At 43.5% G+C, this 144,179-nt stretch overlaps 2 protein-coding genes across 3 annotated transcripts; both read left to right on the forward strand.

The window, feature by feature from the left end:
• The first annotated feature begins 23,713 nt into the window (after nucleotides 1–23,713).
• CPVL (carboxypeptidase vitellogenic like) lies at nucleotides 23,714–100,981 on the forward strand. Of its 2 annotated transcripts, none has more exons than XM_053264929.1 (13): nucleotides 23,714–23,828; nucleotides 36,805–37,011; nucleotides 39,735–39,853; nucleotides 46,801–46,915; nucleotides 49,483–49,541; nucleotides 51,063–51,139; nucleotides 52,706–52,772; nucleotides 64,232–64,354; nucleotides 64,726–64,857; nucleotides 65,985–66,083; nucleotides 67,732–67,905; nucleotides 86,819–87,001; nucleotides 100,766–100,981. In XM_053264929.1, exons 2-13 carry the CDS (start codon nucleotides 36,822–36,824, stop codon nucleotides 100,874–100,876), a joined length of 1,449 nt encoding a protein of 482 aa, XP_053120904.1. In that variant the 5' UTR covers nucleotides 23,714–23,828; nucleotides 36,805–36,821; the 3' UTR covers nucleotides 100,877–100,981. The 2 variants fall into 2 exon arrangements, with proteins under 2 accessions (XP_053120904.1, XP_053120905.1); XM_053264930.1 differs by lacking the exon at nucleotides 23,714–23,828 and adding an exon at nucleotides 29,289–29,406.
• A 29,528-nt stretch (nucleotides 100,982–130,509) lies between these two features.
• On the forward strand, nucleotides 130,510–134,884 carry TRIL (TLR4 interactor with leucine rich repeats). Its single transcript, XM_053265654.1, is given in 2 exon segments — nucleotides 130,510–130,859; nucleotides 130,862–134,884. Coding segments are annotated over 2 exon segments (2,817 nt in total). The 5' UTR covers nucleotides 130,510–130,563; the 3' UTR covers nucleotides 133,383–134,884.
• The last annotated feature ends 9,295 nt before the right edge of the window (nucleotides 134,885–144,179 follow it).

The following is a 144,179-nucleotide window of genomic DNA, read 5'->3' on the forward strand; positions in this document are numbered from 1 at the left end:
CTAAAAAAACAAACAAACCACAAGACAGAAACCACTGGAGGGATGCCGTGCTGAGGGCCGAACAGGTTCAGTTGTTCTCTCCTTGCTAAAGATGAAGAGAATAACCACTTTAAAAGGTTCTCTTTGTCCAGTTAGCCGGGGCAAATGAGAGCTCAATCGCTTCGTGCTGTCAATCTTTTGAGTCCATGCCCTGCAAGTACCTGTTTCAACTATTCCCAGTGGTCCCAGTCCTTATGGCTGAATATTGAAATTGTCATTGAGTTTTGGTCATAATTGCTTTACATTCTGTACAAGTCACAGCATCCATCTGTTTTCAAACGATGGGCCATGATGATGGCATAAGCTCTCCAGCAACTCCTTATGCACATGAGCAACAAGCATCAGAGGTAGTGTGATTAAGCTCGCCACTTCTTTCTGCAGGACACCTACTCATGTACCAGTTGCATATATGGCAGAAATTCAACCAACCAATGATGATCGAATTCAAACCTTAAAGAGCTTAACTGCTGCCTTTCAGGTACATATTACAAGGTACAGAAACTATTCCAGAAAGTTCCGAAGTGTGTGTGTTGTGGCGGAGGGACCATTTCTGTGGTGCATCCATACTATAAAGCTGCCATGTTATGAACACAGTTGCTCAATTAAAAATCCGGCTTTATGAAAGGGCTTACGTATGCCTCTCAACAAAAGGTTGGTCCACTAAGTTGGTTATTGACTGTAGTTCTTATTTTCTGACATGACAACTGCCTGTGGGCCGATTCACAGATGCACACGCATAAGTTGCTGTTACGTCCGTCCAGCTTGATGATTTCTTAACTTGAAATTGAACATGTGTACTGACTCAGCTGAAAAGTATTGTGTTGAGGTGATGTGGATATGGGAAAGCTCTGCTTAACCTGTATTGGCTGTTTCACACCAATACACACTGTATTGGCTGTTTCACATGCAAGTCATTGTTTGATGCTTTTGTTACTGGGTAATAAGCATGCGTGTTACATAACTCAATAGCAATATTTAGGGTGTGTAGCAGGGTGCCCCCCAGACGCTTCCCTGGCTACCGGATGACTGAAGGATTGACTCCCACTAAAGGGATTGGTCCTCCAGGCTGGTAATGCTTGCTGCCACCACCTACACTCCTTTAGGATAAGGTCCTTACTCCCCATCCCCTTGGGTATCCTGGACTGGGTAGATTTGGGACCCAGACTCTACTCTACCCAGACTCTAACCACCATCCAACTAGAATCAATAAAGAACTCTCACAGGAGAGGTGCAATTGGTGAGCCCTAGGCTCCAAGATTCGTTGACATGGTGCTAGGGAACTTCCTCTCCCTTTCCCAAAGAGCATTCCAAACCACTATTATAAAGAAGAAAGAGTTTTTTAATTCTCTGAAGCACTTGATTGCTAAGAACAAAATGAGGATTGGTAATAGGAAAAATAAATCGGTTTTTAGGATTCACAGGCACACTAAAACTAACAAACAAAAAACCTAATGCAAGGTCTATATAAGAACTTTTCCTACTAGGGATGTGCTATCCGGCTTGACCTCAAGCCGGTTCGATAGCGAACTGGGACAGCTTGAGGGTTTGCCCCCAGCTCAACCTCGAGCTGGATCTGGCCTGGTTTGCAGGGGCGTATCTAGGGTAGGGCAGGCAGGGCACATGCCCTGGGTGCCACTTGAAGAGGGCGCCATTTTTTTAAAATGAAAAAAATGGCCACCAATAACAAAATGGCCACCGTGCATGCTCAAATGGCCTCTGTGAGGCCCTAGGCCATGCCAGGCCTTGCAGAGGCCAATTGAGCATGAGCAGTGGCCATTTTGTTTTCGGTGGCCATTTTTTTAAAAAAAACTATTTTAAAAAATGGCCACCGCACATGATCAAATTGTCCCTGCAAGGCCCTCAGCCCGGGACAGGCTGCAGCGGTGAATTAAGAGGCCGGCGGGTGGAGGGGGAATCTTTGCAGACCCCCCATGGACTTTAGGAAGCCCCCCGAAGGGGATACAGGTAAAAAAAAGATTTTTTTAAAATTTAATATAATATAAGTCACTGTACACATATTCAGTTTGGCACTATGTACAAAGAATCAGGGCTTGTGAATACTGAGCTGAAGCTTATGAGCTAGGATTGTATTCATTTGCTCTTACTTTGTTTCTTGTCATAAGTGAGTTAAATGTGATGTCTTAATAATATGGCTATTAATGGAGAGTTTGTCTTTGAATCAGTGTGAAATCCTTAGTATTAAGGCCCGCTGGGAGTTTCTTGCTCTCTTTCTCTCATTTTAACTGTCTTTCTGAAATACTAGAATATATTCCAAGCAGTGATACAGTTTACTCTGCATATCCTTTAATTATTTTCAGAGTATCTGGGAAAAGTCCAATTCTCCATTTATTTTTAAAACTTATGTAATAGGGATACTACAATGCATAGTAGGGAATTAGACAGGCACTTCTGTTTAGTTTTCCAAGTACACCTCCACAAAATATTTGGGTATTTCATGAGCTCCAGCATACTGAAATTTGTAGTTTTCCAGCATTTTTTGGTCTGCTAAATCTACTGCTAAATAGTTTTTTAAATATTAAAATATTAACTAGTTTGACTTGTATTTTTCAGCTGATATTATGGTAAAGTTATCTGAAAGATGGGTGTCAGATGTCTGGACAGGGGGCGCAATTTCAGTGCTTGCCCTAGGTGCTATTTTCCCTAGATACGCCTCTGCTGGTTTGGCTTGAATTCAAGCCAAGCAAGGGGGGCCTGTTTGGGGGGCGGGCGGCAAAACCAAATATTCTTGGTTCTGTTTGAGTCAGGTTTGGGCTTGAACCAAACTGGACATACTGGTTTTGCACACAACCCTCTTTCCTACCACTGTTTTTCTTAGATAGCAGTCCTTCTTGAAGTGTTTCTTGTACTGCAGCTTTTCCTTCAGCTTTCTCAGTCTAGGTCTCCCACTGAGGTCTTTGGGGAGAGAGTTTGACCCCAACCTTTCCTGGTGCTCTCTCTTCAGCTTCCAACAGACTGAACCACCAAAAGAGAAAGTAGCTCCAAAGCAAACTCAGCTATTGATCCCGCCTCCCAAAAAGCGAGGGGAAAAACCCTTTTGAATTTGATTGGTCTCTGGCTGTCAACCACAGGGCTTCTGTGGATTTCCAGGTCCTGTTAACCCCTAGCTACCCACTACAGGCTGGAACTAGATGTTGAGGTCGTTCTCATGACCACTTACCCTGGTATTGGGGAGGGAGGTTGGGTGGGTAGGCAGGCTCCTACCTGCCTCCATGAAGACGAGCAGGATGTTCTACAGAACGTCACTGCTCATGTGCCCACACACACAGGGCAGTGAGCAGCATAGCCCTGGCAGGGTGGGGTGGGGCAGAAGCCACACTGGGTCCTCCAGGAGCCCAGCACACGAGCAGCAGAGCAGCTGCTCTTATTACTGCAGCTGCTACACTCTGCTCAGTTGCTCCCCCACCTCGGCTCGCTGCCTAAAATAGCAGCAGGCTGGTCAGGAGCCCTGCTACCTGGGGTGATCGATCACATGATCACCAAGTAAAGTTGAATGGACAGCAGGTTCATTCTACCGCAATAAGACCCGGGTAGAGTTGCTGGGCTCCCCAGGTCTGAAGCAGCTGGTTTCCCCAGGCAGCTTGTGCTGTGTGGATAATTTCAATTTGAGAGAAACATGGAACTCCCAATCCAATGTTTCTCCTACAACTGTAATATGCTTAATACCCTTGCTTAATGATTCTCCCCTGAAAACACAGCCCTACGTCATTTCCCCTCAGCCATGCTCCAAAGCAGAAGTGTGTCAAGCCAAAGGAAAAACAGTCTTGGGGGGAATCTGCAGGGAAGAATAAACAAGCACAGCAAGAATTAAATCGCTCTCCAGACAGAAGTGCCACTAGTTAATTTTGTAACCTGGATCTAATTAGCTTATAGGGGCCTCCCTGCACAATTAGCATCCTTTCTGTATATATACATTTCACTACAAACCCACAGGTTTGGGACAGAGTACATTTGGTGGGGAAAGGACTACACAATCCCCAAAGGAACCATACATCTTTTTGATCATTCACCACAAACCCACAGATTTGGGCCAGAGTGCATTTGCACCTGCCCCCCCACCAGCCCCAGACCAAAAGTCTACGCAAGCTTCACATAGCTCTTATTCACACAGCTTCATGCAGACCTTTTTGATCACAAACCAATTTGAGCACAGTGCATTTGTAAAAAAGAATAAAGTTGATTGTCTATTGAGATGTGACAGTTCCACTTTCACTAGATGTGAAGTACTCTATAGACAGAGATAACTCTTTCTGACAGCTTTAATGCAGTAGGGAAAATTCATTAAAAAACACAGGATTGACCAATTTCCTTAAAATAACAAGTTAACATAGGAACTTAGGAGGCTGCCATATACTGAGTCAGACCATTGGTCTATCTAGCTCAGTATTGTCTTCACAGACTGGCAGCAGTTTCTCCAAGGTCGCAGGCAGGAATCTCTCTCAGCCCTATATTGGCGAAGCCAAGGGAGGGATCTTGAAACCTTTTGCTCTTTCCAGAGCAACTCCATCCCCTGAGGGGAATATCTTACAGTGCTCACAATTCTAGTCTCCCATTCATATGCAACCAGTGTGGACTAGGCGGACCCTGCTTAGTTAAGGGGACAAGTCATACTTGCTACCACAAGACCAGCTCTCCTCTCCATAAGTTGTTCCAGTAAGAACTAACCTGCCTACTTTCCTTTCCCTATCCCTACAAGTATATTAAATTTGGTCCAAATCAGTTAGGCAGTTAACAAGTTAGTCCACATGTGCCTCAAACGTTCCTGCATTCACCATCTTGAATTCAGGTGGATGAAATCATCACAAACGATGTGTTTGAGGTGTCCCTATATGTCCCTACAACTATACCAAATTTGGTCCACATCGGTTCCTCCTTGCACCTCAAAAGTTAATGTGTCTGCCATCTTGAATCAAGGTGGATGATATCATTACAAACTACATCCTTGAGCCGACCCTATGTGTCCCGGCACCTGTAGCAAATTTGGTTCAAATTAGTTAGGAGGTTCACAAGTTATCCTACTTGCACTTAAAACACTCAAGCGTCCACCATCTTGGATCAGGGTGGATGACAGCATCACAAACGACACTGTTGAGGTGTCCCTGTGTGTCACTCACTACAACCTACCAGATTTGGTTCAAATCCATTAGATAGTCCACAAGTTAGCCCCACTTGCACCTCAAATGATCACATGTCCTCCATCTTGAATCAGGTTGGATGACATCATCATATACTATGCTCTTGAGCCATCATTTTGTATCCCTACAGCTGTAGCAAATTTGATTCAAATCGGTTAATTGGTTCACAAGTTAGCCCACTTGCACTTCAAATGTTTACGCATCCGCCAACTTGAATTGGGGTGGATGACACCATCACAAACTATGCTGCTGAGGTGTCCCTATAACTATACCCAATTTGGTTCATATTGGTCCAGGCATTGTGAAGTTGATAGGAGGAAGACACAACACACATGGACAAACACACGGAATGCCGGGTGATCTCATAAGCCTACTGGAAAGTAGGCTAAAAATACATAGAGTCCTGCCATTTTGGGCTACATGTGTGCCCAATTTCAGAACTCTAAGTGCCTAATCATTCAAAGGGTTGGTCAAAGGTGGGGCATGTTGCACTTTTTTTATGAAGGCAGATTCCTTCACATGGGGATGGAATGATAGTCCAAAGGGGTGATTCTAAGGGGGGGGGGTTGATTCTGTGGAATGATTCCATGGGGTTGGAATGATGGAACTTCATTTATAGAAGTTTTTGTAATTTCCTGCCATGCAACAAGCCACTTATAGGGCTTTTTTGGGAAGTCTTTTCAAATTCAAAAATTTATTAAAAATCAGTGGATTGACTGGCCTGCTTCAAAATCAGTACACAGAGTCCTAATAATCTGTCCTGCATCTGTGCCAAATTTCAGAACTGTAGGCCAAGCAATTCTGGAAATATAAAAGGGACCCTCACTTCCTGTACTGTAGAAGGGCTCTACAAGAAGAATGCAAACATCTTGCTGTCTCTGGGGCATAGCAGGTGGCCCAGGGACAAGGTAGGAGGGTGGTCCTCCCCCCTGTACACACTTGCCTACCCGCTGCTGCTGCTATCAGGCCTGCCCCCCCCGCTGCGTCCTCAGGAGTCAGCACCAAAACAAAGAGTCAAGCCAATCAGAATCAAGGAAACCTTGAAATTGAGGGAAAGCCTGTTGTCTAGGCAAGAAGTCTTTATATCCTTCCTCTCTTGGAAGGAGCCAATCACTACTCCCACCCAGCCCCACCCACGCCTGGCTGGGTGGGGTCAGTCCAAGGTCTGAGAAGTCCATGGCTGACAAGGCTGCTGTAGTTCAGCTAGCTGCCACATGGGGCAGAAGAATGCAGGTTTTCAGTTTCCCAGTCTTAAAAATACAGGTAGTTCTTGGCACAGTCTGTTTTCTTTCTCTCTCCTGCTGTCCATGTTCCTTCTCTCCAAATTTCTTCTACTTTTTATCTGCCTCATTTACTCCTTCACTTTAAAAACATTGTAGCAGGTTTTCTTAACCTTGGGCCCCCAGGTGTTGTTGAACGACAACTCCCATCACCCTCAGCCACAAAGGCCATGTCTAGGGATGATGGGAGTTGTAGTCCAACAACATCTGGGGGGCCAAGGTTAAGAAATCCTGCATAGTAGAGCAAAAACGGAAAATGTAGTTGGTGCCACTGGAACAACACATTTGAGAGTAGGGTATGACTTTGTTGTGAATCATGCTGAATACCAATACCCTACAGTAATAGTACATAGACCAAAATTACATGCTCACCTTGTAAAGACTTCCTACCACTAAATCCACAAATGCTGTCTATCTGATCCCATGCAGAGTTCGGCTTAGTTAAAGCTATTCACTTAAATGGGCAGAACCTAACTGTAAGGCTGCAATCCAAGGAGGTTGTTCACATGACCATCATACAGTCAGGGACGAATGGGGGGAAGGCAGGATCATAACTACCTTCCCCCCTCACAATTGCCAGTTGCCTACGGAAACTGCCAGATCATGACTGGGGTTTCAGTGAGCAGAGCACAGATTTTCAGGCCGGGGGAAGGATGCCTGGCCTCCTGATATCCCATAGTGCATTGCACGATCAACACAATGCATTAGGGGAAGCTAGAGGTGGGATTGCTCCTTCCCCTGGCCTCTATTGTTGACATGGCTGCCGTCAGCCTGGCTAGCCACATGACTAGGCAGTGAGGGAGGAGGGCGTGTGTGCACTCTCCAGCCTCACTTTAGCCCTGGAAAAAAACCAGGCTACCTGGCCGAGGAGTGCCGGGACTGTTCCCAATCCCAGCAGTTCTCACGAGCAGCTCTATCTCTAGCCCAGGTAGAGCTGGTCATGAGAACAATCTCTAGGCATATTTACTTGAAAGTCACTACCATTGACGAATGAGGGTCTGAGGAAACATGCATACGATTTATTTGCATGTTTCACTGAAATCCATGAGACTTAAGTTAGTCATAATAGACTAAATCCCATTTCTGTTGCTTTCCATAAGACTCAGTTATGACTAAATTTTCCTGGATCTTGCTCAATGAGAGAAAGCTATTATAATTAAAATAAAATGAAAGTATCAGTCAATAACAGATGTGTATTCCTGTTCTGTTATGAATAAATCATCCATCTTACACAGCATGTTGCAGCAACAGGTGGTGCTGAAGTCTGAGATTAATATGGTTAGTAGTTTCTGTGTATGCTGCTGTGATGTGAGATTGGTGCACTTTCTTTGTTGTCCTTTCATCTTTAATTAAGGGCCTGGTGAGAGAGATGTATTAACACTGCCAGTGCCTGCTGGCAATCTCTTGATTGCTCTCCAATTCAGCTACAATACCACTGCCTGACTGTTTTGCATTCCTAAATTAGTCACTATAAACATATCCTATCATACCACCTACTGCCTTTTGACCAAAAGGCTTACTTCAAAATCATGTCTCTACTAGGATCAGGATGTTAGGGTATGACATCCATCCAAGCACCCATCCAAGAAGACCTGGAGGGGTAATTTAACTAGATAGGGTGTGTTTCTCATGATAAATGATGGAAGAAATTACATCTGGTGGATTTCCCCCCTTTACCCAATTCTTATGGAGAACCATGTCATGTGACGATACATGTCAGTGACGATACATTTGGATTTGTCCCTGAGTGCATTTTTGACAGAGTGGGATCAATTCTAGCTCCCTGACAAGCAAACCAACATCATCATGTAGATGCTTGCAAAGAAGAAGAGTTCTGCTTAGTTAGATGTTGTAACAGTTAGTAGGAGAGAATAATAATTGGGAGAGGGGGGAGGGGATATCTGTAAAAGAGAGGAATATTTTTCATGGAAAACTATGAAGTTAATAGGTTAAGTTAGATTCAGTGTCAGTAAGAAGTAGGATGCTTGTGTTTATCTTATCTTTAATTTTATGTAAGTGTTGGCACCAACTGTTTGATATTTTCATTCATGTATATAAAAAAGAAGGGTGTACTTTAATTTTAACAAAAGTGAACATATCATATGCTAAATCTATATCATAAACACTGGTTATTTTATTCTAAACCTGTGTAGAGATGCAGTTTGTAAAACCCTTGTGTCCAGAGGTGCACCTAGGTAATTTTAGAGCCTGGACCTAAAGGCCTTTGGAGGCCCCCTCGCTGCAGGTTAAGCATCACCTCCCCATACAGACACACTGTGTCACACACAGTAATTTTAACACACGGGTTCTTGAGGGCACAAACAGCAACTGAACTCACAAGAATGTAAGAAGATAAAACAGATGCAAATATGCATTAGCAGAAACATTAACACACAAGTTAACATATTCCCGTCCCACACATTTCTTTCCCCACTTCCTCCTTTGTCTCTAAAGCAGAGGTCATGCTCAGCCGCTCAGTGCAGTGCAGCCTGGCTGTGTGGCGCAGTGACCACACCACCTGGGACAGACTAAAGAGGATTTGGGAACCCCCAGGTGGTGTGGAGGCCCTGGACTTCTGCCCAGAAGTCCAGGGCCTCGATACTGCCTATGGGTTCCCAAATTACCTTCTGCCCAGAAGTCCAGGGGTAAGAGTATCTCTGCTTGTGTCTAATGCTATATCAAAGATTTCTTCAACGGATCTACTGTACTAGCCAGATTTTTATTCTGGCAACAATTTGGTTGTAGCAGTGAGTGAGGTCATTCACACAATCGAAAACTGTGTTCTACCCAGGTTTGGGAACTGTGTGTACTCCCAATTTTTGATTGTGTGGAAGCAAGGTTAGAGGAAAACCTGGGTAGAAGTGATTGTGTGGAAGTAAGGTTAGAGGAAAACCTGGGTAGCTTTTTCTCCTACCTTGCTTCCACACAATCACTTCTACCCAGGTTTTCCTCTAACCTTGCTTCCACACAATCAAAAATTGGGAGTACACACAGTTCCCAAACCTGGGTAGAACACAGTTTTTGATTGTGTGAATGACCTCAGTATGTTTTAGGCAAGATCTTAATAGTCAGAAAAATATAAAATACTTTATAAAGTAAAGCATAAGAAAAATTATAAAATACTTTATTTATAAAGTAAATAAAAATATGGGTCATTGACATTCTACACTGTAGGTGTACTTATAAAATACATCATGTACATCTAAAGACGACATGATCCTGTCAAAAATATGGTCCAAACAGTCCTAAATTCAGAAGTTGCACTGTACATTTTTAAAGATATACTGAGCTCAGACATTACAATTGTCATTTGTGTTTTACATGTTCATTTCAGCAAGGCAAACACCCTGTTTTGTATCCTCATTTGTCCATGGGGTAAAGTCTAGTTTTCTGATGGTTTCTTCTGCTCTGGGAAATAACAATGTTAACTATGGTATATATGTATTTAAAAAGCACTAACTGTGCACAAACCAAATAGTGACAACAGTACTATTGATGCTTTATTGCATAAAACATAACCTCAGAATCAGGCCTGACTGACTTCAGATGTATTTTGACCATATCACAATTCTGTTTAAAAAGCCATGGACATATGTCTTCCTTGTTACATTTTTATAAGAGAAAGTTATCTCTCAGCTAGCTGTAAAACAGCTGACTCAATAATATTGACTATTAACTTTCATTATTATAAAAATGATAGATTCCTGTAGCCAAAGATTTGGTTATTTGGTTATTTCAAATTAATGTGTGAACTTCAGTTTTTCTGGTTTTGTGACTACATCTCGCCTTTGTTCACTCTCTTTCCCAGTTTTTCCATATTCTCAGGTTCCTGCCTTCTTCATTTTCTTGGATCACTCTGTCTTCTACCTGTGCTTTAGGTCATCAGTTCAAGCCCTTCTCTTCCATTAGCTTTAGGCCCCTCATAATCTAGCCCTAATCCTCATCACCACCTTGCCTTATCAAAATTTTGATTATTGAGAGTTTAGGATAATAATTAAACTGTTTGACTGAAAGCAGGGTCTCTCTTACCTTCCTCTAGTCTAGACCTCTTGCCATTTGTGCTAAAACACAAGGAGTTTCTCACTACCATGCTGACATGTTGAATCATGACAAATTCTAGTAAATATTATCAGAGGTTAGTGCTCCTGATGTTGTGCTCCTGAAATTGCATATTAAATTATGCACTAAAAGGAATGAAAGATACACCAAAAGGCTGTAAATAAACAGCTACATGTAAATAAAATTTATGGACTCAGATGAAATTAATGGGTCTAGAAACATCATGGTGATCACATGGTATAGTCTTATAAAAATTCTAGGTTACAATAAATGTGTTTTCCTCCCCAAGAACTATTTGTCCCTCCTGAACATATTTCAGGTTCCTCATCAGTTTGGAGCGTATATATTTCTGTCAAACCTCCAAATGGAAAGGAAGAATAACTTTTAAATCTGGCAGAGTCATGGAGTGCTACTTGTCCAATGAAATCTGTTGCAGGTGCACTACTTCTTCTTGGAAACCTGAGTCTGCCATTTTCTGCCCTGAGCTTCTTGGCTGAATGAAAGGAAAGAGCCCATCCCTGGGCAGCAGTTAGTGCTGTGAAAATTGCATGAGGTCCCTGCTTGGCATGTGGCCACAGAGTATGATCACATTGGGAAAGAGCATGTGGACTGTAAGACAGCATTATAAATTTTGGTGGAAGCTTTCAAAATCTCGGACTTTGTTGCTGTCTGGAAAAGCTACACATTTCTGCTCGGTTTATCTGTTTCATAATCTGAGCTAATGGGCACGGCCTGCACTTTATTATCTGCTTTGTCTTTGTTGAATGCTTGTACATTCAGAATTGTACACCAGTACAGTATTGTACAGCCACTTAATGGTGCAGAGAGGAAATGACTTGATTAGCAAGCCAGAGGTTGTCGGTTCGAATCCCCGTTGGGCCGCTAGTATGTTTCCCAGACTATGGGAAACACCTATATCAGGCAGCAGCAATATAGCAAAGATGCCAAAAGGCATCATCCCATACTGTGTGGTAAAGCCCTCCTGTATTCTCCCAAAGACAACCACAGGGCTTTGTGGTTGCCAGGAGTTGACACCGACTTGACGGCACAACTTTACCTTTACAGTATTGTATAGTCAGAACTGTACATCACACCTCTTAGGCTGCTCAGCAGGGCCCCTTACACATTGTACACCATGCTCCCAGTTGCTTGGCCACACTTTCTACAAATTCACGGCATGTCCCTATTTTTGTCAGTGAAATGTTGAAGGTAGGTATCCTCAAGAGTCCCACAGTGAAATAGCCCCCATCCCCCGCTCTGCTATGTACCTGACCACCTGTCCTAGGTAATCCAAAGGGGGCAGGGACTTTTCTTCACCCAGACAGATAGTATCAATTGCTCCTGGCTCCCCCCAATAGCAAAAAGGCCATCTGGCTCCACCTCAAACAGGGATAGCCACAGGACAGCTTATCAGTTCTCACAATAACCCTGAAGGTAAGTCTGTCATATTTCCATTTTATATAGCATGCTTGGCCCACTGGGTCCAGGGCGCAGCAAGAATTTAAACCCGGATTTTCCAAGTTACTCAAGCCACCAGCTGAAATTTTTTTTACAAGGCTGCAACAGCAACTCTGTATTAAGGTGCAAGCTTTCTCCAACATCCTGTCATTATACAGTCTGAAAATACACATAAATTTGAATAGCAGTGATGCTACTTTAATATTATATCTGTTGTAAACCGCCCAGAGACATAAGTTTTGGGCGGTATAAAAATATGTAAACAAACAAACAAATATTATGCACTTTCTATCCTTTGCATACACTTATTGTAAATCAATCGTTAAGTTTAATATTTTTATGATGTCCATAAAGATGATTGCTTGCATGATGGATATGATGGGTTTCATTCTTGAGGCATCCTTTTAATACTTAGGTCCTTCTCACACATTATAAAGATGCTTACATTAAAGGCACTTGCCTATAGGAATTTGTATATTTCTATATTTGTATATTCATATTGACATGTCACATTACTTATGTTGAATTATTTGCTGCATAGATATGTGATGTTAATGTGCTGGAAAGCTGCAACTAATCACAGCTTTCTAGTGCATATATGCATGCAATGAAAATCCTCCATGTATTATCATTATATATACAAATCTGTTTGTGACTTTGCTTCAGATTCCAGGGAGATGTCTTCCCAATCAGAATTTTAGAAATGGTCCATAGAATGGTCTTCTGGCTTCACCTTGGAAGTAGGGAATTTCATCAACTTGAGGTGGCGGTCTTAACAACAACAACAACAAATATTTATATACCGCTTTCCAACAAAAGTTTCCAAAGCGGTTTACATAGAGAAATAAATAGGATGGCTCCCTGTCCCCAAAGGGCTCAGAGTCTAAAAAAGAAACTCACAATCTAAAAAGAAAGCCTTATTAACATGTTATGACATGTATAGCCCTATTCAGATGTGGCAAGAAAAAGGCTGTATGTGAATACAAGCCATTGAAAGCACCCTGAAAGTCCTGCTTGGTGTGTTACTCACTCAGTCCCCTGGGACATCACTCACAATTACAGTGTTCATCTAAAGAAGTGGAACTCTGCTGATCACAGAAGTGCCTGCCATCGTGCTTATAGCATTGGCCTCTTCAGATGAAAGCTGTAATGAAGAATGACCAACTGGGGGACTGAGTGGGTTACATGCTGGGCAAGACTTCCAGCATGCTTTCGGAGGCTTGTGCTTGCATACAGCCTCTTTCTTATCACGTCTGAATAAGGTGTATGTTGTATGGGTGCACAGATGCAGGAGCGTAGCAAGGCAGCGCGGGCTGATCTCTCTCCTAAACGGGTTCTTGCAGTCCCATTTGGGAGGGAGATCGATCAGCCCTGCTGCATTGGCAGTGAGACCAGGAGTGGCTCTCCCGGCCTTTAAGGCAGGGAGAGTTGCTCCGGCCACACTGCCAATGCAGCGTGGGCTGATTTTGGCTCCAAAGGGGGCCCCGTGGCCCCGTTTGGGACCAAAATAACAGCCCTGCATCTGATGTCAGGTGTGGGGGGCATGTCTGGGGCTGCGCTCACAGCCCCTGATTGGTTGTGGCCCAGGTTCTTTGAACCCATTTGCCCAATGGTGGCTCTGCCCCGCACAGATTAGGGATGGGCCCGGACCAGTCCGGAGGCCACTGAAAAGGCCTCCGGACCGGTCCGGACCTGGGTGGTTCGGATTGGGGGTGGAGGGTCGCTTTAAGAGTGGTGGGAGGGTTTACTTACCCCTCCCGCCGCTTTCCGCTGTGGCGCCGTAATTTGTAGAGTAATTGGGGCGGCAGGATACCTCCATGCCGCCCCTTCCCCGCTGCGGTTCTGCAAAGCTCCCAGTAATGCTTTGCGCGCGCGCACGTCAGTGACGTGAAAGCATTACTGGGAGCTTTGCAGAGCCGCAGCAGGGAAGGGGCGGCAGGGAGGTATCCTGCCTCCCCAATTACTCTACAAATTATGGCGCCACGGCAGAAAGCAGCGGGAGGGGTAAGTAAACCCTCCCGCCGCTCTTAAAGCGACCCCCCACCCCAGTGCCTGACCGCAGTGTGGCGGTTCTGTGCACACCCCTAGCACAGATTCCTGCCCACTCATACAAGCTTTTGTTTGAATGACTCTACCTGCATTCATTTTAAAAGTGAGCCTGGGTATAGGAAAATTTCCACACCCGGCTTTTAGTTCACATCTCCTCCAGAATGGAGGGGGTGTGTTCACATGTCGGCCAAATTTACCCCAAAGTTCTTGCGAGCTATCGGGGAGCACTTCACACATAACTCATTTTATTATTGTGTGTTCGAATGTAGCTAATTTATATCTAGGGTAAACATATTCACTTTTTGCACTGGGTTTTTTGCGCGCATGTGTGTGTGTGGGGACTTTGAACTCACAGTATACCTTCACAGAAAACCCTATATAAAGCCTGCTGTCTGGGAAAGCTCCAGGTCCCTCAAATACATGGTAGAAATAGGAAGTACCTGTGTTCAATATAACGTGCAAATAAATGTAGAGATCTGAACCTGTGTACACTTGCACTCATTTTACGAACAATGAACATAATGTGTGCACATGGCTTTTGTTTGCAGTGTAAGCAGGTACACTTATTCACATGTTATTTACTTCTCAATCATATTTATATACTCCTGATATGTGTATCTCTAGACAATGACAATGATGAATGTACTGTACACAGAATACTACTACAACAAATATTTATATACTTCTCCTCAACTGAAGTTCTCAAAATGGTTTACAAAGAAAAATAATACATAAATAAGATACTACCCAGTTGCAGGGAGTAACAGCAGGAGAGAGGGCATGGCCTCAACTCCTGCCTCTAGGCTTCCTACGGCATCTGGTGGGCTACTGTGTGGAACAGGATGCTAGACTAGATGGGCCTTGGGCCTGATCCAGCAGGGCTGTTTTTATGTTCATGTTCTTAAGATGATCCCCTGTCCCAAAAGGGCTCACAATCAAAAAAGAAACACAAGGCAGACACCAGCAACAGCTACTGGAGGGATGTTGTGCTGAGGCTGGATAGGGTCAGTTGCTCTCCCCCTGCTAAATATAAGAGAATCACCACTTTAAAAGGTGCCTCTTTGCCCAGTTAGCAGGGGTTTATAGAACAGATATATAGAATACCTATCTATACTATGCATTTGAGAGACCTGAGCCCTCATGCAATTTTAAAATGAATGCAGGTGCAGTCATCCACCCCAAAGGTGCAGAAATCTGAATGCATGTTCAACATAATGTCTGGGACTTAATAGGGCTCATTTTACCTTCTAATAGTGACCAATGCTAGGTTAGAGGTCTTAGTGATCTCCTAATAGTGGCCAAGGCTCTTTCCGTTATAGTTACTGTCTATGTTAATTATCATCTGTGTGAAGTTACATTCATATCAGAACATTATTTTGTCACATGCTCTCTATATCAAGGCTGTCTGAACAGATCTGTCCAGTGATGCTTGTAAGTAAAAGGCAAATGAACTTTTACCAGTACAACACTTCTGACATTACTGAATATCAATTCATTGTGTGAAGTACTTTGTGATCAGGAACACAGAGTGCCTGGGGCTACTAGGATAGATTTTATATTATTAGAATGAGTTGCCATGCAAGAAAAGATTTTATTTATAGCAAGTTGATTGTGTTTTTCTTTGACATCATATCAGGAGTAGGAGCCTTTTGGATTATTCACTGGGCTTTCTAACATATTTAGAATATGGAATAGTGGGCATTAATATTAATCTCATTTGTAAATAAGATCCCCCTTAGGGATGATGACATCCCACTAATTGAGCAATTTCCTCGTTAGCTGAAACCCCTGTGGCTTATTTAGCAGTGATAGGATGCTGAAGCCTTGCAATGTAACTGTGAACCGTGGCGGGTGCAGTCTTGTCTATTCATGCAGGAGAACCTCCGAGACTGTGTTCTTTATGTACCTATCATCCAAATGGCACATCAGGCTGTGGAATACAGATGTATGGCAGCTGCTGTAATGTTTAGAAAGCGATGCAAAAGCTGTGCATCTGCTGGGGTCCAAATGATGATTGGAGAATAATGTGCGGAAACCCTACTGGATAAAGCAATTTTGCTGTTAAGTGCTGTGGAATTATACTTCTTCAGCAAAAAGAAGAAGAAAATAAGATGACATCTAGGCTTCTGTGAATAATTTGAATCTAAATAATATCTGGATGCATTTCCTGTGGAAAAATAGAAAAGACAAACCTTGCACCATATAGATGTTTTCTGAGAGGTGAGAGTGTTTGGATCAAAGGCTTACGCGTATGTTCCTAAGGCGAAATGGACTAAACTCAATTGTAAATGAGAATTGGGAGTTTTTGTTGCATATGCACCAAGGGGATACAGAATCCTTGATCCAGAAAGTGGAAAGGTCAAAATTTGCAATGCAGTATATTTTGATGAAAGACAAAGGCCAAGTAAAGATGAAGTGTCAGAAATTTTTATCAGAAATTCAGGTGAATGAGGAACCACATGATTGGACTCAAATGAATATGGAATCAGACAGTGATCCCGAGGAATCAGTGCCAGATTCAGAAAGGCCTGCACAACCTGAACCAGAACTGAAGCACTCACAGAGGCCCAACAAAGGAGTTCCACCCAAAAGATATGGGGCGGAGCCACCATTGGGTGAATGGGTTCAAAGAACCCGGGCCACCACTAATCAGGGGCCGTGAGAGCGGCCCTAGACACACACCCCGCATCTGACAGCAGATGTGGGGGCTGTTATTTCAGTCCCAAATGGAGCCGTGCAGCCCCATTTGGAGCCGAAATCGGCCTGCGCTGCGTTAGCAGCCCACCTATGCTGCTACAAAAGACTATGGCAAGACATAGAAAGGTTGCCAACTGATAAAGCTGAGAAGTGGAGAAAAGCACCTATGGAAGAAATTGATTCCTTACATAAAAATTAGACTTGGAGACTTGTGGAACTACCTGCTGGAAGAAAGACTGTGGGATGCAAGTGGGTCTTCAAAGTCAAGCAGGATGCAGAAGAGGATGTACAGTGCTACAAAGCCAGACTAGTAGCCAAAGGATACTCCCAAATCTATGGTCAGGACTATGTTGAGACTTTTGCACCATTTGTGAAACACACTTCAAACAGAACATTGGTCAGTGTGGAAGCAGCCAAAAGGATGCAAGTTGAACACTTTGATGTAAAGGCTGCCTTCCTACATGGGGAAATCAAGGAAGACATCTACATGCAACAGCCCTCAGGCTTTGAGGAACCTGGAAAGAAGGATAGTGTGCAAACTGCAAAAGAGCATCTATGGCTTAAAGCAAGCAGGTAGAGCATGGAATGAGAAACTGAATCACCTGCTACTAAGGAGGACACGCAAGGAAAAGCTGACCCTGCCTATATTCTAGATTCAGAGACAATAGATGGACTTACATCCTGACTTACGTTGATAACTTGATTTTTGCACATGAGGAAAAGCAAAATAGTCATGAAATTGTACAGCACCTGAACAAGGAAATAGAGGTGAAGGAACTCAGAAGAATCTCCTATTACCTTGGCATCCAAATAGAAAGAGAAGAGAATGGGACATTCCTTCTCAACCAAAAGCAGAAGATGAAGGATCTTCTAGAATGCCCGGGACTGACAGATGCCCATGAAATCAGTACACCAATGAATGCTAATTTCTGGAAGTAAGATGGAGACAGCAATCCTTTACCAACCAACAATCAATACAGAAAGGCAATGAGAAAGCTTCTGTACATAGCCACAGTGACAAGGCCAGATATTGCCTCAGCAGTGGGAATCCTGAACAGAAAAGAGAGTGCACCAACCAACAAGGATTGGATAGCAGTCAAAAGACTGGGAAGATACCTGAAAGGTACTGCACACTATGTATTGTGGATTCCAGCAAGCAGCAGTCCCAAACTAGTGGATACATGGATGCAGACTGGGGTGAAGACAGAACAGACTGCAAATCCACAAGTGGACATCTGTTCTTGTATGGAGGTGGAGCCATAAATTGGAGTGCCCACAAGCAGTCACTTGTTGCACAATCATCTACAGAAGCAGAGTACATTTCAGCAAGTGCAAAGAAGTGCGAAGAAGTAGTATGGATACACCAACTACTATTGGATTTTGGAAATGAGGAACCAAAGCCCACAGTGATGTTTGAGGATAACCAAAGTTGGATCCAGGTCTCCCAAACGAAGAAGATGAAGTCTCGAACGAAGCATATTCCCATAAAGTACCACTATGTTCGAGACTTGCAAGAGAAAAAGGTGGCCCAGTTGAAGGACTGCCCTACAGAAGAGATGCTGGCAGATGGATTAACCAAGCCATTGTCCTTCTGCTTGTTAGTCAAGCACTAGTATTTAGTTCTACAAGAATCTCCATGTGTTTTCTCTAAATAGCTGCAACAACTAAACCACCCTCTGCTACCTATTCTGTAACTGGAGTGTGTGCTCATTCCTTAGTGCTCTGCTGTTTTACCTACTGGGGGTAAAAAAAAAAATTAACAACCCCCAACAGTAATATAGGATAGAACATTAATTTTAGGAGGTGCAATTTTTGCTTGGGGTGAGAAAAACTGCATTTGCTGAAATTCCATCTCAGGCACAGCTTTAGGAACCTTGTTCTCTTTTGCACTTGGCCACCTTAAGTGGCGCAGTGGAGAAATGCTTGACTAACAAGCATAAAATTGCCATTTTGAATCCCCACTGGTACTATATAGGGCAGCAGTGATATAGGGAGCATCATCTCATACTGCATGGGAGGAGGCAATGGTAAACCCCTCCTGTATTCTACCAAAGAAAACCATAGGGCTCTGTGGGCACCAGGTGTCAAAATCAACTTGACAGTATACTTTACACTTCACCTTTCAGTAGGTCATTTATTTTGTCTCACAACAAGAGGTTGCTGTTTACCACGATAGGAGTGAATTTTAAAGAAACCAGGGCATAAAGAATGAGGGAGGTGCAGCAGCTACGTCTGTTCCTGCTATGAAGTTTTAAATGGTCACCAGAACTACTAAATTGACAGCTCTAGATTAATCACTTCCACCCCACCATCACACCACCCCAGTTGGTTTTGGAAAACCATTCCCAAGTTGACTGTGCTCATTTGGTTTCCTTTACATTATGTATTTCTACCGTTAAATTGTTTCCCACTCACAGCATATGAAGTAGACATATACCTCAGTGGACCAAAGTAATTACCACAAGTTTTTGAAGTGCTCACACAGCTCCTTCAGGATTCCTCAGAGTGCTTTAGAACTACTACAGGATTTCATACTACGAGAGAACCTACCTCCCCTGGGAGAACCTGAACAATCAGAAAATCAGACCAGAGCCTATGGCAGTTATAATATGAAACATTATAAGCTGAATTTATCCATATATGGAAATTTGAACAATCCGTAGTAAGAAGAAAAGTCATCTTTGATCTTGATGTTAATAAATATATTATGTGAAAGGACGTCCTAGTGATTTCAGCAAGGTTCAGTTCTTATAAATTTGCTGTAAGATTAAAGTATAAGTATTGCGCAGAGAGATTAAGCCATAAGAAGTTTAGTCAAGGACAAAATTGTTTTCAAAGCTATCCTTTTGTCTTCTAGCAAGGATAGCAAGGAAAGATAAGGAAAGCAACTAAAGTGAAGATAGCAATAGGAAGAAGGGGATTGATTAACCTGGGGCTATAGTGGATTCTCAGGTGAATAAGAAAAGTGCTGACTTACAAACTATACAAACAGGCCAGGAGGATTCCTATTACTATTGATCTGAGAGAGAGAGAGAGAGAGAGAGAGAGAGAGAGAGAGAGAGAGAGAGAGAGAGAGAGAGAGGATGTGTGATCTATTGAATAATTGCAAATCAATGGTATGAACACTTGACTTCCAGGGCAACTCAGCTTGCTGTAACTCAGCTAACAGGAACACAGGAAGCTGCCTTATACTGCAGCTATTCACACACAGGTGCAAAACCAGGCTAAGGGAGCCCAGCCTGGGTTTGCACACACATGTGTACCATCGGGATCGAGCCTGATTCTGGTGGCACCATGGCAGCAAACCCACCTATGAAGCCCCCCTTTGAAACGAGTGCTCCCTTAACCTCGTTTTTTGGATTGTCTGTCAGGTGCGGGTGTAAGCAGCCACAGCTAGCAGACTTGGTGAGGGGAGGGGGGATCCCCCAGGGGCGGAGCCACCATTGGGCCAATGGGTTCAAAGAACCCGGGCTGCGCCCAATCAGGGGCCATGCCTCGTGGCCCCGACACCCCCCCACGTCTGATGTCAATGCAGCGCCAGCCTAAGTCGCTCCTAAAGGGGCTGTGCAGCCCCTTCAGGAGTTAAATGGCCGGCACTGCGTTCGTGGCGCGGCCAGGAGCGGCTCTGCCCTGCCTCAAGGCTCTGTTTGGGAGCCAGACCACGCCCCCGCATCTGATGTCATACGTGGGGGGCAGGGTCAGTGGGGTCATTGCTGCGGCTGCATACGAGCTGCTGGCAGTCAGGCTCTGTGCCTGGGATCCCCATAATGCAACACTCACCATCATGCCTCAAGAAGGTGATGGTAAGACCATTATTAAAAAAGCCCTCCTTTGATCCCTCCAACCTGGATAACTATAGACCTGTCTTTAACCTTCCCTTTTTGGGCAAAGTGATAGTGTGTGATGGCTTCCCAGCTACAGACAGTCTTAGATGATACAGATCATCTAGACCCTTTTCAATCTGGCTTCTGCCCTGGATATGGGACTGAAACTGCCGTGGTCGCTCTAGTGGATGATCTACACCAGGAGCTAGACAGGGGGAGTGTGTCACTGTTGGTTCTGCTGGACCGCTCAGCAACATTAGATACCATCGACCATGGTATCCTTCTGGATCGCCCCTCAAGTATAGGAACAGGAGGTTCGGCTTTGGAATGGCTTCAGTCTTTTCCTGGGAGGAAGATCCAGAAGGTGGTGCTGGGAGACTACTGCTCGGCTACATGGCCATTGGCCTGTGGTGTCTCGCAGGATTCAGTTTTGTCCCCTATGCTGCTTAACATCTACATGAAACCGCTGGGTAAAGTCATCCAGGGACTTGGACTGAATTGTCGGCAATATAGTGATGACACTCATCTCTATCTCAGCTTGTCTCCTGATCCTAGGGAGGAAGTGGATGTCCTGAATCGGGGGCTGGAAGCAGTGATGGGTTGGATGTGGGCCAATAAACCGAAATTGAATCCGGACAAGATGGAGGTAATGTTGGCCAGTAGGAGAGCCAATTGGGTTGAGGAGATTCTACCAGTTCTGGATGGGGTTGCACTCCCTTTGAAAGAGCAAGTGCTCAGCTTGTGGATATTGCTGGACCCAGTTCTGCTTTTGGAAGCTCAGGTAGAGGTGGTGGCCAGGCGTGCTTTTGCATGGCTTTGGTTAGTGCGCCAGCTGCATCCCTTTCTTGAGAAGGCAGATCTGGCCACAGTTACCCATGCTTTAGTCACATCACAGCTGGATTATTGTAAATGTTCTACATGGGGCTGCCCTTGAAGAATATTTGGATATTGCAGCTAGTGCAAAATGAGGCAGCTAGGATTTTATCTGGAGCTGCCCGCTGGGATCACATCACACCCATTTGAAAGAGTTGCACTGGCTGCCAATTTGTTTCCGTGTCCAATTAAAGGTGCTGGTTTTTACTTTTGAAGTCCTTAATGGTTTTGGCCTTGGATACCTGAGGGACTGCCTGCTCTGAAAGGTTGCTGCCCTCTTGATGAGGTCATCCGAGGGGGCTCTGCTCCAGATGCTGACAATGAGAGAGGCTCAGCTTTTGTGCACATGGGACAGGGCCTTCTCAGTTGTTGCCCCCAGACTCTGGAACGCTCTCCCGGTGGCCATCCACTCCTCAATTCCATCACAGTTTTTAAAAAGCATATGAAAACTTGGCTCTTTACCCAGACTTTTATATGATTGTTTCTATTGCTGATGCTTTGTATCTTTTATGGTTATATTGTGCTTTTTTTTTAAAAAAACAACTTTTAATTAGATCTGTATTTTAAAATTCTAGCTAATATTGTAATTGTGTAATTTTTGTAGTCTTGTTTTAAGTTTTGTGTGAACCGCCTTGAGAATGTTTTAATGAAAGGCGGTATAGAAATTTAATAAATAAATAGATGGATAGATAGATAGATTGCCCCCACTCCCAAGCTCTATCTATTTATCTCTGTCCCCACCCCCAAGGTCTGAGTGACACAAGGTGACACGTCCCAGCACACCGACCCTCAGAGCTGCCGGCAGCAGCCGGTGTTCACCTGGGTGGGTGATCTGCCCACTCAGGGAAGGTGGAATGATAGTCTGTGGGGAGGCAAGCTCTTTAGGGCTTTCTTCTCTCCGCAAACCCTGTAGCCCTTACTCACTGGTTTTGAGAAAGGGCTCACTAAGTCAGACCATTGTCTATCTAGTTCAGTATTATCTACACAGACTAGCAGCAGCTTCTTCAAGGTTGCAGGCAGGAATTTCTCTCAGCCCTATCTTGGAGAATGCCAGGGAGAGAACCTGGAACCTTCTTCCCAGAGTGGAACCATCTATCTTACAGTGCTCACATGTCTCCCATCCAAATGCAAACCAGGGCAGACCCTGCTTAGCAAAGGGGACAATTCATGCTTGCTACCACAAGTCCAGCTCTCCTACAATGCACATTTGGCGTCTTTACATATTTTATGGTGATAGTGGGTTTTTTCTTACTTATCAGTCTTGTTACTACTGATGTACTCAATAGCTAAGCAGCACATCACACTTACACTTATTTTACAGGAAGAATACAATATTCTTCTTTTGGTATAGAATGTAACAGTAAAACAATGCTAATGTCTTTTAATTATGGATATTTTCATATTCAGAAACCAGATCTATATGCCACACACACAGGACAGATTTTATGGTTTCCTTTTATAAACACTGTGTTTTCGAAAGAAAATGTATCCTCGTTTCAAAAACGTAACCACGGGGATGTGTAATCCACCATCCTTTATGGCGTTGACTTTAATCTTGAAAATTCTAGGCGGTTTATATAAAAACAGTCACATTCCACTTACCCTTATTTTGCTTTGAAAAGACATGATCTAAACGAATATAAATATGTGTGATTTTTCTCCATAAAAATCTGTCTCACGGAGTTTATTTAGCGCTTTTATGTACTGCTTCTTTAAGAAGGAAAGCGGGGAGGTCTGTCAGCTGACGAACCAGTGACTTCAAACGCTAAGCAATGGCTCGTTCTAATTCAGAACAAAATTGCTTCCATTTCTCTTTGTGCAGTGCGATCCTGACCTAAGTATGCTTACTCCCACCAAAGTAAATCCCGCAGCTGCCATATGTGACTCCCTCCTAGCAAAAGCGAGCTCTGAATACAAAGGTGTTTGTATTCAGGACAGGTTGCAATATTAGCCAGGACAGGTTGCAATATTAGGATTCACCCAGGCGAATCCGAACTAACTCCGTACAGCAAACTGATCCTATGCACGCGTGCTCAAAATGTCCAATCGCGTAGAGTGGGGGTAATAACAAGTAAGCGTACATAGGACATAGCCCAAAGGCAAAGCAGAAAGATGCGTGTTTTGCACGTGTCCGCTTTTGCTTTTATAGGGATTCATCAACGCGCTTCCTACATACACAAGAGCAAGATCTGGAAAAAAATAACTACCAGTAGCATATGTGACCATTTGAAGCCGTCTTAGACCCTCCTGGTTCATTTAAGAATGGGCAGGCGCTATGAGCAAAGGAGGTGGGTAGCTTCTTTGGTACCGCCTTTCCTTACAATACGAGACTTTGATTGGTGGAGGCTGGCAACCGCTGCCGTGTCATACATGGTCTTCGCAGATGATCTAGGCTGGTGAGTGCGAGCGAGCAGGAAAGCAGCAGCGGATTTGCAACCAGTAAACTGGAGAGTGTTACGGGGCACTGCTGCTGTCCCAGTTCGTGTGGGTGGCGTCTGGAACGGGATAGTACGAGGGTTCCGTCCTGTTGACAGACTGGATCTCGAGTTCGAGGATGGTGGTGCTGCCTACTAGGGCCTAATACGAACCACCATCTCGGCAGTCTTATAATTTACAGGAATTACTCTCAAAGCCCAATATCGCGTCCGCCGCGCGGTTATTAGCAATCCGGTGCTGAATCATTTAGATCGGGATTAGTTCATTTTGAAAGAGAAAAGTGCCGGGTCTGATTAGAACCCGTGTCCTTTGATCAGGAAGCCCTTTTCCATATCTAAAACCTTGTACGAAGCTGCCTGTGTCTGAGATTAGTAATGGGATTGGTGGTGGTGGTGGTGGGGGGGACATTTCATAGGCGCACTTTTGACTTTATGACTTTATGCACATGCCAGTCAATGTTGGGTCTCCCACGCTGAAACAGGGCGTGGGGCGAAGGCCTAGTTTAAATTAAAACCGGTAGAATGGGTTGAGATTCAGTAATGAGAAGTGAAATCAGAAACCCAACCTTTTCCAAATCTGCAGCTGATGACTTCATAGCACGTGTGAGAGGAAGTGGCTCTTTGCAAAATTATATAAGGTTTTAAGAGCCTTTTCCCACAACTGGTTTATTGCATAATAAATGGTCCATTTGTTGTTCTTTAATTCATGGCCAGTCCTTTGGTTTAAACTTTAAAAAAAATATATTGTGGAACTTTATTTTCAGAACACTCAAAGCTCAATGCTTTGTGTCCAGACATTTTTCTTAAAGAATGGCTGTTTTTGTTACTTTAGATCAGGGGTTCCCAACCTGTTTAAACAAGTGTATTCATTTTGTGGCAAACCTTCAGCTCAGGTATCCCATAAAAATCATGTGCCTTGTGTGTACACACAAATTCAGATGTTTGTTATGAGACAGGCTACTCCAGTCACTGGCTTATATTCAGATGAAATTGCTTATGAGTAAAGTAAATGTTGTGCCGTCAAGTCTATTTCGATTCCTGGTGCCCACAGAGCCTTGTGGTTTTCTTTGATAGAATACAGGAGGGGTTTACTATTGCCTCCTCCTGCACAGTATGAGATTATGCCTTTCAGCATCTTCCTATATCACTGCTGCCTGATAAAGGTGTTTCCCATAGCCTGGGAAACATACCAGCAGGGATTCGAACCAGCAACCTCTAGGCATTTCCCTGCTGTGCCATTAGGTAGCTTACTCCCTCTGAAATTAACAGGACATGTTTACTTATCTTATTAATTTCAATGGGAGTAAGTGCTAACTTTCTGAAGCCTGTTAGGCTGAGGAGGGGGTACTCTGTGCTTGAGCATGTAGCCAGTCAGACTCAATCAGGAGGAGAGGAGGATGGTCTTACCCTCACCTCTCCCCTTCTGCAGCAGACAGAGCTGAGGTGGTGTCAGCTTCAAGCCAGCAATCCTCAGACGGAGAACCAATAGTGCAGCTGCTGCAGCATGGGAAGGCGGGAGGGCTGAATGCCTCCTGGGAGCTTTTCAAGTACCCCTAGGGATACTAGTAGTACCCTCTGTTGTGAAACTCTTCTCTAGATCACCAGATTATCCCAGGCTGCACACAAACAATAACTTTTCAGAGATTGTTGCCTGAGCTGCCCTTTTTCTGGCCAATCAACTAGTCTCTGGTGAAACTGGTTATGGTGGGTTTTAACTGCAACTAACAGATTTCCCACATGAGCTTTTTTATTAGAGACATGCTAGTTGCTCAGAAAGCTTCACAGTACTACCAGAGGATCAACTTCAACTTGATCCCATCCACTAAAAAGATAATTCCCCTCCCCACAAATTCTCTGATGGACAAGTAATGCCATTGTATATACAAATACTGCATGTACTTTCCATGACTAAGCAAAAATAAGTACTAGATTCCACTAAGGTCAAACCACACCTGATGCTAAACGCATTGTTAGGTCTACCATTTTCTTTCTTTCTTTCTTTTTAAAATGGAAATAGCCATGAGTAGGCCAATCAGGCCTGGGAATACAGTTGTTGTTGTTAACATAGTAACATTAAGGGGTAAGTCAGTCTCATTGTTCTACAGAAATTGTGGTCTGTCAGTGTATCATTGGAAACCTTGATCTTGGAAGCCCCATGGGTAGATTGCCCTTCTGAGAACAGCAAGTGCAGTTTTTAGGGAAAGTGATGTGGAGTTAAAAATGGACCAGAGGTGCACCTAGGTAATTTAGGCGCCTGGACCTTAAAGGCCTTTGGAGGCCCCTCCAATGCAAGTTAAGCATCATTTTTTAACACATAGGTTCTTGAGGGCACACACCACACCATCCAGGACAGACTAAAAAAGATTTGGGGGCCCCCAGGGGATGTGTAGGCCCTGGACTTCAGCCCCGAAGTCCAGGGGTAAGAGTGCCTCTGAAACTTACAATTGATAGATCGAACTTTGCTGCCTAGTTCTGTATGATTTTGAGGAAATTCCTTGTTTTGCTCCTTAAATCTTTGCTGAAAGGCCAGAATGGGGAGAGATTTTGTATATCTTATCACTGGTGGCTTAGGAATGTCGCAGTAGGTAGCTATGAGCTCATAGATTTTTTAAAAAGGAGTACTCAAGTTCTCAGCAAAAACAAAATTGAATATCTGGATTAAAAGAACCCAGCTTGGACTCCTGGCAGATTCCTTGTATACAGAGGCTTAGCATGTATTGTTGAGAATACAGTATAGTGTGCCACAAGCAGAGAAGGAGAGCAGGAAAGAGGTGCCATGTCAAATTGGCCTACATGGAAAGTAATAATCTGTCTTGGCTTGGCCAGGAGTTCTGTTAGTAAAATAAAAGTATTGTGGGACAATATGGAGAGAGAAGAGCCGAAAAGTGCTAGAACTGGGGATCATGAAAGATAAATATTAAGAGCCCCTGTAAAGGGGACTAGAGAGTTCTACAGATTATAGGAATGAGATAAAAAGGCAGAGGTGAATAGGGGCATTATCACATTTGCTAGAAAGGCGACAGGATGATACTTTTTTTATGCTGGTACCTGCAGCACAAAGCTAATTTACCTTATATCAGTGACATGTGGTAGTCTGCTACAATTGGGTAGGATTTCATCTTTTGGAAAACTTTAATGGCAGGGAAGCTTGTCCTTCGTGTGTGTGTGTGTGTGTGTGTGTGTGTGTGTGTGTGTGTGTGAGGGGTGGAGAGAGCGAGTGAGCGAGCCTGATTCAGACATACTGTACGAGTGCACAGATTTCTGTACACTCGTACATGTGTTTGTGAGAATGACTGTACCTGTGTTTATTTTTAAAGTGAATCTGGATAGAGGCCTTTCAAATTCATGGTACAGATAAGAAGTGTACTTCTGTACCTGCATTCAGCATAACATGTGAATGCCTGTACCTGTGTACAAATCTGTAGCTGTATACTCTGTGCACTTGTGGGATAAGTGTTGAACCTAACACGTGAATGGGCCTAGAGAGAGAGCGAGAAAAAAGTCCAATTTAGACATTATGCTGTATGAGTGTATAGAGCAGAAGTGCTCTTACCCCTGGACTTCTGAGCTGAAGTCCAGGGCCTCCACACCCCCTCAGGTACCCCAAATCCTCTTTATTCTATCCCAGGTGATGTGGTCAGTACCGGCCAGTCAAGCATGACTATAACTTGTGCCGGGTGTGGAGTGTGATCTCTGCTTTTGGGACAGAGGGGGGAGTGGGGAAAGAAATATGTGGGATGGGAATTTATTAATTTTTGTGTTGAAATGTTTCTGCTAGTGAATATTTGCACAAATATACCTGTTTTATATTCTTACATTCTTTTGAGTTTAGTTTCTGTTTGTATCCTCAAGAACCCATATGTTAAAAATACTGCGTGTGTCATGGGTCTGTGTGTTGTGTGTAATAATGCTTAAATTGCAGCAAGGTGGGAGAGTGGGCCTCCAAAAGCCTTTTGGTTCAGGCTCCAAAATTACCTAGGTGTAGCTCTGATACAGAGAGCTGGTCTTGTGGTAGCCAGCATGAATTGTCCCCTTTTCGAAGCAGGGTCCATCTTGGTTGCATTTGAATGGGGGACCACATAAATGAGCACTGTAAAATATTCCCCTTAGGGGATGGGGCCGCTCTGGGAAGAGCAGCTGTGTGCTTGCATGCAGAAGGTGCCATGTTCCCTCCCTGGCAGCATGTCCAAGAGGAGTCTGAAGAGATTCCTGCCTGAAACCTTGGAGAAGCCAAGTCTGTGTGGACAATACTGAGCTAGATGAACCAGTGTCTGACTTGGTATATGACAGCTTCCTATGTTCCTAAATATCTGTACACTCGTACATGTGTTTGTGTGAATGACTGTACCTGTGTTTGTTTTAAAAGTGAACCTGGGTACAGGCCCCTCAAATTCATGGTATAAACAGGAAGTGTACTACTGTATCTGTGTTCAATATAGCCTGTGAATGACTGTAGCTGGGTAGAGATTTGTACCTGTGTAACTGTACATATGTCGTATGAGTACAACCTAACATGTGAATGAGCATCATTTGAATGGGGCTAGAGTGTCAGAGGCTTGGCTCACCTCATTCTCTTCAGTTATCTTCTGGGCCTCTTGCTGCATATGAGTGGTAATCTGAGCTGGGACAGAGTGTTTTCCATGGACTCTGTCCCTAGGTGGACTTGCTATCACTATATTCCCTGGGCTCCTGCAAATCTACCTGGTTGCCCCCAGATGGAAGATTGGTTTGCATTGAGAGTACCATGGAGGAAGACGGTGGCAGAAGTACAGGATGGTTGGGCAAATGGAGAGAAAATAGACTTGTTCTTACTGGAGTTACCTGAAGTTCTTGGAAGTGGAGCTAAAATGTTGTTGGGGAGCTATTGGAAACCATTCTAGAAGAATTAAGTGACCAGGAAATGCTGATAGAATGCAATGGAACAGTTGCTACTGATTAGAGAAAAGCTGCTGTGCCATCTTTCATGGGCAAGATGTTAAATTAGTCTTCTCTCTTTCTGGGTCCTCTAATCCATGTCCTTTGGCTCCAAAGGTCTGTATTTGTGCAGAATTTTTTACAGAAATTAGGTACAAAAACACAATACTTTGAAATTAGAAGAATGCTTGTCCATTAGATGGAATATTTGAATGAGGGAATGACAGGGGAGAGAAGGGAGCACAGGAGATGGCTGAGAAGTTCCATGACTGTGGGGCTCAGTTGCTTGGTAGGTTCTATTGCCAAGCAGACACAAATGCCTGGCCCTGTTTTTGGAGCAACCACGCAGCCATTTAATTATATTAAATGTTTGTTCTCCTTTCCATTTTTGACAATGAAAACAAGACTCTAAGGGTGAGTATAATGCAGTGAGCCACAAGGGGGAGTTCCACTGACAGAGGAACTGCTATCAACTGGCATTTACTTTAACGTTCCTGCTGTCTGATCAGCATCCTTTAAAAGGCGGTAATTAGCCAATAGATTCATTCATTTCTTTTGAGTAGCACTACTAAAATTCTGTGTGATAGGGTTGGAAAAGAAGGAAGTGGGCATTCTAAGTTAACTGGTAAGAATATTCTTTCTCTAAATCTTCATTGTTTTTGTAGCTGAACTGCACATGTTTTTTTTTTTTAACTCAAGACTAGTTGGTAATTGTTGCTATAAAATGCATGATTGAAAAAATATGTTTACTTGTTCATCTAACTAAGGTGCCTTGAGTTCATGCAGTTTTAGCTATAACAAATCTCTTGGATTCCCTCTGTTTCTCTAGCTTTTTCCTGAATGGGAAAGGTTTCCATATAGACTTGAAGAACTAGCAAGTTGCTGCCAAGTAAAATGTAATTCTAAGCAATTTTGAAATACTGTGCTGAAAACAGATTCCTTCCTTAGCTTCCTAATGATTCAAATCCTCCTGCTGTGCTTTACAGAGATACACTTGAGTGACTGGGAACCTGTTTGGAAAGCTTCTTGGCTTTGTCAGCAACGTTCTGCAACAGATAATTTTTTTTGGCCTTGTTCATGAAATGTGTTTAATTTATAACCAAATTCCAGGTTTGTATCCTAGTCTTCAGAAGCCAGCAATTTAAAATAGACAAAAGCACACTGAACTGGGAATAAGGATTAGGTCTGAGAACTTGTGTAGTGGCTAAGGGTGTGACCCATGCAAATTGCACTCTGGAAATGAACTACTGTAGGTGAAGCAAGCTGCTAGTCCTCCAGCTATCCCCTTCTTGATAGTATCGACCTGGCTTCATGAGGCAGTTGCAGAGGTAATGCATATGAAGTATTTTCAACAGTCAATGATTCCTTGCTGCCTTACAGTGACAGTGAAGAATTCTGCTGCTTAGGCAAGCATTTGCTTAGGGTGCCTATTGGAATGACTTTGAAATTTGGCCTGTATTTCCTTTTGGGACTTGGTTACTACCTTCTGCTGTTTGAACTGTTTTAAGCAGGGCTAAGCAGAGTTCAGGTTTATAGGATCTACTCTGATGTTCACTAGAATCCTCCAGTTAACCAGCTGGAGCCAGGTGCAAAATAATAGCTTGGGGAGGGTGGGGGCAGATATGCACTTAGTATTAAGGAGCAGATGTGCACCTCCAAGCAATGCTCAATCCAGTTCTTTGTTTTCAGAACCAGTACAATCCTTTTAAGCAAATGTCCCCTTCTAATTTTCCTTCACACTTTCTTCATTTCAGCTGTCTAATTTTTTGACCGTGTGGGGGGCAGGGGAACCTCTTTGTTACTGCTGTTATATTAAACCACTAGGAATTGCAGACTTGGATCTACTTCAAATTACCCAGAGGTCTGTCTGCAGATCCTGATCTACCTTTTGCCCACCTCTGGTTTACATTATAGACTGTTCCAATTGTTTGGTTTTTATCATGATTTGTAGCTGGCTACTAGCTGCTTTGAACGTCCTTTTATGAGATGGAAAGGCAGGTTATAAATCTTTTAATAACTTGAAAAGCAATGCCTTTGCTCTTAAGAGGCTGTCTCAGAATTTCCAAAATCTTCCACAGATGAATATAACCAAATTCTCAGTTGTCCATAACTGGAACTCTCCATAATAAGCCATACATAGACTGTTTTACTTGCTGAAATGATAATAATTTTGTTATGATAATAGCATCACCTAGATACCAGGCTCAGGCCTGTGTTGAGGGAATAGCATTTCAGCTGCCTACTTTTACTTCAAGATAATGATGATGCTTTTTTGAAGCTGATTATAAGCAAATCAATACAGTTAATCTTCTACTACTACAATGAATATTTATATACCACTTTCCCACAAAAATTCCCAAAGAGGTTTACATAGAGAAATAAAAATGTGAACATTGTCAAATAAAGACTTCGCAATAAATTGATTACTCCAGTATTGAGGGCGGGAGGGGAGGATCTCGCCTGAAAAAAATGTAGTTTAGTTTCCGAGTGCACAGCTTTCAGTGCAGGCCCTGCTTGAAAAGGGGAGGCACCTTTTCTGATGGAGCACTACAGAATTGACAGTGGGGATATTCAGCCGTGTCAAGGTCTTTGCTGGCATACAGTTCTATTCCTTAACAATGTGTTTGAGCACAGAGCTAATCAGGGCTGGTATATGTGGATGGCAGAGACTGGATAGCCAATCTGAGCCATGGACCCCTTGTAAACCAGTTCGTGTGTTAACAAAACAAACAAACGGGAAGAGAGACTTCCTCTCTCCAGGGCATTTTTCACACAGGGCTTTTAGCTCATATCTCCTCCAGAATGGGGGCTGTGCATTCACATATCAGCCAGATTTACCCCGAAGTCCCTGTGAGCTATCAGGAAGCACTTCACACATGATTTGAGGTTTTCATTGCGCATTAGAATGTAGCCCAATTTATATCCAGGGTAAAAAAAAATCCACTTTTTGCTTCCGTTTGGGGGGGGGCAACTTCAAACTCCCAGTAAAGCCTGCTGCCTGAAGACCCTCCTGGAGACAACCAATAGGAACAGTTTATGAGTTTTCTTCCAAAACTCTGCAGCTGACAACCTTTACCTCAGAGCTGCTTGTTAGAGGTAGCAACATTTTTAACCCTTACAGAGCGTGGAGTGGACAAAGAACCAGGCAAACACAAATTACAATCCATAAAAGAAAGTGGGAAGGGGTCATTCCTTCACCTGCTATGTTAATTCAGTCTGGAAATCTATTCATACAAGGGAAATGTAATTTTTTTTTCTTCGTGATATAAGAAAATTTAAAATTTTCTAGGCTTTATCAACACTGGCATTAAACATGAGTGCTTTGGTTCTCAAGTCATAAGATAGGTGATTTTGTCCTGTGAGAAATCTTAGAGCATCAGCTATTTGACTCTATTCTCTTGTTCTTCTTGGTTTTCTGTAGGATGTCTATGTGTGTGCAGCTATGTACAAGTAAACCAACAAGCAGAATACTGCAAAACAGATGTGTACAGCCATAGTTGTATTTGGACAGGCAAGCTTCTGGAAGAACCAAGCAAAGAAAGCCTAACTTTACTTTTTAAGATTTCTGGAAAGTCAACATAGTTGGCTAATGACTGGTTTCACAAGTAGCCCTGTGGCTCTGTGGGAATATTCTGCAGTACCATACAGAACTGTCCTGGATACCATTTCCCAGTTGAGATATAGTGGGGGTATAGTAAACCACAAAATCACCTCCTAACACACAACTCACTGGCTGACATTCTGTGCGGTGCCAGAACTGTGAAAGAGGAGTTGTGTCAGTGGAAGACTCTGCATCACAGCCCCACCCAGAGTGTTGCAGAGCAAAGAAGCACACATGGAGGGGAAACTATTTTCACTGCTCTCCCTCCAAAATAACCTTTTGATTTCAGGAATATGTCCTTGATGGCTGTACACAGGCATCAAGGACATATTCCTGATTATAAGACTGGTTATAAGCACTGCCTTGGGGGGGACCCCCAGAGGCAAGTCACATGACTGACTCCCCCAGTTTGTGCACCCACCTGGGCTTCCTTCAGTTGTATTCATCCTCCGAAAATGATGTGAGTGTTAAGACCTGGAGCTACCAGAAGAGCAAGTCTTTCTCTAGTACCATTAAATGACTTGCATCATCCACAATTTACAAAACCTTTTAAAAAATAATTTAGGATGATGTTCTATTGTGGCACATAGGAGATATATAGATATAGATGTAGATTAAATTTTACTATGATATAGGATGATTTTCTATAGAATAATTTAGGATGATGTTCTATTGTGGCACATAGGAGATATATAGATATAGATATAAATTTTACTATGCTTTTTGTTACCACTATTCAGCCTCTTTTAAGATTTCTTTACTTCATGAGCTGAGCTTTGGGGCAGGGGCATTTTAAAATCTTGTCTCTGGGCCCAGGCATCTGAGTCTAGTCTATCCTCCTAATGTGAAGATAAAATACCAGATCTTTCAGTGGGTCTCACTAGTATTGGCATATTTATAGCTTCACAAGGTTCTAGTTCTTATTATTCTTTGGTCATGGGTCCCACCCCACCCCCATATACTCTGGCTTTATAGGTGGGAGAAGTTAAGAACTGACTGCTGCTTGAAACTTAACTAGTTATTTATGGGTAAGTGGCTTATTCTTAAAACTCACTGACCAGTGTAATACTATATAAACCCCACTGTGTTCAAAATATTCTCAGGAAAGTATGCATAGGATTGTAGCTCCAAACAGACATTTTCAAAATGTGCCTGCAACAACCATCTTCCTCTGAACAGCATATGACACTGCTAAGCTAAATAATAATGCGACATGTGCTGCAAGAGGTTTTCACTGCCATAAACATCTGAAAGATCCATTGAGTCCAAAGAATAGTGGATTTGGCCCATGAGGAAGGAAATGGTATCCTGGATGCCCTTTCAGGCTGGCCGCTGCCTAGTCCCCATTCAGTGAGGCTGGGGTGGCCTGATAACATTGTCTGCCGAGTCACATTCATTGAGGAAAGTCTGACATAATGTTCATAAGTGTGACTGAGCAGCTGGCTGGTTTTATAAGGGCGGACCTAATGTGTCCTTGTGCCTTTACAGCAATGGATATTGCTCTTGTTCCATCTGTTTCATTGGTCTTTGAAATCCAAATTCTAAATCTGTGATTAGCCATGCTGCTAGAGAATGCTGGCACTGGAATGTTGTAACAATTACTGCCAAGTGAAAGGAAAGGCTGTGCAATCCTCAACCTTTTTGATACTTGCACAACCTGCTTAGTCGGCTTTTGAATTCTGAGGGGCTTTCCAGATGAAGGTCCTTTCAGTTGGGAGTAACACTGCTTTCTCTTTCTAGATTTGGCAAATACTAATAGAGATCCCTTCCCCAACATTAAGCAGGGGGCGGTGGAAGAGCTAGCTTTGTTGCCTGGCACAGCGATGGAGAGTGGATGTGTGGTAGAGAGTCTGTTTAAATGGCGTCAAACTGGATACTAGAGAGGCTTCCAAAAAGATAAAAGGGGAAAAGGCCACAGGGGAGGGGAGGACAATACATCATCTGCAAACTGCAGGGCATTCATAATGTCTTCTAATGTTCCTGCAAACCTGTAATACACACACAATTGCCATCTTCCCAAAAATACCTATGACATTTTGTTTGCTGGGCAAAAAATGCATGGGGGACTTATGTAGGATTTGGGTGAGCAGGCTGGAAAACAGAGATTCCCTCACAGCATTTGCTCGGGATAGGTGTCGCCTGGGTGGTTTGCCAACATCTGCTGCACAGTCCCCATGGTGAAGCCATAATATTTGGAAAGGTCTTAAGAGTCTTGAATGTACTTAGCTTTGTTTCCCAAACAAACTTCATAACCACAAAATCAGCCCCCCAAAAGCCATTGAATAATGATCAGACAGAATGGCTATGACTTTGGAACCATATGAAAAACAAACAACAACAACAACAATAATAATAATAATAATTCAATTTCTATACCGCCCTTCCAAAAATGGCTCAGGGCGGTTTACACAGAGAAATAACAAATAAATAAGATGGATCCCTGTCCCCAAAGGGCTCACAATCTAAAAAGAAACATGAGATACACACCAGCAACAGTTACTGGAGGTACTGTGCTGGGGGTGGATAGGGCCACTTACTCTCCCCCTGTTAAATAAAGAGAATCATCATGTTAAAAGGTGCCTCTTTGCCAAGTTAGCAGGGGTCTGAACTGAAGACCAGTTACTCAGATGCATCCAAGACTCCTGTGTGGCAGCTTAGCACTTGGGTGTCAACTGTACCTTCCTGCATACTATCAGTAAGGATAGTTCAGGTGGATTCATTATTTATTATTATAATTTTATTATTATGACTTTGCACTCTCTGATTCTGGCGAATGGCCTAGAAGCTAAAAGTCTAGCTGAGCCAATAAAATTCTGGTTTGATAGCCACCCTAAAGATATAGTCCCCTTGCAATACTTGTGTTGAGTGTAATACTTGTGTCAAGTGTAATGTTGACACAATACTTGTGTCAACTGTTTGGGGCAGTTCTTAATATTGCTTTCTCACAATTAGTATTATCGACTTAAAATGTGTTAGCATAAAGAAAGATTCACATTTCCCTTTATGCTCCTAAATCCTGTTTTGTTAACAAAAATTCAGTGTGTGCGTGACTTCTTTCTTCTTTCACAAAGAGCTTTATGGCACCTTACAGATGAACAAATGCATTTGTTAGGCTTTGAGGTGCCATAAGAAGTTGTTTTTTTCTGCAACATACAAATATAACTGCCCATCTTGAAGCTGACTCTTTCTTCAATGAATTTTCTCAGAAACCAACACTGTACGATGGTGAGAGAAAAACATTCAGAGGCTATCCTGTTCTAACTTCTTTTTTTGCATTTTAAATTTTTATTGGAGTTTACAATAGCTTTTACATTCAAATTACATTCATTTATCTAATTCCACACATAAGTAAATATTGACTTCCCGCTTGCCTATCTGCGCAGTTCACAATAACTATACATATTAACCATTGCTATAATAATTCAAAACATACATGCGCCACAATACTACTCGATTTTACCCAACCCAGCCTGCTGTTATTGCTATATTTCAAACCCTACTGAAAAGTCCATATTAGAAAAATAATTCTTTGAATAAAGCAAAAATGGTTCCCAATCTTCTTTAAAACATTCCATTTTTTTGTCTCTTATAAGTGCTGTAAGCTTTGCCATCTCAGCATATTCCAAAATTTTAATCAACCAGTCTTCTTTTGAGGGCATTTTAGTGTCTTTCCATTTCTACGCATATACTATCCTGGCTGCCGTGGTTGCATACATAAAAACGGTTATATTTCTTCTAGAGAACTCTCTTTCAGTTATTCCCAGCAGGAAGGATTCTCATCCTGTTCTAACTTCTAAACTGTGGTGTGTGACTGACAGTAGGGTAGTTTTGTATGGATCTCCAATACTGGGAAATCAATGCAGAAGAAAGGCAAGGAAAAAATTAAGTCTGCTTTCGTGTTGGAAAGCAGTGACTTTGCTACAAGAACTCTGTGTACACTTAGAATTGCCATTGATTTACCTTTGGTCTCTCAGGCTGCATCCGTGCTTACTGGACAACTTTGAATAAGTAATTCTATTGCTGCTGACTGAAAGCCCTTTCATTTCCAGTATGGATGTAGTTCTTGATGGATTTTTTCTGTCAAAGTACTTTTTGGAAGTACTTTGGGCAACCTTGGAATTGCTGGGCTTGACGAGGAAAAAGTGAAACCCTGAAATTTTCCATCCCATCTGCTAGTATTCGTTCCTAGCTGAGTTAGGCCTGGTTTGCACATGTAGGACAATGATTTAAAGACCCATATGCTCTGGGTGGGGGCAGGAGTGGAGGAGCCCAGGCCAGGGAAGTTTATCAAGTAATTTGTTTTACAATAGTAGATGCTATATAACATATTTGAATTACTACTTGGGGCGGGGTGGGGTGATTTTTACGAGGCAGCAACCAATTTTAATTTGGTCTGAAACTGTTTTGTCTCCTTTCTTCCAGGATAGTTAAATGAAAAGATGGGCAAGATAACCTTTTTGCTGGCTTTGCTGAGTCTGAGCTTGACCTTGAAACTAGGCAGTACCTATCAGCGATTCAGTGTGTTTCGAAGGATGTTTGAAAGGATAAAGTACTCTGTGCCATCGGAAGGAGACCCTGGGCAACCACTGTTTCTGACACCTTATATTGAGAGTGGCAAAACTGAGGAAGGTAAAAGTAGCTCTGGAAACTTAGTGAGTCTGCACACTTAAAATATGCAGGGAAAAATAGTTTTTTTCAATGTTCCCTTAGTATAGTAGTAGATCGTAGTAGCTGTCTCTTCTTCAGAGCAGTGGATTAGAAGGTGCATTTTTAACATTCTTATATTACTTCCTATTGGAAGTTTGCTTGAATGTAGTCAGTATTGAGCAAATGAATTTAATTTATCATCTTTCTACTATTGTCTGGATGTACTACAGACACATGTTCCGACCTGTACTAAAAATGTAGTTGATGAACCCATTTTTCTTGCATTTCTTTGCCATATGACTCTGTGTTGCTTCTGAAGTGAAGTTCCTTTGGTCAAGAAAAAATTGAACCAATATCTATAGTTAGATATACTTGTTACCCAGCATTTGCTGTACTCCTTTTATTCACTGATCATCCTAGGAAGTAACTCATTTCCTCATGTCCTCCTTTCTTCCTGTCAGCACAAAGATTGATAAAAAGCATTATGTGCACTCACTGACCCATATAGCAAGTGTGGCACTCCTGATTGGATTAAATTGAGAAGTCTTTATACCTGAAATTTAAAGCATGATATGATGTGGACAAATTTTCACAGTAGTTTCAAGCAAGTATGATTGTTTATGGGAGAGAGGAGGTAAACTGTGCTCATTTCAGTCTAAGCCACTACATGAGAATATATGGTTTGCTTATTATAAGCTGACAATCTGCAGTGGAAGTTGGACTTGCACAAATTTTATCCCCCCGCCCCCAAACATAGTCAAAATACCAGACATAATGACTTTGAAAATGTTCACTACACTGAGTGAGGTAAATAACTAACAATCTTATAATACTTTGTTAAGCTGTTCAGTATTTCTTGAGGAAATTGTAATTAGTTACAATGGATCTATATTTTTACATTATCCTAAGAGAGTCATTTATTATACTTAGAGAGGAGAAGACAGGCCCCCATCCCAAAGGCTCACAGTCTTAAAACTTATACAGTGGATTAGTTCAAGTAGCACATCGGCCAGCCACTTGGACTCACATTGAGGAGCATATGAGCACATGTCTATCCAGCCCCCCAGCCCCACTGCTACACTGTTGTTAGCAATAGCACTTAGCAATAGCACTTACATTTATATACCGCTTTATAGCCGAAGCTTTCTAAGCGGTTTACAATGATTTAGCATATTGCCCCCAACATTCTGGGTACTCATTTTACCGACCTCGGAAGGATGGAAGGCTGAGTCAACCTTGAGCCCCTGGTCAGGATCGAACTTGTAACCTTCTGGTTACAGGGCGGCAGTTTTACCACTGCGCCACCAGGGGCTCTGGTGTTCTGTTGCATAATTGTGTATGGAGTAGTTTGTTAGGGCATGCCATCACCTCTTGCCTGTGGGCTTCTCAGAGGCATCTGGTGGACCACTGTGTGAAACAGGATGCTGGACTGGATGGGCCTTGGCCTGAACCAGCAGGACTGTTCTTATGTAGTGAGAGGTAGTTTGGGTGAACTGCCTCCCACAGATTATACAGCAGAGTAATATGCATGTAGATGCAATTCCCCCATGTGATTCTGAGGGCTGGCAGATGTATCATCCAAACCCTATATGTCATTTGTAGATTGTAAGCCTTCAGGACAGGGGCCCTTTCCTCCATAGCCTTATTCAGACATTAAAAAGGGGGGGTGCTCTACTCACATGCAGTGTCCTGAGAGTGCATCTTGAAGCCCCATCTCAGTGATGATGCCTTTGGAGCCTCCCCTCTGAAGAGTCAGACCCTGTGACTGGACAGATTCTTTCCATGATTAGAAGGCTGGGGGACCCCAGACTTCTGATCACAGAAATAATCTGTCCTCAATTAAGTGGTTATCTCTTCAGAAAAACACTGTATTTGTGGACAGCATAGGGGTAATATTTCTGTGTCAGCACTCTGGAAGGATTTGCAGGTACACTTTTGAGACTCTGTATGCAAATACAGCCCCCCCGCTTAATGTCTGAAGACGCTTATATAAAGCTGCATGCAGTAGAAATAAAAGTGTAATGACTTATTTGTGAGGATCTGCATGTGACAGACAAGAATATTCTAAGACATTCCAAGAGATGATAGCTGGTCTTGTGGTAGCAAGCATGACTTGTCCTCTTAGTTAAGCAGGGTCTACCCTGGTTGCAAATGAATGGGAGACTTGATGTGTAAGCACTGCAAGATATTCCCCTTAGGGGATGGAGCTGCTCTGGAAACAGCATCTGGGTTCCAAGTTCTCTCCCTGGCATCTCCAAAATAGTGCTGAGAGAGATTCTTGCCTGCAACCTTGGAAAAGCCACTGCCACTCTGTGTAGACAGTGCTGAGCTAGATGGACCTACGGTCTGACTCAGTATATGGCAGCTTCCTATGTTCCTATGACAATTATATTTAGTCAGGGGTAAAAAACTACTGTAGTCAGAATAGGATGAATATATCAAGAGAGACCTTTCAGTTATCAATATTGTCAAGATTTCCTGTTTATTATTCACAAATTGTAGGGCTAATTGTTTAGTAAGGTAATGTCTGTTTTTCAATAATTATTTCCAAATTGTTAAATCTCTTCTGTGTGTCTTATGCAGAATTACTGACTGAACCCTTTCTGCTGTGTCTTGACACATGCCTCTGAACTTTAAAACTCTTTTTAAATTTCACATTCTCCTTCTCATCCTTCAGTTTGATTTGTTGCTTTGTCATTCTGTAGGAAGGCAATTAAGTCTTGTGGGCCCTCTTCCAGGAGCCAATGTGAAGAGCTATTCAGGGTATCTCACAGTCAACAAAACACACAACAGCAACCTTTTCTTCTGGTTCTTTCCGGCTCAGGTTGGTCTATTTGAAATACTCCTGGATTAAGCTTTTAAAGGTAGTTTTAAAAACCTTCACTTGTATTTGTTGAAATTGGAACCCAGTGTTCTGTGCCAACATTGCTTCAGTCCAGAGGTGAACTCCATGATCAGCAATTGTACCTAAGTGGATGTAGTTGACTCTTTACCATATAGTGTCTGCTATAAATTTACTGTATAAATTTATAGCATAAAATATAATATATATAATAAAAAATATAGCATAAAATATAAATTTACTGTAAGGCAGTTACATCATTTGGGGAGCTATTAATCTCTACTGTTTGGCTAAACAGTTTAAGTTTGACCACAACCAGTCAGAAATACGGAGTGAACCGAGTCTTGTTAAGTCATGTTGTCTTGTGGTTGAACACTGCAGATAGTACATGTGGTTTAACAATAGCAACCACAAGGCAAATAATCAACTGTATTGTATCTGTGTGTGAAGGGGGACATCAGAGGATTGTATTCACATGTGCTATGTCATTTACTAAATAAGATGCTAAGAGTAGCAAAGGGTGACCAAGAGTCAGCAACCTATAGTGCACATGCTAAAAGTGGCACCAAAAATGTTTGAGTGACACTCACACTGCTAGTCTGATTAATGACACTTAGCTAGCTCCAGGGGTGGTTTTAAATTTTGATAATTAAAATCGAGGGCACAGGGAAGAAGGGCAACCTCTCTTGTGGGCCGTGTGTGTTTAGGGTTAGAATCTAAACATTATGTATTACCACATAAAACTTTGAATCAGAGTGAATAATGAAGACTTGGCACACTCCTTCTGGAAGGTTGCCAACCTCTGTCTTAGTCCAACAGAGATGGGATCCCTGTGTGTGCATTGAAAGGGAATTGTGGTGAAGACAGATTAAGTTGACCATTAGTCTGGGACAGAAGTGAGATGAAGCACAGGTCGACCACCCATCAAGCACCCTATTAATATTTACTTTCAAATGTTAACTTGAGAAATTGCCTGTATTCTAACACAGTAATCAGCAAACCCACCCTTTGTTCTTTTAAAATACATTGTTGATCACTTTGACACACTGGTTGACATCCAGTGGAAAGTTGTGTGTGCTGTATAAAGTTTTTTCATGTGTGGTGGGGAAGGGGTGATTTTTAGCAACCCTCCCTTCCTTCTGCAGCACTCTGTCTCTTGAAAAGATGTTCCTAAGGTTCCTGCAGCCCTCAGGGACATGTTTTCAGGAGGGGCAGGGAGCTGCAGAGAGAAGGGACTGGTGGGAAATTGACCCTCCTCTGTTGCATGCATACAGTGTTGTTTGGCATGCACACATCCTTAGTCTATATGTTTCCTAGTGATTATCTTACTTTAATACTGCTTTTAAATCCTGCAGTGTCTCTTCCCAACACTGATGCTCTAGTTCTTTATTATTTATTAGAAATATATAGGGAAGGTAATTTTACTTAACATGTGAAGCTGCCCTAAGCTGCATCACACCACCGGTTATGACACAGTCACAAAAAAAGTATTTGCAAGGTAAGAGTTCTTAAGTGTCATGTAATATGACTCCAGCGCATAGATAATGGTGATCTTAAGGATTATGTTAAATTTCCTTTTGGGATCTATTCACAAAGAGACAAATTAGTGGATCTGGTTATTGGCCTTCACTATAGATAATTTAGCATGCTAATCACTTAGGCAACAAAGCATTGTGTGACCTTTACTGTATGTACTTAGTCTCAAGGCTATGGCCACCCCAGAACGCTGTGAATGTTTCTGATTTGATCCAGCTTTCCTGTTTTCCTTATGATGATAAGGTCACTATGGAATAATCTGAGTGTTTTCAAATAGCTCATCTGCTTTGGCCTTTGATAAATGCATATGTAGAAAGAGCCTCGAGAACTGAAGGTCTACATATGCCAGTTTCAATGTGTAATTATTTTTTCTTTGCCTCAGGAGCCCCCTTATCTTGAAGCTAGTACAAGAGAGGGTTGCTATGCAGAGCATGTTGCAAGGAAAAAGGGGAAGAGGACTACAGAAGAACTAAGGAAGGAACATTCCTAGCACAGTTACAGCATCAAAAAATGCGATGAGCTTTAATTTATCATACATTTCAAGGTAGCTCACAAAATAGAGCAATGACATACAGTATATCAAAATAGAAACACAGCAATAATTAAAACAAAGAAGAGACAGTTAAGAGTACTAAGCAAAAGACTTATTTAATAATAGTAAAAGCAGAAAGTAAATAAAACCACCTTAGTTTTGCACTACTTCTGAACCCACACTCTTCATCAACTTCTAGCACAACACCTGGACAAATACAGTTGTTTTCTCTTCTTGCCAGAAGCTTAGAGTTATTTTACCACCTACCTCAATAGAGAAGGGACTCCCCAAGTGATCTGAAGGAATTTGCCTGCAAGCTGGCAGTTATGATGCCAACACACTTTTGGATTTGGAAACTTTTATTTTAAAGATCATAATAATTTTTCATCTACAAGTGCAGAGTTTTCTTTTTTGTGCTGCTAAATGGGCCATTTACGGGGATGGGCTTGAGGGATGTGCCCCAGATGACTGGATTGGCTACTAAGCTCCTCTGAAGCCCAGACTTTAGCACTTTGCAGCTATTGCTGAAGTAACTTGAGCAAACATGACCAAGGCAGTATCATGCCTAATGACTTGCCAGAATAGCCCTCCATCTTCTCTCACAGTATGTAACCCTTTTGAACATTGTTTTTCTTTGGACGAGTTCACATATAATGGGGAACCTGTGGTCCAAGCAGCCCAAGTTATAGTTGGAACCTGAAATTGGTGTAGCAGACAGCCTCATCTCTCAGTGTGTTGGAAGCAGCTGAGTTAAGCCAGAGGTTAACTCCTTTCTGCCCTTCCCAGCGAGGCCCTGGATGCTATCCAGCCTGCCTTTGTGTACTGCCCTTTGACTGTCAAGCCTTCCTTACATCATCTGTTATGCAGCCACTGTACCCGATTGCAAATGGGGCTGACTTGCCTAGAACAAACTAGAGGTTGATGAAGAGTGTGGGTTCAGAAGTAGTGCAAAACTAAGGCGGGGGCACTATTAGGGGTGACAAGCCAACTTCAATTATTGGTTATACATCTAGGTTTCCTGAGAGAACATGCAGTTCCTGCTGTAGGGCTTGTTCACACAATCAGACAACTGGGTAACTGAGTAGGGATGTGCATGGAACCAGCAGGGGCCAGTTCGAAGGTGGGGGTGGGGCAACTTTAAGGGTGGGGGCGGGTGTACTTAGCCCTCCCTCCACTTCCCCCCCCCACTGGTGCTCCATTTGTAAAGACCCTGCCGGGGTAGCAGCATACCTCCCTGCCGCCCCGTCCCCTCAGCCAGGCACCCCTGCGCACTTCCAGTTCGTGCACATCCCTATAGCTGAGATCACAAGTAGGTTCCATGCTATGTGGGAACCTGCCCTTTGTTCCCTTCCCTTTCTCTTTCTCTAGTGCCTTAGGGAGCACTGCATCTCCTGTGGGGAGAGCTGCTTCTGACCCTTGTCCTGTTGCACTGCCCAGTGTTATAACAAATGCTTTGCTTCTTTCCCATTTAAAGGTAAAGTGTGCCGTCAAGTTTATTTCAACTCCTGGTGCCCACAGAGCCCTGTGGTTGTCTTTGGTAGAATACAGGAGGGGTTTACCATTGCCTCCTCCCACATAGTATGAGATTATGCCTTTCAGCGTCTTCCTGTATCGCTGCTGCCCGATATAGGTGTTTCCCATAGTTTGGGAAACATATAGGTGTTTCCCATAGTTTGGTGTTTCCCGATATAGGTGTTTCCCATAGTTTGGGAAACATACCAGCGGGGATTCGAACCAGCAACCTTCTGCTTGTTAGTCAAGCATTTCCCCACTGCGCCACTTAAAGTAGCTTCTCTCCCATTTATAAATCTGCACCAAGACAACATATAGGCATATACAGGTTGATACCAATATCTGTATTTGAAATGTGTGGGGTTTTTTGGTAGCAGAGCTCGGAAAGCTCATTCAGAGGACCTCTTGAGAATGTGAATTCAGGACCCTTCGCTCATTAAGATTTTCATTCGTAGACCACCTGGGCCATTAGTTTAAGCTGGCATAATGTGGTTCCTTACTGAACAGAAAGAAATGAGTTTTGTGAAACTTACTTTTATTGCAGCTGGTTGCCTGAGTGACAAATGAACAAATGTTTTCTGTTTAGTGAACCAATATTGATCGACTTACACCAGTTGGCCCAGATGTCTCTAAACTGAAGGGGATTTAAACAAGCTTTGGAATGAATAATTGATGTGTCTTCAAAATATTTTACAGGCACAGACCAAGAATAGCATCCTACTGGGTCTCTGCAGGAACTCTTTCCAGAAAAATACTAAAAATGTGAAATCTCAAAACAATATGCTTGAATTAAGTAGATTAATTCTTAAGCCAATAAGCCTAATTTGCTTTACCTTTCAAAGTGTTTATTAACATGACGTAAATTCGGAAGTATCGTGGGAAAGAGAAAACATTGCTTTGCATAAAAGCACCTGCTCCATTTCCAAGTAAAGGATGTACTGTTTTGTTAAGAGTACTCATTAATCCCAGATGCTCTGGTAGCAACTGAGCTGTTCCTATGTTTAATATTTCTGTCACCGTCCTAGACTTATTACTTGAAAAATGCCATCCATTTCATACAACAGATGCCAGAGAGGAAAAACCAGTGGCAGCAATAGATCTACTTTGTTTAGATGAGTCCCTGAACAGGTTTTCACAACTCATTCAGCCAGCCAGCCTCATTCAGTGCAAGAACCAAAAACAGAAGGAAACTGGGTATGGTAAGAAGAGAGAAATGAGGAAGGAGCGATTCAGATTGATTAAGATTTCATTATACTGTTGGATAAAGAGTGAATAAATGTGTAAGTCCAGAAGGGGTGGTCAGAGATTAAGTGCATGTTTTAGCTAGCTTTCATTCTGCCATGCTATTCTTCTATGAGCAGGGAGAGTTTTTCATGGGAGTATTCAGATATGGGATTCTCCCATCTATAGTCTGGTACAATCAACAACTGCATCACCCAGTTCTGTATGTGTAGGTTGCCTCTACTTACTTTCCCTTTACCACTCTATTTAAAGTGTGAAGCTTTCTTTTCATTGCCCATACAAGATGTTGAGACTGTGCAGGCATGCAGTGAATGCTTGGCAGAAGGGAGTGGGGTCATGTCCACTGGCCCTTTCTGCCTGCCTTCCTTCCTACGTGCATTCAGCAACTCACCTGAAAGAATCTACATGAGTGCAAACAGGCTTTCAGATGTTTTGCTGAAGGCACATATGGAGGAGGTCGCACTAGAGTTCACTCAGCATAATGAGGCTGTTCTCATGCATACCCTAACCCAGGGTAGGGAAGCCCAGCCTGGATTGGGCCCGATCCCGACAGGGCAGCACTACTAGCCCAGCTTTTAAATGTGGCTCTTAGCCAGGGTTAAGGGCTTGAGCAGGCCCTTAACCTGGGCTCCGGGATCAGGTGTTTCTTGGGGCTATATTCAGCCCCAGTGGACTCAGAGATGGGCACCTAGAGCACTTGTCTCCTGGGGGAATCTCCCAATGAATTGCACATGCTGTGCAGTGCATTGTGGGATATCCAGAGGCTGAGATGTGTCGTCCTAGTCTCCGGAGCTCCGTGCTGCACCACGTAGCATGGATCATCTGGGAGCGCAATGCACTCCTAGCAACAATAAAATGCTTGTCTGGGGGAGAAGGGGAGTTCAACCAGCCTTCCCCACCTGCCTGCCACCCTGCTTGCCCAGTCACATGAACAACCTCACTGAAGCTCGTCTCATGATCAGTGAGAAGAGCTTCTGGTTGGTCTGTGTGGAGAGCGGGTTAACTTACTCCTCCTGCAGACAATCGCCAAGCTGTCCCCGGGCAGCCAATCGGCCGCCCACATGATTACCAGCTCCATCATGGAGCTGGTCGGGGCAGCGGGGATTGGGGGCTGCCTGGCATCTTGGGGAGACCCCCTGGACCGGGAGGCTTTTTTCAGCCTCCGGCAAGGGTCTCCTTGTGTGTCACTGCGGCGTGAAGCTGTGCCACAGTGGCACACGACCAGAAAGCCCGGGATAGCAGAGCAAGCACTTAATCTGGGTTAAGCGGAGGGCTTCTTTGGAGGGCTAGTCGCCAGAGAACCACTGGGCTTGCCCACAAGCCATGTGGTTCTCACGATGGGGGAAAAGCTGGGCTGGGCTCCTTCCCCCACCATGAGAATAGCCTCACTGTCTGCATAGTTGTCTAGTTGCCAACTCCCGATGGCTGCAATTCTCTTTTGTTTTCTCTCTAGGATTTTCGTTTGAGATCTTAAAATACTGAAAACCACTAATGTGGTATCCTGGACTTAGAGTTGGGCTCAAATTTTACTGTAGTTATAGTCTTCTTAGGTGCCTTATGCAAATCACTGATTGTAATTCTTTGGTCAACTGTTCATGATTAAGATAATTGGCTTCCATGGGATTAAGTAAATGCAACTGCACATGGGAAGGCAGTAGGTGCCTTGCATCAGTTCTCTACCTCTAAAATGGGCATTACAATCATCTGTCTCGCATGTCTTTAGTTTGTTTGTTTGTTTATTTATTTATTTTTGAGGATGATTGTTGAGAAGGTGTGCTGAAATACTGGATGTGTTGAAATTGTTCAGAAGTATTTGGTTCTGTATTGTAGAAAACTGAAGTTGTTAGCTTCTGGAGTAAGAGTGATTAGCTATCAGACTCCCACCTTATTTGGCTGTATATTGTACAACCCTGGGTGTTTACTTTCTGGAGTGGGTTGATTAGCTCCTACCCTAACAATTGAGCTTTGCCGCCACATTCCTAAGCAGATGGAAAGGTTTTATATTAATAAGGCAATAAAGAAAGTGGTGGCACTTATTTTTCATTGTTTATTTGAAATCAATTTTCTCAACTTTATCAGGATAATTTTAGTTTCTATTGGTCTGCAGGTACAGCCTGAGAATGCTCCTGTTCTCCTTTGGCTCCAAGGCGGTCCTGGAGGAACATCCATGTTTGGCCTTTTCGTTGAACATGGACCATATGTTGTCAACAAGAATCACACATGCAAGTGTCATTTATTTTATTCTGCTTTAAAAGGTTTCTACAAGATGTAAATACTATAGCACTATCTATATATTTAATTCTCCTGGGTGAGCCCTGGAATGTGCGTCCCGGCGCCCAGCTGATTGGCTGGGCGGCGGAGGTGCCTGATTGGCTGAGGCACACCCAGGGGAATTGGTTGCTGTGACAGGCCCGGCCATGGAGGCGAGGCGGTGGTGGGCCTGGCCCCGGCGATGGCACTCAGTCCGGCAGCCTGGGCCCGACACGGGCCGGCTGGAGACGGGGGCAGAAGGTGTGGGGTGGGGAGAGGTAGCTGGCCCCAAAGAGCACACAGATGCTCTGTGCAGGGTTGGCTAGTATTTTTATATTGTTATAAATCACAGTCCCATAATAGAATATCTACAAAACAGTATATCTGTATTATACACTTAATTATTTATTTATCAGATTTGTACACCATCCCAAACTTTCGTTTCTGGGTGGTTAACAATAACATGAAAATAAGTTAAAAACATATACAGAAACTTAAAACAATTTAGATAATTTAAAATCACACACAGAATAAAACCTAAAAAAAATTTAAAAAACTGAAAAAGCTTGGGTGAAGAGGTGGGTTTTCAAATGCTTTTTAAAACTTGTCAGAAATGGGGAGGATCAAATTTGAATAGGGAGCCATTCCACAATCTCGGGGCAGCAACCGAGAAGGCCTGTCCAACGTGTGGCCACCCGCTGAGCTGGTGGCTATTGGAGATGGACCTCTCCAGGTGACCTCAATGGGTGGTGGGGCTCATGATGAAGCTCTCTTAAATACCCAGGGACCAAGCCATTTAGGGCTTTATAGGTTATAACCAGCACCTTGTATTTTGCCCGGAAACCTATTGGCAGCCAGTGTAACTCTATCGGCAAAGGAGTAACATGGTCTCTCTGAGATGAACCAGAGACCAACCTGGCCGCCTCATTCTGTACCAACTGGAGTTTCCGGACTACGTACAAAGGCAGCCCCACATAGAGGTCATTGCAGAAGTCAAGTCTGGAGGTTACCAGCATATGTATCACTGTTATTTGATCCTGAACTAATTAGCTTATCATGCTGAGATAATTTTGCATTTAGAACAGAGTTCCTTTTTTATGCTATTCATTTGAGCATTTTTGAAGTTATTTCCATAAGTAGGACAAAGTAATTTATTTTACATTTCAGAAATAACAGTGGACGATATCCAATCTAATTCAATATTGGAGCTGGGGGAAAGCTGGTTTTTGCTCTCCCCTTCCCTTTCAAGTGTGCTGTGTCTCCCAAAAATATGACCCTGAGGGTTGCACAATCATCAGGGGCATATTTTGGGGGGCCACAGTACATTTCAGTGGGAAGGGGAGATTGGTAAATATTGCCCCCTATTTTTAGTGCCAGCACTGCATTAGTCTGGATTTCAGCCATTTTTTTAGAGGTGAACCTTTTATTTTAAAGATTTGACTTTCCATCAATGAGATGGAAAAAGTTATGGTGTTAGTTAACCCACTTAAAAAGATATAGAATATCTAGTAAAAATAAACATTGCTGCTGCCGAGTGAAAATTGTGTAATTGGAGAATGTGCAATTCCTCTTCTGAGCAAGTATAGACAAGAAAGTGTATAAGAATAATTTAGAGAATGCCCAGTTATACCAAGGGTGTGTATGTTTTGTAGCTTGTCCTGGTTGTGTAATGGCCATAAACAGCTCTTATGCTCTGCAACTATGTCTGTACTATATCATTATCAGACTTAGTATGTGTCTGGCAATACTGGCTAAAAATAATATCTTTCAAATCCTTACTTGAGCAATATATTATGCCATTCCTTTTACAAATTTACTAGACATTAACATATTTCTGAAGTACTTTTGTTGTCTTGGCAAGCAATGCAGGGCCATATGAAAATCTTACAAAGAAGGCCAGTTTAATGTTTAACACCCTAAAACCAGTAATGGCATTACTGTGTGCTGGGTAATTCTGAACCCATTCAGCATCCTGGAATGAAATCTTTTTTATGTTATTGCTAAGGTTCATTTGCTAATACACCGTGGTAGTGATGGAAGCTTGGCCCAATAACCGTTTCAATGTATATACTCCTATACATAAATAGAAAAAGTGCTTGTGTATCCATTTCAAATCTTGGATTCATGTCTAAGTTAGAATAAACCAAGATCAGCTGTATGACATATCACCACTAATTTCAGTTTCATTCTACCCAAATCAGAAATAGAATTCTTTGGCAGGTCATTTAGATAGGGAAGTGAAGACTTGAGACTTGGAGACATCATGTAATGGTTCTGTGTGACATCAGGCCATGGTTCTGTGTGACATCTGAACTGGCTATATGTTTTGCTGGACAGTGGACTCAAGATGTAGAGTCTGATCCCTTGGATATGAACTTACTGAGTGACCTTCGCAAGTCAACCTTGCTTTCTCATGGGACTGATATGCATATCTGTTTTTGATGTGTCAAAGTTCCTCATGGTAGCATCTTACATTATTTTTGTTATGATGATAATGAAAGTTGTAGTGACTTACTTCTGATTTCTTTTCATTTGATAGTGTCTGAAAGAAAGTTTGCTTGGACATCAAAGTTTTCCATGCTCTATATTGACAATCCAGTGAGTTAAAATTGCATATGATATATATTGTAGAACAAATGTATCTGTTAAAAATATGACAAAAATAAACGTATAAGCTTTAAAGAACTTGCTATTCCCTTCTAATTGTTGTGATTCCCTTAAAAAAAAAAAGGCTCCACCTTGCGCTAAAACTATATAAGGCAGAGCTTCAGGCAAACTTTGGGGAAATCAATCCAAAGACAGGGTGTCAGAACAGAAAAGACCTTTTTTTCTTATCACTTCCTGCCTAAACTTTGAAGGTGAGTACACCCAGAAAAGAGCCTTAAAAGATGTTCTTAGAATTTGGACAGGTTCATGTGGAAGTAGGTGGTCCTTGAGAAGAATAGTCTTCTAGTGGCAAGTGATTTGTGCTTGGCCTGAAATGCATAGGTTAGCATCATACAATAAATGCTTCTATTGTGCAGTAAGTGATTATATGTTACAGTTCGATCCTGACCAGGGGCTCAAGGTTGACTCAGCCTTCCATCCTTCCGAGGTTGGTAAAATGAGTACCCAGAATGTTGGGGGCAATATGCTAAAATCATTGTAAACCGCTTAGAGAGCTCCGGCTATAGAGTGGTATATAAATGTAAGTGCTATTGCTATTGCTATTGCTATAATGATTATACATTCCCAGTGAGACCTGTCTGACCATTTCCCCCCCGAGCTGTTTAAACTTAAAATTTCTCCCAATTGTTCCACACTAGGTCAGTGTGGAAAGGGATTTTTAGTAGAAAATGGCTGGAGGAGAGAGGGTAAATAAAAGTTCCTGCTACCATTCCTCAACTCTCAACCTCTGGACTCAGCTTCAGAGTCCAGAGGCTGACCACAGGCCAGAGGATAGGAACACATGGATGTATGTTTTATCTTGTTTGGTCTTAAAGCCACTGAAATAAGCTGTGCATCCAGCTGTGATACTTGCATTCATGCAGACACACATACACATGGCTCCTTTATTTGCTGTAATTGAGTATTTTGTACCAGGTTGGACATGTGTCGTTCCATAGTTCCAATTCTATATGATTGTGCACTAATTTCAGTATAACACTCAATTCTCTCTTCACTTCTTTTGATGTGATTCTGGAATGTATTTAGTTACAATCTAAAGGATGTACTCTGAGATCTCAGTAGAGAAATTGCCAGTGGCCATTAGAAAACTTTTTTTTTTTTTTAAAGGGAGGACTTGAAATAGATTTTCCTTTTTCCACATTTGAGAAGACAAATATAGAGGCTCCGTTTGCCTTGTTTGTTGAAAAGTTGTAACATCACTGACATTCCTGACCCTTGGAACACTATGATAGAATAATCCTAGCTATGAAAGAAAAGTTGCTTAGGAAGTAAATTGGGGGAAATGCAGTTCTTTTTAATGGGCTAAGTGCAAAAACAGATTTTAACACAATTTACAAGTGTAGGAGTAACCATATACCTAACAGAATATCATTTTGCTTGATGGGGAAAACAGCGGCAAAGAGTTGGAAGCTATTTTTTTCTCATATATCATATATTCTCCCTTACTATCAGGTTGGAACTGGCTTTAGTTTTACAGATGATAAAGGATATGCAGTGAACCAAGATGATGTTGGAAGAGATTTATACAGGTAAATAAATCAATGCAAGTTGAATTTTATGTTGTCTTTGGAAATTGTCTTAAACACACCCGATATGTACTACTGCTGACACCTTCTGGACTGCTTTCAAACTTTTTGTAGTAAAACACCCATTGAGGCTAAGGGAGCCCAACCCAGTTTCCCCCCATCATGAGAACCACTGGGCTTGCGGGTGAGCCCGGTGGTTCAACAGCAGCTAGCCCGGCAAAGTAGCCCTCCCCTTAAATGAGGTTAGCTGAGTGAGCGCTCTGCTAACCCTGTTTTTTGGATCGTGAGAAACCACAGTGTGGCTTCACAGTGCAGCAACTCACAAGTAGACCCCCGACTGGGAAGCCAAAATAAGCCTCTCACATGGGGGTCTCCCCAGAATGCCCCGCACACTCGCGTGGGCCATGATGGGACTTTGAGGGGCCAGATGGCCACCGTCCCTACCAGCTCCATGATGGTACCGGTAATCATGTGGGCAGCTGATCTGGCTGCCCGAGGGTGGAGGGAGCAAAATGCTCTTGTGCGGGTAGAGTGGGTCAGCCCGCTCTCCCTGCACAAGCCCTGCAGGCTGCACACTGCTCATCAAAGATAGTGCGGAAAAATAATTTCAGCTTTCTCTTTATAGGTTTCACTTTTCTAATGCACCCTTCGCTCTTCTTACAATCCAGATTGTGAGGAAGGGGAGATCAGTTTATTCTACACAGATTAAAGCTAGCAACTGGAGGACAGATATACAGAATATATAATCCCTTTAGCCAAGGTGCAGAAGTTGGGCATACTTCTCTTAATATGGTTGTAAATGTTGGAGATGAAGTTCCAGTGCGTTGACTTTGTGCACCAACTATCCTAATGACCATTAGGGGCATTGGGAGTCGAGACAGTGAGTCAGGGTCTCCTTAACTGTTCTACCAGCCTTTACTCTATGACCCCTGATCTGACTCTTCCTCACTTCCTATTCTTAGTCACAATCCTTCCTTCACTTTCATGTGGTCATTCACGAGTACAATGGCAACCTGCTTCCAGTTCCTTGAAGATGCAGTTGTTGGATAAGCTAGGAAGCAGAGTCCATTGGAACACAGGCTGCCCCAAGGTCTGGGAGTCACTTCGCTCATCTGTTCCCTCCTCCTTCCCCTGCTGGCTGCGGCTGCTGCCTGGTCATTGCTTTTGCTTGCTGCCTGCCACTCACTCACCCCTTCCCCACCCAATGCTTGCTGCCCACCCCTCACTCACCACTACCCACCTGGGCTCATGGCCCAAATGGTACCTTCCTGCTTCTATTGGGCCAGAAAGCCCACTGGTAATGAAAGGCAAGGATAAGCCCTGACGGAGACACAGGGCTCATGTGCACCTCTATTCCTACCGAGTTCCCAGGTCCAATGGAAACTCTGGCAAGTGGGCGGCAACAGCAGTAGTGCCGTGGAGGGCGAGGCCACCCATGTTCAATGAATGAACACAGACCCTCCCTGCTCTAACTACACCACTGCTAGGAGCTCTTTTTTTGATGAGCACAGTGAGGCTTTACAGAGCTTCTCTCTGCGCAAGTATTTACCTGTTCTTTCTCTCTTTCAGTGCCCTTATTCAGTTTTTCCAACTGTTTCCTGATTATCAGAAAAATGACTTCTATGTAACTGGAGAAGTAAGTTCAGATAATATCCTCATTGTAAGAATCAATCAAGGAACTATTTTGCATTAAACTAAAACAAAAAAAAAATCACTAATTAGGAAGAGTGAGCTCTGGCATACCTTAATTCTCCTAGATGAGTTCCCCTTTCCTGTGTTTGGAAATGTATTGATTTAGGAACACCCTGCCTTTCCCAGTGGCCTGGAGTGAATTTTAAATCACATTTCCTGGCTTCAGGCAAAATGTTTAGTTGACTAGGCCATCATTTGGCAAGATTTTTTTTAAAAATGTCTTTCTACGTTCTTGAATATTGTACATGAACTCTGGAAATGAGAATTTCTGTGACCACCAGATATAATTGGGAAACTGTACTTAGTGGGTTCTGCACACGGTAAGCCATGGAGAGGAGATTTTGACTGATTTTCCATTTCCCCTGCCACCTCCATGGCATTGAAGACCTTGGTTCACACAATATGCCTCTCAACCACTGCATACTGGTTGAGAGGCATAAACTGTGGCTAATGTAGAACATATATAAGATCGTGTTTAGGGCTATGTATGAATTGTTAGGTTGTATTGTATAATTGGTCCTTTGGCTTGGGCATTGTACAAACAGTACAATTGGACAGAACAAGTAAGTGAGCTAAAGACATCTCGCCAAACATCCAGTGTTGTGAAGCCATCACAGAGTGATGTGACAGATCTGGAGAAGTTGTGCCTTGATTTTGATGTTTTAGCCTGATGATTGGAGATGGGTTGTTTCAGTGCTCTAACATCACAGATAATTGGCAGGATCATGACTCCTCACTTCCATGAAGTTGTAGGTCTTCCAGAGTGTGATGATCTGCTCCATCATGTATCAGAGCATGAAAAAATAAAACTGGCAACTACTACTCTCTTTGCCAAATCTAGCTGTGATGGCACCACTATGGTAATCTATCAAAAGTGTACTCTGAAATACATCTTCTAAATTGGCTTACTTGTAGTGTGAGTGGGCTTCCTGTTTCCTTTGGTATGCATACTCCTCTTGGGTGCACTCATACCAGCAACCCCGCCCCCCCACCATTATCTACTCCTGATAATTGTTTGAGGAGATGACACAATCTGAACACCATCCCATGATCTGTCACACTTTTGTAGACCTTGATTTCCCCCCGCCCCTGCACATCTGTTTTCACATTTAATAGCTCTTGTGATATTGGGCTGGACTGAAGCCTCTTGCTTTCTCTCTTCTCAGTCATTGCAATGTGTATATTCAGTCATAACTGGAGTATTTTTCCTTTTTATTTTTATATACTGAATTTACAACAGCAAATATTTATATACTGCTTTTCAACAAATGTTTCCAAAGCTGTTTACATGGAGAAACAACAAAGTAAGAAAGATGGATCCCTGTCCCCAAAGGGCTCACAATCTAAAAAGAAACATAAGGTAGCCACCGGCAAAAGAAACTGGAGGGATGCTGTGCTGGGGGTGGATAGGGCCAGTTACTCTCCCCCTGCCAAATAAAGAGAATTACCATGTTTAAAAAGGTGCCTCTTTGCCCAGTTAGCAGGGGTTAGGGGTTATGACTTTGTGTCTTAGCAGAAAGACATCAGACATCTTGGTAACTTCCCCCACCCCCCTTAAGCAGAGGCTAAACTCCACCTCATGATCTTAGGATCTGGGTGCTTCCAAAGCCCTTTTAAGGGCCGTTTCCCTTTTTGGCACACTGCGTCTGTTTTACTGTGGTGTTTATCAGTGCACAGGTACAACTATACAAGTTTAGCATTAGAACAAAACAAAAGCAATCCATACATGCAACCCAAGTTGATCATTCTGAGAGGAGGACTCAACGAGGCACTCCACACAATTAGAGTGAAGTGCCTGACTGGGCTTCCCATGCAGACAATTGGGCCTGCAGCCCTGGGTGGCTGAATTGGCCATCCACACGACTACGGGCTGTGGGGATCGGGGGCTGCATGCCCCCCGGAAGTCTCAGGATGCCCCATGAGAGTGTGCGGGGCATTCTAGCGGGGGGACCCCTGAGACCAGGAGGCTGCTTGTAGCGTTCTGGTCAGGGGTCTTCTCCTGTGTTGCCATGCGCCACAGCAGCATACGAGCAGAAAAACCCACAAGGTTAACAGAGTGCTCACTGCATTAACCTCATTTGAGGGGAGGGGGATTTAGTTGGGCTAGCCGCCTTGGAATCACCGGGCTCAAGCTCAGTGGTTCCGACAATCATTGGAAAGTGGGCTAGTCTCCCTTAGTCCACTTTCCAGTGATCGTGGGAATACGCTCAGTGTATGTACAGGAGACAGCAAGAAGGGAATCAGATTGCAGCAAACTGGTTTTTTATTTTTCCAGTCCACATTGTATTTGTAGTATTTGTTTGCCTGGTATGACTACTTGTCATGATGGCTGTATGCTATTTCCAGATCGAAAGGCATTATGCTATCATGTCTTGCAGGCCCAGGCAGTGAGATAGGCAGAAAACAAGGTCAGGTTACAAGCCAGGAAGTCAGGTCCAGCACAGGAGGAATGGAAAATCAGGTCTAGTCAAGGCAAGTTCAGGAAGCAGGAGATCAGGTCTACACAGGAGTAGGCAAGTCAGATCGGTCAAAGCCAGGGTCAGAAGCCAGGAGATCAGGTCTATGCAAGAGCAAGGGAAGGAACAGGCTACAAGCTTAGGCCTGCAAGGACCTGCAGCAGACTGAACCCTTTTCAAGGGAAGTGAATTCTGGCCATGACTCCTAGTCTGTAGTGTGGCAGTCTTAAAGTGGCCATGCCTTATTCCTTTGTCATTGACTGCCTATAGCATAGCTGAGGCATGGCTGCAGCTTATTCCTCTGAGCTGGAGGAGGAGGAAGAGGGGGAGGTTGCATCCTCAGGATGAAGGGGAGGTTCCAGAGATACAGGGCCCCCCAAGTACTGGAGCAGGAGGCTCTCATGTCCTGCTTCTTCAGCCAGGTCTTTGGAGTCTATCTCAGGTTTAGGGTCTATCTTGGCTGAGTCAGGCTTGGGGTCTTTGTCAGATGAGGGGTGCTCGGGTTCAAGGTCCATCTCAGATGAGGAGGATCCAGGCTTGGGGATTATGACATACACTTGTGAATACTAGTTGCTGTGGAGCAACTCTGGGAGAGGGGTATTGCCTTGATCTCCAGGTTGTGGGGTGGTTGACCACTGTGCGAAACAGAATAGTGGACTAAATAGGGCCTTAGGGATACAGCAGGACTCTTCATTCGTATTCTTATTCTGCCTAATATGGGTCAACTCCCCCCCCCCTTGTTTCTGCCATGATGTTGCTGATTTATTATTTATTTATTTATTAAGCTTCTATACCGCCCAAACTTTCATCTCTGGGTGGTTAACATAAAAACAATTAACACATATAAAAGTTAAAACAATGCAACAATTTAAAAACAGCCATAAAATTAAAAACAGACAGTTTTAAAAAGCTGGGAAAGCTTGGGTGAAAAGATGGGTTTTCAGATGTCTTTTTAAAATTGCCAGAGATGGGGAGGATCGTATCTCAGCAGGGAGTGCATTCCACAATCTTGGGGCAGCAACTGAGAAGGCCCGTCTCTGTGTAGCCACCAGACGAGTCAGTGGTAACTGGAGACAGACCTCCTCTGATGACCTCAATGAGCGGTGTGGCTCATAGTGAAGAAGACGGTCTCTTAAATACCCAGGACCTAAGCCGTTTAGGGCTTTATAAGTTATAACTAGCACTCTGTATTTTGCCCGGAAACCTACTGGCAGCCAGTGTATCTCCATCAGTAAAGGAGTAACGTGGTCTCTCCGAGATGACCCAGAGACCAACCTGGCTGCTGCATTCTGAACCAGCTGGAGTTTCCGGACTATGTATAAAGGCACCCCCACGTAGAGTGCATTACAAAAGTCCAGTCTGGAGGTTACCAACAAATGCACCACTGTTTTGAGGTCATTGATCTCAAGAAACGGGCGCAGCAGTCGTTTCAGCCAGAGCTGACAGAAAGCACCTCTGGCCACCGCCTTAACTTGAGAAACCAAGGAGAGGTGTGGATCAAGAAGCACTCCCAGACTACAAACCTTTTTCCTTTTGGGGAAATGTGACCCCATCTAAAACATGTAGATCAAGATCGTCTCTCGAGTTCTGACCCCACACAATAAGTATCTCTGTCTTATCTGGATTCAGATTCAGTTTATTCTCCCTCATCCATCCCATTGCTGCTTCCAGGCAGGCATTTAGAGAGGATATGCCAGCTCCTGAAGTAGTTGGCATGGAGAAGTAGATCTGGGTGTCTTCAGCATACTGGTAATACCCAGCTCCAAAGCCCCTGATGATCTTTCCCAGCGGTTTCATGTAGATGTTAAAAAGCATTGGAGAAAGTACAGAGCCTTGAGGGATGCCAAACTTAAGCTCAGATCTTGAAGAGCAACAGTCTCCAATTGACACCATCCGGAATCAGTCTGAGGGATTGGAGCGGAAACACTGTAAAACAGTGCCTCCCACCCCCCAACATCCTCAGAAGTTCCAGAAGGATACTATGGTCGATAGTATCGAAAGCCGCTGAGAGATCCAAAAGGACCAACAGAGTCACACTTCCTCTGTCAATTGCCAATTGGAGATAATCCATCAGGCCGACCAAGACAGTCTCTACTCCATAGCCCACCCAAAAACCAGTTTGAAATGGTTCTAGATAATCAGTTTCCTCCAAGACCACCTGCAGCTGAGAGGCTACCACTCTCTCAATTACCATGCCCAGCCATAGGAGGTTGGAAACAGGCCTATAATTGTTCAACTCTGAGGGAGCTAATGCAGGCTTCTTTAGAAGAGGTCTAATAATTGCCTCCTTAATACAAGGAGGCATCCTGCCTTCCCCCAGAGAAGCATTTTTGATTTCTACCAGGCCACCTACAATAGCTTCCCTGCTAGATAGAACAAGCCATGTTGGACAAGGGTCAAGAGAACAAGTGGTAGGCCTCACCACTCCAAGCAGCTTGTCCACATCCTCAGGAGTCACAAACTGAAACCGATCCAGTCAAATCACATAAGAGGAGTTGCTGGACACCTCCAGTTCAGACATCAAATTAATTGTGGCATCTCCATCTAGATCGGCCCGAATCCAAGAAATTTTATCTGTGAAAAGCTCTTTAAACACATCACAGCGGGTAACTGATGGCTCAAAATTCTGGTTTGGGGGTGGGAGGGCAGTGGGATACTAGTCCCATCACAACCCTAAACAACTCCGCTGGACGTGAACTCGCAGAGGCAATACGGGCAGAAAAGAACCACTTCTTTGCCGCACGTATTACCCAAGCATAGATCTTTAAATATGCTCTATGTCATAATCTGTCAGATTCGAGTCGGGTTTTTCTCCACTTACGCTCCAGTTGCCTACCTTGCCACTTCAGCCCCCGTAGATCTTCCGTATACCAAGTGGCCAATTTTGAAGCGGGTCAAAGGGGACGCTTGGGGGCAATCGTGTCTACTGCCCTGATGAGCAAGTTGTTCCAATTCTCAACCAGGACATGAACAAGATCACCAGCAAAGCCAACATTGAATCCCTCCAAGGCTTCTTGGAATCCTACCAGATCCAATAACCTCTTTGGGCAGACTATTCTAATAGCCCCCTCACCCCTGCGGAGGTGGGAAGTGGTTGTAAGTCCAACCTTAACCTGATGATGATCTGTCCATGACAATGGGGAGATTAAAGGAGTCCCCACCCACGGAACACCACCCTGATCAGAGTAAAAGACCAAATCAAGCGCATGACCTGCAATATGCATCAGTCCAGAGACCACTTGCGATAGGCCCATAGTTTTCATGGCCGCTATGAACTCCTGAGCTGCCCTGGACAAATTGGTCCAGAAATGAACATTGAAGTCCCCCAGTACCAAAAGTCTGTGAAACTCCAACGTGAGTTCTGCAACATGAGCTCAGTAAGGGATTCCTCTGGGCAGTGGGGCAATCGGTACACCAACAGAAGTCCCAATCTATCCCTGGTCCCCAAACTTAAGTACACACATTCAATATGGTCTGATACCTTAACAGGGGCCCTGGTGAGGGAGATGTTATCCTTATAGACCACAGCCACTCAACATCCCCACCCACATCTCCTCATTTGCTCCTCTACAGAATATCCTGAAGGGAGAAGCTGGGATCAGACTGGACCACTAGCCTCTCCCAACCAAATCTCAGTAATACATAACAGGTCGGCCCCTTCATCCATAATCAAATCATGGATGAGTTCAGGCTTATTGTGGACTGACCTAGCATTGTAGAGGAGCAAGGTAAGGCTATGTGGGTTGTTGGCAGTGTTCCCCGAGGTCATAGAGCTGGCAGGACAGCCAGAAGGGGAGACAGCTTATAAATTACTGACTCCCCTTCCCCTGGAATGGCCTGCTGACCTGTCAATGTTTCTTCTTCTATTCCCCACCACCACTGGGATAGCTTCCCCATAGTCAATGAAGTCGATGAACCCCCTGTTTCCCCATCTCCAGATGAACCCAAACACATTGCCCAATTCCCAAACAGCTAAAAACTGATTAAACAGAAGCCCTCTAGCCATTGCCCTCATTCTCCCCCAAAGGGGTGGGGCCGGTGGTGGGCCCACTACCACAAGAAGCCTCCTATAAAGCCCAAAACTGAGCAGATGACCCGAGGAACAGCCGAGTCACTCAGGGGCTGGTTCCAATCGTGCACACACTCCCCACAGATGTTACCTACAGGCAGCAACCCCACAGGGGGAGCAGGAGCAGGCAGGCAACAGCAGAAGGAGCCCCCAAGACCCACCTGGTCTCTCACCCCAGGCAGTATTGGGTGGGAAGCAGATGGACTTCTCCCTCTTCTCCGCTGGACTTCTAACACCCTGAAGCCACAAGCAGCCTCCTATAAAGTCCAAAACTGAGCAGATGACCCAAGGAACAGCCGAGTCACTCAGGTGCTGGTCCCAGTCCTGCCCTCACTTCTCACACACTCCCCACAGATGTTACCCACAGGCAACATACATATACATGGATGGATGTTGCACACTAGAAGGTGCTAGAGAAACGGTTTTATTATAAAATATTCCATTGTGTGGAAACACAAGCATGTTCATTCAAATATTATATAGCAAACTGAAATCCTGAATAAACTAAGGAATAAGGCACCCTAGAAATTCTGGGATTTACTTACAGCAACAATATAGGCATCATCTCATACTGTGTGGGAGATGGCAATGGTAAACCTCTCCTGTAGTCTACCAAAGACAACCACAGGGTTCTGTGGTTGCCAGGAGTTGACACCAACTCGACGACACACTACCTTTTAGTCATGTATAGGATTGCTCCATAGAACAATTTTTCTATGCCATGGGGTTTGCCTCTGTTTTCCTTGGCTGTAAAAAACCAAAAATTCTTGAGGGATACCTGTACAGCTTTCTCTGAGTTGTAAAAAACAAATAGGTACTGTACCATTTTGAGAGGCAGTTGAAAATGAACAAGTGAGGTGCAGCAAAATTACAAGTCAATCTACAACTCTTAAGGTTTTCCAGTAATTATTGATCCATTTGTAATGGGAGTTTATCCATTGCTAAAAGGCTTGTGCACGTGCATATGAACATGCTGGTAATAGCGCCTGTTTTACAGTCAGTAAAATAATGAAAAATAATATCCCTAAAACAGCCAGCAGGAGGAGCACAAGTGATCTGACTTCAACACAGAAGTGCCGTGCATTGGATTAAAAAATGTATTGTTTCCTAGTGGTTTTATTTACATACATACATAAATTTTTTAAAAAGTAATTAATTAATTAGTTTTTTCTCCCTCAGCCCAAATGACATTTCCTGGTAAATTATTTTGGCCTCAACATTTAGTCTGATAGTGTTGATATCAAAATTAAAGGCTCAGTTGACGAATACTACTGCTTTTGTTTACTATTCGCATCCAGAGATGCTTTGTTTTCTTACTGGAATTAAAGTTAAATGCATACAGAGAAAGAGAGATGGGGGCACATTCTTTCTCTAGTAAAATGTAAACATAAACTAACGGTTGTTAACTGTCTCTAACAACTTAAGCTGAGCAATTCCTTTATCAATAGTAACTGTTACCACATGTGACATTCTGGTTGAGAGACCTTGCTTTCATTATAATATTGTGTCCTGATTCTATTTTGTCTCTGAAGATGCAGATTCCATCTTGATTTGTCTGGCAGGAAAATCTTTCTATTTGGAAGGGACTACTGAGACTGCCCAATTTTTTTGCATCTTGAGATGAGGAATCCCATTATGAGTTCCATGTGATAGAAGCACCTTGAGAAAATGAAGGATAATAGTTCTTATGTAGACTATGGGGGTGTAAAAATTTTAGTCATTCTGGAAAAACTTGAGATCAAAGGTCAGATTGCCTAAAGACACTGAGGGTTTTTTTGCTTTTTGCATTTGGCTTGACTCTCTTGCTTAAGTTATTTATGTGGTGAGCCACTCTTCAGTGCCAAAAAGTAGTTTACAAAAAAAGAATAAAAACTACTCCCTGAGTAGTTTACAAAGAAGAACCAAAACACAATAAAGACAGAAACAATAAATCAAAGTAAAACAGCAGCATTTGCTAAATAACAGCAGAGATTAAAGTGAATAGGCATAGATTAAACATAACAGACAGAGATTAAAGATAACAAAAGGCTTGGAGAGATAAAAAGAACTTCACCTGATTCTGAAAATACATCAAATTCAGCTCCAGGAAAGTCTCCCAAAGCAAATATTTTAAAACAGGGGTGGCACTTCTGTACTTTTAAAAATAAAAATTAAAAAAAAAGGCCCTGTCACTATCCAGTTTACCCCAAATGGAGGAGAACCCTGAAATTCAAATTATTTGGAATTTATTAGCCGCAGACATTTCCTACAGTGTAACTGATCTTTGCTTGTGGATCACTGTACTCATGGTTCAGTCACAGATAGGCTGACCTGTGGATGTATTAGTAGGTGGGTGGCTGTGCCTTTGAGCAGGAAGTTGCTGTTAGGGATGTGCGTGGAACTGGTTCGGCTTTATGGGCCTCCAAACCGGTTTGAATGGCGGGTGGCCCTGCCTGTTCGACAGTGTAGGAGGTGCAGCTTTAAGGGGTGGGGAAGGGGGCACTCCCGCTACCGCCATGTTTCCCCCACCGGAGCTCGGTTTCTTAAACATCCATCGGGGCGGCAGCATACCTCTTGCTGCCCCCCTTCACTATGTTTTCCAGAAGTACCCGGAAGTCATGGACATGCCTAAAAACCATAAAACAGTAAACACCTTAAATATTACATTCATTAATTTTTTTTTTAGCAACAACTTTGTCTCTCCTATTCCCATCCTCTTCTCAAATTATTCTTCAGATCGCTTGTTACCACTGTCTATTAACCTAAATCTCACAAGATCACTAAATCATAGTTTAGAGGCAAACAGTAATTTGAAACAGTGGCTTGAAATGTATTTGCAAACCATGATGAAATCATGGTTGGCACGAACCATAGATTGCCCATTTTGGGTGTCATGGCAAACTATAGTTAGGCAAAAAATGAGGAAAGAATTGGCATGTAAGAGTGAGAAGAACACAGTGTGCAAGCTTGTGGCACATTCTTAATGGGTAGGCTTCTTCAAGGAAGCCAGTTAGCTAGTGGAGAGAGTAGCACCAGGATGAGCAGCTGCTGTGTAAGTCGAGACTTATATAGCAGCTTCTACTTCTCCTGTCTTCCCATTAAACAACTGGTGAATAGGAGAATCTCCCCTTTCTGAGAGTCGGGTGTGTGGTGCTTCTATCATATGATGCAAGGGTTGTCTGGTAGTGAAAGCAGCAGCGGTGTGACGTATTCCCTGCTGCAAGCAGCCACAAAGTGGTCAGCCATGCACAGGTGGTCAGCCAGGCACAGGTCAGCCATGCACAGGTGGTCAGCCAGGCACAGGTCAGCCAGGCACAGGCATGAACTTCTGGGCACTTTCCAGATTAGCCGCTCAACAGCAGCAAAATGCTTCCGTTCAGGCAAATCACATTCAAAACGTAAACAGCAGGGGCAGCAGTCTCGCGAAAACTAACAACCTGAAAAAACAGCAACTTCTTTATGCCGGATATACAACTTCATCGCACTATATCGCAGTGATTAAATTCAAAACAAGGCACTGGAAGTCTCATAGTGTGAGGTTGGAAGTAGATGGTATTTTTGTTTCAGCAGAAAGCAGTTTGAGAGAGGGACCATAGCTCATGATGTGTGTACTACGTTACTCTTTTGCCTGTGATGAACAGTTTTTAAAAAACAACACCTTTACAACCTATTTGATCAGAGCCAATAGATATCTGTATACCATGGAACATGAATCTTCCTTCACATCCCTTTCAATCCTCTTGAAACTATTGTGTCATGTTGATTGCTCTCAGCCATAGCTCAGAGTACAACTTTTTCCACCAGCCCAGCCAGCATTTCAGTGAAACATTGGCTGGGGAGGAAAGGGGCATGCTTCGCGCTTCCAGCCGGTAAACACTAGGTTTGCCAGCTGGGTATGGGGGGGGGGGGCTGGGGTGAGGCGGGGCTTTAGCAGGCCCTCTAGACCAGTGTTTCTCAATGTTTTTGGAGTCATGGACTGGCACATTATTCATGCACAGTTTCTTGAACCAGCATTTAGTAAGGGGGTCACCCCCAACCCCACCCCCAGGCACCTCCCCAAAAACCATTTTGGGCAGTTCTCCGGAGCTCATTTCCAGGCAACCCTCTCTGCTGGATAATGTTCAGTTCAAGGAAGTGAAATGAATGTTATCCAGCAGCAAGGGCTGCCTGGAAATGAGATCCCGAGAGCACCCAGTAGCCCCCGCCGGCCCAAAATGTCTTTTGCAAGGCTGATTTTTATTAGTGATGCCTCACAGACCCAGGCATTACCCAATGCCTCGTGGACCATCACCAGTCCATGGACCGGTGGTTGAGAAACACTGATCTAGACCCTGGCGGCTGGGGGATGGTCGTCCTCCCTTGCTCAATGGTCCTTGTGCCCCTGCCTGCACACCAGCACCATCCACAGGCCAGGAGAAATGGGAGGAAGAAGGTTGGAGCCAGGAGGTCCTCCTCTGGACCTTGTTAGAGCTATTTGCACACTCAGTTCCCCAGAGTTCTGCAGCCCTGATCGTTTCACCTCACCTTGCCTTCTGTTGGGTCTCATGGGTTTTTGTGTGCAGAATGGGATCTAATTTGCAATTTGGTCTCTAGCCAACTTGCAAATTAGGGTCTAACTATATTGCAAACCACAAATTTAACTGTTGTTGCAGGAGCATTGCTCCAATTTTACAAGTTGATCAGGTGGTGAAGAGGTTGAGAAGCTAGTGCAAAAAAAAAAAGGTTCATAACAAATTTAATTTATTTATTTGGGTAAACCTGTCTGCCAGTTGCTAAGGGATTAAAAAATCTAGGTTGCCTGTAACATTGATGTGAGATGTTAATATTTAAGTTATAATAATACATGGAGATATTAAAACATTGTATTAACTTTTGTTGACTCTCTTGCTTTCTCACCAGTCTTATGCAGGAAAATATGTGCCTGCTATTGGCTACTACATCCATACCCATAATCCCACAGCAAACATAAATATCAACTTTAAGGGTATTGTCATTGGAGATGGCTTTTGTGACCCTGAAATGGTATGTTTTCTACAAGTTGTATATTTAAATTCTTTTTAGACATAAGTGGAGTGTGATTCTCAAATTGCAAGATAAAAAGAATACTCTTTCAAGTGACTTCCTAATGGTGCTAATGCCTCTAATTTTTGCCACATGTTTCTTAACATCAGATTAGTAAATTAGCGGCAATTCTACACAGAGTTATGCTACTTAAATCCTATTGAAGTTTTACTACAGCTGTAGTAAACTATTTTTAAATTTGACGGCCCTTTTTCAATATCAGCTGATTACATTGACTTGAGGTTTGGATTTAAAAATAAATAAATTAAAATGACATTTTAGAAGATGAGAACAGGCTTGCCTAATAGTCAGTTTCTGCATTCCCTTCACAGATGTTGGGTGGCTATGCAGAATTCTTATATCAAATTGGCTTGGTGGATGAGAAGCAGAAGAACTATGTCCAGCAGCAGACGGATCAGGGAGTAAACTACATCCAACAGAAGAAATGGAAAAAAGCCTTTGAAGTATGTCTTAGAGGCCCACATGCTGGCCTTCAGCAATTAAAACCATCTGAAGAGAGTAAGGGGGTCAGAAAAAAGCAGAATGGAGGTCATAAGCTTGGTGCTGCAAAAGGTGTCCATTATATTGCAGCAGAAAAGGAGAACAAATGGGGAGAAAAATCACTGTCCAATGTTTCTAAAATTTACCTTGGCCTCTTTTCAAATCTGAGTGCCTTAGTGTATGTTTACACAAGCATCTCTTTCACGAATTGCTTTAGTTTCTCTGAGTCAATGATGGAAGGCCCTAAAGGGTTTGCTTATCCCCAGGAAATCAGAAGAAATGCAGTCTTGGAACTGGTTGCATATGTTGAACATATGCATAAAGCCCCTTATATCCACAGATAATGGTTCCACTTTTACACCAAAGATGGGGAGGGGGAGGGAGAACATAGGAAGCTGCCTTATACTGAGTCAAACCATTGGTTCATCTAGCTCAGTATTGTCTACATTGAATGCAGCAGCTCTCCAAGGCTGCATGCAAGAGTCTCTTCCAGCCTTACCTGGAGATGTGAGGAAAGGAACCTAAGACCTTCTGCATGCAAAGCAGTTACCCAAACACTGAGCTATAGCCCCATCCCCTAAGGGGAATCTCTTCCAGTGCTCATATGTAGCCAGCCATTCAAATGCAAACCAAGGTCGGCCTTGCTTAGCAAAGGGAACAATTCCTGCCTGCTCTCCTCCTTGCAGTGTGTTGGGTTTCCAGTAAATTATGCCACAGAGCAATCTTTTGATGCACATCAAAAGTGAAAAGTGCGTATAGTAAAAGTGCTTTTTACAGGATTGTGCATCTATCAAATGGTAGAAGTTAGATGAAGCCCCCTACACCACCGTCCTAATCTGGATCTGCCCTCCTACCATTACTACTGTTTAGTAAGGAAACATTAAATCAGGGCCAAAGTGTAACACATGGTTTCGCACCATCACATGAAGCATTTATTTCCTGGCACAGGTATACTCTCTCCAGCATCCTTTCTTTAGAATACAGAGTCTTGTGCCTCTTGAGAAGGCATTATGAAAAATAACAGTGTTGAGTCAAAAACAAGCTCTGGATTATGCCCTTTATTCTTTTACACAGTTCCTTCTCTTCCCAGGTGTTTGATGAACTCCTGAATGGTGATACAACTACAAATCCTTCTTATGTTCAGAAAGCTACAGGATGTAGCAACTACTTCAACTTCTTGCAGTGCCAGGTAAGTGCTCTTGGATGTGATACACTAAAAATTTTGGAGTGGTGCTTCTTAAGATGTAGAAATGATTACATTCTTTCTGGACAAGAGAATTTAATATTGGTGCTGTGGTTGCTGCTTGGTTAAAGCAGTTAGGCAGACTGGTAATAACAGTGGTGCTACTGTTCTCTGTGTCCTTAAAGCAGGGCTGCTCAATTTCAGCCCGTGGACAGATGTTGGCCTACAACTCCCATAATCCCTGGCTGTTGGTCACTGTGGCCAGGGATGATGGGAGTTGTAGTCCAAAAACAGCTGGGGGGGGGGCCTAAGTTGAGCAGTCCTGTCTTAAAGGCTACTTGAGCACATGCTTGAGTTTTACCAGATCAATAGGTGGATGAGTAATTCTACACCCGTTGCCAAGGTACCGTATGGAATATCGGACTCCTAGAATTGTGCAGTAGCACAGGTTTGTTTCCATTGGATGTGCTCTCTCTTCTCCTTCTGCTTCTTTGGCCCAGACAAGCCAGTGCAGCTAGAGAAAGAGGGGGAGTGTGTACACTTCTTTTCATGGAGGATAGATATATGGCTATGGGGCATGTTTCTACCTGTTCACCGAAATCATCTTTGGAGGCTTTCCTCTGGGTGCTCCTGATCAGGGTGAGGGCCTTCTCCGTTGTAGAAGGCCCTTGTGGAATCTTCCACTTTTGGAAATTCTCTTCAGGAGGCTCACCTGGTGTGTTGGCTATTGTCCTTCAGGTACCCAGCACAAGACCTTGTTTATTCTTCTAGGCCTTTCAGAAACAACTTTTCTGGTGCTGTTTTAATTCATGGGGATGGCTAATTATGCCACTAATTGTGCTATTTATGGTTATTTTAATCAATTTACTATAAGCCACTTTGCTTAACTTTAAAAAAAAATAGAAAAGTGGCTTAAAGAGATCTTAAATGATAACTAAATGGCATTTTCATATCTTTAGTCACTGTTTGAGGTTAAGGACAAGCAGTGGGAGGTTGCCCTTGTGCCTGGCTCGTAAACTTTCCAGAAGTATCTGGCTGGGCATTGTTGGCAGGCAAATACCACATTTACCCAAATACAAAGTCACTCTGAATTCAAGATGAGCCCCTTAAAAATAAATATAGATTTGGAAAAAACCTAGTCTTGGATTCAGGTAAATACAGTAGTGGACTATATTGATCCTTTGTTCAGACTGGGCAAGTTTCTTCTTAGTTAAGTATGTAAGCAGTATTCAGTGAAGTAGCTTTAATGGATTAAATCTGGATGCCATGGATAGGTTTTCTGTATGGGAATTTGTTTAATGCAAATGCACTCTGGCTGGAACAGTGAAAAATGAACATGGCTGTGCTGTTTTACTAAACACAAATCTCTTGCCTTCTCCGATCAATTACCAAGTGCCACCAGTTTTCATAACCTGCTGATTTCCCCCCTTTATGAAACTAATAGGCTTGGACATGTTGAATTGCTTCAACATTTCAGACTTAACCATGAAACTGCAGGGGTTAGTTAACACAGTCCCCACTTATATGGTGCTTTGCATGCTTGGGTGCAAAAAAATCCTCTGCAGTGTGAATGGCTAACTTGGGAATGTAATTTTAGTGTGTTGGTTTCATATAACCATTTCTCACTACTTTTTTTTTTTAATGATAATAATAGGAACCTCCGGATCAGGAATATTTTGGAGAGCTGTTTGCTTTACCAGAAGTAAGGAAATCTATTCACGTTGGAAACCTAACCTTCCATAATGGGTCTATAGTTGAAGATCATTTGCTTGAAGATGTGATGAAGACAATCAAGCCATGGTTGGCTGTTCTAATGGATAACTACAAAGTAAGTATGTCATCAACCCCAGCTTCTTGATGGTAAAATTGAGAACGTGCAAAACAGTATTGCTTGTGTTGATGCTTTATGCTCCAAATATTTGAAATTAACAGTGCTTGGCTCTGTATCTACTGCTAGAACAGTGTAGCATTCAGTGCTTCTGCTGACCATTATAGCAGTGTGTCACTTCAGTAAATTAGGAGAGTCACTTGTAAACAGTTGTACTCTAGTTTTAGGGTTTGGGTTTAAGTAAGTTTCACACAGGAGTGTTTTCCACCAATCTTACCTGTAACTTGATACCATAGCAACTATACCATACTGGCTTTCTGCTCCACCATACTGGTTTCGTTTTAGCCTGAAAATCAGTGATATATTTGTAGTAGGCAGAGGTAGGGCCTTGAAGAAAATAAGCACTTTTGCATACTCTGCTTCCGCAAGTGCTGATCCAGGCTAACCAACTAAGAAGCTATTCTCACGATCACTGAAAAGTGGGCTAAGGAAGCTTAGCCCGCTTTCCAGGGATCGTGGGAACTACCGGGCTCGCTGGCGAGCTCGGTGCTCCCAAGGCGGCTAGCCTGCCTAATTAGCCCTCCCCTTAGACAAGGCTAATGGAGCGAGTGCTCTGTTAACCTCATCTTTTTGCTCATGTGTTGCCACGGCACGCGGTGACAACTGAGTAGAACCTCAACTGGGAGGCTGCAAGCAACCTCCTGGGCTTGGGGGTTTCTCCAGGATGCCCCGCACGCTTACGCGGGGCATCCTGGAACTTCTGGGGGCCATGCGGGCCCCTATCCCACAGCCCCCGCTGGCTCTGTGACAGAGCCAGCGGTCGTGTGGGCAGCCAATTCAGCCGCCCAGGGCTACCTCTTGATCGTCTGTCGGAAGAGCGGGCTAAGCCCGCTTCAGAAATTGTGCCATAGACTCCAGTTCTCATCATATTCCCTGTCTCTAGATCAAACTGTTTGCTGTGTATGTTTTGTCATAATTGCTTGTTTTTCTCTAAATAACTTATTTGTTATTCACATTTGCAGGTTCCCCCAAGTTGTTCCAAAAGTATAGGTACAAATGTGTTTAGCATAGACATATGTGAGCAAGTGTGGTAACGGCAAAAAGTTACCCAAAGACGAGGTGGGAAAGCTAGCCCAAACACCCTACCTATGTGTAGATGCACTCAAAACAACTTACATTGCCTCTCAAGCTAGTGCTGAATAGCTATGTCATACAGCTGCTCAGTGTTGAGAAATAAATATAGAAAAGATACTTGGTATCATGAAACACTTGATATTTTCTGGGAAGAGATAAATACACTTTAATATTTTGAGGGAATAAAGTGTGTGATACTTCTACGGGATGTAAAACAAACCTCTGCCCCCACCCCCCCGCTCCCTTCCCACTCAACCAAAACCAGATGGGGAATAATACTACTCATAATTCATTGTATAGGATTTGTGAAGGATACAGAATGGCATGTGGTAGCTGCAGTGATGGATGTGGGGGCCCACTGACCATTTAAAAGAGCATAATCATTTCTAGATTAAGAGCAGCACACTTGGGGCTTAGAAAAGTTGTCGGGGGCGCTTCAGAAATTGTGCCAGAGATTCCAGTCATATTTCCTGTTTCTCGGTCAAACTGTTTGCTGTGTGTGTGTTTTGTCATAATTGCTTGTTTTGCTGTAAAAACTTATGCAATCTGAAAAATGCTGTGTTAATGGTATACATGGCCTGTTAAAAATCTAGTACACAGATGCTTAGTTGTAGCTAATTAGCACCCAGCGACTGTGTTCAGAAGCAGCATGAAATCATGGAAGGTTTAGCTAAACCATGGTTTTACATTGGGTCGGTTCAGATGTCATGCACAACAGCGGTTACATGTGTCCTCTCCAAGCCTCTGGAGTGTATACTTTCCCCTCTGCATGAGCCTCCAAAGAATTCTTCTGATTTGGATTAGAAACAACGAAGGATTGTTTGTAACATCTGATCTATCTATCTATCTATCTATCTAAAAGGCTTAAGTGGTCTGTGGCAAATGGTGCATGGCAAGCCCCGCCCACACAGTGCTTTAGCAATTGGAGGTAACAGAGCAGGAGCGCTGTGGTGATTGGAAAGTGGGAATTCCATATGTAGATAGGGAAGAGTAGCCAGTGATGGTGGAGGAGCAACCAAGAGGGGTGAGGGAATGAGTGGGATGGAAGCAGTGGGGTGGAGGAGGAAGAGCAAGAGTGAGCTTGGTGAGGGTGGAGAGAACTCTGAGGTGAGGGGGCTGTGGCAGGGGGGTGAGGGGAGCAATCAAGTACTAGCATTTAGATGCTCTGTGCGGGTTAAGCTAGTTATTATTATAACTAAAATAATAAATAAAATATTATTTAATAAAATTATTTTATTTTATTAACGTGCTGTTCAATGAAAGAGTTCTCAAAGTGGCTTACATTTAAAAATACTAACTTCTTTAAAATAAACAGAAACCTGAAGCCCACTTCAAACCTTGGGCTCTTATCGTTGCTCATTTTAGTGCTAAGCTGATTAGAATTTGTTCATCGCAACCAGTCTTGATTTGTTTCCAACTTAAGTTGGAAGTATAATTCTTTTGATGCTCATGCGGGCAGGGAGGGGGAGCACATGCTTGTGAAGCTTGGGAATGTGCAAAATCAAGCTTTAACCATGGTTCCATGTGATGTCTGAACTGACACACTGTTGCCACATTCTCACGTAACGCAAAACCGCAGTTACATGGGGCAGAAGCTGGAAATTGTATAGGTTCAAATGTGTTTAACCATCGTATTGCAGCAAAAGCAACTGTGGTTTTCCTTGCCAAACTCCAATTTAAACCTTCAGCTGGTAGTGAGTTTCACCACTCCGACCTGAGGTTTGGGGGTGGTAGCATTACATCCAAATGTGGACAGTGCCATAATGGTGCTTTTGTGCTGTTTCTGGAACCATAATCATAGAGAGGATGGCCCAGACCCAGCTGGGATTGCGTCCGCTCCATGTCTGTGGTGCTTCTCGCTGGCCGTCTTTCTGAGCACTTGCTCCCCCCGTCTAATCAAGCAGTTGCCCGGCAACAGGGAACCTGCTGCTATGTCCCATCCCAAACTTGTAAGCCTGGGTGCATGCCCTCTTCCCACTCTGTCCCTTGTCCCACCTTGTCCCCCTCCTGGCAATCAGGAGAGAAAGGGGATGGGATGGCAAGACGGGCACTATGTGATTTGCTCTCTGAAAATGAAGTGATAAAGATGTATGTTCACAAGCACATGCAGTCACGGTGGCAACATAAACAGGACAATCCAAGTAGATTGCTGGGAAGACAACATATGACAGTGTGGCAATAACTAGGGTTGGGTTTAAATGGTAGCCCTACACAGGAGTTCTTGAATGGCTCAGGTCTATTTTTGTACAATGATGTTTGCCGAGGGGTGGGGGAGCCACTTATCCTTGGGTTAAGACGTGTAGTCCCTAGGCTTTCCCATGAGAAGAATCCAGCAGGAATCAGCATTGCCTCCAAGGAAAGGAGGGATTCTTCAAATGTGATGAGGTTGGATGCTGCTCCGGAGGGGACTGCTCTCTCATGAGAGTGGATTGGGTATCCATGGGGATAATCATTCACAGCTCATGAGAAGAGTCATCCCAGGGGGTGAGGGCGGGCACAAGGGGATGGGGAAGAATAATAATGTGTGACGAAAGCCCTTCTCCCACGGACCACTCTCTTTCTTGAGAGTTAGGCCATGGAGACACCCATGCAGGCTGGACGTTATGTTCCACCCAGTCTGGTTGCCCCTCACAAGCAAGCCACGGGGACAGGTACCCCGGCAACACTGCTCCCAGTCTTGGCAACTGCTGTGAAAAGGCAGTCCAAGTGGGCCCTCTGCCAGTTGGGTCACTCATTGGCACATATCCAATTCTATTTTTGCCTGGCATGGCGACCCTACTCTCCTGGGGTTGCTGGAAACCAGCATTCTCCTCTGCCGCAATTTCATGCAGTGGACAGATCTGCATACTCGGCAACGCTGGTCTGAACCCAGGAAATTTGACTGAGAGTAATGCTCTGTTCCCTGTCCCAGTTTTTCCCAAGTCTGCCCACCTGGCAGCGCCCAGACACATGGAGCATTAAACTCTCCCTTGGGTGTTTCAAAGACTTCCCTGGAGAGGAGGGTATTGCTGTGCAATACTTCTATCATTAACCAGAGAGAAGAAGGGCCCCACACAAGTGGGCCCCCTCTTTTTTTTAATGACTCAACTCATGCGCATGTTGTCCGATGCAAGACTGAAGGTTGTTGAGCCTAAGGTCCTTCTCAGTGGAGGACCTTGGTTAATCCCCGGATGGCAAGCCAATACGGGGGCATGAGTGTTGTTTGGTCTTTATGGACTGCTTTGTTGGGGTGATCCATTGCAAGAATATCCTTGGTCCTAGCAGGCCCGACCCCAGGATCCTTTGCCCTCCCTCTTATGCATATCCCCTCCTAGGAAGTCATCATGTCCCTTTCCCAGAGTAACAGAAAAATAGTGCCCTCAGCATCCCCCTGCTTCCAGAAACTGTGCTTGTGTGAGACTATTTTGCTGTGGGGCTCTTATGTGGGTGGCAGTCCAATCGCTGTCAGATGAAGGGCTTGCTTGCCATTTAAAGGGATTTAAGTGCCCTTTCTCTGCTGAAGGCGGGTGGACCATTCAGAAAAGGCATGCTTGTGCTTGGCATGCCCCCTTGCAGATCGTAGCCAATGGCTGTCTCCCTGCTGATGTTCTGACGCCTTGCCCACAGTCTGGTGACGCAAACACTACAGAGCTTGCTGGGATGCATTCTCAGTGACTAGGAAGAGGTAGGGGCTCCTCTAACCTGAAACTGGAGGTTGCCGGGCTGTGGTTGGACAAACGTCTGCAATGTGATTCACAGTTAGAAAAATTATCTGTGGGTTCAGAAACCTCCGGTTACATATTTTGTGTGAATGCAGCCTGTGCCTTAATTCGAGCCTTCCCACAAACTGCAGTTAGTTTGGAGCCAACAAACCAGGGCTTGATGCTGATTTGCAAACCACAGTTTGGGTTACGCCTTTCTATCTGCATTCAGATGCTGCAGGAGGAACATAAGAAGCTGCTTTATACCATGTCAGAACATTGGTCCATCTAGTTCAGTAATGTCTACACTGACTAACAGTGGCTTCTCCAAGGTTTCAGGCAGGAGTCTTTGCCAGCCATAATTGGAGATGCCAGGGATTGGATCTGGTACCAATCATGCTCTACCACTGAGCTACAGCTCATTCCCAAAGGTGGCATTCATGAGTCTTCCATACAAACACTGACTAAAACCAGTGGTGGCTGCTGGTGTCTATCTTAAATTTCTTTTTTTAGATTGTGAGCCCTTTGGGGATAGGGAGCCACTTTATTTATATCTGTGTAAACCACTTTGAAGGCTTTGGTTGGAAGTATATAAATACTTGTTGTATTTATAACCAAGACTTGCTTGGCTTCAGCAAAGTGACTGTATCATGTGCCCTTAGACCATGCTCTGGGACCTTGGCCAGGGTCATTACCCTGCTGCACCCTCTTGAAATGGGAATGAACTTGGAAAGTTGAGTGCTGAGCAGATGGGCAACAAAAGCAGATAAGCAACTCTTAAGTTATGGTTTGTTGTATGTATAGAACCTAAAATTGTGGTGTAGCAATAGCAATAGCACTTACATTTATATACCGCTTTATAGCCTAAGCTCTCTAAGCGGTTTACAATGATTTAGCATATTGCCCCCAACATTCTGGGTACTCATTTTACCGACCTCAGAAGGATGGAAGGCTGAGTCAACCTTGAGCCTTTGTAGGATCATAATTTGTAGGATCACCTTTGTAGGATCATAATTACGGTTTTGCATGACACTTGCTGGGTTCAAACATATCTTGGGAGTGATTAGGTTTTATTTATTGTATTTATAATCCATCTTTTAATGTAAATGTCTCCAAGGTGATTTTGTCCAGTTCTTTTATAATCTAGCAAGCTGGCAATAGTCACTTCCCAGGGTCTGGAAGAAGTGCAAAGCTGGTTTTAATGTAGCTATGATGACACTGGTTTTGTGTTCAAAATGGGGGGGGGGGATCACACTTCCTTGTTTTAAAATTGAGTAACTAACCATTGTATTCACTCCAGTTTCCTAAGGGGTACAAAATGCCACCTATCAAATATGTTTAGGCTTTTGAAGGTTTATTATAATATTTAATTGGATTTTAACTTAATTGAAACTGGTCATTGCTGCAAGGTTATTAAAATTTGAAAAGGGCAAGCAGGGCCCCTAAAGCATCTCTAAAACTGAACAAGGGAAACAAGTTTCTAATTTTGTCTTAATTAAATGAAGGAAGCTCATTTAGACATAATCTGACTTCCTCTCATAAATTACAGCAAGCATTTTTAAAAGTTCTTAATTAGTTTTACTACTTTTCCTTCTGAACACTTGCGGTGATAAGCAAAATGGCATTTATTATCGGTTCCTTAATCTTTTTCCATGACCCACCCAGTATTCTGCTTCCAAGAGTTAAGAGTGCAGGGATTGGGGTTGGTTATTAGGTTCAGTCAGGTGGGAGAAACAAAACTGCTGTATGGTATCTACATCAGAGGAGTTCTTGTAGAGTCTGAGATTGCCACAGCTGCCCAGTTACTGTAGTTCATGGTCATTTAGGAACACTGCCAGATGTCTAGATTAACCCCGCAGCAATATACCAGAGTTCTCAGTCATGGTGGGGAGGAGTGTGAATAGCCTCTGTATGTTTCTTTAGTTAATTAGTCCTGGTATTAATACTGGGAACCCAGCCTTCTGCCCTGAGTGGGGAAGGGAGTTGGAGCAGCAGGAAGTGCTTAAATATACTTCCTGCTGCTCCAACTCCCCTTAGCCATTTTTTGAACAGGCAGAGGGCAGGAAGGTGAAAGGAAGACGAGGAGTGGGAGTGACTGCCTCCTGAACCACCAGATGGGGGAAAGGGTGGCTCTCTTTGTGCTCTAAGGGCTTACAGATTGAGAGTTCCAAATCATGTGGCAAGCCTTTGGAAAGGCACTGAGCTGCGAGGGTGGCTGCTTGCAAATTGTTTTCTCATTGTGTGATGCCTTTCTAGACCTTTGCAAAGATTCAGTGGGGGTGCTCTGATCTGGAATGCAGGGCCAAGGAGAAGAGACTGGTTGCTGGGTGCTGGCGGCTTCTTCTTGTTGCCCAATGCTCTTACTAGCCGTGAAAAGTGGCCAAGGTTACCAGACATCTTTCAAACATGGTTTAGCGGAGGATGGGCCTAATTGGCTTGATGCCCTATATTTTGTTTCTTGACCCTTTCTTTTTATTGTGGCTGTATGTGTTTGAAACTTAGTTTGTGGCAAGCAAGCCACTGAGAAATGGGTTTTTTTTTTGCATTGGAATGAATGAATGAATAAATAAATAAATAAATTCAATTACTGCATCCATTTCTTAAGTTACTTTTTAATAGACAGGCAAAATAGAAATATCAGACATTAAAATAGAAAGGATTCTGACTCTGTTTTCTAATCTGTTCAAATGTCCTTTAACCTTTCTCTGACTGCCAGAAGTCTTTTCTATCCTTTGATTGATACCTTCCTGTTTTTCATTGTTGATGCATCTTACAGGCATCAAAGGGTGTAAAACCTTTTCAGAAATGTTTCTATTGCTTAGGAATCTGGATATATTTCTTACTTAGCTATTTGTGTGCTTGTTTAGATTTCTGAGCTTTGGCTCCATTTCCTTCCAGTTCGCAGTTGTGGGATTGTCTCAAGCTGCCCTTTTCCCATTTAATTTTAGTAACTTTGTAATTTTAAAAAAATAAATAAAAATAAAGTGCAGCTATGTAACACTTAGATTTTATCAAGTTTTCCCATCAGATGTGTTTTACAGTGTCACTTGTGAGGAAATATTACGCCAATTGGTTCAGGCAATGAACAAAACATGGCATGTGTGCAAATTGGCCATTTCTTAGCCTACAACATTGGCTCCATTGTTCATAACAGAGCCCAGGGAAATACCTCAGGAACTAGCCCACACATATTTAGTCTTCCTTGATTCAGAGATTGGCTTCTATTACTTTCCTTGAAATGAGAGGCACTTTTCCTTATACATCACTTTGTTGCTCCTTAAGATAGAGGCGCTCTGCAGTACCCTAGATAGTGATAATTAATGTTTTATCACTTGAGACAGTCCTCACTAGCACTCTTGTCACACTTCATTTTGTATGACCTTTATACCACACTAAGTTCGCACACATTTTTCTCTTGTACATATACACGTCTTCCTCTCAGAATTGGCTACACTTATTTTTATCCTTAATTAATGTTGAATTTGTGCAACTACAAATTACTACACCCCACTTGCCAAATCATATCAAAGGGTTTAGCAAAGGTATTTAAAATTGATTCATTATTTTTTGTGGATGTGGCCTTTGTGGGTGACTTTAGAAAGAAGTTTCACCACATACTTCAGTAAAATATTGCCCATTTGTTCAAAGAAGAAACTTACTTGTGCCCTGAGGAAGGGCATTCCTGCTCAAAGTGCACTGCAGTTGGTTGCCTTTTTAAATAACCATTCAGTCATTTGTTACATACTGTTTGGATAACTGAGAGTCACTTTTCATTACTCAGCTTCCTAGACCTGTGAGTGGCTTCACAAAATTAGCTGAAAGTCAGTAAGAAGTCTGGCAGTGGGAACCGGAGGTATCCGTGGTGTGCAGGCTCCCGGTGGGTATATTATCTGAAGCTGCTGACATGCCTCGTTATCAGTTTCTGCCCACGATTCTACCAACTTTGTCAAGCCAACTTCAAACCCTGGTGAAAGAAGTTGGTAGAATCTTGGGGAAATTGGGGTGAGAACCAGACTTGGGCAGCTTCAGACAACACATTGCACAAGAGTGCGCCACTGCAGCTGCCTCCAGTCCCCTCTCCTGGACTTCTTAACAACTTTCAGCTGATTGTGTGAAGCTACCCTCTGTATTTTCACCAGTATAAAAGCAATTCGCTGACAACTAAAATCAAAACTCATTTCCAGCCTGCTAACAAGTAGCCAGCAGTCTTTTGGCTTCCAAAATCTATTTCACAGAGTGGGGAAATGGCTTTTGCATATCCAGATATTTCAGATTTAAACAGGTTTTACAGTGTTCACTCTGTTTCCTTATATAAACCCATTAAACATTCCTTACATAGAAATGTGTACCCTATAAGTGTTGAATGAGATCTGTACCAATGTGAATTTTTAATTTGCTAACTGAAACTTGCTGCAAAACTAACCATTTTCACAACTAAGGTGTGAGACCTTAGTTGTACTCTTGACATATATCAATGCAGAGTTCTATGTAGTAGGCCTTGCCCTTGAATTAAAGGAACACTTGTGGAATTAGCCAAAGATAAGTTTGAGGTGGAATATAAGTCTTGTGAGCAGTGTTCTCTCTAATCTTTTTCATCTGTGTGTGGAATGAATTTTGTTCTGGGCAGCAATATCAAGGCAGTGTGTGCACACATGCATTCAGAACGGGGACTTCCTGATTCAACCTGAGCGGGATCGAAAATTAACTCAGTGGACATCAAAAAAACATGTGAGCACGCACACATGTGCATGCCTTAGAGGGAATGCTGCTTGTGAGGTGACAGTCTTCACAGAAAAGATCACCAATGCAGAATTGTCTGTCTAGACCTTTTCTATCTGACTGCATTTGGTCATGGGAGCTTTATTATCCCATTACAATCTTAAGCCACCTAATGGCACAGCGGGAAATGACTTGTCTAGCAAGCATGAGATTGCTGGTTCAAATCCCCGCTGGTATGTTTCCTAGACTATGGGAAACACCTATATTGGGCAGCAGCAATATAGAAAGATGCTGAAAGGCGTCATCTCATACTACTCAGAAGATGGCAATGGTAAACCCCTCCTGCATTCTACCAAAGAAAACCACATGGCTCTGTGGTCGCCAGGAGTCAACACCGACTCGATGGCACTCTTTACCTTTTACAATCTTGGCAGAAAAGTATCACATGCTCATTCTTTCCCTCCTGTTTGCACTGGGGTCGTCCCTACCTTTTATCAGAAATGGAAACAAGGAGGGCTTTAAACACACACACACACACACACACACACACACACACACACACACACACCAGCACCATTTTATTGTGGCTGCTTGTCTTGTTCAGGAATCATCTCTGTGTCTGAGGACACATCTGTCCGAGGTGTTTTGGTAGATCTGATGTCTCATTCAGAATCATTTCATCTCTGAGAGGTACTGTAGCAGATTAAAGCCTTTGTCTCAGAGCAAGCTCACGTCAGGGAAAGAAATGCTGAATCATCCCTGTTAAGCTGCCTGGCTAGGCTTTTCCTAAAACTATTCTATATTCTTGGTAGGTTTAAAATGCTACCGCCACCACCCCTTTTGTCTACTGAAACTCTCTGGGCTTGGAGTGGGATAATCCCAGAGAAAATTCTCTTAATGTTGCTCTTGGACAAGTACAAAAATCTTTCACATGCAAGCCTACATTTGGTGAGAAAACTGATAGCTGCTGAATGTGTGAGGATGTGTTTGCACCAGAGAAATCCCTCTTCGATCCCCCCTTCTTTTCTTAAGTTAAAAACCAACTTGGAGATTAGTAAAAACGAAAGAACAAAAACCCAGTTTTATTCAGTTACCACAGACTACTTCAGTCTGAGGTTTTCTCAGCTTTTAGATACAATTAAAAATACTTAGTAGGATTACAAAAATAGGTTGTCTTAATGCACACTTAAATGTTTATAGAGGCTTTTGCAATGTCCTAGGTGTGTTGAGCGTAGGCTAGTATTTCTTATTTCAATTACTTTGCAGGTAAACTATAATAGCACATGATCAGGAATATGCAAAAGCACACACATACAAAGAGATGTAAGTTCCTAACGCACAGTCTGACTAAATAAACTGTTCTCTATGCTGATTCCCTTTTCCTTGAACTCACCCAATTCCTGATGAGAACCAAGCTTCCTGCATTCCTTTCTTTTAAGGATCTACAGAGTTATTCCATGAGAGAAATCTCCATGCTGGCTTTAGCTATGAGGGAGCAAAACTCCATTGCCCCTCACTAAGTCAGTATGCCCTTCTCTCCAACAACTCTTCCCAGCAACTGCTCTCTAGGTCCCACCCACCTGGTGTACTGATTGGCTGCCCTGGAGTTCACCAGTGTGTCAGTCAAGACAAGGGTTCACTCTCTGTTAACTCTTTAGGGGGAGGGGAGGCTGATCACTACAGGCACATACCATCCATGGCAGTTCTCCATGTGCAAACACGGGGTGAATCTGGATAGTGAGCAGTTCATGCAGGCTTTCCCACCCAATATGAAATATCAGAAAGGTTCTATGCCACACTGCACCTTTTGAAGGAGCCCTTCTAACTGTATTTCCATTTTATTGTGCTAAAATGAGAAATGAGACATTTCTGCTTGTGCTCTCCTGTATCAACCCACAATAATTGGCTTTGAAAGCATTGAGCCAATCTGCTCTTGTGAGGATCCTTAGAAACAAGCATTTCTCTTTTTGTGTTCTGAACCTTCTTCTGCCTGTGCAGAGAGACCAAAATAGTATATGAGAATAGGAGGAAGACCCTCAAGACTATGCTGTGAAATGAATGAGGCAAATATTTTTCAGATCAAAACTCGTGATTGTGTAGTTTTTCTTTCTTTCATTTCTTTCCTGATTTAGGTTTTCTGGATTAGGCCTCTTATTCAAGGGAGGAGTAGGAATTTTAGCTTAGAGTTTCTTAATATCTAATTCAGTTTCTTAACTATCAGAAGCTCCTTCATGTCTGTGAATTACATAGGAAGCTGCCGTATGCTGAGTCAGACCATTGGTCCATCTAGCTCAGTATTGTCTACACAGACTGGCAGCGGCTTCTCCAAGGTTGCAGGCAGGAATCTCAGCCCTGCATTGGAGATGCCAAGGATGGATCTTGGAACCTAGATGTTCTTCACAGAGTAGCTCCATCGCCTAAGGGGAATATCTGACAGCGCTCACATGTAGTCTCCCATTCATATGTAACCAGGGCAGACCCTGCTTAACTAAGGGGACAAGTTATGCTTGCTGCCACAAGACCAGCTTTCCTCCCTTGAAACTTGCTGAAATTAAATTTCAGCAAGTATCTGTTCAGATCTTATGTTCTTATTAAGCAGGGCTCTTAGACAAATTATTGGAGGACAAGTTTATCAGTGGCAAATAGTCTTGATGGCGAAAGGCTACCTCCAGGTTCAATGACAGGATGCCTCCCAATACCAATTGTGGGGGGTGGGGAAGCAGTGGTAGGATCGGGGGCATGTCTTCATCTCCTAGTTGTGGGCTTCCCATGTGGGAGACGGATAGACTTTTGACCTGTTCCAGCAAGACTCTATTTTCTTATGTTCAGATTTGTCTTTCCCAAAAAGAGAGTGTATAGTTTAAGTGCTATTTTTAAAGAACGTAATAAGCTTTATCGCTCTGAGTAGAAGTAGGGTGCCCTCACTATCTTAGAGGTTTGCCTGTCTCTGCATCCATTCACATGGTAAATCACAATGGCCTGAAATGTATTAGCTCTATAATTGATTGTGCTTGCTCTAAGCAATTATAGGCATTTCCTGGGCATGGGATACTTTGAAGGCCACTGGAAGAACCTTGTGAGTCTGTGGGGGATATTTCTTCTTCATTTCCTTAGCAGCCACAATGGAAAGGTTAACTTGCCTTAGGTTAGAACTCTGCTGCATTATTTAAGAGTTCATCTAGTCAGGAAATTGTGGCAGGCCCTGTCACTTATCATTAGACAGCTCATTAAATCCCAGCTAATTGCATCTTTGTTGCAGTATGGTCATAATGTCTCAACCTTTAATTACCCCACTTGCAATCTTAATGTTTGCACCAATGTAGTTAACTTCATTAGCAGTACAAGTAAAACTATAGTTTTAATAAGTTTTGTTTTCATTAAAGACAAACTTCACTGAATCTGTTAACAGCTAGCCTGGGAACTATGACTGAAGATACAAATACATAGAATCACAGAATTTTAGAGTTAAAGGAGACCTTGGATATCTTCTAGTCCTCCAGTGCAGGAAACTGTTAAAGTGAGCTTCCAATATGATTATATTACACATGATAACTTGATTTCATGAGCACATCTTGTTCACCTGTGATTTGTAAAGTGTGTTAGTTCTTTGATATGTCAGGGTTCCTATACACCTTTCTTTTCTCATGGTTTGGAATGGATACCTGTATGGTGAAATCTGACATGAAATAATATAATGGACTTCTCGGAGAGCTGGAAAAGTCTTGAGGAACAAGGGTTCTTCTAGTCAGCCTCCCCATCCTAAACATAATATATTTAATGTAGGCTGGTCAGAGACTGTAATAAAGGATCGATCGATTGATATATTTAATGCCTGTGCTTTGCTTTGCTGGATGAAGCTCATCCTTCACATAACCAAGCTGCCAAATAATTTTGCCATATCCAGGGACCTCAATGCAAATGTGGCATTCTTAGTTTAATGGTAAATTAACTCATACCAGGGTGAACATGATTTTGCCACGTTTCTCGCCGTCCCTATCCTTATTTTCAGTCCAAAGCCTTAGGGGAGCCCTCACACTGCCAAGCCAATAGTTACTGTGTGGGGAATGGCAGAGAGATGCATCCCTCTTCCTTATCTCTTGGTTACAGTGAGCTTCTAGTGTGTAACAGACAGCACTGATGTTGCCTTCGCTTATTTGATAATGTTGCTGTTAAAAATAAAATGTATTAAATTATTTATTAAAGAAATAACTTTTTCCCAGTTATCAGTTAGATACCCCTGCTAATTTGGCAAAGAGGCACCTTTTAATGTAATGATTCTCTTGATTTAGCAGGGGGAGAGTAACTGGCCCTATCCACCCCCAGCACAGTACCTCCAGTGACTGTTGCTGGTGTCTATCTTATGTTTCTTTTAGATTGTGAGCCCTTTGGGGACAGGGATCCATCTTATTGATTTATTTCTCTGTGTAAACCTTTTTTGGAAGGGTGGTATAGAAATCGAATTAATAATAATAATAATAATAATAATAATAAGAAGAAGAAGAAGAAGAAGAAATAGAAAAAAAGAACAAAATACAAAGATCTACAAATTGAAATTGAAAGGCTGTGGCAGAAAAAGACCAAAGTAATCCCAGTGGTCACTGGCGCCCTGGGTGCAGTTCCAAAAGACCTTGAAGAGCACCTCCACACCATAGGGGCCACAGAAATCACCATCAGCCAGTTACAAAAAGCAGCTTTACTGGGAACAGCCTATATTCTGCGACGATATCTATAACAGCAACAACATTGACAATAAAATTCAGCCATCCCAGGTCCTTGGAAAGGACTCGATGTCTGGATAAAACAAACTAGTCAATAACACCTGTCTGACTGTGTAAATATATAATAATATAATAATAATATAAAATATATGATTTCCAAAACCTCATAGCAATGTTTATAACTCTGATGTCTTGACTTATGTTCCAGCATTGGATCTGATGCATAGACATCCTTGCTGCAGGGCAGGAACTCTGTATTGGTTATGCAGCAATTACTGCCATTGTTTGGTAGTACTTGGTTAAAGTCCCAGCATGCTGTCGCTATACTTATGCTGCAGCTAAAAGAACAGTTTAGGATTTCCAGGAGGAAAATGCCTCAAGGTAGTTTCAAAGTATGGGTAGTATCTGCACCCTATGAAGAAAAGCCTTTAGTGCTATTGATGCAACATTTCCCCTGGTTTTATGTAAAACGGTCTCATTCCCTCAAAGGCTGCTGTTCCCGCAGGTTTCTTTGTTATTCTTGCTGGCACAGAATGCAAAATGGACTTAGAATATTTCTGGGTTCCCCCGCACAACTCTAGCAGGTGTATATGAATTGCTGATTATCTCCAATTGGGAATTGACAGAGGGAGTGTGACTTGTTGGTCCTTTTGGATCTCTCGGCAGCTTTCGATACTATTGACCATAATATCCTTCTGGAATGTCTGAGGGGATTGGGGGTGGGAGGCACTGATTTGCAGTGGTTCTGCTCCTACCTCACGGGCAGATTCCAGATGGTGTCTCTTGGAGACTGTTGTTCTTCAAAATCTGGATTTTGGTATGGTGTCCCTCAGGGCTCCATATTGTCTCCGATGTTGTTTAACATCTATGTGAAACCGCTGGGAGAGATCTTCAGGAGATTTGGTGCAGGGTGTTATCAATATGCTGATGATGCCCAAATCTATTTCTCAGTGTCAACATCACAAGGAGAAGGCATAACCTCCCTAAATGCCTGCCTGGAGGCAGTAATGGGCTGGATGAGGGATAACAAATTGAGGCTGAATCCAGATAAGATGGAGGTACTTATTGTGCGGGGTTAGAACTCGAGAGACACTTTTGGTCTGCCTGTTCTGGATGGTCACGCTCTTCTGGAAGAAACAAGTATGCAGTCTGAGGGTACTTCTGGATCTGAACCTCTCCCTGGTCTCCCAGGTTGAGGCGGTGGCCAGAGGTGTTTTTATCAGCTTTGGCTGATACGCCGGCTGTGTCCATTTCTTGAGATGAATGATCTCAAAACGGTGGTAATATGCTGGTGACCTCTAGGCTGGATTACTGCAATGTGCTCTATGTGGGGCTGCCTTTGTACATAGTCCAGAAACTACAGTTGGTCCAGAATGCGGCAGCAAGGTTGGTTTCTGGGTCATCTAGGAGAGACCATATTACTCCTGTGTTGAAAGAACTACATTGGCTGCCGATACGTTTCCAGGCAAAATACAAGGTGCTGGTTATTACCTATAAAGCCCTAAACAGCTTAGGCCCTGGGTATTTAAGAGAACATCTTCTTCGCCATGAGCCTCTCCGCCTGTTAAGATCATCTGGAGAGGTCCATCTGCGGGTGCCGCCAACTTGTTTGGCAGCTACTCAGGAATGGGCCTTCTCTGTTGCTGCCCCTGGACTTTGGAATGCACTCCCAGTTGAAATAAGAGCCTCCCCATCTCTGGCAACTTTTAAAAAGGAACTGAAGATGCATTTATTCACCCAGGTTTTTAATTAGATTTATGGTTTTAACATTTTAATATTGTTTTATAATGATTTTAATGTTCATGATTTTAATGTTTAAATTATTTTAATTGTTTGATTTAGTTTTGATTTTAATTGTTTTGTTTTTATTTTGATGTAAACCGTCCGGAGCCATTTTTGGAAGGGTGGTATATAAATCAAATAAATAATAAAAATAAAATAAATCGTTAAATGAGTATTTGTTTTGTTATCTAAATGTTCATTAACTTACATTTGTGTCATTTTACTTGCAGTAAACTGCTTTGACAGAAAAAATAGTATACAAGTAAAATAAACTTGACTTGTTATTTGAATATTTATTTGTTATTTATTTGAAATATGCCATGTCATTTTTTAGCTATCATAAAAGAAAAGGTGTGTGTGTGACAGAGAGACTCTTCTTTCTTCTGGAATATCTACAATCCTAGGGGTAAAGGGGCCTTCATTTGGCTGTTTAATGTAGCTCTGTTGGAGTCCTTTTCACTTCCTCTGTGGATTGACAGGGACTAACTAGATAACTGTTAGCACCAAACATTCTGTTCTTTGTGTACATTACAATTCCATGTAATGTGTGTAATTTTCAGAACCTGGACAGTAAAATGTGATGTACCTATTTAAGCTAATAATTTGCTATAAACAGCAAAAAAAGAAAACTATGTTCAGATTATCGTACTGCGGAGGAGGGGCATATTTCTCTGTGTGTGTGTGTGTGTGCGTGTGTGTGTGTGTTTAAATAAATGAATAGCAAAAATGATTCACACCATTCAGTAATGCTGGAACTAGTGGCATGTTCCCTTTCTAAAAATTAAAACACTAAATTGCAATCAGCTTTGCTAAATTTAGCTTTGTTAAATCCAAATGGATTTGGGCTGTGAAGGAAAATCCTTCACCAGCTCTTTTATGCACTTCCATCGTTGGTGGTACATTTATTATTATTATTATTATTATTATTATTATTATTATTATTATTATTATTAATTTGATTTCTATACTGCCCTTCCAAAAATGGCTCAGGGCGGTTTACACAAAGAAATAATAAATAAGCAGTGGCAGTATTGTCACAGCCAGTTGTAGGGAATAGTCTGCAAAATATTCCCTGAAGATGTTCAAGGGGCATAGTAGCATTTGTTCAAAGCCTTTTGCTAGATTTTTTGGAGTGATCAAAATGGAGATGGCAACTAACTGGTTTCAATGAATGGCTTTTCATTCACCATTTTTCCTTACAGTAAACCACAAGTACTATAGATTAAAGTCACTGGGGAAAATCAAAATCAAAGTTTGTTTCAATAACATTAGGACATATTTTATACGGGCCATACTGTAAAAATGGAAATTGCTTTAAAAATGAGACAGATTGTCTGATGAATATATGGACTCCGCTCTTTGGAAAACAGCTGTTGAGGGGGAAAGCCCATCCCCCTGTGGGTGAACCCTTGGCTGAATATACAAGGGATAAATTTTGCCTTCTAGAAGCTGTTTTCGGAGCATGATTTTAAAAATACCCCCCTCCCAGCCCAAATTCCAAGAAAAAGTGTTATACCCAGCTCTGTTTTTGTCACCACTAATTTGCATTGCAACAATTATCAGACTATTTGCTGGGTTACTAAAGAGCTAGTGTGTGTTTACAGATATGTATATAATATTAGAGGCACTTTCTCCAGTCTTCATGAAAACTGTTTTAATACACATCAGAAAAATATAATTTTAATAAAAAGTGCCAATTTATGATACTTTAGTTTTGTAAGGTAAAGATATTTAGCCTACCCAAATAGTTCTGCACTGTTGTTACTACACTGTGTCTATCCTTATGATGGTAATTGTAATTATTCCCATACTGTAGAGTGTAACAGCTGCAGAAGATTTTGCAGAGACCATGGAGAATCAAGGTCTTTGAGGCATAGCTCCTTCATATAAACAGTGCAATTATTTTATTTGAGCTAGTTTGGGCGAGTCTTACAGAAAAGGCTTTTAACCCCACCAGGATTTTTTAGTAACAAAGAATTAATAGTTCATAGGAAACATGTGTGCATTGTAGCCATACAAAGGGGTTCTATCTTGGCTTGAGCCCTAACAGTCTGCTGTTAGATCCTGATTGATACAAAACATATATGCTGTTTGGGTATGGGATTTAAAGAGAAACTTAAACCAGGTTTGTGGGATGAGGGATGTTTTTGCACTGATAATACATTCCCCTTGTTCTTTGGTTTAGTGATGTGCTCACTAATAGAATCTTTATTCTAAATCTCCTTCTCCATTCATTGAGCCACAGTACAAAGCCTAAACCTCTTCCTGAATTAAGATTCATGATAGAATCTACCAGTATAGCCTGCTGGGCATTTTGGAGGTATTCCTCCCTCCCATACAAAACCCCATTAAATGAATGGATAAATGCTGCTTCCTAGCAGCAATTCCTACTGAACTGCACTGATAACTGGTATTTTTATGCTGATAGGTATTCTTAAGTGTTTTGTTTTTTGCTTCTGCTGCTATAATCAATCCTGTTTTTATTATCATCATTACTTCATTTTAGCTTTTTGTTATAAGTCACCTTGAGCACATTGAAAGGCAGGGTATAAATGGTTTTAAATAAATGCCATAATAGTGGTAACTATCGCCCTATTCAGACATTACATCATATGTGCATTTAGGAGTCTGTATACATGTAAACATATGTGTTTGTGTGAATGACTGTACCTGCATTCATTTTAAAATGAACCAGGTCCCTCAAGTGCATGGCAGGAAGAGTACTGCTGTATATGCATTCAACACAATGTATGGAACGGTTGCTTGATTCTGTGGGTGCATCGGATTTAAAACTTCTCAGAGTTGTGTCATGTGATGCATTTTATTCACCCGAAGTTTTACGGTTCTCTTACAAGTTGTTGATTTGTGCCTATTTTCCAGGTTCTCTTGTATAACGGACAACTTGATATCATTGTCGCTGCTGCACTGACCGAACGATTTCTGCCCACTGTGCAGTGGACCAGAGCAACAGAGTACAAGAATGCTGACAGAGTTGTATGGAAAATAAATCCTAAAGATCAAGAAGTAGCTGGCTTTGTACGCCAGGCAGGTGAATTCTATCAGGTAAAGGAAAAATTTCCCTAAGATAACAGAAGTGTGACACATGATAAGCTCCATTGAACTCAATGGCACTACTGCCTGAACTAAATGTCTCATAGTCCTAGTTACGTTCTACAGAACATGGTTGGAAATGTGGGAACTTGATCTTCATCTGCATCTTCACTCATGATTCTGTTCACATGGTCAAATGCCACAGAGCCATTAGTAGGAACATACTCCTACTACCTGACTGGTACAAATCTTGATGTGTCAAATCTGATTTCCAAATGTTTCCAGGTTAACTTTCAGTATGGATTCCAGTTGGCAAGAATGAATGAGAGAAACATCTGCACTCCTTAACATTAATTAATTTCACATAACACAATGAACAGCTGATCAGATCTGCTATCCTTGGTCACTGTTGACAAAGATGGCATTCATGCTTGATGCCCGACAACAACAAAAACCTTGGGCTTTTTTCCAGCAAAACAGCTGCTAATAGTTAACTGAGTATTTGTATTGCGCTGTACTGGCTCATCACAAATGATTCAGTGTGTTCATATGCACCATAATGAAGTTCATTGTAGTCTCTTGCAACATGCTCTGCTGTTCAGAGATCTACTCCAACAATTCCTGTTAACAACTTCTGGAACTCAGACTGCTATTTTAAACTAATAGCACGTACACAGTAAAGCAATGCAGAATTTGGAGCAAACATTAAGAGCCAATCTTATACATTTTGTGCCAAATTTGAAGAGGTCTATTGAATTAAAAAACACAAACCCTAAGATACAGAGATTCAGTATACAGTATCCCCAAAATATATTGAGGCTGTTCTGATGATCAGCCAAAACTGGGCTAAGAAGCCAAGCCTGGTCTCAGCTGATTGTCAGAACTGCTGGAAGCCCCAAAGATCCGAGTGCCAAACCTGCCTCCAGATCCTGCCTTTAAAATGAGGTTACGGGAGCAAGCGCTCCCTTAGCCCTATTTCTTTGAATGTCTGCCAGCCCCTTTTACAAAAGATTTTTTTTAAAATATATTTTTTTAAAAAAATTGTTCAGCCCCAAAGATCCGAGTGCCAAACCTGCCTCCAGATCCTGCCTTTAAAATGAGGTTACGGGAGCAAGCGCTCCCTTAGCCCTATTTCTTTGATTGTCTGCCAGCCCCTTTTACAAAAGATTTTTTTAAAAAAATGGCTGCCGTGCATGTGCAAGTGGCCTCTGTGAGGCATTTACACATGCGTGGCAGCAGGCAAAATGGCCACCGTGCAGGTATACAAATGGCCGCTGCGCATGGCCACAAAGTGCTGCCGGACGGGCCGTGGTGGTGATTACCGAAGCTGGTGGGAGGGGAAACCTTCACAGACCCTCCTCCGGGGCCTTTAAGAAGCCCCCCAAATGAGCTAGAGGTTCAGATTTATTTTTTTTGGAAATTGGAAAAAACATTTGTGAACTCCCCCCAAACCAAACCGGAGGGGGGGTGGGTGTTCGAAGGGGGCCGGACCTAACTTGTCCAGTCAGGTTCGAGTGCAGTTTGCACTCAGACCAAACCAAACCAGCCAGTTCTGTGCACACCCCTAGTAGCAAACTAGTTTATACTAAAAACCTCGGGCTGTGGAAGACATCTCTTTGTTCTGCCGAATAAACATCCAGGAGTTCATAATGTATAGCTGATTTGTTGGGAAATAATTCAGAAATTCTTAATTTCAAATTTAGTGCAATTAAATAGGTTTGACATTCTATTTGGTGGCAGGGTCTGATATCACAGAGGAGCTGCTAATGACCTGGGGCCCTCTGAAGTACCCATTGCTGATCCCTGAGTGCCTTCATAGCTTTTGTGTGATACTGGAGTGACTCTCTCTGGGCCCACCCAAATAGTAGAGGCCTCATGGAAAGCAATTTTTGCTAAGAGCCCTCTGAAATCTGGAGTCAGCCCTGGGTTGAAATTAAACAATTACAACCTTTCATAAGCTTTATTTGCTTGTGCAGCAACTCATAGGGAATGAAGTCTGCAAGTTGAGGCATGCCCTCAACTCCTGCCTGTAGGCTTCCAGCAGCATCTGGTGGGCCACTGTGTGAAACAGGATGCTGGACTAGATGGGTCTTGGGCCTGATCCAGCAGGGCTGTTCTTATGTTCAAGTCATAAGATGGTTCTTTTTAAATTTATTTATTTATTTATCACATTTTTATACTGCCCAAAACGCAAACTGAAATTAAAAACATGCTAAGGCGATAACAGGTTAATGCATGAAAAGTAGATAAATGCCCATTTGTCTGATTTATAACCCAGAATTCTTGTCCTTTAAAGAAAATATAGGATTAATTCCACTAAAAAATAAAACCCTGAAGTTCTATCTGAAGAACACCTTCCTTAAGAGGCAAGGCTACAACATTCGGGGCTTTTAGGACCATCAAAAGGAAGTACTTTCTAACACAGCTCAGAAATTAATTTATGGAATTCTCTGCAATGGGATGTGGCGATGGCCACTAGCTTGGATGGCTTTAAAATGGGCTTTGACAAATTCATGGAGGACAGGTCTATCCTCCATGAATTTGTCAAATTCACCAGCTTCTAGTCCGGTGGCTCTAGGGCACCTCTAGCCTCAGAAGCAAGGTGCCTCTAAATACCAGCTGCAAGGGAGCAAACCCAAGAGAGAGGGCATGCCCTCACCTCTTGCCTGTGGGCCTCTCAGAGGCATCTGGTGGTCCACTGTGTGAAACAGGATGCTGGACTGGATGGGCTTGGGCAGCAGGGCTGTTCTTATGTTAAGTGACTTACTGACATTAAGTTAAGTGGCTTACTCACTTACGTTAAGTGACTTTAAGTGACTTACGTTAAGTTACTTACTGACATTAATCAACATGTCATTCTGGCTTAACTGAAAAGCACCATCTGAAGTTTTCTTTAGGGATGTGCATGAATCGATTTTTTCAGTTCAAATTGTACATGAATTGAAACACCCCCAATTTGTTTTGGATCCGAATCTGACACCCCCAAATCACCCTAGATTCGATTTGTATGCACATTTTCCAAATCCGAATAGATTTGGATCAAAAAAATGGCTCCTGGGGCCAAAAGAGTGGAGGGTGGTGGTGGTAGTGCCAAATGGATGGAAGCTACCACCCTTATTTCAAAGCAATTGGGCAAAAGGGTGGTTTTTAAATAATTTTTGAAGTGTACGTGTCTTTAATATTTTCCCCAGAGGGAATAATGGGGATTCCCGCAGCCTTAGTTATAACTCGCGGGGTGGGGGGAGTGGCACCAGGGTGGGTTGTGGTGGGTGGAAGTGCCCAATGGGTGCATGGAAGCTACCACCCAGATTTCAAAGAAATTGGGCAAAGGGCTGATTTTTAAAGAATGTTTGAATGTTTGGAAAAAAGTTTTTTGAAGATTCTTTGGTAGCAATCCACTCTTATTTGATACCAGAGAATCTACACTCAGAACACCTCAGAAACAACAATACCCAGTACCCCATGGTCTTGTGGGTATGGGGGTGGTTGGCACCCTATGTGCACTACAGCACCACTTGCTCTGGGCCACCATGGTGCCCTCCAAGTGCAGTTATGGGGCTGCTGAAGCCCCCATTATTCCCTATGGGGGAAAAGCTTAAAGATGCACAAACTTCAGAAATTCTTTAAAAATCACCCTTTTGCCCAATTCCTTTGGAATCTGGGTGGTATCATGAACCCATTGGGGCACTACTACCTGACCCACTCTTCTGCCCTCTAAGCCCCCTTTTTTACCCCAAATCTGCCCCAAAGATGTGCAAGCTTCAGAAATTCTTTAAAAATCAACCCTTTGCCCAATTCCTTTCAAGTCTGGGTGGCAGCAGGCACCCATTGTGGCACTACCACCTGACCCACTGTGGCACTCCTAGGAGGCACCAACAGGCAGAAATGGGCACTGTCTGTGTCCATTGTCCCATAGGGTGTATGCAATGCACATCAACAACAACAGCAGAGCTTTGCAAAGAATAAGGTTTCCAAAGGTCACACAAATCCACTGTGTCACTCACCACATCCACTGTGTCCCACCATCCCTCCCAACAGAAATGCAATTGATCTACACACAACAGTGTGAAACAACATCAATGAAATGCACTGCCCTACGCGGCCCCTCTCAATGCAGGGTAACAGCAGCAGCCAGCAACAAGCAAGCAAGTGTTGTATCACAGATGCCGCAGACTAGGGCAGCAGACAAGGCCAACAACAGCATCAAGTGTGTCCTGCCCTCCCTCCTCCAAGCATTTTTCATCCACAAGCAACAGACACAGCTACATCTGTGGCACCCGGCCATAAAAGCAGGTTAAGTAAGGAAGGGTGCAAAACAACATTCTGCCAGTGGAACAGTGAGGTTTGGCCCCCCCTCCCACCTACACAAGTAGAAGAGTGATGATGACAACAATGGCACACAATTTTTTGGCACATTTTTTGACATTTCTGCAACAGATGCCTGTGGCACAAGCACAACCTATTGTAGATGCAAGCAATCTAGTTTGAGACTACTCTTTCTTCAGTCTTCTTCTTGACTTCTTCTCCTTCTTGTCTTCACATTTGGGGGGGTGGCTGGGACAAAAGCCTGGAAAATCTGGTGGGAAAGGGGGTGGTTGGCCAGTGGCCACAGGGGCTGAAGCTGGTGGCTGGCACAGAGCAGGCACAGGCAGGCAGTGATTCTCTCAAGGGGGTGAAAAAAGAATTCTTCTCAGGAACAAAAAAGCAATGCAGGAGATAATCCATGCCCAGGCTAGCACGCAGTAGCCATCAGGGGCAGGCAGGCTGGGTGGCAAGGCAGGCTGGCAAGGCAGAAGGCAATAGGCATGGGCATGGCATGGCATGGATGGCAAGGCAAAGCAAAGCTTGCTCGCTCTTTTCTCCCAGGAGGCAGAAAGGCAGAATGGTGGCTGCTGCCTCTTTAAATCTGATTGAAAATCTCTCCTTGAACTCTCTGCTCCCCACACCCTTTTTCAACCCTTCTCCTGGCCAATGTGGGGTCAGTCAGGAGTGGCAAGAGCCAAAAGAGCTAATTGGGAACAAGGAGACAATTGTCAGCAGATCAGCCCATTCTTTCATTCACTGATCTGAAGGTGGGAAATTCAAATAGACATCAAACACAAAATGGAGACTACATGGAGATCACCAGAAAATGGAGGTTCGAAACAACAAAACTTTTGGAACCGAAATTTGGGCAATTTGTTTTGTGCACAAATCTTTCAGGACTTGCAATTGGGGAATTTGTTTTGTGCACAAATCACCCAAAACAGCCTGATTTGAGTACAGATCGTTCTGTACCCGAAACGTTTTGCACATCCCTAGTTTTCTTTCAAAGAAGTTTAGCTAGCCTGTAACAATTGTTTTTCTTCAGATGGAAGAGAACAATTTAGAATATTTTCACAGTAAAAATTTAATGCAGTGTAAGTGTAAGCCAAGGTGTTTTATTTCACCGTTTCTAAATTGACAAATTTATAGACATTTCATTTTCCAGTAAGTGCTTATAATAAATGGCCTTGTATGTTCAATATTTGCCTTACTGTAATATTGATAGAAGGAAAAAATGTTCAGTCAGAATGCAGTTTAGTAACAAATAAGGTCTATTAGAGCACATCAATGATTTAAGAGCACAAATACTTGGCTTTATTACAGTAACAACGCGAGAGCTTGAGTTTCACTTACCTTAATGGGGAGTTAATATCCTGTGGCTAAGTGCTTTTGTCCTTGAGCTTTTAGCAAGAATACTGAATCTCAGTAAGTAAATATGAATAAATGTATTTCTAACTGAAGGAAGAAGGCTGCTAAATAGATTTGGGATAATTATTGCCAAGAGCAGCTAGTTCCCAAGAAGAAAAATCTTAGTTACACTGAAGCCTTTATCAGACATGAAATGTATTTGATTTATATAGTAGTTGCTTTGTACTTTGTAGATGAGCAGAGCCCCTAATGTCACAGAGGGAGTATTCTAGAACCTACTGCAGTTTGTGTCATTTGTTTTGGTATGTCACATCGACTTATGCATAGAAAATTGTCAATTGTACTGTGTCTTTAAACGGTTACTCAGCTATCAAAATGCCAATTCCTGAAGGGATGAGGGATCTGATGTCCAGTGGTAGAGGGTGAACCCTTTCTCAAGACTAGTGAGAAAGCGCTACCCTGTCGGCGAGGAGGAAGGCCAGAAAAGCTTACCGCCCCGCAGACGATCCTCCAGGCTTCCCTGGGGGTGGAGAGGGGATGCTCGCCCAGATGAGCACTGGCTTCTGGGGGTCAGGGTGCCAGGATACATTGCTCCCCCCCCGAAATACCATAATGAACTGTGTGAGTTCATGGAGCATTATGGGGATCCCCCTCCCCGGGGACTTTCCTCAGTCTGGCAGCCGCGGCTGCAAACAGCCGCAGCTGATAGACAATTTTAAAAAGGGGTTTAGGAGAGCACCCGTTCTCCTAACCTCATTTTAGAGGGAGGCTTCACAGGCAGGTTTGCCACTGGGGTGCTGGCCCAATCCAAAAAAATTGGATTAAAATTGGCCCAATCCAAGTGGTTCGCACGGACGTGAACCTCTTTTAGCCCAGTTTTGCATGCGTGTGTGAATAGCCTCTATGTGTTTGCATGACTGAGATCTAAGGTTGATCCCTGAGATCTTTGGTGTAGAAAGACCCTCATAGTGGATGCTGGGAAAGGGACTGGCTTTGCTGGACTAAGTTGACCAGTGGCCTGACCCAGTTTTATGAGAGCTCTTAATATAAGTTCCCTTTCTGTAGACTTCTATTGGTCATCCATTCTTTCCAGAGATTAAGTACCCATGAGTCCTTAGCCCTTGAACTTAGCCCTTGAATTGCAACTTCTTCTAATGTTGCACTCATTGCTTTTGACTATAGTCTTCCTGCAGCATTTCTGAAACCTGATCAATACTATTGAACAGTTTGGTTATGAAAAGTCTAGCTTCTTTTGTCTAAGCGAGCCAGCGTGGTGTAGTGGCTAGAGTGCTGGACTAGGACCGGGGAGACCCGAGTTCAAATCCCCATTCAGCCATGATACTAGCTGGGTGACTCTGGGCCTGTCACTTCTCTCTCAGCCTAGCCTACTTCACAGGGTTGTTGTGAAAGAGAAACTTAAGTATGTAGTACACCGCTCTGGGCCCCTTGGAGGAAGAGCGGGATATAAAATGTAGTAGTAGTAATAATAATAAGCATATTATTATTAATAATAAGTGTATTGTGTGGCAGACAAACATCTGCCACACAATACACCAGATAAAACTGTAGTCGAGAAGAAAGAAAAACAAGTCAAAATAATCAACCTAGCAATACCAGGGGATAGCAGAATAGAAGAAAAAGAAATAGAAAAAATCACAAAATACAAGTCCAGCAAAGCCACAATTTCAAAAGTCCACAAAAGTCCAGCAAAGCCACAATTTCAATTTGTAGATCTGTGGCAGAAGGCTGTGGCAGAAAAAGACCAAAATAATCCCTGTGGTAATTGGCACCCTAGGTGCAATTCCAAAACAACTTGAAGAGCACCTCAACACCATAGGGGCCACAGAAATCACCATCATCCAATTACAAAAAGCAACTTTACTGGGAACAGCCTATATTTTGCGACGATATCTATAATAACCAACAATATTGATGATAAAATGCAGCCATCCCAGGTCCTTGGGAAGGACTCGATGTCTGGATAAAACAAACCAGTCAATAACACCTGTCTGACTGTGTAAACAAGAAATAATAAGCAAACTTGTTCTTGGGTGTGTGACTGCCCTATGGCCTGCATACTGGTTTTGAAGACATTAACATACTCTTGAGCTATCAGGAGACAAAAGTCTTCTTCAGATATTCTTATGAAAACAGATTATAGGCAGCCTCGAATCTGATCGGCCAGCAGGTAGGCTATAAAGCATTTCTGGGTAGCTGGTCCAGCAAACTGATTATGTGGAAGTTGTCTAATTAAAGTGAAGTATATCTTGCTATTATTTCATGAATGCCTTACATTTTTCGTTCCTACCAATCTTGACTCTCTGCTTCCAAGTTGTTACCTGCCTCAGTGTCCTGTGTGCATTTCCCCCCTGCATTATTTGGATCTGGCCACCTTATACAATTTCTCTCTTGTGTGCACCAGTTTTTCTAAGAGTCCTGAGGTGCTTGCCCAGTTTGTTGTGAATATAGGCATGAATGAATATAGCAGTCAGTTTTGATTAATCTAATAAAACCTGTTGTAGTTAACTGTCAGCGGCAACTGTGAGAAGCATATAAGCACCTAAGGACAATGGCTGATAGTCTGTGCAATGTTAGAACAGCTCCAGCCAGGAGGCTGCCAAGCAAGGAAACACACATAGAGGAGGAAGGGGGCGATTTGTGCAGCCATCAAGGACATATTCCTGAAATCAAAAAGTTATTTGCAGGGAGAAGAGAGCAATGAAAATAGTTTCCCTTGTTTTCCACTGACGCAGCTCCCGTTTCACAGTTCTGACACTGCACAGAATGTCAGCCAGTGAATTGTGTGTCAATAGGTGATTTTGTGGTTTACTATACCCTCACTATATCCCACCTGGGAAATGGTATCCAGATGACAGTTCTGTATGGTACTGCAGAATATTCCCACAGAGCCACAGGACTACTTGTGAAACCAGTCATTGGCCAACTATATTGACTTTCCAGTGATCTTAAAAAGTAAAGTTTGGCTTTCTTTACGTGGTTCTTCAGGAAGCTTGCCTGTCCAAATACAACTATGGCTGTACACATCTGTTTTGCAGTATTCTGCTTGTTGATTTAATTGTATATAGCTGCACACTCATAGATATCCTATAGAAAACCAAAAGAACCACTTGTCTAAAGAGAATGGAATTAAATAGCTGATGCTCTAACAGCGGCGGGCTCACACGCAGTCTATACTTCCGCTTTTCTGGCCAACAACAGGGGAAGGGGTGGCAGGGAGGTACGCTGTTGCCCCATGGATTTTGGCCCGGAGTGCCGGCGGGGGAAAAGCGGCGGGAGGGGTAAGTGTACCATCCCCCGCCCTTAAAGAGCCACACACCCCAGCGTCAGACTGCAGCTCTGCGTTCCTGTACACCACTACCTGACGTAACAAACTCGCTCATTGGCCAAGGTATTCCTTTAGCACTGAATAAAAGGGAGACTTGCAGTCCAGAGGGGAGAGCAAGAGAAGAGCTGTGTGAGAGAGGAGTTCTGTTAGATGTTTTGCTGCTGAGTGTTGTGAGCCAGAAGGCTGGAATGTTAGCAATATAAGATTGAGCTGAAACTGCTAGGGAAGTTAGCAGTGAGGGAGCTGGACCTACTGAAGCCTGCTAGGCCTTGGGACAGAAGGCTAGCAAGTTTGCTTGGTTGTATTTTGTAGCTTTGTACTCTTGCCAACCTAATTGGGGGTGTGCAGGGTTGAGCCAGTTGGCCATCAAACCGATCCGGCTCAAGGGCTTTCCCTCGAGCCAGACAGGGCCCAGAGCCAGTACAGGGGTTCTAAAGTTTAAAATTTTTATATATATATATATATATATATATATATATATATATATATATATATATATATATATAAAAATAACACTCAGCTCTGGGTCTGGGGGTCTGGGGGTGGGTGCTGCTGCTGTAGCCATGGAGGGAGATCTTTGCCATTTTCCCTCCCCCTGCTCTTCCAAGGGCCGTTTCAGCCTATTTCGGGGGGCAATCTAGCCCTTTCTCTCGTGGCAGTAGCCATTTTGGAGGCCACTATGCCTGTGCCCTGGCTATTTGCATGTCCTGGCCATTTGGTGGCAGTGAATGGTTAGACTGAGGGCCAGCTGTGGCCAAGCCCTCACATAGCAATAGGGATGGAATAGAACCACAGCAATTTTTATATCAAAATGTCTCATTTCCACTGAAGTATAAAGAACTCCGAATTGATCATTTTTCATCCCCAGGAAATGAAACGTGCTGTAATTTATTTGTTTACAAGGACTAATACAAGGAAAATGACCCTACTTGATGCATACTGAGATTTCAGAAGTGTTTAGTCTTGTATACATATTGCCCTGTATTTCACATCAGAAAATCAAAATTGCCTTGTAACCTTACAACGAGCAATGGTTTGCTCTGAAATTTCAACTGGCCCAAGACTTGCAACCAAATATTTGACTGGTTGGCTGAAATGAAACTTCAGCATGTTATCCTTCTGGTTTTCTTCATTCTCTGGTCAACAGCCACCCGGCATTCCTACCTTTCCCCTCCCTTCTTCCAAATAGCTTTTCTGTCTCTCCTCGCAGAAACTGTTCTTCTAACCAAACAGACCTTCACTACCATGTGCTGCAGTGTTGGCCAGCATTCTGTTGCTGACACCTTAACCCTGAGCACAATGAATGTTCAGGAGGACTGTTCCACAGGATCAGCATTTCACCCAATGACTGGACTACAGCTTGTAGGCTAGTTTCAAGCCCACTGTATGTTTTTTAATATAAAGAATTATGATATGGCTCAAGAGTTAGGTCATCTCCTCCTACATATTCACTGGTGTACACAAGTCTTCACACTCTATTTAGTTCTACAGACATAGAAACAAAGCAGTTTTACATTCGGGGTTTTGTTTCCAGCAGACACATGTTTTTAACATTCTAGGACTTGGTTTCCTTTTTGTCTCTTGAAGATCCATGATCAGACAGCATAGTGATATCCTACAGCCGCTGCCCTTCTTTACTTTTAAACACCAGAGGTCAAAGAGGAAGTTTGGGTCACAGTAAATGTAAGCAGAAACCTTGCATTCTACTTTCTGCTTTTTATTTATGCACAGATCCCATTTGGAACGGAGCCCTGTGAACTCTGCTGGCTAATTCCCCCCCACCCCCCGCCCCAAATCCTGTGTGTTCCTTTTTGAAGCTGGGTGGAGAAGGAAGCAAAATACAGCTGTTTACCGCTGTGACTGAAAGAGTCCTTTTTGAGACTTCAGTTTTTGCAGTTAGGACTGTGGAGCATTCAGCAGTTTCTAGCCATGGCAGTGGTTGGATTAGGAAGAGGAGGTATGTCTGGAAGGATGTAAAGTATAGCCAGCACTTGCATTTCAAACTGATCCCAAAGCCAAAGTAAAATGAATCTGGTGGCTGTGGTTTTAAGCCAGTTAACATCGGCTTATGGTGTGCACCCCAAATAAATTACTATATCTGGTTCCTGCAAGGGGAAAGAGCAGCAGTGGATTGTGCATGAAACCTGAACTCTTTCTCACCCTGCCAAGGATGTGCTTTCCTCACTGAAGAGGAAGTATTCTACCTTTACCACACCCCTCTGCTCATGCTTCAGCATTTCTGTCCATAGTGTCTGCATCTGACACACACGTTAATCATGAAATGTTAACCAAAGAGAAGAAACACAACTGGGGGTGGGAAAAGGGATGCACTAAAATCACACAAGCCCCCTTTTTTTTGTTTCTAAAAATCTGTTCTGAAGGTGAGTAATTCTCTCGTGCATCCATTGGTGCAACTGCAGTCGAGTTATAGTTGTCTTGTCGCCCCCAGCCAGGATGTTTTATAGAGAGATTTCCATTTTTCAGATTATGTGCTACTTTTAAGCATGTTACCAGAAATCAGTGCATATTAGGAAAACTCACATGCCACAGTCACAAGCACGTGTTTAAAGGCCTGCTGTAATCTTACATATTTTATATTATGTGTGACTGTGTATGAGATTACTGTAATGTTTTATAAATGGAGTCAGAGAGCCACCTAATGGCTCAGTGGGGAAGCAACTTGCCTATGGAGCAAGAGGCTGTCAGTTTGAATCCCCACTGGTATGTTTCTCAGACTATAGGAATCACCTATATTGGGCAGCAGCAATATAGGAAGGTGTTGAAAGGCATCATCTCATACTGTGCGGGAGGAGGCAATGGTAAACCCCTCCTGTATTCTGCCATGAAAACCACATGGCTCTGTGGTCGCCAGGAGTCAACACCAGCTCGACAGCACAACCTTTCCTTTCTCTCCTTGAAGAATGTCTGGAAATTGCAGCTGGTTCAAAATGCTGCAGCCAGGCTGTTGGTCAGGAATGCCTGCTGTGCTCACATCATGCCTGTGCTGAAAGAGATACACTGGCTTCCCAGTTTAAGGTTTTGGTGTTAACCTTTAAAGTGCTAAACAGTTTGGGACTGAGTATCTGAAGAACAGCCTGACCCCATATGTAGCTGCCTGTTGGTGGAAGTAAAAACAAACCGAAACACCTGAAGCTTCATGAGTATAAAAAGCAGGCATGTTTGGGTCACAGTTCCACAAGACAACTACGCTCATACAAGTTGGGCTTCCCTAGATTGTTGGCTGAGGAAGTTCCATGGGTTCACAGAGTTTTGTCTCCATAGCTCCATGGATCACAGATTATGCATGTAGCTCATCTCAGAATCTTAGTACATGCACTTATTCTGACTTCAGTGGTCACAGTCTGAAGTATAGCTCTGCACTACAAATGTATTCTATTTTGGAAGGGAAGAGGTTAATGTAGAGAAATCCTGAAATAATAATAGCAGGGAAATGGCCCTGTAACCTTTCACTTTTTATAGACTCTGTTCAGATGTAATAGAAAGCTGTACTGCCAAGTTCATTTTAAACTTGAAGACTGTATTCTGAAATACAAATATCACCTCCGTGTCCTTCAACTGGCTCTGTGCTTCCACAGGAGTCTCTGTGGCAGAGAACAGCCAAGGCGGAAGTCTGACTCGTTTTCTCCTTCAAGGCTCCAGACGTTGACTATTGGCGCCAGTAAAGATCCTCTTTGGAGTAGCTTGAAGACATTGTCCAATGTTGTTTATGTTTAGCATTTAGTGATGAAAGGATATTTGATGGACAAACTCCATACGCTGATGAGATAATCTTATAATAGTAAAGAACTGACAGTGCAGTGTGGTTTCAACAGGTTTTTGAAAAATCCAATTATTAAACCTCATCTATTATACTCTTTTTCACAATAATGCTTGTGCTTAAAATGAGAGAGATGCTTTATTTGATTTGTATCTGGCCTTGGATTAGAGGGAACATTCACAATGTTTCCGAGACACTTTACCAAAATACTGGTCAAATTTTGATAGTAAGATCAGTGTGGATCAGCAGGACTTCTACATTGTTGGCTGTGGACCTGAGGAAAAATCCAATTTTTCTATGGAACTCCACCAGCTGTAATTGGCAACAGGAATGCCATGTATGCATACAGAGCTCTGAACTACAGTCTCTATTTTCTTTTTTTCCTATTAACAATTATTCTATGAAGATTTTGCTTGCAGAATATGAATATCTGAAGCTGCCTTATACCGACTGAGACCATTGGTCTATTCTTGGCTGTATTGTCTAGCTGGGTGACTCTGGGCCAGTCACTCCTCTCTCAGCCTAACCTACTTCACAGGGTTGTTGTGAGGAGAAACTTAAGTATGTAGTACACCGCTCTGGGCTCCTTGGAGGAAGAGCGGGATATAAAATGTAAAATCATCATCATCATCATCAACTATCCATTTTGAAACTCTGGAGTTTCAAATGTGTGTCATTCCCAGTCCTGCTTTGCAGTTTAAGGGATTTAACTGGGGCTTTCTGCATGCAAAGCAAGGTCATTACCACTGAGCTGAAGCCCCATCAACTTACAATCGGTGCAATAAAATTAATCCTTTTACCTATTGTATGCATTTCATTCTGTGGAATTAACACAGCTAGAAATTCCCAATCTAATTTCCATTGTATTTATCAAAGTTTAGCCTGACTGTAGTATTTCTTTTTCTTGAGGTTATACTTTATTTATTTTGTATGTATGTATGTATTCTATTACTATAATCATCGTTGTTTTATTCTACAGATCATTGTTCGAAGTGGAGGACACATCTTGCCGTATGACCAACCTGAAAGATCTTTGGATATGATAGACAGGTTTATTTCAGGGAAAGGATGGAAACCTAATGAATACTGAATATACAGCTTGAATGCTGCAGCTATGAGAGCTTTAAGGGGCCTATAGAGAAACTCTTGCCAGGAGGCTGGATCATAGGCTTGAAGATTAAAGTATTAAAATTGACACGAATGTGTAGTTTCTTTTCTTGCTAAAAGCTGTAGTGGTAAAGCTGTACTGTGGAAAAATCAAATTATGCTTCAGCTCCAGAAAGAACAAGAGAAGCGATTATTATAAATCTGGGTCATTACAGTAATTCGTATTTAATTGTTCAAAATGTGGAGGATGTCAGGAAGCTGCCCCCAAAAAGGCAAGCATCTTTGCCTTGGATTAGTTGAGTTTCCTGAATGTTCCACAGCCAGCCTGCCTACTTGTGTTCGTGAGCTGGCTCTTTTCAGTAGTTGATCCTGTTGAAGAACAGGCAGCTTCTAAAACTCTGAATATGTTTCTGAAGAATGGATTATGAAACAAAGCAAGAATTCAATGTTCATAAAAAGATGTATGGATTTTTTCTTACTTACCTTTTCAGCAGCATGTTTTTATCAGGCCGCTGTTTGAATATGAGAAACTGAGAGTTGCCATATGAGGCAACTTACATGGCACAGTTCCTAAATCCCTCTTAGGCTGAGTTATTGTACAAAAGGCTACATATTACACTAGCTCTATAGAAATTATTGTTACAAGAAATGTGAAGCAGTTTGTTTTATCTATTTCAGGATCCTTCAAGTAGTCAGTCTTGCCAACTTGGAGTTCTCTGGGTCGCAATGACTGTATACAGGTCTTTGTGGCATCTCATTTTTCTGAGCCATGGAGAACATGCATGACTATCTTCTTGCTTATCTCCAAAACCCACATATTTTTATAAGGCCTACTGCCAGTTTTGGAACGTTCAGCAACATAAGAACTGCCTAAATATATATCCCCAAGGAACTTCAAGAGTGTTCAATAAAAACCATAATGAGAGACCTGTATATTTGAACTAAAAAATCTGGTAACAATAAAAGCTGGGAGCCATTTTCATTTAGACCATATGCCTATGTCTGGGCTGGAACACTCTCTTATGGGACCTTATCCTGTGCAACAGTTAGAAACACTCATTTATTTAACACTTTGGCTTGCAGTGTATATTGCAAATTTACAAGGAAAGTACTCCTTCCTGTGAATTCAGGAATTTTTGTTTCTGAAAGTAGTCTTACTGTCTTGATGTGATGGAATGAGGCCTTTTCCTCCAGTGTTTCTGGGAGGGGGGATATTTACAGTGGGAACTATGAGAGGAGATATGCAGGGTGCTTAGATAATCAATCCAAGGGCTGGGTGTCTCTTATGAGATTGGGAGCAAGAGGAGGAAGCTGCAGTTTATAAAGGTCAACCATTATTTGTAAGAGGTTTGTAAACCACATTGTGAACTTTGGTTGAAGAGCAGTATATAAATATTTGTCGTCATCGTAGTAGGTGTGGCTAAGAAGGTGCAGCCAAGAAAGCACCCACCTTCCCTGCTTTGGTAAGGAACACTTCACTTGTTCTGGCGATTGCTCTCTATGAGGCCAAGAGAGAATTCTTGGCTTTTGCTCTGATTGGCACATGGGTAGAGGTGCTTTTGATTTCCTTAGAGGTGTTTTGCATTAGCATTGACCAACACCCTCTGTTCAGAGACACTGCATGCACTGTAGGCTTGTGCCCGAAATGTTTCAGAGGCCATTTTGAAGGCATCCAAAACGTTTCGGCTCCAGGGGCTGTTTCGGCGCTTTGGCACGGGCAGGGGTAGTCCTTTAAGGGTGGGGGAGGGTGCACTCACCCCTCCCGCTGCATTTCTCCCTCCGGCACTCCGTTACTTTTAAGCACCTCAGGGCGGCAGCATTCCTCCCTGCCACCCCGTTTTAGTCATCGGCTGGAAGTGGGCCGGAAGTAGCAAGCGCGCTTGCGCATGTGCACGCAACAGCCAATATTAGACCCTCTGTTTCTTTCTTCAAGTTGCCATTCTTAAGCCATTGCCAGGTCTTGGTGATGTTTGATTTTCCAGTTATATTGTGCAAATATTGACCATGCAGTGGCTTATTTTTCCATTTTTCTGCTCGGTTCTTGACTTGTTCTTTCTTGTCGGCCTGCTTTGTTTCATTGGTGTTGAACAGGCACTTTTAGACAGACCTTATATCTGTCTTGATTTGCACCTGATTTAGATGGTTTTGCTTGGTTCTTGCTTTTTTACATTGTTTAATTGAATTGCACTGTTTTTGCAGACTATTGTGACCCACACAATATTACACTGCAACAGTTTAAAAACCCTGGAAGGACAGGCCAAACAGATAGGTTTTAAGGGCTCTCTGAAAAGCCAATAAAGAGCTCAGATTACAGATTTCTGTTGGGAGTGCATTCCACAGTCCAGGAGCATGAGTTGTCACCAGACGAACTGGTGGTAACAGACCTCCTCGGGGACAAACCTCCTCAGATGACCTTAATGTGAGGTGGGGATCATGCCGGAGAAGGTGCACTCTGAGATAACTCGGACTTAAGCCATTCAGGGCTTTAAAGGTAATAACCAGCACTTTGTATTTTGCCCGGAAACATCAGCAACCAGTGTAACAGTTTCAAAATAGGCATAATATGGTCTCTCAGGGTTGCCACAGAGACCAATCTGGCTGCCACATTTTGAACTAACTGACGGCTATATAAAGTGTTCTGATTCCGAACTATGTATAAAGGCAGCCCCACGTAGAGTGCATTGCAAAAGTCAAGTCTGATCTTACTGGCTGATGCACCACTGTTTTGAGGCCGTCGTCTTCAAGGAATGGGTGCAGCTATATACGTGCGTGGTGCATTATTGGAGCTCCGGGAGCTGGGATGACGCACGGTGGCATGTCCCAGCACTCTGACCCCCAAAGCTGCAGAGGGAGCCGCTGCTCATCTGGGTGGGAGATCCACCCACCCAGGAAAGGAGAGGAGATCATCTGCAGGGAGGGTGAGTGTAACCCACTCTTCCCGTAGACCACCCTGGAGCTCTTCTCACTGATAATGAGCAGAGCTCCAGTGCCTTTCAAAGTAAAATAAGAATAAGATAAACTGCATTCTACTGAAACAAAAACATGTTTTTGAGAAGGGGTTTGCAGATGATAGGAACATAGGAAGCTGCCTTATACTGAGTCAGACCATTGGCTTATCTATTGTCTACACTGACTGGCAGAAGATCTCCAAGGTTACAGGCAGGAGTCTGTTCCAGCCCTATGGCGATACAAGGAAGTGAACCTGGGACCTTCTGCATGAAAACCAGGGTGGACCCTGCTTAGCAGGGGCAGCTCTTCTCTCACCCAAACAAAGGCATACATATAGACAAGTGTCAAACCAGCAGAATGCTGTTGTGCTAGTGTAAGAATATAGTGCAATGATGTTGTGTAAAGAAAGGCATTCTGTTCTGGACTAGTTCTTGTAACAAAAGATGCTGACACATTGCACATCATATTGTGCATCCTTGTATAGTTCCCCAAGATGGTGTCCCACAAGTGGTTGCACATTGCATAGCACTACAACTTCTCACAGTGCTGTAATCTTAAGTGTGCACAACATCTTTTGTTGCACGAGTGCGAGACTAGTCTGGATGTCAGTCAGAAAACACTGCACTACTGCCAGACTCAAACATCAGTCCAAATTCATTTTCAGTTTAAAAGTATCTTAAAGTGAACTTTGAAAAGTGATTGTGAATCAAATAAGCCCATATTTTTCAACAATTTTTGAAGGCATAGAACAGTGTGTGTTCTAGAAGATATTTTAATGTATTTTTCATAACACTGAATCAGAACACTTTATATAGTTTAATTATTTTATCTTAATAGCATATATATTTTCAAACAAAGTAAGCTTCCACGTCTAAACACTTTCTTAGATCATTGTGCCAAAATGAAAACTCTTTCTTAAAGGATAGGTACATTAAATGTTGGCGTTCCAGTCTTCCATCAAGTCATGTGGATGAAATGAAACAGAGAACACTAGTTGGTGAGACCTGTCTCCGAGTGGGTAAAGTCATTTTGCATAGAAAAATTCAAGAAATTAAATATATGTAATAGAATTGTTTATTAATGTGCTTGCCAACATGAAGTAAAAGAACAGTTTTAAATTTGTAAGATTTCAACTTCAAACATTATTTAGGTTATTGAATAATGACTACGGCAAATTTTAATCATAGTAAATGTGAATCTGAGGAAGAGCTTTTGTTTTTCTTGGGCATGAGATCATTTTGGAATTATAGATCTGATAAAGGGTTTATAAAATCTGTTGAGAACAATAACAGATAAAATATGATGATCGTTAAGGATTTCTTTTTTTAAAAAACCACCCACATTTTAAAACCTTTTCTGAGCATATTCCAGTGTAAAAGGTAGTACATTCAGCTAATTTAAGTGGCAAGGTTGCTCATGCAAAATTTTGTATCTGTAGGTCATCAGGAAGTATGAAATTCAGAAGTTATTTTTTACTACAAAACTACAAAAAACGTTTTAAACTTTCACCAAATATATTCCAGTGTAAAAAGTAGTGCATTCAGCTGATTTCAGTGGCAGGATTTTGTATGCAAAATTTGGTATCTGTAAGCCATTGGGAAGTATGACTTGCGCACAAAAACAAATTCTTCAAAATATATAATAGATGCAAATCACTATAAAGCTTTTAGCACCTGAAATATAATGCTCATGATTCCATAATAGTTTTAAACCTATTTCTTTGAAACATGATGGTAGATATGCATCATAGGATGGCTGTACATGTGACTGTCAATTTATATTAAAGTGAGCTAAAGTATTGCTTATGTTGGATAATAGTGATTCCTCAGGACCCAAAATACAGACCATTTTGATAAATATTTTAAACCTAACAAGGCAAAAACTTTTGGTCATGATCTGAGGATAGAATGTCAAAGTTCGCTTCTTTAATTTCCTGTACTTTTCCCTTAGAATTTTCACTTGGGGATTTGGGAAAGATGATATGTGCACATCCTGAATGAATAGCATGAAATGTTAAAGAATGGAAGTAAATTCTCTGACTTGAAGTTTTGTCTAGATCTTCTGAAGACTCTTAACAATTTTTGCTTTAAAAAAGGAAACAATGTCCTAGTTTGTAAATGGTGGATTTGCTACTGCATGGGCTAGAACCTTGCACATCTTCCTCACATTAATTCCCTGCTAACAGATAATTGGGGAGAGGGATGTATCACACTGAAACTATTCACACACGCAGGCAAAACTGGGCTAAAGAAGCGCAGCCTGGTTTTGCCTGTGAGTGTGTGAACCGCCAGAATTGGGCCTGATCCTGGCAGTGCCTCGATGGCAAACCCGTCTCTGCAGCCACCTTCTAAAATGAGGTTAGGAGAGTGAACACGTTCCTAATCCCATTTCTGTGATTCTCTACCAGCCATGTCTGCAGGGATTCCAGGCAGCTTCTGGGATGGGGGATCCCCATATGTGCACTGTGCACTCATGTGGTGGTTATGGGAGCTCTGGGGTATGGGGCAACATGTAAGCTCTTTAAGGCTTCCTCCCCACTAGCCCTCCTGCCCTTTCTTACTGCTTGTAAGAAAGGGCTCACAGATTTCCGGAATCCCTCCTCCTGTGCTACCACTGTTTGTATATTTCTATACAGAATATGCATATATTTGTGTTCCCAAATCTCACTTTCCCCCTTTTCTAGCTAAAAGCTCATCAAGTTAGATGTGAAGTAGAGGGAAAACGACAGAGAATTCTAGTCTGTTCTTCAACGTCATTTACCTACATCTAAGCCAGGAGCACCCTTGTTCCCCATCCCCTATAACAGTAGCAGTCTTAATGATAAAAGGAATGGGAATCTGGCTCTTGTGTTTGGCAGATGAAAGGAAACTTCAGAAACACATTGCTACCTTCTTCAAAACCCTGGCACCATCACAAGACAGAAGAGGGACATTGCTTCCCTATGCCATGGTGACTCAGTGTTTGGAGTAGTTGGCAATTTTAATTCAACGCAACATCATCTCCAAGTTCAGCACTTTATGCTTCTCCAATTAATAGCACACATTACTTTACATAGGAAAAAGTAAACACTTTGGCATACAACTAATTATCTTCCCTTTCTTTATGAGCCCTGCCATTAAACATCAAATCTAGCCATAGTCCAAGTCTAGATTCTGTTTCTTGGTCATGCTGAAGTGTGATGGGATGTTAAGTATGGGACAGAATATTGGGCGATTTCTTTTTTTAAAATATGTATGCATTTAAAACATTTTATATTGTACCTTTCCATCTCACCAAATATTAAAACAACAATAAAACAAGAGTTGCTAGTAAGACAACCTATAATACATGAATGAAAACCTTCAAAATGAAATACCATCAAATGCTTGGACAAAAAAAGATAGTAATATAAGATGCATGATGAATGTACCTGGAGAGGATATTCCATTAGCTGTGAATATTCAGTTTCTGTGGGTACCACTACCACCACAGAAAAGGCCCTGTCCTGGTAGAAAAATCATTGCTGGTTGTCTCTGAAGTTCAAGACAAACAGAGCAGGGAATTAGCAGAATAGGTTAAAACATGGGCATTTCACTCTAACATGAAACACATGCAAGACATCCGCAGTAGCCACTGGAAGGGATGCTATGATGTGTTGAATAGAGACATTGGCTCGCTCCCTCTTGAATATAAGAAAGTAGCCACTTTAAAATGTGCCTCTTTAGCACCTGATCATTCCCAGTCAGCTAGAAGTCAGCCAGGATTGGCAAGGGCTTGAGTTTACTAGATGCCTGGCTGCACTTCTTCAAGCATTAGTTGCTATAGAACAGGCTTCCCCAACTTATTGTGGCTGGGATGATGGGAATTGTAGTTCAGCAACATCTGGAGGGCCGCAGGTTGGGGAAGCCTTCTCTAGAACATACAATAGCTTTGGTGTTTAGTTCTCCTGGGTTGAAGAACAGGAGAAGGTATTAGATACCTCTTAAGTGCTGCTGTGAAGTTAAGCACTTCTTCAGAGCTGTAATAGCTCCTTAGAAGAGGTAGAGGTAGAGGTGAAAAACTGAGGAGGTGGAATGGCTTATTATTGGAGGTTGTTGTTGTTGTTATTATTATTATTGTACATTTTATATCCCACTCTTCCTCCAAGGAGCCCAGAACTGTGTACTACATACTTCCGTTTCTCCTCACAACAACCCTGTGAAGTAGGTTAGGCTGAGAGAGAAGTGAGTGGCCCAGAGTCACCCAGCAAGTATCATGGCTGAATGGGGATTTGAACTCGGGTGTCCCCGGTCCTAGTCCAGCACTCTAACCACTACACCACGCTGGATACATTAAGGGGTGGAGTTACTGCCAAAAAGCTACCTCTCTAATTTCTAGAAGGTTCCAGCTGGTCTCTGCAAATCCCACACGTGTGAAGTATAGAGACAATGAAGAAGAATATCTGGTTTCCTTGAACAGTTAACCAGCTGATGTGGTCAGGAGTTTGGGGTCTGCCTGGAACCCATGTTTAGCTGCCCAACAACAGTTAAGCATTAAAGCTTTCATTTGGTCCTTTTTTTTTTAAAGTTTGTACTGGATATCAAAGAACTTTCTTGGAACAAGAAAGGGGTAAGTGGGAGCTAAATTATTTGGGCCACTCTGTCCTTTTATTTTGCAATACTTGTGTTTTCTGTTCATGCAGCTTGGTAACTGTGAAGTGCATTTCTTAAGAAATCCTCTCAAGCTGTGATTTTAAGCTTTGGCGTTGACATGACAACCTTTCACAGAAGCAAGCAAGTAGGTCAACAATGAAAAGTACAATGTGGAATAGCACTCAGGGAGGCACCAAAGCTATAAAACTGGATGAAGTATCATGAAATCTGGCAAAACTGAATGATAAGCAGGTACCATAGATGTGGCAACAGCAATAAAGGGAGAACGATTTACATGTAACATTTAGTAGGCAAACTTTCAGGTGGCTGAGGTGGGGGATGAAAGGATTGTGTTGCTTTCTGGGCAAATCTCCAGTATTGCTATGTGCCAATAAAATGGTTAAGTATTCTTAGCAAAAGAACACTCTAGTTGTTGCAAACTGCAGGGAGAGATGTAGAATATTTTAGAGTTATTGAAATACCTAGAAAGGACTAATCAGCACAGGGAAGCAAATATTTGTACTGTTAAGCCCTATTTTAATCCCCGTCTTCCTGAGGTATTGGGGAGTGGGGAACTTCACAACACAAATGTGAAACATACTGAAAACTAAACCTGCTGTTTCAGTCTAAAGGATTCTTACAGGCACATCAGCAAGTAAAGACAGAGTCCCACTTTCAAGAGTATCCCATTAATTTAACAGGATATATCTAATCCATACAAGTTCTTTTACAGGAGAAGGCTGAATTCCTTCACAGAAATGAAGGAGGCTGTCTCTGTTTGCACATCTAAACACACATTTCTAGATAAGGATGATGATCTAGAAATGTGATGGCAAGACTATCATACCTTCTGCAACTCTTTTTTTTTTTTTGCTAACAGTCCATATAGTATTGAAAAGATTCAGTCTTTACTTAGCAACTCCTCATACTACCAATCAAAAGCTAGCCTTCATTATCACACGTCTAGAAAAATCTAAGGCACTGGCATTTTCTGAGGGTCAGTGTATAGGAAGTGGTCACCAAACAAAGACTTCTCCATTCAAATTTGACAAGGAAAGCTATAGTGAAAGAAAGAAAGCTGTCTTTAAATTAAGCTGGTACTTTTTAATAGGCTTCTGCAGAAAAAATTCCAGTTTGCAATCCATTACCAATAAGCAACAGAACTGTGTGGAAAAATCTGCACATTTGAATAAATTGATAATTCAGTTTACACCACTGATCATTCACTGTTATCCATTGTTTGCATCAATTAATGGTTCCAATTATTCTGGCCATTGTGTATGTTAGTCGCTGTTATGTAGTTTTGCAAAATTGTATGAGAATACAAGTCCACGAGCCACTTCTCACAATCTGTGAGAAGGGTTCCAGAGTGGACTGCGGCGGGGAAGGTGGATCAAACCTACCTTCTCCACAGACAATCGTGGTGGTGTTGCTAGGAATGCTCCCCACACCCAGATGATTACACACACACCCAGGAAGTGGGGAGGTTTGGTGACTGGGATGTAGTGTCCCAGCCCCCAGGAATACCATGATGCAGTGCACGAGTGCATAGTGCACCATGGGGGGATCCCCCCTCCCCTCCCCAGGTTCCCCAGAGTTTGGCAGTTGTGGCTGCAATTGAAAAAAATGAGGTCTCGCTCCATTAACGTCACATTAAAGGGTGGCTATTTAAGCAGGTTAGCTGCTGTGGAGCCACCGGGATCGGGCTGATCCCAACGATTCCCACATGCATGCAAAACCGGGCTGGGCTTCCTTAGCCCAGTTTTGCACGCATGTGTGAATAGCCTTGATTAGTGGACTAAACCATTAATGGGTATGAACAGAAAACTGTGCTTGAGATTCATGCAAAGAACTATGACTTATAGTCCAGCGGCTTGATATGCTTAAATAATAAAATGTGTTTTCTCTATGCATTATTTTGATTTTTGAAAAGGCTAAGATCCTTTTAAAAAAAATGGTTTATTACCTTTAAAAAAAAAACATATAGGCATTACATTACAAAGTTAAATAATGCATCCTCCCCTCCTTTCCCCATCCTACCACTCATTATAAGTAAGAAAATATATATGTACAATTTAATCAACATTGTAGCATTTTTAGTATACGTCATAGCCATTCAATTGGAATGTAATTAGGTTTTCTGTAGTTTATGTATTCAATTACTAGCCACTTGTTCTACATAAATGACTTTTCATTTGTCTCCTAAACTTGTTGCAAGTTCACATATTAGTTGTGAGAGTTTGTTAAGAAGCTCAGTCTTTTAAAGGATGAAGAGTTCTGATGTGTATTGCAGCAGAGCAAGGTCACAGATTGCAACACTTATGTTGGCAGTGAAGGAACTTTAGTAGCCAATCAGACAGGTTCCAGACTAAGTTAGTCATAAGGAACACAATTGAAACAAACAAGGCATTATTAATTTAAGTTCCATTAACTTCAGTGGGACCTAGTCATAACTAACTTTGTTTCCTCTGCTAAATCCAAGCTGTGCCAGGAGAATTTACAGACAGGGCTTCTACCCTGAATCTCCTTCAGAAGGGAGTGTGCACATTCACACACCAGTTAAACTTTCCTTCAAGATCCTTGGAACCCACTCCACACATATATTGGGCTTTGACTTGCGGATTCTAGCTTATCTCAATGTATTTCTGGGCAGGGGTGTACCTAGATGATTTTAGCGCCTGGATCAGCCCTTCCATGAGCCCCCCCAACAGCTGGTGCCACAAGGCCCCCCCAATCTACTTGGGGGGGGAGCTCCTGCTGTGGCTAACCTACGTGCCTTTTAAAAAAAAAACAAGGAAGCATGCCATGTGAACTTCCAAAAACAAAAACCGAGAGTAGAGGGGCTGCTTCCCTCAATGCCACGAGTGTCATTCAAAGTGGCTTTGCTCAACATTTACCCCACAACATGAAGCCATATGCGAATAACTCCCAGTGCAATTGCTCTTTTGGGTTGCAGGTTAGAAAAGCACTTTATTATTATTATTACTATTGGTATTATTTAATTTAGAATACTTACATAGTGCTTTTGAACGAAAACACACATACAAATCTCAAAGCATTTTACATAGCATAGGGGATGAGAAAATAGATCCTTGTTCCAAAGGGCTCACCATTTAAGAAGAAAAACAAGGAAGACACAGCAGCAACCACTGGAGGAGTGCTATGCTGGGTTGAATAGGGACAGTTGGTATTTATTTGCTAAATATGAGAGACAGTTTTAAAAGGTGTCTCTGCCCAGCTGCACTATTGTAGGAATCTGCACAACAGGCACAATCTCAGATCTGCACAACAGGCACAAGCGCCGCCCCCCCCCCACCCAAAATAAATTCACAGCATCATCTGCTGTACTGAACAAAATTCCAACAATAGTTCTAAGGTCCAAAAGTCAAGAGCAGAGAGGAAAAAGGACTAGAGGAAAAGTCAGACTGCCAACACTTTTGCTAAAAGAGCAGCATATGGAACTTGGGGTCATTGAAGGACTTATTACAACAATGAATTGTTGTGAGTGCATGATTCTCCTCTGTAGGCCTCTTGTTCTGAAAAAAAAAAAAGTCCCATTTGTGACCCACCCTGTCTCCAATGAGCTCAGGGTAGTGTACTCAGAATTATCTCATGTTATCCTTCAACAACCCTGTGAGATAAGTTTGGATGAGAGAATGATTTGTTCAATGGCACTCTGAAGGTTCAACATCATGGCTGAACAGAGATTGTAAGCAGGGGTTCTTGCATCCAAACCCAATGCTCTAACGACCATGCCACACCACACTCCTTCACCAGCTAAACAATCAAACATGGTTTCTTTTCTTTCCTCATGTTGAACTATGGCTCTGAGTTGGCTAGCAGAAAGGGATTTTAAGTACCACTACCTTACCTAGAAGCCACCTAATGGCACAGCGGGGAAGCAACTTGCCGAGGGAACAAGAGGCTGTCAGTTTGAATCCTCGCTGGTATGTTTCCCAGACTATGGGAACATCTATATCAGGCAGCAGCGATATAGGAAGGTGCTCAAAGGCATCGTCTCATACTGCACGGGAGGAGGCAATAGTAAACCCCTCCAGTATTCTACCAAGAAGAGTACATGGCTCTGTGGGCACCAGGAGTTGACACCAACTCGATGACACAATCTTTCTTTCCTTACTTTACCAAGAGCAGAGGTCAAATTTGGGCCCTCAGATATTGCTGGACTACAACTCAAATAATTCCAGTCACAGTAGGCTTTGGCCAAAGGCCATGGCTGACAACATCTGACCTAGAAAACTGGACTGTATGTCTCGGCCAAAAATCTATTTCCTTATTTAATTTGCATGGGCAACGATGACTTTTTTCTGAACAGAGGTAAAAGCCTCTTTCTTCCCATATGTTTAATCATCTTGCCCAGAATTTTACAGCACTGTAAAAATCACTATTCATGAACAATTGTTGCAAGTATAACTAGACCTTTGTGGCATGTTCTTTTGGTTCATACAGCAGTCTTTAAATCTTCACAGGTTTTTACAGCTTCACAGAGATAATTGCATGGAGTCATTTGGAACTCCTAGTATAATTGGGCCAGAGCTGTTGGCAACAAAGAAGAAGGTAGTGAAAACCCAGCAGAATAAACCGCAGTGTCTCTGCCCCAAAGAACAGGTAGGTTTTCAGTCTCTTTCCAGGACTGCAGTTTTTAGCTAACTTTAAAATTATTTTTTTAAAACAACTTTAAAAAGGAAAACTATAACAGCTAGAGTAATTATTTTTTTTCTATGGGTACTGCATGAGTAATAGTTGACAACACAAAGAATTCTGAAATCTAGGGGGAAATCCCCATTGTGTAAGGCTTCCCTTGCAGCTGCAGTGTGCAGGGCCAGGGAAGAGTGGTTTTTGTTTCTCTCCCTTCCCTGGCAAAGCTCTGTGTGTGCTCAGCCCTCATGGACATATTCTTGGATTTAAAAATGTAAAGTTTGGCCCCCCAGAAGCTCTGGAAAGACCCAAGGAAGCACCAGATCACCCATTTATATCTCTTCTCTCATTCACAGAGGTCTGTTACTGAAGAAGCCACGATTCCAGACATCAGGACCAAAAATGAGAGCCTGAACTGGGAAGATGCCACAAGTTTCCATAGGTAGTGTTTATTCTTGAAATGCAGCAGGTGAGGAGGGAGCCTGGGTTCTGCCGCCACCATGCCCCGCCCAGCCCCACCCCTGCGTCTGATGTATGATGCAGGGTGCGTTTAGCCATAGTGATGTGCATGGACTGGTCCGGAGGCCATTCTACAGGCCTCCGGACCGGTCCAGATATGGGCAGTTTAGGGTTCGGGCGGATTGGGGTGGCGGTTCCTTTAAGGGCAGGGGGAGGGGTTACTTACCCCTCCCACCGCTTTCCCTCCTCCGGCGCATGTATTTTAGTCAGTAATCGGGGCGGCAGGATACCTCCCTGCCACCCCTTCCCCCGCTCAGCTGCAAAAGGCTTCAGGGAGCCTTTTGCACGTGCGCACCACGTCTCCGTGACGTGTGCGGCTACACATGCACATGCACGCTGCGGAGACGTGAAGCTTGTGTGCGACATGCGCAAAAGGCTTCCTGAAGCCTTTTGCAGCTGAGCAGGGGAAGGGGCAGCAGGGAGGTATCCTGCCGCCCCAATTAATGACTAACATATGTGCGCCGGAGGGGGGAAAGTGGTGGGAGGGGTAAGTAAACCCTCCCCCCCGCCCTTAAAGGAACCCCCACCCCAGTGCCGGACCGCAGCTCTGCGGTTCCGTGTACACCTCTGGGGGTGGAGCTTTGCTTCCAAATGGGGGTTGCATGGCCCTGTTCAGGAGCAAAATTGGCAGCCACACTATAAACATGGTGCTGGCCAATTTTGCTTGCAAATGGGGCCATGTGGCCCCATTTGGGAGCAAAATCATGCCCCCACATCTGATGTCAGATGTGGGGTGTGTGTGTGCGGCCACAAGGTGCGGCCCCTGATAGGCAGTGGCCCAGGTTCTTTGAAACCATTCACCCAATGGTGGCTCCGCCTCTGAAATGCAGGTTATTCAAGCCTGCATTAAGAAAAGAGGTCAAAGCATTAAGTGGACTGGATTAAGTCACATAGCAGCCACAAGGTGAGTGTGTGTGTGTGGGGTGGTGGTGGATCTAATTTGGGATTGGAGCGTGGGGTAGGGAGGGTTAACACTTGCCCACTCTGTGTTTTTCCTGCCAAATATCACCTCTGAAGCAGCTATTGGACTTTGAAAGATTCACTCTAGTGCTGAGTGAATCGACCTACAGTGGCTACTTAACAACATGAACCAACAGTAAAAGTTAGAAGATACTGTTTATTTTGTTATAAACAATTTTAAGCCAAAAAAAAAAAAATCAAAATAATTTCAATAAATAAAAAAACTATGAAAAAGGAAAAGAAAACCAGAGGCCCTAGGAAGATCAGAGTACAAGAGCATGCATTGCTCTCCTTTGTCTCATTCTCAGGGTGCTTTCATCCAAGAGGCTGAGATCTCACAGGTCAGCACTGGGGATCAGGAGTTGGATGTGGAATGCATCTACAATTCCCTGTTTTCTCAGCTGAAGGGCAGCTCCAGTGCTCAAGAAAGTGGTGCACCTTCCTCAAGAGCCCAGGGGCTTACGGGGCTGGTTAGTTCAGAAAGAAGAAGCCTGCAGGGGGACAGGAGCAGTTCTTAAAATCCTGTATACTATAAAGGGTTGTTTTTCTTCTCCTTTCACAACACTGGAAGTGCAGCTCACCCTGTGCACTTGATAGACAGCAGGTAGAGGTCATAGAAAAGCAGGCCCTCATTATAGCAAGGCATAACAAGATATATGGAATTCATTGCCACAAGATATACTTATGGCCAATAGCTTCAAACAAGTACCAGGGAAGATCCTATTGGAGAAATTGTCAATTAAAGGATTTTGGCCACAATATCAGTGGAACCTCCAATACTTCTGAGATGCCTAGAGAAATGCTGATGTGGAGAGGAACCAGTTGTCTCTATGCCCAACCTGAGGGCTTCCTGCAGGCATCTGGATGTCCACTATTGGAAACAGGGTGCTGAGTTGCATGTCTCATTTATCTAACCCAGCAGCAGAACTCTTTCTTAGCACTGATGTTTCTATCTCATGGTTCTTCTATCTTTTCTTGCCGTCTAGAGGCCAAGCTGTATTCCAAGGAGGCTTTGAAACTCTGCTAGAGAACAAAAGTCATCCCTTGCAGAGGTCAGGAATCAACACCCATTCCCTTCCTTGGAAGGACTGTGGGTTGGATGTCTGTGTCTTGAATGTTGCCCAGTAATAGATAGAATGTGGTATGGCTCTAGTCTTAGAAGCTGCAGCATGTGAGAAAGTTTGGTGGATGGGATGGGATGAAATCTGATGTTCCAACGCAAATTACAGATGCACACATTGAAAAGCAATGTGTTGCAAAGTGTTGCAAAGTGTTTTCAATGTGTTGCACATTGAAAAGCAATGTATTGCAAAGCAGCACTGGAAGGATTTGGGGAAGAGAATGACTAAGTGTGATTGTGGGGGGTATTTCCAGCAAATATCCTCTTTTGATCTCAAAGGCATTTCCTATAGGCAGGGGTCATCCCTTCACTTCTAAGCTCATAGTCCCGACTCACAAACAACACTTTTGACTAAACCTCATTTTAGACTCTGAAGTCGAAATTGTCCTTTCCATTTGAAAGGAAGAAGAGGATGGGGATAGGACAGAAGAGGATGGCAGGATACAATAGATTTGGTTCCTCTCAGGGCCATTTCTTTTTTCAACAATGGAAATGAAGGGGTCCCATTCATAAATTTTTCCATTCCTTTCCCATTCATCCAGAAAACAAACAAACACATCTTTGTACAGATGGCAAATAAACGACAAAGAATGGAGGTTGTTTTATATATTGAAGCTCTTCACACAATTCTTGTGAAGACCTAGTGGGCTATCTGCAGGGAAGGACTGCAGACTGTCAGAAGCGGTTGCCTGAGTGGGTGGATCGCCCGCCCAGACACGCGGCAGCTCTCCTGCGGGCCGCCCACACCTTGAGGGGAGGGGTGCCGCACAGTGGTACTTCCCTGAGCCCAGCCCCCGGAGCCCAAATTGGGAGCCCCCCTCTCCCCTGAGTGTCAGCAAGCAGCCACGGCTGACACATGATAATTAAAAAAAAACTCGAGGGTAAGGGAGCACTCTCTCCCTTAACCTCATTTAAGAGGATGGCTATTTAGATGGGCTTGCTGCTGTGGAGCCACCTCAAGCCTGGTGGTTCTCACTAGTGTGCAAAACCAGGCTGGGCAATCTTAGGCCAGTTTTGCACACTCATGAGTACAGCCTCAGAGTTTTAATTATTTTTAAATTATTGTTTAAAAAAAAGAACAGTTTATATTTACTATAACTAATTGATATGTATCAAAGCATCAAAGCTCAGCCTCCACCTCCCGGCAGCCATTTTGTTTCTATATTTGTTTGTTTATTTTATTTGTCAAACTTCTATACCGCCCAAACTAGGACAGACTTCTGCCCAGGACACACTTCTGCACAATCTAGGACACACTTCCACTGTTACAATATATTATTGTTACAATAATGTCTGCCACCAGTGTGGCCATTGGCTTTTTTTTTTTTTTAACAACAATGCATCACAGTAGTGGCACATTGCAAGTCATAAGACTAAACAAAATGGCCTCAGGGAGGTGAGGGTATGCCTGGGAGCTCCAGTCCAGACTGAACTGCTAAAGTAAGAGTACACTCTTTTTTGTTCTTTGTAATAAAAGCAAAACAAAAATGAATAAAAATAAAACATAAAAGAGCGAGAACATGAAAATAAATTAAGCTAACAAGAAACGAACTGAATGACAAAGAAAAATAAATACAAAAATAAAAATCCAATGTAAATTTTTAAAAATTGCAATAGTAGTTCAAACAGGTCATTAGTTACAGCATTAAGTGGACTCGAAGTGTTTGCTCTAAGTTACAAAGCAGCCACAGGTGGTGGTGGGCAATTTAATGTACGAGAATAGTATATGCAATAGTGGGGATTAAAACATGCCCCCTCTGTACCTTTCCTGCCAAATATCACCTTTGAAGTAGCTATTTGCCTTTTAAATAGTCATGTGGTGCTGAATCATCTTCCCTGTGGCTGTTCTGGGACGTAAAATGAGCACTTCCGTCCCACTTCCTGCATTAAGCTCACTTTGTAATAACTAATGGAAGGTAACAGGCATTTTTGCCTTCTGAAGACCTTGAAAGCTCAAAGTGAGGGCCAGAGCACCAGTTTTTCTCCTCTCTCTCATTCACAGAGTTCTTTCATCCTGGGGGCCAGGATTCCACATGCCAGCATTGAGGAGGAGGGGTTGGAAAGGCAACATAGCACCAGTTCACCCAGGAACACCAGGGACCATAGAACTGGATCACCTCCCCTGGGAGTCCTGGGGTGGGGGGGCTTCTTAGTTTAGCCAAAAGAAGCCTGTAGGGAACATTAGCATTTATTAAAACATTAGCAATTCTTAAAAGTCTGAGCACTATGGAGAGATGTTTTTCTGCCTCTCTCACAGAACTAAGTTCAATCCAGGCAATTGATTGGCATTAGGTGCAGGACCAAGACAGGAAATGTTGCCCCCAGCACACCCCCTAAGTAAACCTATGGAATTCACTTTCACAAAATATGAATACGATGAATATTTATATACCGCTTTTCAACAAAAGTTCCCAAAGTGGTATACATACATACATACATACATACATACATACATACATACATACATGCTTATTTTAAAAAATGGCTCCCTGTCTCCAAAGGGCTCACAGTCTAAAAGAGCGGCTTCTTTTTTAGTCTGTGAGCCCTTTGGGGATTGGGAACCATTTTTTAAATTTGTATGTATGTATGTAAGTATGTATGTATGTAAACCACTTTGGGAGCTTTTGTTGAAAAGCAGTATATAAATATTCATCTTATTCATATTTTGTGAAAAATGCACTGCTCTTCCCCTCCTAAATAAAGGCCACTGGAGGGATGCTGTGCAGTTGCTCTCCCCCTGCTAAATAAAGTGAATCACCACTTTTAAAAGGTGCCTCTATGCTCAGTTAGCAGGGGACGAGATGTGGTGATTGACTACTAGCTTATGACTTTAAATCATATTCATGGAAGACAGGCCAGTTGAAAGTTATTAGCCATGACAGTCATGGAACCTCCATATTTCTGGATGCAGTAAGATGCTGGGAAAGGTGGTTTTCTTCATGCCCAGGTTGTAGGCTTCCTGGAGGCATCTGGCTGTCCACTATCGGAAACTGGATGCTGGGCTACATGTATCTTTAATCTGATCCACAAGGCTCTTTGTATGTATTGATGTTCTTATGCCATGTCTCATTTTTCCTCTCAGAGTCTGGAACCCACAAAGTTGGCTTGTCAAGAGGCTGCTGAACACCTACACAGTGGAAGAATTGTCCTTTGCGTAGGTCAGAAATGAACATCCACTTATTCATGTGGACAGGCTGTGGGGTGTGTGTGTGTGTCCCATGTTTCCCTGAAGGAGACATAATGTGCAATGGATCTAGTCTTAGATACTGCAGGATGGAAGAGATTTTGGTTGGTGGGATGGGAGGAAATTCGGGGCTCCACTAGAGACAGACATATGGAAGAGCCCCACTGTGGAGCAGCATTGGAAGGCTCTGGTGATGAATAGTCCTAAGGGGCAAATGGTGCTTACTGCTTCTCACACTTCCATGTTCACTTTCCAACTTTACCTTACTGCAGAGCTCCAGATCAATATTTCCCCCCTAAGACATTGAAATGTAAACCCACAAATTGCTGCTCCTTCTGGGTTTGCTTAGCTAGGAGTTGAGCAGTTGGCAAGGGACCCAAGACATTATGAAAGATTCTTTTTGGCAGAGATGCTAAATGCCTTTTGTTCTAAGAGGCATTTCTTATCTTAGAGGATCATATATTAATTGGAAACCTCAAAGCTCCATAGAGCGTGATGGATGACCCCAAACTATCTCTTCCTTTGGGAAGTGTGATCACCAGGGATAAGCTGCTACCTGGACTATATCCGTTTCTTGAGTTTGGTTCCTTTCAGAAGCCTTGGAAGGTCAAAATAAGCACTGTAACACTCCTCTTTCTCTTCTTGCTGCTCTCCAGATGTGGATGACACAATGCAATGCATGTGGCTGTACCCTCAGTACAGCCAGGTACCCACTTCTCAGCTGCGGGGGTAACAGAAATAGTCCAGGGATTGGAGCAAGATCCCTAGGAGCTGGGGAACATTTAATTTAGCAACAAGAAGGCTGAAGGAAATACTAGCCTTTCTCCTCCTCCTCCTCCTGCAAGTCTCCCTCCCTCCCTCCCTTCCTACAGACTCTTCCTACTAGTTCTCTCTTCCAGTGGGAGAGGGAATAGATGAAGTGCCACGTTACCCATTGGTTGCACATGGTGGTTGCATGCCTTCCCAGTCTCTGTGAGAGGTTGCAGTTGCTTCCGTAACCTCCTGACCTGGGCTGCCACCCCTGCTATAAGCTGATTCATGAACCCCCCAATATTTCTGCCCAAGGAAGTCCTGCATTGAGGAAGTTCATTAAAGAGAACAGAAACAAGGGATAAGGATTGGTGGCAAAGCCCCCTGGTCTAGGGTGTGTGGGTTCGCAAGCATTTTAACATTTTTTAAAAAATTAAAATTCAGTACTTACTCACACCAGGGTGCTTCTCTGAGGGTGTGTGTGTGTGTGTGTGTGTGTGTGTGTTCCATAGAAGTTCCTTCTCCCCGCACCAGCGTTCCTTATGTCAAAAATCACCCGGTAATTTTTGAGCCATTATCCTGTGGAGGCCTCCTCCCCCCACCCAGCATTCTTCAGCCCGTTCTGGGCCTTCCTCCCCTCACAGTGGCCATTTTGGAGGCCATCACACATGCACAATGGACCTCTGTGTGGCTTGGGTCATGACCTGGCCATGCAGGGGCTCATGGTGCTTGTGCGGCAGACTGCAAAATGGCCACTGCGAGGGGGGGGAGGAGGCCTGGAACGGGCCAAAGGATGCCCAAACCGGGCAATTTTTGACATAAGGGAAACCTCTGCAGACCCCCCACAGCCTCGGAGAAGCCCCACCCCAAAGGGGTAAGTACTATGTATTTTTTTTTTAAATTAAAAATGCTTACACCCCCCGCCCCCGAATTGCCAAGCAGGGGTGTGTGTTTTTGTCTGGGGTCGAGCCGAACCAGGGGTGGTTCGACTCGACGTCGAACTGGTTTGCACATCCCTCGCTCCCATTTCTTAAGGTAAAAAGGAATGTTCTGTGATGGCTTGCTGCTGATTGCCACTGCAAGGCCATGACAGACCCCCAAAGTCTGCTTCATAAATAACACTTTAACTATATGGCTATATAGAGACGCAAAGGAGAGTATTATACTCTTGACCTACTGTGCTTGAGTGATCTTGCAGTTAAGGTTAAGTATCCCATGTGGCATTAGCAGATTCTAGAGATATTTCCCTTGCCTTACTATGCAATAATAAAATGGTTTCTATGTAAATCCAAGAATGCATGCTTTCTGTGGTATGCATCAATAATGTAGAGGGCATTTTGCCTCCAGCCCACCTCTTTCCCTTATGATTTTTACAACCATAATTCTACATTTACTTACCATGAACAATTGTCAAACTAGCTGTCTGGTCTGTGTCTGGGAACAAAGGAATCACTCAGCCATGGTGATAAAATGAAGAGTCATGGGGTAGAAGAATTCCACACCATGGAAGAAATCCAGAGCTGGTCAACCTTTTGTGTATACTTGACACCAGTTCTTCAGGTTGCCAAATGACTGCAGTGAAATAATGCTTATATTTAAAAGGAAGGACTTTGTGTACTTCTGTGTGCAGGACAGAAACTGTGAAGGTTAATTTATGGCTACCTAATTGAAGTTGCTAGAAACATTTGTTGCTAGAAACATTTGTACATGGTGGCAAACAAGTTGTTCATGTGGGGAATCTCCACATGAGTTGCTGCCAGGAATTACGTGATGCTGACACAGAGACTTTCCACTAGGGATGTGCCAAAATACACAGCCTCTTTAAAGTGGAAGAGAGCAGGTCCATACCAGCTCCTCCTCCGATGGCCACCATTGCTGTAATCCCGGCAATCGCCCCCAACTATGCCTGCTTGCCAGCCGGGTGTCTCCCAGCTATCTCTGCGTATCGGAGTCATGCAGGGGCAGCTGGGAGACACCCCACCGGTGTGCGGGCATAACTGGGGGGAGTGCCAGAATTATGGCAATGACAGCCATCAGAGGAGGAGCAGGTATGGACCTGCTCTCCTCCAAGGACTGTGAAAGCCCTCATTTTAAAAGGGATGCGCTTGCAATTTGGATGCCTGAATTGCATACCAGCACATCCCTACTTTCCACATGATAGGGCAATCAACATATTGATGTGGGTGACTCTGGGCCAGTCACTTCTCTCTCAGCCTAACCTACTTCACAGGGTTGTTGTGAAAGAGAAACGTAAGTATGTAGTACACCACTCTGGGCTCCTTGGAGGAAGAGCGGGATAGAAAATGTAAATAATAATAATAAAATATAATATTGAGTAGTCTTCATACTTTATTTATTTATTGTTCATTTTTTCTATAATTCATGTCAAAACAGTTTACAAAATTTAAAATACTATAAAATTCCAAAGAAGTTACATTTAAAACCTTAAAATCAAACATTAAAACCATAAACACCAAGAGAGGTGGCCCAGAAGGATACCATGGCCAATGGTATCGAATGCCGCTGAGAGGTCCAACAGGGACGCACTCCCTCTGTCTAGTTCCTGGCATAGGTCATCCACCAAAGCAGTTTCAATCCCAAACCCAGGGTGAAAGCCAGATTAAAAAGGATCTAGATCAGGCCTGCTCAACTTCGGCCCTCCTGCAGATGTTGGCCTAAAATTCCCATAATCCCTGGCTATTGGCTGCTGTAGTTGAAAAAACAGTTGGGGGGCCTAAATTGAGCAGGCCTGGTCTAGATAATCTGTATCATTCAAGACCCTTTGCAGCTGCATAGAAACCATACGTTCTGTCACCTTGCTGAAAAAGGCAATAGATTACAAGTGCCATGTAATATATATGAATGTTTGAAATTCCTGTCTACAGTTGAATCTGGCAAGTTCACATCAGACAATAGTTGCATACACAACAAATTAGTTGTCCCATAGAATGGCAAATTGCATGTTGTGACCTATTTGCTTAGTATATTAGCCTTCCTCCTAACAATGCATAAGAGGAGTCTTGAAGGTAGAGAGCAAATACTGAAAACCCACACCATAATGTCTTGGTTGCTGAAACATGCTGTACAATCAGGGGTTTGTCTTTTTTATGAGTTTATTATTATCTGGAACTTTATCACAGTTTTTATAGTGATGCTAATTTCAACTGTTCTCAGACAAAACTAAGAGTGAGTGAAATAAAAAAAGCTCTGAGTCACTGAAATGAAGTATGCAATTCTGAATTCAGATCTTCACAGGTAATGTAATGGCACATTCAGATGATAGCTTCCTCCAGACTTGTAGTGCCAGAAATATGGTTTGTACACTGTCAGGTGGGCCAAACGTATACATTGACACTTGACATGCCATTTTTTTCTGAGCTGGTAGCAGCAAACGTGAGGCATGGTGCATATGCTCATGAAACTGGAGGCAAGAGGGAAATGCACAACTTTCTGTTTAAGGTTACCAGACTGTATTTTATTATATGATGTATATGTGGCCATAAGTGCATATGGTGCTTAAGTTTAACAGAGGCAAAACAGATAGGTCCATTTCCCCAAGGAGCTTACAGTTTGAAATAAAGAAATGGGAAAATAATGGAGGCAGGGCAAGGAGCAACAAGGGCAGCACAGAATGAATGTGGGCAAATGCAGTTATATATAAGGGCTATTCACACATCACATTGTATGCATGTACCATTGTATGCATGTACGTCAACACAGGGACTGGATCTCTCAAATGCAAAGTGCAGATTTTACACATGTACAGAACTCAGGCGGTATGCACAATGAACATAATATGTGCTAGAGCTATATGTAAGAGTTGTTTACAAGGAACGAGAATTAAGGATTTAAACCAAGGGCGTCATGGGTGGGGAAAGGGTTTTAAGGAGGAAGGTGAGAGAAGAGAGGGGAGTGGCTAACTAGTTTCCATACAAAAAGTATATAATACTTCAAGAGTTTATAGGACAGATCAGGGGCGTAGCTAGAGGAGAGGGGGCCCATGTTCATCCCTCTCTCTGGCGGCCTCCCCAGAGTGAGGAAGATAATTAAGAAAATAGGGAGGGGTGGAGGTGGACGGCCTTCAGGAGCTGGGGGCCCGTGTCCTTTGAAGCCTTTTGCTCAATTATAGCTACGCCCCTGGGACAGATTCTTATATTTCTTACACCTGCTAAAATAATACTGCATTCAGCAGTGAAGAAGATCTAAAATATTAGAACTCCAACCCTAAGAGCATTTATGGGGAAACCTCATTAAGTTTCATGTTGGATCTGTGTCTTTTTCTATGGTCATTCATTCAAGTCACCTTATATGGACTTAAGGCAACTTTGAATAAATAGTATGGTTATGGGGAAAAAGCATGTAATCCTGTTTTATATTTTAGTATCCTAACAGACAATCATGCTTTAGTACTACAGCAATACAATGCAATTAATATGGCTTGTCTGAAAGTTTTAAGTAATGTATATACCATTTTTTTTTGGCTTCAGGCAAGTGACTGCACTCCAGCCATTTATGGACATAGCTACTAGACTGTACAGAAAGTATACATTTATCTCATCTCCAGCATTTCTTGCCAAGGAAAGAAATATAGAGGCTACTAGCTCTACAACTGGTAGAGTATAAAAAGCTTTAAAATACATAAAATACATAAAAATACATAAAAATACAAAAATACATAAAAAGCTTCTTGCAAATAGAAAACTGGCATGTCAGGGAGAAAGCTTGAATCTCAGAAACTTGCCAGTTGCACTAGTTCTGTATTTGGAGGGAAGTTTTAGCACAGGACAGCATTTAAGAATGTGTTTGTTCACCTGCAGTTTGGAGTGGTACGGTTCATTGTACACGGTTTGGAGTTTGCAGTTTGGAGTGGTACGGTTCATTGTACATCAACACTACTACCATTCTTGAAGATGAAGGCTTGGGTAGCCATTATTACTAGAAAAAGTTTCTTCCGAAAATGATGGGCAAGAAGATAATTGCAGCCTTCTCTTTGGGTCTAATCTATCTTTGCAGATAATCTGTCTTCTCTATGGGTTTATTCTGGAAGAAGGGACCTCGAGGGAAAGTTCTCCCCCCCCCTTCATAAAATGGCTCTGTCACACTTTGCTTTCTTGTTGCACCCTCATTGTGCAGCTTTCCCTGTATGCACAATAGTTACAATGTGACAGTTAATGTGAGGGGCATGTGCTGAGTTGTTGATTAAATAACCATAAACAGCAGAGTAATGTCAGAGGTATTTGAATGTCTTAGGATTATTTTTTGTATTTGATTTGTAATTATTTCTTCACAATAGAAACCATGTTATGTGCTGGCAGTGCTAAGATTCTGTGTTGGTGACAGTTGTTCATTTTATGTGTCATAGTTTTTTGTATTATTTTTTTTCTGTTGTGGGCAATTGTATTTTTAACTGTGGTCTGAAGTGTTAGTGATGCAGTTTCTTAGACAGCCAGCAGATGTCACTGGTCAACATGAGCACTGTTAAAAGGAAAAGACCTGAAACACATAGAATGTTGGAAAGGCAAGCAGCCATCAGAAGCCAGGCCCTCCACTGAAAACAATGGAAGGATAACAAAAGTAATTAAGCTTCTGAGGTGATGGTTTTCTGCAGGGAGATGGAATGTACTTCAGGTCCGAATTTTAAATGTTCCAGAAAGTGAGGGGAAGTAAACATTTTTGAATGTGAGCAACCAACCCATGACAGACACTTGAAAATTATATAAGTTAGATAGAATTATCATTATCATCATCATTATTAATATTATTACGAATATTTACACATCACTACAATAAAAGCTTTCAAAGCAGTTGACATAGCATGGGAAGTGGATTCCTTGTCCCAAAGGAGCTCACAATATCAAAAGAAACAAAAGAGCAACCAGTGTACCCTCTAACAGGGATTCTCAGATGTTGACTACAACTCCCATAATGCCCATGCAAAAGCCATTGCAGCTAGGGATTCTGGGAGTTGTAGTCAACAACATCTGGGAATAGCTGTTAGAGAGAACACTGCTGACAAAAGCCACTGGGAGGGGCGCTTGGTCTTAATGCCCAACAATTATTATTCCCTTGCTAAACATGAGAGCTACCAGTTTAAAAGATGCCTATTAGCCAGTCTGCAGAAACAGAAATAATTCTTAATTTATTATATTATGGTTCTGGAATTTCAATACAACTAAAAATACCAGCACTCTGTATTTCCCATGAGTATACATTACTCTGAACACTACAATACAGCTGAATTGCTAAACATCTTCAGCATAATCCTTAGGAACATAGGAAACTGCCATATACTGAGTCAGACCATGGGTCTATCTAGCTCAGTATTGTCTGCACAGACTGGCAGCAGCTTCTCCAAGGTTGCAGGCAGGAATCTCTCTCAGCCCTATCTTGGAGAAGCCAGGGAGGGAACTTGAAACCTTCTGCTCTTCCCAGAGCGGCTTCATCCCCTGAAGGGAATATCTTGCAGTGCTCACACATCAAGTCTCCCATTCATATGCAACCAGGGCAGACCCTGCTTAGCTATGGGGACAAGTAATGCTTGCTACCACAAGACCAGCTCTCCTCTCCTAAACTTCCTTACTTTAGTTGGACATAGATCCCACTGTGTGCAATGGAGATGATTACCTAGCAAATTTGTTTGGGGAAGAGCAGCCATAATTAGGCACCATTTACTCCACTGATTTGAGTGGGTTTAAGTGCTTCTAACTCAGAGCTGGATGGCGGCCTAAAGCATCAATGCCAGGGAGAAACTGAAATCAATGATGTTTTCTTCTGAATAGACACATTTAGGCTAATCTGCATTATTCTTCAGATCCATAGTTAATAGCACTGATTCTATTGTATTTTTAAAAGGTAAGATAATTTGCTATTCAGCTGTTCAGATGGAACTATATGTACTGCCACAAATATCAAAGGAACTGTATCATCCAAATAAAGTCAGACACAAATTAATCCTACTGAAATAAAAGGAATTTAAACACTGTTCCTTAATGGACCTGTAGCAACATCAACAACAATATATAATCTGTTGACTTATTTTTCTCAGGATTGAATCTTTATTGAACACAACTGCAGAAAAACTTCTGAATGCTGAAAACCTAACAAAGAGTAAAAGAGCTCAAGATCCTCTGGCCCTTAGGCACTGGGTGGCTAAATCATGGCCAACTGCCAGCATGGCAAAAATTCCTAAAAATATCTAAAGTAGGAAAAAAGAGCACAGACTCATTTCCTATTGCTCTGGCTTCCTTCATGACCTTTATGAAAAAGAGATATAATTGGACGCAGAACTCTGTAGGTCCTGTAGGTGCCATAGTATGCAATGTGGGTCGGGATTCAATTTTTTATGCAGTGTATTGCATGTAGATTTGTGTAGGTTGTGTTACTAAAAAAAGTAAAACTTTGGGTCAAAATTCAGTCAGCCTCATCCAGCATGGGAGATCCAGATGTGCAGATGCAGGCCTGTGTATGCACAGCTGATGGATATGCACATCTGTTGGCATCCACATTGTTCATCTACATCTTTTGATGTAGATAGGAATGTGCATTCCCATCCAGGGCTACTAGTAATTACATGAGACTAATTGTCGATGAGAGCTGGATCAGGGCCAGTGAATCTTCAAAGTTAAATGTCTAAAGTAAAAACCTAAACCTATATCTTACAATCTTTGCTCAGGTATGTACTGCTAAAAAGATCTTTGTAACTGGAAGGGCAAGTTTTTGTAGTCTAGTTCCCCCTTAGGAATAGGGTTGAGGATAGTTATTAAACATCTGGTAGTCTCACCCTACTCGAGCAGGGAGTGCATAGAACATTTACTGTGGATCTGGGAATCATCCTTTCTTGCCGAAGAAGAGTTGGAGGTCTCAAGTGACATTCCATTCTTAAATGAAAGCAAATGGTCCCATCAGAAAATGCCTTATCCACAATGTTATTCAACCAACATGAATTACAGATGGCACATAGATTACTTCCACAAGTAGGCCATAAACTTGAGAGAGTTTTACGTGTGTGTGTGTGTGTGTGTATGTGAGAGAGGGTGGGGGGTGGGGACAAAGTGCTTAAAAATTTAAATATGTTTGGGAACACAGTGGTTAAATTAGGCAACTTCATCATATCTCCTCATTGACTAAACATCACTATATTTAACAGCCAAAGAAAATAACAGCTCTTTATATGAAGTCTTAGTTGTTCATGTTTGAATGCTAGATACATTGTGCAGCGAGGTGTAAGACACATTTGTATGCTGTTTTTGTACCCTTTAGAACCTTAGTGGACTTCAAACCCAACAATAGTAATTCCCATTGCATTCAGAGGAGTTTACTTTACTCCTGAGTATGCATCAGATTGCAACCTAATAAATATATCATGGGACAGCCTAACATAGATATGGAAATGAAGATAGGAAAGTGCCTACTACTGAGCATCAAAATAAAACGGGCATTTAGGATGAGGCGGCGGGGCGGGGGACGGTATAGGTATGATATTTTTGTGTGTTCTCTCTAATTTTTTTCATCTGTGTGTGGAATGAATTTTGTTCTGGGTGGCAGTATCAAGGCAATGTATGTGTACCTGCATTTAGAATGAAGCCTTCCTGGTTCAACCTGAACAGGATCTAAAATTAACTGAGCGGACATCAAAAAATGTGTGAGCATGCACACACACTGATCTGAAGGCCTGTTAAAGCCACCATGCTGAAGCTAGCCAGGGCTGGGATTGTCTGTTCATGCAGCTAAGAAAAGCACATATGCCACCTCAGTGGTGTAGCAAGGTCAGAAGGGCCTCATGAGCATTGGTCAAATTGTCCAACAAATGAGCACTGGCCTGCTCCTCAAAATTATTTTGAAGTGCCATAGGTGTCACCAATTTTTTTTACACTTCGTTTTGTCAGCGGCAGTCACTACCAACACAAAGTCCCTTCTGCAAACTCCCCACCCCGCACTCCCTGTGCAGTGCCTCCTGGCTGTCACATCTCAGCTGGCTTGCACAGCAGTAACGGGCTGAACGGCCTCTTTCCTCTCTCCAGAAAAATAGAACCAAAGGCCTTTGCTCGATTTCACTCGAGAGAGGACGCCAGATGCTTAGATGAAGAAACATAGTCAGTAATGCAATATTTCATGGGAATGTTGGTTGTTGTCTTTGTACTGTGTCTTGTCCAGATTGATAATCAAGATGTGCAGGGAATGTTCTTCCCAAGTTCCTATTGCATATAAAAATTGACCAGAGAATCTAGCAACCTTACTTCGATAAAGCCTAGCAGAGAACTGTTTCTAGCATGTAACCTGATCTTACGCTCCACAATTACATTCAGTCACAATCACTGTAGTGATATGAGGGAACACAACACTGGCAAGAATCTGCAAGGTACTGACAATGGGCAGATGATGAATATATATGAACAGATATGATTAACTTTTAGCTGGGGCCTGAGGAGCATTCTTACACCCCTGCACTCACAAGTTTTACTCAGCAAGTTTCCTAGACATCGGTAGGAATCACTTTCAAGCAAGTGTGCTCAGGACTGCACACTTTATTATGCCTCTGTGGCACTGGCCTGTAGCTGATTCAGGGGCTAAGCAGGAAATTGGCAGACCTCATCTGTATTTTGAGGTGACATTTTGTGTGTGTGGGAGTGGACTTTTTTTTTTTTTTTTTTAAAGAAAAGCCGTAAGACTGTGACAGGATCTATCAAGTTTTATGTCACAAAGCTGTGACAGGAGGGACTGTTTGTGCCAGTGGTATACACCTATGGAGGTTTGGAGAAAGAAAACTAGATAACAGAAATAATGTTTTGTGCATTGGATTGTTTTGTTTGAGAAAAGTGCCCAGATGTCTCATTTGGCTTAGAATAGTATGGGATTGAAGGCTGTGTCTACCACAGGCTCATGTGGTTTTCTTGGTAGAATACAGGAGTGGTTTACCATTGCCCCCTCCTGTGCAGCGTGAGATGATGCCTTTCAGCACCTTCCTATATCACTGCTGTCCAATATAGCTCTTTCCCATATTCTGGAAAATGCACCAGCAGGGATTTGAACTGACCGCCTCTTGCTCCCTAGGCAGGTTGCTTCCCTGCTGAGCCATTAGGTGGCTTGGGATATGGGTGAGGGAAAATAAACCTACTAGTCTGGTGGCTATAGGTCACCTCCTGCCTCAGAGGCAAGTTGCCTCTAAATACCAGTTGCAGGGAAGCAACAGCAAGAAAGAGGGCATGCCCTCAGAGGCATCTGGTGGGCCACGGTGTGAAACAGGACGCTGGACTAGATAGGCCTTGGGCCCAATCCAGCAGGGCTGTTCTTATGAACAGATCCTAACAGACCTGTTCTTTCTTTCCTATATATTGCCACACTGGTTCAGATAGAGGGAAAGCTTGAGGATCAATTCCTTACATAAATTTTTGTTGCGGGAAGGGAAGACTCTTGCGGGGGTGGGGAGGAAACTATGTTTTTGGGGAGTTGCGTGTAAAATGACGGGGGGGGGGGAAACGTTACAGGTCCAGGGAGATATCTGCATCCCCGTTGCTACAGAACGCTCCTTTGGTTCCCAAGCAGAAGGTTCAGCCTTCTAATAGACGTTTGTGTAAATACACTCTAATCTGTGGTAAACCGTGACTATTGCTTTTGGCAGGCGGCTACTACGCCGTACAATTGTAAAGCTAGGCTGGCTTGCTGCTCATGCCTTCTCTATAAATTGAAACCATAGAGCACTTTATCTTCAGCCCGCGTGCTTGAATCCCATCCCGCCCCCCGCCTGCCCCCCCCCTTCCTCTCCGGCCCGGACCGAGAAGTTTCTAATTCTGATTTTCCCACTTTGCGCCCCTGCTGCTTGGCTACACCGAGCCGATCCCAGGCAGCTTCAGCCCCCTCCCCTCATCTTCTGAAGCCACCCCCCCGCTCCGCTCCTCCGGTCCGGCTGTCTCCTTCCAATCGGCATGGGCTGTCCTTTCTCCTTCCCTCCCTCCTCTCCCCTCCTTCCATCCGATCTTCCAGTGAGTCCCCGGGGACAAAGTGTGGGAAGTGCGAGTTTCCGCTCCGTTTGTCTGTCCCCGGCCGCCTCCCCCGCCTTGCTCTGCAAGCCCAGAGAGCAGCAGCCCAGGCAGAGGCAGCAGGAGGGTCGCAGGGAGCGAGAGCAGACCGCCGATCCTGCCTACCCTTGGCGGGGGCTGCAGCAGCAGCGGCAAGCCATGGAGTCACCGGGCTGCGCTGCCAGTGAGGAACTTTCGGCTTTCTGACCCGATCCTTCCAGACGGAGAAGCTGCTGCTGCTGGCCCCTGAGCTCTCGCCTTTCGCTGTGCAGCAGCCGTCGAGCCAGACTCGGGCAGCGCGTCCCAATAGGCAGCGGAGGAGCCCGGTCTACAGCCGCTGCGCAGGAGAGGGGGATGCCGGAGAGACGCCGAGGGAGCGGCGGAAGCAGACCGCAGCTCGCCCTAGCGGGATGGAGCCACTGCCGCCGCCGTTGTCGCGCAGGGTCCGCCCGCTGGAGCTGCTGCTCGTCTGCTGCTCCTTGGTTCTGCTCCCTCCTGCAGTAGAGCCCATCTGCCCGGAGCCATGCGACTGCCAGCAACAGCAGCACCTCCTCTGCACCAACCGGGGGCTGCGGGCAGTGCCCAAGGCCGTCGAGCCGCAGGACATCCTCACCTACAGCCTGGGCGGGAACTTCATCGCCAACATCTCCGCCTTCGACTTCCACCGCTTGGTGGCGCTGCAGCGCCTAGACTTGCAGTACAACCGGATCCGCACGCTTCACCCCAAGGCCTTCGAACGCCTGGCGCGCCTCGAGGAGCTTTACCTGGGCAACAACCTGTTGACTGCCTTGGCCCCGGGCACGCTCCGCCCCCTGGTCAAGCTGCGCATCCTCTATGTGAATGCCAATGAGATTAATTATCTGAATTCAGTGTCTTTCGCTGGCCTGAGCAGTCTGGTCAAGCTGCGGCTGGACGGCAACGCTCTGGGCTCGCTGGGCGATGCCACTTTCTCAGGGCTGACCAATTTGCTCTACTTGCACTTGGAGGCCAATCGCATCCGCTGGCTGAGCCGCAATGCTTTTGCCGGCCTGGGGAAACTCCGCTTTCTCGACCTGTCTGGGAACCAGCAGAATTCGTTGCGCCATGCAGACACCTTCAGGCCTATGCACTTGCTCAACACTCTCTTTCTCTCCGGCAACAACCTGCAGCAGCTGGGAAACGGCCTCTTCCAACACTTGTCCAGCTTGGCCAAGCTGTCGCTGAGTGGGAACCGCCTGGCTTGGCTGGCACCAGAGGCCTTCACAGGTCTGGGGGCCCTCAAGGAGATGCGGCTGGAAGGAAACCTGCTGACCCAGCTGCCGGCCACCCTCCTGCAGCCACTGCAAAGCCTAGAGGTGCTGGACCTGAGCCACAACTTGCTAGCTGCTCTCCACCCTGCTGCCTTTGGCCACCTGCACAAGCTGCGGGAGCTCAGCTTACAGGAAAATGGTCTGACCACTATGTCTGGGGACCTCTTTGCCTCCAGCCCAGCTCTCTACCGCCTCGATCTTGACGGGAACGCCTGGAACTGTGACTGCCGCCTGCGGGGCTTGAAGCACTGGCTGGGCTCCTGGCATTCCCAGGGGCGGCTCCTCACCGTGTTTGTGCAATGCCGCCAGCCGCCTGCCTTGGCTGGGAAGTACCTTGATTACTTGGAGGATGCACAGCTCCTACCTCCTCTCAATGGCTCTTCTTGCTCTGGAGGGGCTGCCTCTCCTTCTCCCCCACCCCCTAGAGGCAACAGCAGCTACAGCCCAGGCCTAGCACAGGGAAAGCTTAGCTCCCCACCCTCTGCCTCCACCATTCAGCTGGTAGGCTCCCAGAAGACGTTAGCTCCAGAAAGAGAGAGCTGGGCAGGTGACACAAGTGCGACAACTTCAGCATCCCGCTTACTGTTCAGTACTAGGCCACCTTCTCTCCCAGGTGCTGCTTGGCCTAGGCGGGCAGGGAAACACCACTTGGTCTCTTCAGTGTCTGGCATTCCCCCGCTAGTCACTGACCCCTGTGATTTTAACACCTTGTTTCTTTACAACCTGTCAGTAGATGCCGTCAGCGCCAGTGCAGTGACTGTGCGCTGGGGGGTCCGCCCGCATCGCAGCCCTCGTCTTCTCGGGCCGGTGCGCTTCAGAATCCTTTTTGATCGCTTCGGAGCAGCTGTCAAGTTCCAGCGTTATGTGTATCTTCCCGACTGGAGTGAACCAACGGCCACCCTCCAGGAGCTGCGCCCAGATACCCCTTACCTGGTCTGCGTGGAGGGAGTGATTGGGGGCCGTGTCTGTCCAGTGGCTCCACGAGACCATTGTGCAGGGCTGGTCACCTTGCCAGAAGAGGGTGCAGGTACAGGTGCAGCTGCTGCTGTGGCAGGTGGGGCCCAAAGCCTGGACCATCAGCTCCTCACCCTGGTGCTGCTAGCGGTGAACGCGCTGCTGCTTTTTCTGGCCCTGGCAGCCTGGGCCTCCCGCCTGGTGCGGAAGAAGGTGCTGGGGTGCCGGCGGCGGAAGACAGCATCGCCGGTACACATCAGGCAGATGTATTCAACCCGCCGGCCCCTACGCTCCATGGGCACGGGTGTCTCTGCAGACTTTTCTGGTTTCCAGTCCCACCGACCACCCCGCAGCACCGTCTGTGCCTTAAGTGAGGCTGACCTCATTGAGTTCCCCTGTGAGCGCTTCATGGACAGTGGTGGTGGAGGAAGCAGCAGTGCCCAGCGCGGAGACGATCATCTGCTGCAACGGTTTGCAGATTAGAAGCGTGGCCTGATCAGAGGTTACAAGGTGCAGCCTTCCCTTATGCTGGAATTACAGGGCTCCTGATGTCATAACTTAGCAATGTCTGCTGGGAACCATTGATACTTCTTGGCTGCAGGCCTGCCACTGAACAAAAATGGCAGCTCATCAGCCAAATGAGGAATGGCTCTAAAATAGGATATGCTCTGAAATGCAACTAAGGCTCCCTTGAAATGTTTGCTGAAGGTTGTATTTGCTTAAGTGGTCCTACAGCAGGGTTGCACCACTGTTCTTTCAAGGCACCAGTGCTCTTTACTGTAAGTGGGTGGGCACTGGGTCTTGTTCATGGTCAGATACCAATATTAGGCAGGTCTTTGTGGGATGGTGTCTTTTTAAAAAAAGTTTTCCAATAATCTTTTCCTCACAGAGTCTGGTGGTGGTTGTTTTCTAACTGTTTGTAATTATCCTTAACCTGAGGATATAACTCTGTAACTAATTATAATTGTTCTTGGCCAGGAAAGGAGCTGGAATAATGAGAGTGAAATGAAAAAGAAAGTGGTGCTCTGTGTGTGTGTGTGTGTGTGTGTGTGTGTGTGTGTGTGTGTGTGTTCTTAGCTGAACTGGTTTCTGTGCCATTTGGGTTTTCTTTAACTCTCATCTCACACCATTTTAAGTGCCATTTCCATCAGCTAATGCAAGGTCAAGTCCTAAAGGCTTTTCCTCCACAGAACTAAACTTAGATATTACCTTCCCATGTGAACACCACAGAAAGCTGTTTTCTGGCCCTCCATGCAGAAGCAGTCCAATAAATTCTCATCCTTTATGCCACTGAATCACAGAGAGCCTATGTATATCACTGCTGCCTCCTCCAGGCATATGCTTGCACTGCTGTGCATATATTGTATGCATTTGGAGCAGCAGAGAGGGCAAGGATAGTTGAAATACAGTATTATACTTCTTCATGGAGTCGCACCACAGGAATGGACTGATCAGTAGCACTCACAAGAGAAACAATAATTGCCATGCCTTCTTTGCAGGAAATGAAAATCAATGCAATTTCAGATACTGACTTTAATTATTGCATCAGAATGCATAATCCTGCATTCTTTATTTAAGAAGAGCTAGGTTTGCCACTCAAATAATGTGAATACAAATTACTATTATGGCACGGACGTTTCTTGAACTTTTAATATTGAACACTGACTTTTTAAGCACATCATGTCTGTTTGCCTAAAACATTTCCCCCCCCAAGAACTGCCTTGGAAATGAATGTTAATGTGTGAGTAATTTGGAGAAGTTAGAATGATGCATTTTATATTGACCAGCCTTTTTAAAAAATCAAATTAATGCAAGATGTTTTTAATGTGTGTTTATATAACTATGCAAAAGATGGATGCTACCAGTTTTGGTCCTGCGTGGCTAAATTGCTAACACCACTAGGAAAAACTAACTCAAGTTTATTATAATTTGTTTAGAATGAATTATTTTTACAATGGTCTTGAATAAACACTTTTTGGTACTTCTATAGCTTAACATGTGGTTTTATTATTATTATTTTATTATTATTTTATTATTTCTGCTTACAATGCTAGGCGATGAGATTGTGAGCTAGGGCCTGGTAAATAGGGAAAAGAGTCAAGTAGTAATGAAGTTACAATGCGCTCACCTACTTGCCCAGTCTTTGGCCCAGTTTGTTAGGAACATGGTGCTAGGAACATAGGAAGCTGCCTTATACCAAGTCAGACTATTGGTCCGTATAGTTCAGTATTGTCTACTCCAGGGGTGGGCCAATTTGGCCCTCAAGCTTCTGTTGAACTACAACTCCCATCATTCCCAGCCACAGTTTCTTTCAGGCAGGAGTCTTTCTCAGCCCTCCCTGGAGATGCTGGGAATTGAACTTGGAACCTCCTGCATGCAAAAAAGGTGCTCAGCCCTGAGCTATGGCCCCATCCCAAGTGACACCAAGCCATGATTTCTACATGTTTGGAGAGTCATTAGTTCATGGACTTCCTTTTTTCCTCTACAACTCTTATTTGTTTAATCAAACCCAAGATCAAGCTGTGGTTTGGTATCTTGGTTTGTAAACAATTGAGTGTTAGAACAAGTTCCCCAGGTTTGTATGTAATGCATAACCCTGGGTTTTTTTCTAAAGTGAAAAGTGGAAGCTTTCAATTTCCTCTTGTACACATGAGAGAGGAAATGAGGTGAGGAAAGAGCACATAAATCGGAGGGTCTTGTAGACTCATTCACTAAACCACTAGTGTCACATCTGAACTGGGCTTATGTGTTTGGATTTTCCCCAAACCTGATGAGGTAGGTCAAACATGAGAAAAACGGACAGACCTAAGCTAGAATCCAGAAGATAATTAAAGTGTACATAGTAACCAATACAGATTTTTTGCTTTTCTAGGTATATTTAAGTACAAATAGATTTAATAAGTTCACAAGGGAAAATGTTCTTTGTTTCCAAGCTCACCTGGCTAAGAAGTCAAAAGGCTGTTACTATGATGGGCTTCACCTTTAGAGATACCCATTAAGAAATGAGGATTTTTCTTGTGCTAGAAGGCTCTTTCCCCACTGCTAATTGACTAGCTGTTTTGAAATGTTGTATGCTGCTTACCAGTAAAGCTTCTCTTGCTCTTGATAGCATGAAAACAGTGGAGGCAGTCCTAGCTCCAGATCGACACTGGGGGGTGGGTGATGGTGGGGTGGAGGAACGTTCTTGCAGTCAGATGCAATTTTCCCAAACATAAGAAAACTCCTCTCCTCCCCTGTGTGTAGTCCATGTGCTAAGACTCACAACAGATGTATACTGCACACAGAAATTCCGTTCCATCTGTGTAATGTGGGAAACAGCCTCTGGAAAGTTCAGCCCTAGTAGTAATAATACTTCAAAGAAGCAATATTCAGATTAAGAGGTTTGCTTATCATAGGCAATATTCAGATTTAGAGGCATCAGGTATGCCAAAGAGTTCTTGTTGCATACTTAATATACAGATAAGGGCACACACGATGATTAATGTTTTCTAGTTATCCTTTAATGTCCTTCAGTTGTACTTTTATTCTTGCAGTCAAGGTAGATGAAGATTAGATGTTTTGGGAGCCCTTTTAATGTGTGATTATGGATAAGGAGGAATTTCTAATCCACACTACATGTGAGACAATTTATATAGAATTATTCATGTTCAGACTGCTGGACAATCCCTGTCTTTTTCATCACGTTATGACTTTATTACTTACAAGGAAATAAAGTCAAAAGTGAAAACAACCTGCAACTGTGCTACTCTGTTCGCAAACTGTGAAGTGAAGAGGCATTTTGGCAATTGGGCGGCTTGTGAACAGGAGTGAAATGTTTGCCCTGCTTACTGCTGGTACCATGCATGCTCTTTGCTCCTGCTGGGCAGTGTTTCTGCATTGCTTCCTAGCTCCTTCCTATACAGAATCCCTATTCACACATTATGTTAATGCGCATATGATCTCTGCAGTGTGCACACATATAGAGATGTGCACACTCATGCACAGTTATTCACATGTTACATTGAACACATGCACATATTCACATCCAATCAGTATCCTGCATTTCAGCAGCTGTACTCAGATCCACTCTTAAAATGAGTGCTTGTACAGACGTCTGTTTGAACGCCTGAACAGTACAGCACAATGTCTTAAAAGGGCTAGAAGAGTGAAGACAGAAAATTTTCTACTTGTGCTATCTCTAAGGTCATGAAGCTATCTGGCATCCTAAAACCCCAGTGCGAGGCAAGAACACAAAGTAATGCTTCCTGTCCTGATGTCTTCTGGGTAAGGAGGAGCTAGGAAGCACTGAAAACATGGTGTCCAGCAGCAGCAAAGGTGAAAAGGGAGTTATTTGCACATGACTTCATGTTGCAGAGTAAATGTTGAGTGAAGCCACTTGGAAGTACACTTGTGGCATTGAGGGAAGCAGCTCCTCCTCTCTGTTCTTGGGTTTGCTTTTGATGCAAGTTCACATGTTTTCCTTCATGTTTTCCTTCTAGCCAATGGTGGGGGCGGGGAGAGGGAGAGAGTACTGAAGAGCTACATCTGCATTTGTAAAGAGAGTATCCTTCTTATAGTGCTAATAATTCTACATCAGTGCCTCTCCCTATTTATTTTCAGAAAAAGTAGCTTAAAACCAGCATTTTAAAAACCTGGGAATACCTCGAGATAAGCTAGAATTCTCAAGACAAAGCCCGACTTGTGTATGGATTGGGTCCAAGGATCTCGAAGGGATCTCGGGCTAAATTTGGCTGATGTGTGAACACACACACACACACACACACACACACACACACACACACACACACTCCCAAAGAAGATTTGGGGTAGAAGCCCTGTGTGTAAAGCCTCAAGGTGAGGGAATATGGTTTCATGAAACCTTTTATTTCCCAGAGAACATTCAGCTCCGTTCTTTGAATAAGGAAATGGAGTTGAGACTGAGAAATAATAGGTTAAGCAACAAGGGAGGGTATCCAGCACATTTCTGGCCAGGATTAGATCTGGCTGCATTCTCACAGTGATGAGTGCTGCGGTTAAAGAGCGTTTCAGCAGGATCTGATCCTGATTCTTGATCTTTAAATGCAGTGATTGGAGCAGGATTGCCTGGAAATGGCTGGTTCTCACTTGTTCCGCAGGAGCGTGAAGGGCGCAGTAACTGTGGTCAACACTTAAACTGCACTCCTCATCATTGTAAGAACACGGCCTAGGAACTCGGGTCTTAGCAAGTTTATGACCACTTTTGTAATTTCTCCACCATGGTGGCCTTTTCTCTTCCATAAATGTGCAGCAGGGTGGCAGATGAATTGATGACTGTACTCCAGATGGACCGATGACTATGTAGTACAAGGGTGTGATTTTATGTATTGTGTGTAGATGTAAAACTCAAGGGAATGTTCTGGCTTCTTGTGGAGTTCATTCCATTCCTGCTTCGTTCTTGCTCACTTACTACTGCCAGAGATGACTTGCCTGCCTGATTCACAAGGTTACGCTTCTCCTAGAGTAAATATTCTGTTGCTGACACAGACCACATTACATGTGCCTTTGGAAATGCATCCCCAAGCAGGATAAATCCAGGCTGTTCAGTGAACAATTTGTTACCCTCTCTTGTAAACATACCAGGGAATGAGTGGAGTCAGCTGTTTCGGAGAAGAGGCAGCTGTAGCTTTCAAAGAGTGATTGTCAGATATTTATCAAGCAAACTGGACTAGTGAAGTAGAAGAACCAAACATGTTGCACAGATGTTTTCTCTTCCAAATTAAATGTTTTCAAGTAACCATTCAAATGTAAACAAATTGGGCCAAATTCACCCCTGATGCAGCACATGGCTTTTTATTTCTGTCACTGCCCCCCCCCCATTTCCTCTGAATTACTGAAACATTACTTTTGACCCAATCTCTCTCTTTTTCTTCCATTTGTGCTGTCTTGGAGGGGACTCAGTATCAGTCAGGACATCACACTCTTTATCTCCGCCCCTCCAAGCTCATGCAGGCAAGCAGCCTTTCATTGCCTGCTGATGCTACACCTTGAAATACCATATTTCTCATACTGAGGAAGGTAAGAGTATTTTTAATGACTGTACAGCCACCTAATGGCACAGCGGGGATATGTCTTGCTTGGCGAGCAAGAGGTTGCTGATTCGAATCCCCACTGGTATGTTTCCCAGAATATGGGAAACACCTATATCAGGCAGCAGCGATATAGGAAGATGCTGAAAGGCATCATCTCACGCTGCACAGGAGAAGGCAATGGTAAACCCCTCCTGTATTCTACCAAAGAAAACCACATGGCTCCTGGTGCCACATGGCGCCAGGAGTCGACACCGACTTGAGGGCACAACTTTTCTTTACTTTACAGTTGCAGACCTGGCTCCGCTCTCCAGTCAAGAAGTGATACAGGGCCCTTGATACTTATTTTATCCTTAGAGTCTTACCTACAAGCCTTGTGATGGACCCTAGTTAGATGTGAATTGAGACAAGCTTGTGCCTCGCCTCAGTTGCAATCATCTGACATCTCTTCTCACAAGGTGGAAGGGAATGTGGATGTAACTTAGGAAATTTATGTTTTGATAATGTGGATTGCTAGAACCAGCCTCGTATGTCTATACACTTGAACACAGTCCAAAAGAAATCACATGGAAGAGTCCAGAGAGGAACTGATCATATTCCCTTGGGATCTTTTTGTTACAAAGGTGGCTCCTTGAATTACTGGCAAACTTGACAAGTCCTTGGTTTTAAAAGCTGGTTTCCAAGCACACAATATAGACACAAAGGAACATAGGAAGCTGCCATATAATGAATCAGACCATTGGTCCATCTAGCTCAGTATGGTCTACACAGACTGGGAGTGGCTTCTCCAAGGTTGCAGGCAAGAATCTCTCTCAGTCCTATCTTGGAGATGCCAGGGAGGGAACTTGGAACCCTCTGCTGTTCCCATAGTGGCTCCATCCCCTGAGGGGAATATCTTATAGTGCTCATACTTCATCTCTCTCCCACCGTCTCCCATTCATATGCAACCAGGGCAGACCCTGCTTAGCTAAGGGGACAAGTCATGCTTGCTACCACAAGACCAGCTCTAAGGGCAGGTTCAGACCAACAAATCTAAGGGCAGGTTCAGACCAACAAATCAACAAATTCGTTAAGACCAACAAATCTAAGAGCAGGTTCAGACATCACGTGGAACTTGGGTTGAAGCTGAGCTCCACATGACCTCCCTCAGCGATGGAAGCATGTGCACCCCGGCAATTGGTCATGACAGAAGGTTCAGGTTTCAGGACTTGGATTTTCTGAAGCAAGTAGGTTAGAATATACCCAAATTGGAGGGTTTAGACATCACAATGAATCTCAGCCTATCCTAATTGAGAAAAGAAGTAGGCACTTGTGCAGGGATGGGATTGGGGAGCTTCCGGTGTTGGGGATTGTTAATTTTTACCCCCAGTAGGTAAAACAGTAGAGCACTAAGGAATGAGCGCACACTCCAGTTACAGAGTAGGTAGCAGAGGATGGTTTAGTTGTTGCAGCTGTTTAGAGAAAACACATGGAGTTCCTTGTAGAACTAAATACTAAGTATTTATTGGTTAAGTACACTTGGATAGGAAAGACCTAAACCTAATCTAAAGGACTACATAATGAATAGGTAAGGAGGGAGAGAGACATTTCCATCTTCTCTCTAGGAGGAAAGGAAGGATTGTGACTCAGCACAGGAAGTGTGGAAGAGATGGATCAGGGATCATAGAGTAGAGACAGGTATAACAGTTAAAGAGACCCACACTCATTATCTCTACTCCCAATGCCCCTAGTGGTCATTAGGATAGTTGGTGCAAAACGTCGATGCACTGGAACTCCATATCCAACATCCAAGGTTGACGGGGGTTGCTCGTAGCTTGGATGCAACCAAGATTCCATGTAATGTCTGAACTCTGAAGCCACCCTAAGTGTTAAATTAGAAATTGCATTGTCATTGATCTCACTCATATCTCACTAACTTACCATAACTTGGAGCTGGAGGGTGGGCAGGGAAGGGTGTACATTATTTAAAGGGCATAGAACTGAGGTGAGCTATGAAGCTGCCTTATACTGGGTCAAACCCTTGGTCCAACTAGTTTAGTATTGTCTATACTGGTTGGCACTAGGGTTTCAGTATGGCTTTTTTTCACCAGTCCCGTCTAGAGATGTCAGGGATAGAACATGGGACCTTTCACATTCAAGCATGTGCTATCCCATCAGTTATGGCTCTTTACCTCTATAAATATCGGTTCCGGTCACTGGGCAACTTATTAACTCAGGACACTGACTTCATGGAGTCCAAGGTTCTGAAACATTTCTGTGAGAGTCCAGTAACAGGGTTAGATCCAGCACAGGTGGACCTCAAAGAGCTCAAGATTTGCTTAATGATTGCCCTATAGAAAGTGACTCACAGTGCAGTGAAACACAGGCGGTTCAGCAACACCTAGCTGCTGCATGTGTGTAAAACATAGCTGTTGCTGCTGCAGAACAGTGGTGTTTAGGGCCATCCTTTGGGTGGGGCGACCAGTGCGATTGTCCTGAGCCCCGTGTTCCTGCAGGCCCCGCTATCTCTCTCCCCAGGTGTGGAGGGAGGCCAGTGGTGGCCTGGGCTCAGCCCGCCACCGCAACCTCCAAGCCCCGCCCCATGTGTCAGCATCTGACATCAGGTGCAGGGTTAGCCATGCCCCCCACGTCTGACATCAGGCACAGGGAGCTAAATCCAGCCAGCGCTGCATTTGCAGTGGGCAATTTAGTTCCCAAACAGGGGCGTCCGGCCCCATTTGGGAGCTAAAACCAGAGGCGTAACAAGGGGAAACGGTGCCCGGGGCAAGCACTGAAATGGCGCCCCCCCGCCCCCCCAACATACTACATTATACTTAGGTTTTTCCTCACAAGCGCCCTCCGCCAAGCCAGGCCACTGACTGGCCGCCAGGCGCCAGCAAAGCAATGGGGGGGGGGGCGCGAGCGGCACGGAAGGGACCGCTTGTGGGGGAGGGGGCGCCGATGTGCTCCCTTGACTGCTGCAGCGCTGCTGCACTGAGCAGGAAACATTTGTATTAACAAAAAATTTTAAAAAAAAAATTTAAAAAAATTTGTCATGGCAGCGCCCCCCACGTGACCAGAAAAGATGGCGCCCGGGGCACGTGCCCCCCCGCCCCCCTATAGTTACGCCTCTGGCTAAACCACACACCCCTAGGAGCTAAACCACACGTCAAATGTGGGCAGCATGTCTGGGGCACGAGGTCTTTCAACCCGTTTGCTCAGTGGTGGCTCCACCCGTCTCTCCTCCAATCACCCGCCAGACTAGGGACAGCAGTGGAGGCGGTGCTTGATTTCTTTTAGAAACACCACGTTTCGCCCTGTCGGGCACCCGGCAGCAGCCTCTGCAAAGTGGCCAAGACCCACCCAGCACTCCGCAAGGAGGCTGCCCCACCTCCACCGCTCAGTTAGCCTCCATGCAGTCTTCACAGAAGCTGCCACCAGATGCCCAACGGGGCAAAGAGCAGCGCTGTTAAAAGCAACCACACACCGCCTCTGCCGCCGCCACCACCTGCCTCACTGACTGCTGGTCTGGCAGGTAGTTGAGGGAGAGAGACAGTGGAGCCTGGGCAGCAGTGGCAGCTCCTGCGCCTCTCACTCCTGCTGCTGCTGCTGCCTGGGTTCCGCTGAGGAGCCTTGCCCCCATTAGGAGGCGGAGGAGGGCAGCCAGGTGGGCAGGGTAGCTGCTGTAGCTCTCTTGCCCTTCTGCTGGGCTCTGGCTGGCTCAGCGCAGCCTCCCTCCCTCCCTGACAGCCCTGATCCCAGGAGGAGGAGGACGACGAAATTCTTTTCCCTCTCACACAACACTAGAACCAGGGGTCACTCCATGAAACTGATTGCCAGGAGGTCTAGGACCAACAAACGGAAGTACTTTTTCACACAACGCGTGATCCACTTGTGGAACTCTCTGCCACAGGTTGTGGTGACAGCCAACACCCTGGATTGCTTTAAGAGGGGTTTGGATGACTTCATGGAGGAGAGGTCCATCAATGGCTACTAGTCGGAGGGCTGTGGGCCACCTCCAGCCTCAAAGGCAGGATGCCTCTGAGTACCAGTTGCAGGGGAGTAATGGCAGGAGAGAGGGCACGCCCTCAACTCCTGTCTGTGGCTTCCAGCGGCATCTGGTGGACCACTGTGCGAAACAGGATGCTGGACTAGATGGGCCTTGGGCCTGATCCAGCAGGGCTGTTCTTATGTTCTTATGCAGGGCTGGAGGCAGCCATAGTGGTGCTGCTGCAGAAGTGGGACAGCAGTGGTGGAGGAGTGTGGCTGAGGCAGAGTGCTGCTTGCCCCCAGCCCTGCTCCCTCCTAGGGATGGCCCTGGTGTTGTTCCACTGCCACTTAAAATTGTGCAACCACAGCTGCACGATGCTGCCTCTATTGGAAATAATGGGACACACACAAAGCCGTATGGGTGTGCTGAACTGCTGTATGTGAGCCACTGACAAAGCTGATTTAGCCTAAAGGGATCTGCTTATAACTTGATCCATGGTAGACAGAGTATTCTTTCCTACTACTCAGCTGAGTGTGAAGTCAGGCTTTTTCTTAGGGCCAGATCCAGGTTTCAGAGCAATCTTAACATATTTCTCTCCATGGTTAGGCTTCTCTTATCTGTGTGGACCCCAGAAAGTTCCTCTGCCACCATCACACTATGAACACAGAGATGGTCTCGCGGATCAACAGTGGCTCCTTCAGAAAGTTCTGGGTGCTTGGTAGTTGCCCAGTTATGCTGATCCCTGGATTCCAAGTCCTTCCTGATGCATCAGTTTAATATGAGCAAAATTGACCCTGGAGGTATGTACAAAGATCCACCATTATTACTGTTGAGCCTGTGCAGAATTTAAAGGTATGCAAGATAGATCAAATTTCTTCACAGAAATACTCTGACTGTATTGGATGACCCACAGTAGACTTAACATAATAGTTAATCCAGCCATATTTCCCTGCATAAGAGAATTCAGAGCCAATATTACACATTAGGAAGCATCATGAATCCAGAGACTTATCTAGTTGAGCCAACATGTTTTGCATACTCAGCCATGAGTTGCCAATTAAATTAGAAGAATGGGAGCAGACCGACCAGCTTTCACACTGGTACCTCATTTAGGCCCCTAAATCCAGTGTGGGTGGTACACAAATGGAAAAAGGCAGCTGGATACATATCCTATGCTGGATTGGGAACTGTGTGTACAAATGGTTGCTCTTCATAGAACTATGCACATAATTTCTTTAGCTGTGTGTCAGCACTCTTAGCTTTGAT

This window comes from Hemicordylus capensis, chromosome 6 (genome assembly GCF_027244095.1).
Source record: "Hemicordylus capensis ecotype Gifberg chromosome 6, rHemCap1.1.pri, whole genome shotgun sequence".
Lineage (NCBI taxonomy): Eukaryota > Metazoa > Chordata > Lepidosauria > Squamata > Cordylidae > Hemicordylus > Hemicordylus capensis.

Excerpts from the sequence above, each read along its gene's own strand:
- CPVL (XM_053264929.1), top strand. The coding sequence starts at position 36,822 with ATGGGCAAGATAACCTTTTTGCTGGCTTTGCTGAGTCTGAGCTTGACC. Across the intron at positions 64,858-65,984 it reads AATGGAAAAAAGCCTTTGAA|GTGTTTGATGAACTCCTGAA; the intron begins GTATGTCTTAGA and ends TTCTCTTCCCAG. Across the intron at positions 87,002-100,765 it reads AGGCAGGTGAATTCTATCAG|ATCATTGTTCGAAGTGGAGG; the intron begins GTAAAGGAAAAA and ends TTTATTCTACAG.